Source organism: Rana temporaria, chromosome 4, assembly GCF_905171775.1.
Source record: "Rana temporaria chromosome 4, aRanTem1.1, whole genome shotgun sequence".
NCBI classification, from domain to species: Eukaryota; Metazoa; Chordata; class Amphibia; order Anura; family Ranidae; genus Rana; species Rana temporaria.
Genome location: NC_053492.1, coordinates 34759810 through 34903988, shown reverse-complemented (window position 1 = coordinate 34903988; position 144179 = coordinate 34759810). Strand labels below are relative to the sequence as shown.

General features: G+C 46.3%; 1 protein-coding gene across 2 annotated transcripts; it reads right to left on the bottom strand.

Moving 5' to 3' along the window:
- Positions 1-34449: 34449 nt before the first annotated feature.
- On the bottom strand, positions 34450-101621 carry LOC120936109 (C-type lectin domain family 2 member D-like). Of its 2 annotated transcripts, none has more exons than XM_040348226.1 (5): positions 101508-101621; positions 49934-50039; positions 43082-43233; positions 38932-39032; positions 34450-35843 (listed from the first exon to the last, which is right to left on the bottom strand). In XM_040348226.1, the coding sequence occupies exons 1-5, from the start codon at positions 101517-101519 to the stop codon at positions 35717-35719; spliced, it is 498 nt and encodes a 165-aa protein (XP_040204160.1). In that variant the 5' UTR covers positions 101520-101621; the 3' UTR covers positions 34450-35716. The 2 variants fall into 2 exon arrangements, with proteins under 2 accessions (XP_040204160.1, XP_040204159.1); XM_040348225.1 differs by lacking the exon at positions 101508-101621 and adding an exon at positions 52285-52629.
- Positions 101622-144179: the final 42558 nt, after the last annotated feature.

Below are 144179 nucleotides of genomic sequence, written 5' to 3'. Positions count from 1 at the left end.
TTTGCTTCTGAAAAAATGAGCATAAACACAACTGCCGAAAAACACAGAAAAACAAGACTGTGTGCATGGACACATAGGATAACATTGAATGTGTTCAGGGGCAGTTGAAAAAGCTGTCCAAATGCCTCTGAACACGTGTGTTTACCAGTGTCTTGTGTGCATGGGGCCTTAGAGGCTGATTCTGGACACTTCAAAAGACTATTTTACAAAAACTAAAGGGGGAAAAGAAAGAAATGCAATGCAGGTATGAGGGATGCATTTCTTCTGTGTGCCTGTCCGGGTTTTGAATCTTTGAGTTGTGCACAGCTTGACTGCTGAGGCGCAATGCTACCAGGTACTAGGCATGTGCAATTTTTTAAGTTACGAATACGTTTTCCGTCATTTTTCGTTTTTTTAGTTGATTCGTTAACATTCATTCGTTAGCGCAATTAATAACGAATAACGATATTTTCAAAATAACGAATATGGAAAACAACGAAGATACGAAAGAAGAAAGAAACGAAAACATAGAAACAACGAAAATACCGAACCCAAAAAAAAAAAATAATTACGAAAAACAAAATGAACGAAAATGCAAACTTACTAATATTCGAAGACCGAAAAGAAAACGAAATGCCGAACAAAGACTAAAAAACGAAAATCAAAACTAACGAAAAATTAATTACGGATCTTCGGAAAACTGAAATGAAAACAACGAAAATACAAAATAATGTAAATTAGCTTTCGTTAGTACTGAAATATTTCTGGACATTGACCAATAGCCACTGAGCGCTGTCCCTTTCCTCTGAAGAGGTTTGTTCCTTCCCCCAATGAGCTTCTTTCTATTTACCTCCTGGCTCATTGTGTCTTTTTCTGTGTTAGACTGCAGTGCATCTAATTTCTAGATTTGTATTTGTAATATCTGACATATTTTAGTTTTCTTCTACGTCAGACTTCATTCTAGACAGGGTGTGTGTGCTAACTAAGACAGTCAAGTCAATCACAGTAAAATCCGAATTACAAAATTACGACGAGTAGTGTGTCGAATAAACGTAAAATGTATTCTAACAGAATTACGAATGCAATAAAATCTACAAAAGTACGTTTTTACAATCAAAGGAAATTAGACATGAAAATACGAATGATCATAAAGCAACGAAAATATATTTCTTTACGAAAATACGAATGCGGCATGATGGAAAATATAATGTAAATACGAATAACAAAACAACGAAAGTTAAACTAACGTAAAAACGAAGGAACGAATAAAATCATTTTAAAAATACGAAAGCGGCAGAATACAAAATATAACGAAAATACGAATCTCGATTCAACGAAAAATAAACTAACAGAAAAAAACGGAAACGGAAAAAAGAGTGTTACGAAAATACTAAAGAGTACGAATACGATAACTAACGTCTTACGAAATTACGACTCGTTACGAATCACGATAAACGAACAGAAACGAAACAGAAATAAACGAAAATTTTTGCTGGGCACATGTCTACCAGGTACCCCTTACTACAAACTTATGTAAATAAACCTTCCCCCCTTGCCCCTTCATCCCAATAAATAAACACTCTTACAACCATTAAGTTGGAAAGGGCAAGGCCACAGCTTTATTAAAGCAAACATAACAACTTTAAACCATTTGTAACCAGTGCCAGTTACAGTTTTACTGTGAGCACAATTCCGGAAGGGGGAGGGGCCTGTCCTTACCATAAGTGCTGGACAGGCCGCCTACTTCCGGTGTCCATAAAGGGGCATGGCCCACAACGGCCATTTCCTGCTGGCAAGGTCAAGAAAACCGCAGCAAGCTGTGACGTACCATAACAAAAGGGGCGGGAGCGTGGGCAGCTCTTCCCAGCGCGCTTCCCAAGGACCCAGAATTCCCTGGGGCGATCCCTTTTATCGGAGCTCCGGCCCAACCCATCCCCCCAAGTAGCCAATCCCACCATGACCACCGCCTTGTCCAGTACCTGGTCATGCCCCCATCAGTCAGGGCTCTCTTTCCCTAGGGGGGCTCAAGAGGCCTTCATGACTGCTGAGGCGCAATGCTACCAGGTACCCCTTACTACAAACTTATGTAAATAAACCTTCCCCCCTTGCCCCTTCATCCCAATAAATAAACACTCTTACAACCATTAAGTTGGAAAGGGCAAGGCCACAGCTTTATTAAAGCAAACATAACAACTTTAAACCATTTGTAACCAGTGCCAGTCACAGTTTTACTGTGAGCACAATTCCGGAAGGGGGAGGGGCCTGTCCTTACCATAAGTGCTGGACAGGCCGCCTACTTCCGGTGTCCATAAAGGGGCATGGCCCACTACGGCCATTTCCTGCTGGCAAGGTCAAGAAAACCGCCACCGCCCGTCAGTGGCTAACTGACGGGGCCCCCCACCGCAGCCAGCGCTTGTTCCACCCCACTCTGAAGGCCCAGGTTAAATATGTCCAGGCCAATGTCATTCAGGTGGACACCGTCCGATCTCAGCAGATCTCCATTGGCACCTTCCAAGTCCTTGTGTCGGATCACAAATCCCCCGATCTGGCGAACGAACTTGGAGACCTGAGCATTAACTTTTCGCCGAAAGCGTTCCAGGTGTGGGCCAGATATTTCCCGAGCCCAAAGCAAACGAGGCACGATCTCCGACCATACCAGGACCAAATTTGTAAATGTTGCGAAACACTGGGCGATGTCGCTCTTGATTGCGGAAATCAAATCCACGGAACGGGCGTAGCCGACGTCGTTCCCGCCGGCGTGTAGCACTAAGATGATGGGGCCAGAAACATGAGCCCGAAGACGCAAGCATTCCGGAAGGACCTGCGACCAGCGTAACCCACGGAGCCCGAGCCAACGGATCCTGGCAAGGCCATCGTCGAAACCCAAATTGCTGCCACCATGCCGGCAAGCCGACCGACGGGCGGCCCAGTGGATAAAGGAGTCCCCCAGTATCCATACTTGTGCCGGGCGGGGATCTGAAATTAAAATAACAAGTGTGGGCGGACGTACAGAGAAAACCGAGACGATTCCCACCTACCTAGACGCTGAAGATCCGTATCGGAAAAACCCATACCAGAAGCCGCCCCGATGCGAAACGAGTGGGTCGCAAATTCGCGCGACGGAAGACCCAATAATTCAAGGCAACGCCGGAAAACCCGTAAAAATTGGAACCTGCTCAGGGACGAGGAATCTGCGTGGACGAAAAAAGTGGGGGACGAGGGGCGTGCAGCCACGAAAGGGGAGGCTAATGCCACAGGGCAAAATGGGCCACCACAAGGGTACAGAACAATCCTCTTACCCTTGCCGAGGCTGTCGGTCTTTGAGGTGCGCAACAGCACCGATACGCATCGCTCGGAGGCGGATACGTCCTCAGCTAGGACGCCGCCCGCCGAAGACGTGGATTTTGACACCAGTTCGCCAATGCGAAAGGCCCCAAAGAACGCCCAAGAAAAGGCCACGCGAAAAAGGAGCGTCTCAAACGGCGAGGAGCACACGGATGGCAGCAGGGAAAGGATACCGGAGAGGATCCGAAGGGAAACCGGCCGCCGCGAATCGGGGAGATGGGTGACACGCCTCCAGCCCCGGAGTACCCGACGGACCGAAAAGGATTTTGTGATGTCTTCCCACCCGAGGAGTTGAAACCAGAAGGACAGAGCCGACATGTTAGGTGGAACCCGAAACACCTTTTTGCTGCAAATAAACAAGGTAAGTGAACAAGGCCATGCGTCTGTCGAGGGGGGAAGAAAACTAAAACTCACCGCACGACGCATGGACCCATTCGTCCCACACCCGACAGTATGAGGACCAAGTTTGCGGGGACAACGACGCCCGGAGGAGGTCTAGCAAACCTCGGAAACGAGGTTCCATAAGTAGGCCGGACAGGGGAGGCCCTCCAGGGAAGCCGACGGAGCCAGGGAGCGGAACCGGGCGACCTGCCAACGGGAGAGAGCATCAGCGATATCGTTAGCCACCCCGGGGACATGCTTGGCCCTAAAACAAATATTAAACTGCAAACATTTTAAAACCAAAAAACGCAGCAGCGACACGACTGGAGGGGAGCTGGCGGACTGTCTGTTAACCACCTGCACCACGCTCATGTTGTCGGTCCAGAAAACAACTTGGTGGTTGCGTAACCGGTCGCTCCACGGCGACAATGATCGGGAAAAGCTCCAGCAGGGTGAGATTGCGCAACAAATCCAAGCGGGCCCATGAGGCCGGCCAGCACTCGGCAGACCACTCCCCTCGGAAGAAGGCACCGAAACCACAGGAGCCAGCCGCGTCAGTGTACAGCTCCAGCTGCGAGTTCGGCACCTCCTCCCGAAGCCAACAAGACTGGCCGTTGTAGGCCTGGAGAAAGGACAGCCATATCCCCAAGTTGTCCCGCATGGGCTTGGTGATACAGACATAGTGGTGGGGGGCAGCCACCCCTTTCATGGCCCAAGCCAGGCGTCTGCAGAAAGCCCTCCCCATGCGGATGACCCTACAGGCAAAAACCAAATGACCCAGCAGAGACTGAAGCTGTTTCAATTGCAGTTTTTTGGCCCCTCTTACCAAGCAGACCAGGGAGAGGAGCCTGGCCAGCTTGTCACTGGGCAACCGAAAGACCATGGCAACCGTGTCTATTTCTATGCCCAAAAAGGCCAGGACAGTCACGGGACCCTCGGTCTTGTCAGCGGACAGTGGAACGGCAAACCGTCTGCAGGTGTCCTGAAAAACGGAGAGGAGACGCTGGCACTGATCACTGTGCGCTGGGCCTACGAAGAGGTAGTCATCCAAATAATGCAGCGAGGACTGGAAACCAGCCTCCTGGGCAACCACCCATTCGAGAAAGCTACTGAACAATTCAAAGAAATAACAAGAGATGGCACAGCCCATAGGCAGGCACATGACAAAAAAGTAGCTGTCCCGAAAGTAGCAGCCCAGGAGGTGGAAGCAGTCCAGGTGAACTGGGAGGAGGCGAAAAGCGGACTCGATGTCCGCCTTTGCCAACAATGCCGACTGGCTGGCAGCCCTGACCAGCTGGAGGGCCCTGTCAAAGGAGGCATATTGGACCCGAGATTCCTCTTTATCTATGCCGTCGTTGACCGAGGATCCAGCAGGGTAGGACAGGTGGTGGATAAGGCGAAATTTCCCATTCGCCTTCTTTGGGACCACACCGAGAGGGGACACCCTCAGGTTGTGGAAAGGAGGAAAATCAAATGGGCCTGCCATCCGCCCAAGCTCCAGCTCCTTCTGGAGCTTGTCAGCCACGACGGATTCGAACTCAATTGCGGATTTTAAATTGGGTGACATGGTAGGCACATCCGAAGGAGTGAAGGGTATCCAAAAACCGCGGTCCAGGCCGTCCCTCAAAATCAAAGCCTCCCTATGAAGGGGGTACTGGTCTAGCCAGGGAAGGATCTCTGACACGTTCACTGGCGACCTCCGGTTTAGGTAGGTCAGGCTTGCCTCCTGGCCGGGCAAGGGGTTGCTTTCCCTTCCGGAAGCACCGGCTGGCGGGGTGAGCGCCGCCACAACCGGAACACTCGTGCTTAAAGCGGCACGCGGTGTACCATTTGCAGTGGCTCTCGTTGAAGAGCCGGCAGATACCCTTCTTGGGGACGGCCGACGCTCCAGGAGGATCGCCGGCCGGGGACTGAAAGGACGAAGGCCTGTGGGGGCACATGAGCAGCAACCACAGGCTACCGTCCTGACAATCAAAACGGAATTCCTTACGCGCCGCCATCTTTTGGCGAAATTGAGTATCATAATTGAACCAACACTGTCCCCCATAAACTTTGTAAGCACCCCAAATAAGGTCCAAATAACAAAATAGGGATGCGGCCAACTCCGGGAACCGCTCACAAAGCACTCCCGCGTAAGCGCAAAACCCCTGCAGCCAGTTCCCGAACGTCCGAGGAAGCTGCTTAGCTTTCTCACCCTGCACCGCGACGTCCACCCGACGTGACTTGTCGATCGACTCCCTGTCAGGAGGGACGAGGGCGATAAAATCGACAAACTCGCGATGCCAGATTTTACCCTTAACCTCGTCCGTCAAGTGCGCGCCAATATGGGAAACCGCCCACAAAGCACCGCCCGTGACGGAGCCCAAACCCGCCGTGGAACCCGAGACCCCCATCTGGGACAAGACCGACTTTACGACCGTGGCTATGCGATCATCTGGTGGGCCCGATACGGGAGCGTCATTAGGTCTACCCCAAATCAAATCACAGTCATACTCACTGATACGCGGAGGCAGAGACGATGACGGGCCACCGGCGGCGGGTCCAGGCGGGACGTCCAGAGCAGGATCAACCACGGCAGGAGCTGAACGGCAGGAAAGGTCCAGGGGCGGGGATCCGACCAACGACCCTGAGGAGTCCTTGGCCAAGGACAGCGGCCGAACAGCGACAGGAGCAACCGTGGACCCCAGCACCCGTGGCAGGAGCAGTAGACTGACCGGGACCGGTAGAGGAGTCTCCCACCCAGCCGGGCGCAGGGAGACGAATTTGGGCGGTGGTGGCAGGCGGCCCGCGGTAACCTCCCGCCCAGCCGGGCGCAGGGAGGTGCGGGTCCACGTGAGCCAGTGGTGATGAGAGGGAGGCAGAGGCAGTTCGTACATCCCCCGCCCGGCCGGGCGCCGAGAGATGCTGGCGAACAGCTGGCAGAAGCAAGGTGTGGGCGGCAGGCGCGCAGTAGCCGACTCCCGCCCATCCGGGCGCAGGGAGATCGTGACCGTAGTGGGAGCCACGTACGGGGTGGGCGGCAGGGCAAGTGATGTGGGCTCCCACCCAGCCGGGTGCAGGGAGGTCCGGGGCTGGCAGAGCAGTCAGGGCAGAGGACCGGGACTCACTTAAATCTCCCGCCCTGTAGGGCGCAGGGAGATCCTGTACGGCCATCAGGGGCAGGGCAGAGGACAGGGGCATGTGCAAATCCCCCGCCCAGTAGGGCGCAGGGGGATCCTGCACATCAGCCATATTTGTGGTGGAGGACATGGGTATGGTCGCCCCCCCGCCCTGCAGGGCGCAGGGAGAGTGTGTCCAGCCGCCTCACTACTGACAGAGGACGGTGGCATGTTTAAATCTCCTGCCCTGCAGGGAGAGCAGGAGCCACTGGGGGCAGCAGCGCGGCCGCAGCACGAGTCGCGGAACTGCCGCTCGGAGGCTGGGAGCAGCTACCCAGCGGGGACCCAGGAGGGACTCCCCGACCGCGACCACTCCGCCGGGGCACAGGAGGGGACGCACCGCGTGGAGCGCCGCCAGCCGCCATCCCCCCGCGAGCGGGACCACGTCGCGACGCCCGCGAGTGCGGAGGGGGGGCCGACATCACCGTCGCATCCACGAGGGGCACAGGTAGGCAGCCACTGTATCTGGCCGGAGGTGCCCGGGGGCTCCGCGAACGCGCGTGGCGGGGGGATGCCCGTGTCGCAGCCATGTCAGGGGATGGGGATGCCCGCCGAGCGAGGCCCCGGCGGCTGCAGGCCGCACTACCAGGCCTCCTCTGGGGGGAGAGGATGGGGCCTGTGGGCTCGAGGTTGTCGGTTTGAGGGATGGGGGGGGAGGTTGGGGGCACTGGAGGAGCTGGGGCTCCAGCGCGAAGGAGGGCGAACTCTCCTCCTGGCCCTGGGGGCCGAGGGCCCCGCACAAGGGGCCACAGGCGGTGGTGGGGGGGGGAAAGACACCGCAGGGGAAAGGAGGGCAAAAAGCCAGTCAGCCTGGCCCTGGAGGGCCAGGTCGCGGACCCTGGCCAACAGGTGCTCAGTGTCCATGGCTGAGGGACAGGGACAAGGTCAGTTACGTCAGTCAGGGAGCAGCACTTCCCTCAGCAGCTCTTCCCAGCGCGCTTCCCAAGGACCCAGAATTCCCTGGGGCGATCCCTTTTATCGGAGCTCCGGCCCAACCCATCCCCCCAAGTAGCCAATCCCACCATGACCACCGCCTTGTCCAGTACCTGGTCATGCCCCCATCAGTCAGGGCTCTCTTTCCCTAGGGGGGCTCAAGAGGCCTTCATTGTAAGTGGTTCAGTATGGCTCCTGATTCCTTTTATGTAACTGGATCTCCATCTAGTGGGAGATTTTGGTATTGTATACATGTTCATACAAATTAAACTTATTCCCTGGAACATCCGGGGAGTAAATTCTAAATGTAAAGCAAGCGTTGGTCCTTAGCTATCTTAAATCTCAGCATGCCCAGATTGTGTTCCTTCTGGAGACTCATCTCCTAGGTAATAATAATTCTCGCTTTGAGGCATCCGTGGATTCAGAGAGCCATACACGCCACATACACCTATAGAGGGGGGTGGTAATCCGTATACATAAAACCTTATCTTGTAACATTGGTGTGGTTATAACTGATCCTGGGGGGTGCTATGTTGCCCACATTCTGGACATCCACTCCCACTGGTTAGCTTTAGTCAATGTGTATGCCCCCTCATTTCTCCTGCGTACTCCTTTATGTAATTTTGGATACACTGGTGCCCCATTCCCTACTAAAATTACTTATTGCTGGAGATTTTAATAGCATTTTGGATTATACGTTGCATAATTCCAACCCACATATAGTTAGTTACATAGTTAGGTTGAAAAAAGACACAAGTCCATCTAGTTCAACCAATAAAAGGGGGGAAAAAAATCATACCATCCCATATAAAGAATCCTATACCCACAGTTGATCCAGAGGAAGGCGAAAAATCCCAGCAGAGCATGCTCCAATTTGCTCCAGCAGGGGAAAAAATTCCTTCCTGATCCCCCCGAGAGGCAATCGGATATTCCCTGGATCAACTTTACCTATAAATGTTAGTATCCATTTATATTATTTACATTTGGGAAAGAATCCAGTCCTTTTTTTTTTTTTTTTTTAAAGCTATTGACTGCGCTGGCCAGAACCAGCTCCTAAGGTAGTCTATTCCACATTTTTACAGCTCGTACTGTGAAGAAACCTTTCCGTATTTGGAAATTAAATATTTTTTCCTCCAGATGTAAAGAGTGCCCCCTTGTCCTCTGATGACTTAAAGTAAATAACTCAACAGCAAAGTCACTATATGGACCCTTTATGTATTTGTATATGTTGATCATATCCCCCCTTAATCTCCTCTTCTAAAGAGAGAATAAATTCAGTCCCTTAGGTTCATAGGCCACCTAATCATGATTTATCTAACTGGGCTCTGTCGGTAGGCCTTACAGAAATCTGGAGATGGAAGAATCCTACTGCTAAATGCTTTTCCTCCCTATCGCTTGTTTGTTTCCTCCTCCAATATTGATTTGGCATTTTCATCCCAGATGTTGCTACCAGTGGTAGTGGATGCTACGTACCTCTCAGAGGGTGTTTTGGATCTCACACCCCTTCAGGTCATGTTGCAACTAGGGGAGCGCAGCTCTTCTGGGGCATGGCACCTATCACCTGGCTGGGTCGGTGAATCTTTGATCAGGTGGGTACAACCTTACCTCCAGCCCCTTTGACAAATTAATCAAGGGTTTTCCATGAAAAGGCTGCAACAAGAGGGGTCTATATATATATATAGTTCAGCATAACCATACTACCTCCTTGCTACAGGAAAGGGATTGTGCTCTGGTCATGCAAATGCCCTGACATGCTAACTAATCTTCAATTTGTTAAGCAAAGCTTTATCTACATTACCAGGAGCTTGCCCACACCTCTTTACATAAAATCATGGAGCGTGTTTTTGAAAAAGGGGACAACAACAGGAAGTTGCTGTCTTTTCTGGCAGCAGATACTCAGCTCCAAATGGTCATCCCCTGTATCTCCTCTTCTTTTGGTGATCTCGTAAACTCACAGACGGACACAAAAATGTATTGGATACCATTCTCCTTTACAGCCTTATCCTAAGGGAATATTTATTAGCTTTGATAGAGCCACTTAACCTACCCACTTTGCCAACTGAGGCTTGTGAGATGTTAAATGCCCCCTTCAAGGAGGAGGAGGTAGCTATAGCATAGGTTCCTTTCCCAATGACATGGTGCCTGGCCATGATGGTCTTTCTGGTGAATGGTATAAACAACTTCTTCATTAGTATCAAGATTGCCTTCAGTGTGGTTGTCTTCCTCCCTCCTTTTACAAGGCCCATATTGTGCTCATAGCTAAGCCGAGAAAAGACCCCTCCCAGTGTGGATCATACATGCCCATTTCTTTGTTGAACATAGACTTGAAGGTTCTTAATATTTTTTTTAACTAGTTGACTTATGTCAGTCATTCTTCATGTCATCTCCCCAGATCAAACTGGTTTTAAGCCCTGTAAGGCCACAGATATCAACCTCCGGAGGGTGTTTACTCATATTCAATTGGGCCAAGAAATCTCTAGTGGGCTGGTTTTTGTCTTTTTAGATCTGGAAAAGGCATTTGATTCTGTGGATTGGCAGTATATGGGGGTAGTTTTGTCTGCATTTTGTTTAGGCCAGAGTTTCCAAAAGTGGATCCAGCATCTTTATAAAAATCCAGTGGCTGCAATAAAACTCCATGGGATGATTTTGGAGTCCTTTCGGGTAGCTAAGGGCACTTGACAGGGTTGTCCCCTGCCCCCGGGGTTATTTGCTTTGATGATTGAGCCGCTAGCTTTGGCTTTAATGGCATCCCCGGAGGTTACGGGTATTCAAGTAGGTAGTTGAGCAGAAAAGACAGCATTATATACGGATGGTATGGTCCTTTTTCTCCAAGACTCAGACACCTCATTTTCTACAGCCCTAACTGTCCTGACTGAGTTTTCCAAATATTCTGGTCTTAAAGCTAACTAGAGCAAGTCTCAAATACTCCCTCCTAAGGTCCCTTTCCCCAACATTTGGCCCCCAGATCCTTGCCCATTACATTGGGTTGATAAGGTGAAATACCTTGTATATCTAACTCTGTATCAGACTTCATACTCTTAACCCCTTGCTCACCGCTGCACAACTATATACGTCGGCAGAATGGTAGATCGACGTATATATATACGTCGCCTTTAAGGGCCGGGGTTGTGGGTGTGTGGTGACCGGGGAGGGTGAGCCCCACGGCCACACACATGCGCTTGATGGTTAGCTACTTGGTTCTTGGGGCTAGGAGCCCAGGGTCAGGTGGTATTAACCCTTAGTGAGGGCCAGATGGTATTAACCCTCTCTGTCACGTGACGCCACTGTAGTCTTGGAATACCCCGGGAAACTACAGCTCCGGGGGCCTCCGTAATAACACAGTCCACAACAGGGGTTAAAACAATGAAGGCTTTACTGGCATGAAGGCAGGTGTCAAAATCTTCACAGCGTTTAAACAGAGTGTCACAAAGGTTCTGCAGACAGTCTCTAGAGGATCACACAGCTGATAATGCTTGAGCTTAGCTGATCATATACTGTATATACTCGGCTGCAAAAGCCGGATTAGTAATTCAGGGCCTATGCTTAACTAGGCTGAAAAATAGGTACACTTACTGAAGTGTCTGTAGACTTGAGGCTTTTCGCCGGAATAACGGATTGATCCGATAAATGAGCTGAAGTACTGGTTCTGTAATGTTTAGGGATACTCCACTCTTTGCTGTATTTTCTCCTGGAGGCTTCGGGCCTGCACTGCCTCTCCTCTGACTGTGTTTGGCTCTGCTAGGAACTGTGTGAAGCACTAGACTGGCTTAAACAGGAAGTCCAATCCCTTATAAGGGCCTGCTCAGACTGAAGCCCATTGGTTGAGAGCTGTGGATCATAGAGACTGACCTGTAGTATAACACAACACAATAAGGTCTTGTCTAGCACTAGTCCTCCCGACTCTAATACACTCTGACTGAACATGAGATGGTAATACACTCTGACTGAACATGAGATGGCTGACTAAAACCTCTTAAAGCTATACACACCTAATAAACGTATTATCAACCATAACAGTATAAATCACATCATAACTAGCTGAGTCCCTGCAGGGGAGACCCCACAAGCCGAGGGCCTCAATCTGACAGGGCCTACAGCAAATACCTGTACTGGGACACCACAGGTGCACACGCCATTGCGAGCTCCGCGGGTCCCACGGACTCTATGTCTGTCAGGAGTCCCGCGATCGTCTCACGGAGAGGAAGAACTGGGAAATGCTAATGTTAACAAGCATTTCCCTGTTCTGCCTAGTGACAGGACACTGAACACAGCTCCCTGTGATTGGGAGCGGTGATCAGTGTCGTGTCACACGTAACCCATCTCCCCTACAGTTAGAACACATCCCTAGGACACACTTAACCCCTTCCCCGCCCCCTACTGGTTAACCCCTTTACTGCCAGTCACATTTACACAGTAGTCAGTGCATTTTTATAACATTGATCGCTGTATAAATGTAAATGGTCCCAAAATAGCACCAAACGTGTCCCATGTGTCCGCCATAATGTCGTAGTCGCGATAAAAATCGATGGTCGCCGCTATTGCTAGTAAAAATATTAATAAAAATGGCATAAAACGACCCCCTATTTTGTAGACGCTATAACTTTTGCCTAAACCAATCAATAAACGCTTATTGCGATTTTTTTTTTAACCAAAAATATGTAGAAGAATGCATATCGGCCTAAACTGAGGAAAATTGTTTTTTATATATTTTTTGGGGATATTTATTATAGCAAAAAGTAAAAAATATTGCTTTTTTTTTCAAAATTGTTGCTCTATTTTTGTTTATAGTGCAAAAAATAAAAACTGCAGAGGTGATAAAATACCACCAAAAGAAAGCTCTATTTGTGGGGAAAAAAAAGAAAAAGGGATTTTTAATACAGCTTACCTGTAAAATCCTTTTCTTGGAGTACATCACGGGACACAGAGCGGCATATTCATTACTATGTGGGTTATATGGAGTACCTTCAGGTGATGGACACTGGCAATCTCAAACAGGAAGTGCCCCTCCCTATATAACCCCCTCCCATAGGAGAGGAGTACCTCAGTTTTGTAGCAAGCAGTATGCCTCCCAAAATGTTTCCCATAAGAGGGGTGGGAGCTCTGTGTCCCGTGATGTACTCCAAGAAAAGGATTTTACAGGTAAGCTGTATTAAAAATCCCTTTTTCTTTCTCGTACATCACGGGACACAGAGCGGCATATTCATTACTATGTGGGATGTCCCAAAGCAATGCTTACAATGAGGGGAGGGAGAACATCTTCCCAAGACAAAAGGATTTAATTTAGAGATATACTTAAATCATAATAAATCCAACTTAGTTGAGAAAAAATAATTTTAAATTTTAAATTTAACTCAAAAGGGAGCCTCCGGAATCCGAGGGTCTCGAACTGCAGCCTGCAGCACTGCCTGCCCAAAGGCTGTATCAGTATTCCTTCTTATGTCCAACTGGTAGAATTTTGTAAACGTGTGGACAGAAGACCAGGTTGCCGCCTTGCAAACTTGAGCCATAGAGATCTGGTGGTGTGCTGCCCAGGAGGCGCCCATGGCCCTAGTAGAATGAGCCTTTAATGATAACGGAGGAGGCAACCCTTTCAAGCCGTAGGCCTGAGAGATTAACTGTTTAATCCATCTCGAGATGGTGGATTTTGCAGCTGCCTGCCCCTTCTTGGGCCCATCCGGTAAAATGAACAACACATCTGTTTTCCGGATCTTCTCTGTAGCTTTAAGATAGGCCTTCATGGCCCTGACAATATCCAAGGTATGCAGCAACCCTTCCTTTCTGGAAGTAGGTTTAGGGAAGAAGGATGGTAATACCAAATCCTGGTTTAGATGAAAACTGGATATAACCTTCGGTAGGAAGGAAGGATGAGGGCGGAGAACGACCTTGTCCTTATGTAAAATAAGATATGGTTCCTTACAGGATAAGGCTGCCAGTTCCGAGACTCTTCTGGCGGAAACTATGGCGACCAAAAATACTAACTTCCTTGTTAGTAAAACCAAAGGAATTTCAGCCAACGGCTCAAAAGGTTGTTTCTGTAAACTTGACAGAACAAGATTTAAATCCCACGGACAAAGCGGGGATTTAACTGGAGGATTAATACGTAAGACCCCTTGAAGGAAGGTCTTAACTAGCGAGTGGGTGGCCAGCGGCCGCTGAAACCACACTGACAAAGCTGAAATCTGTCCTTTGATTGTGCTTAATGCCAGTCCTTTATCCACTCCTAGCTGGAGAAAACTTAATACTCTATCGATGGTAAACTTGCGAGAAAGCCATCGCTTGGACTCACACCAGCCTACATAGGCCTTCCAGACCCTGTAATAAATCACCCTAGAGACCGGTTTCCTGGCTCTGATTAGGGTAGAGATTACTTTCTGAGACAGACCTCTACCCCTGAGAATCAGGGATTCAGCTTCCAGGCCGTCAAATTTAGATGCCGTAAGGCAGGGTGGAGGATCGGACCTTGCGATAGCAGGTCTGGCCGTAGAGGAAGAGTCCAAGGGTCTCCCACTACCATCTTCAGGATTAGTGAATACCATGCCCTTCTGGGCCATGCTGGAGCTACCAGGATGACTGGTATGTGCTCCACCCTGATCCTGCGCAGCAGGCGGGGTAGTAACTGGAGCGGGGGAAATGCATAAAGAAGTTTGAACTGATGCCAAGGGCAAACTAACGCATCGGTTCCGCAGGCTCTGGGATCCCTTGTGCGGGACATGAACCTGTCTAGCTTCTTGTTTAGTCTCGATGCCATGATATCCACGTCCGGCACTCCCCACTTCTGGCAGAGTGTCTGAAAGACCTGTGGATGCAGAGACCACTCCCCCGGCAATAGAGTCTGGCGACTTAAGAAGTCCGCCTGTAGGTTGTCCACTCCGGGAATGAATATAGCCGATATGCAGGGCACATGGGCTTCTGCCCACAAGAAAATCAAGCTCACTTCTTTCTGAGCGGCTTGACTCTTGGTTCCCCCTTGGTGATTTATGTATGCCACCGCCGTGTCATTGTCCGATTGTATTCTCACCGGGAACCCCTGCAGTTTGGACGTCCAAGCCCTGAGGGCTAGCCGGGCAGCTCTGAGCTCCAAGATATTGATGGGCAACTGCTTCTCTGCCGCTGCCCAAGTGCCCTGGCGAGTGCAACCATCCAAAATTGCTCCCCAGCCGATCAGGCTGGCATCTGTGGTTACTATCTTCCAGGTCACAGGACTGAACGTCTTTCCCTTCAGGAGATTCTGAGGGCTTAACCACCAAGATAGACTTTGCCGGACTCTTGGTGAGAGTGGCAAAGGAATCTCCAAGGCCTGAGGCCTCTTGCTCCATGCTGACAGGATGGCTGCCTGCAGGATGCGAGTGTGGCTCTGAGCATATGGTTGCGCCTCGAAGGTGGCCACCATCTTGCCTAGTAGCCGCATACATAGGCGAATAGTTGGCTTTCTCTTGCTCAGAACTATTTGTATTAGCTCTTTGATGGCCTTGACCTTTAATAGAGGTAGAAACACCTTCTGTTGTTCTGTATCCAATCTCATGCCGAGATATTCCAGCTGCCTTGTGGGCCGAAATGCTGATTTGTCTCGATTTAGGACCCAGCCGAACCTCTCGAGGTACTGAACCGTGAGGGCGACTGCTCGTTCCAGGCCAGGAAACGAGTGGTCTACGACCAAGAGGTCGTCCAGGTAAGCTAGGACCGTGACCCCTTGGGTCCTTAGATTGGCTAGGATTGGGGCTAGGACCTTCGTGAATACCCGGGGGGCCGTAGCCAACCCGAAGGGGAGCGCCACAAATTGGAAATGACGCTGAGCCACCGAGAAGCGTAAAAATACCTGATGTGGCTGAAAAATTGGCACATGAAGGTAAGCATCCTTTATGTCTATGGACGCCATGAAGTCGTCCTTCTGGAGCACGGCGACAGCTGACCGAATAGTTTCCATCCGGAATGAGCGGACCTTTAGGTACGCATTTACTCCCTTTAAGTCCAAAATTGGCCTGACATCGCCGTTGGGCTTTGGGATGATAAACAGGTTGGAGTAGAACCCCCCAAGCCCTGTTCCTGGACTGGTACTTCTACTATCACCTTCTGGCACAGCAGATGATCCAATGCCGCCATCAACGCGGCTCCCTTCACCGGGTCGCCTGGTACTCTTGACTCCTGGTAATGAGGAGGAGGGAATTCTGAAAATTCTAGTTTGTAGCCCGTGGCCACGGAAGACCGTACCCAGCAGTCGGGAATGCTGGCTTCCCAAACTTCAGCAAAGAGACGTAGCCTTCCCCCCACCATCGTGGGTGGGGGCGCCCCTTCATAAGGCCGACTTGGGGGCTGGCTTCGCAGGCTTGCGGTACCACTGCTTCTTGCCCCCAGTGGCTTGGCCTTGTGGCTTATTGTTAAAGCCTGATCTTGCAGGAGGCCGTCGATACTGTCTGGTATTAGAGGGCCCCTGTCCCGGGGAGGGCTGGCGCTTAAACGCGGGCCCTCTGGCTTTCTTCTTGACTGGCAAGAGAGTGCTTTTGCCGCTTGATATAGTCTGAATATATCTATCCAGATCTTCTCCGAAGAGTCGTCCTCCATGGAAGGGAAACCCTACCAGGAGCTTTTTGCATGGGGGCTCAGCCTCCCAACTCTTCAACCATAAGAGCCTTCTCATATGGATTAGAAATAAGGATAAACGTGATGCCTGCTGGATGGAGTCCTTGATAGCATCCACCGTAAAGCGTATAGCCCTCGGTATATCTGAAAATTCCTCTGCCTGCTGGGCAGGGATAAGTTTAAGCATTTGCTTAGTCTTATCTGATAATGCTTGGGTAATTCCAATAGCAGCCACAGCGGGCTGAACTATCGCCCCTGCTGAAGTAAAGGAGGCTTTCAGTAATGTTTCCAAGCGTTTATCAACCGGATCCTTAAACACCTGTACGTTTTCCACCGGACAAGTTAAAGATTTGTTCACATAGGAGATGGCTGCGTCCACCGCCGGGGGCGCCCATCTTTTGGAGAATTTCTCCTCCATAGGATATAAAACAGAGAATTTTTTAGGTGGTAAAAAGACTATGTGGCTTAATCCAATCCTGAAACATGACCTCCTCGAGTAGAGGATGGATCGGGAAAACTGCGTTGCTTTGAGGCGTTTTTAAAGAGCCTAAAGCTGAAACCGCCGATACTTGAGGTTCTGGTATGGGTAACTTAAATGCCTCATGGACCATGTCCGTTAAGGCCTGAACCCACAAACTTTCCCCTTGGGAGGCTGAACCAGACCCCTCAGTATCCAGATCCTCGATCTCTGAACCACCCTGGTCCAAAGCGTCAAGTCTATCCAATTCCCCTAGGGAAAGGATTTCTGTGTCTGAGGGTTCTTGCTCGGGTGACGGAGACCTAGTCCGCTTTCTACCCGATATAGCTTTAGCTATCCTTTTTGCCATTCTTTTCTCTAGTTCACCTAAAGAAACAGCAAGAACTCTCTCAGTGACAAAGCCGGGGTTGGACTGACCTGGATCAGCCCCAGCACCAGATCCCCCAGGTCCCATCAAGGCGTGCCCTGATATGTCCTGTGGGGAGAGCAGCGGCATAGCCGTGTCTGAGCCCTCGGATTTTGCGGGGGAATCCCCACCCTTTGTACCCTCTGACCCAGAAGGCATGGTACAGTACCGAGGTACACCTGCTATCACCCAGACACAGACGTAGCTAAGGGGATCTGTCGGTTTGGGAGCGATAGAGACTAACGCCCAAACTGAGAAGGGAGATCAGCAGTTCTTTCCCTTCTTCTTTTTTTTTTTTTTTTTTTTGAAGAGGAAAAGAAACCACTCTGTCTCCCACTAAGTATTGCCAATAGCCATCTGCTGAAAAAAGGAAAAGAAAACCTATCTGTAGGTTTGACAGTCTTTAGAAAAAACTGCAATTCTTCCTTTCGCCACCGGGTGTCCTCGGCGTGCTCCGCTCTGTGTCCTCCTCTCCTCTAGCTCAGATTGACACTGAGCTCTTGGCAGCTAATGGAAGGACCTTCCCTTCCTTTACTTGTGATTCGCGCCCACCGGGACGCGCCCCCACCACGGAAACGGCGCGAAAATCGTTTATATCTCGGGCACGCGCGCGTGCGCGCCCGTCGGCGGGGGCCATCACACATGGAGGAGGACGGAGCAGCGCAGGCACCCAGGCAGGTAAGCCCTTTAGGTAGGTCACAGACCTCCTTTTAGCATGGGAAAAGACTCCCCTCTTACAGAGATCCCACACCTAGCGCCAGCAGCCCAGCTAAACAACACTTACCAGGGAGGTCACATATTACTGGGGAAAAAAGATTGAATCATCCTGTCTCTGTCATAGACATAGTGATTCCTTGCCAATGCAGAGCATACCCAGGCCTGTCCCCCTGTGCACCCCCTGTAGGGAACCTGCTAAGAACCAAGTTCCGCAAGCTCCCCCAATACTTACCTGCTCCATGCCGCAGGACTTTTGCACAGCAAGAGGTCCAATCTTCCCCCATCTCCGTGGGTGGCGTCTAGACCTTCAGGCCCTGGGTTCCTATGAAGGAGCCACTGTCCTGGGCCCATATAGCACCCTGGCAACAGAAACATTAGGCCCCCAAAGGTTTCTAAGTTCTGGGCCCAGGGTCCAGCTCTCTGAACAGAAAGCATTATGGGCTACACCCCAATGGTTTGGGGTCCGGTTGCTGACCACTTTAGCACTGAGGCCTTTGGACAGAACCGGTTAGCCCACCTTAATCCCAAGGATGTGGAGGTAAGCTAAACCATGACCAACACCTAAGACACTGGCGAAAAAACTGAGGTACTCCTCCTATGGGAGGGGGTTATATAGGGAGGGGCACTTCCTGTTTGAGATTGCCAGTGTCCATCACCTAAAGGTACTCCATATAACCCACATAGTAATGAATATGCCGCTCTGTGTCCCGTGATGTACAAGAAAGAAAGTTAATTTTGTTTGGGAGCCACGTCGCACGACCACACAATTGTCAGTTAAAGCGACACAGTGCAATGGCAAAAAGTGCTCTGGTCTTTGGCCAGCCAAATGGTCCGGGGATGAAGTGGTTAAATAATACTCCTGTGATCCAAACTCTTAAAGCGGTGGTTCCCCCTTAAAAACAACTTTTTTTTATTCCACTGCCCCCCCACATTACAATCGAATTAAGGCTCTTATTATTTTTTTCCTGCTGTACATACCTTAGTACAGCATATTCACCCGTGCATCCGGGTTGCGAGTCCCGCGGGAGTGGGCGTTCCTCACATGCTGTTGATTGACGTTTTGCCCAAAAACGAGCTCTCCCCCCGTCGCGTAAGCCGCGTCACGATTGGCGAAAGGAGCCGAACGGCGATGCGCAGTATAGCGCCGACTCGCCGTTCGGCTCCTTTCGCCAACCGTGACGCGGCTTACGCGACAGGAGAGAGCTCATTTTTGGGCAAAACGTCAATGAACAGCATGTGAGGAACGCCTACTCCCGCGGGACTCGCAACCCGGATGCACGGGTGAATATGCTGTACTAAGGTATGTACAGCAGGAAAAAAATAAGAGCCTTAATTCGATTGTAATGTGGGGGGGCAGTGGAATAAAAAAAAGTTGTTTTTAAGGGGGAACCACCGCTTTAAACATAAACTTCAGGCCTGGCAAAATGTTCCGCTCTCAATAGGGAAGGTCAATTTAATTAAAAATAAAATTCCTTCCCCTCTTTCTATATATTTTTAGACATTCACCGTTACGGATCCAAAAAACAATTTTTAAGACTATAGACCCTCTAATACATACTTTTTTTGTGGGGGGTAATCCCTGTATTAAATTGTAGATACTTCAAAAACCATTTGGCAGTTCCCAATTTTCCTGTTACTTTCTTGCAGGTCAATTGGTCTAACTCTTATAGATGATGCAGTGGTGTACTTGGAAGCGGCTGTGGTCAGCTCCTATGAGACATTGTCCCATTTGATATTTTGGGGAGGTTGGGCTTGCTATCCTCTCCCAGTGTCTATGTAAACTTCAATTTGGACATGGGAGGTGATTGGGGGGGGTGAAGTTTTGGGTTGATAGTGTAGTTTCCCCCCATATGCCTTTATGGAAAAACCCTCAGTTGCATACATTTTATACCTATCCAGAGCCCATTATCTGGACAGAATTTGGGGCAAAGGCTGTTGGTACTATGGTACGAAATGGGATCCTAATTCAGTATGATGTTCTGAAATCTCAATTTGGGCTGCCCAGTTCACACCTTTTTTGGTAACTATAGTTCAGACATACCTTTCGAACCCAGTTTGGCACATGGTGCTCAATATTTTGGGGGGGGAGATGGACGTGAAGGGGGCAATCCCCGCACACCCAACCCCCCACCCTTGCATGATACGGATGGGAAGACGGCGATCCCCCATATTCCCCCTCCATGGGAGACGGATGTGAAGGTGATGATCAAACCTCCCCCCATGGGAGATGGATAGACAGAGGCCTCCTTACCTTAAGAGGCAGATAACAGGGCCATTGCTTCTCTTCCCAGCCAAACACGTCGAGCCTCAGGACCTGCTTCCTGATTGGCTGTGAGGAGAAGAAGGAAGAAAATAGCGGATATTAATTTGCCATTGACACCCAAGTGGGTGGGCTTGGAGTGCTGTGCTCTCAGACTCTAATCATGTGCATTAAAAAGAAAACTGTTGAAATCCACGTGCCTAGTGCCCTGCATGTAGATTAGGGGTCGGACGCAAGGATTAGGGGGGTGGCGCCCCTGCACTCTATATGGACAGGACACCACTGCAGCAAAGCTTCTCATGCCCCGCCATAATACTTGGATGGCTAACTTCCCTTGCATGGATGGGGATTATTGGAATGATATGTGGGATTCCTCTTTCACCAGACTTGAGTCTGCGAAAGATCACCTTATCCAATACAAATTCTTACACAGAATTTATTTAACACCAGCTAGATTGGCAAAAAAAAATTCCCACACAATCGTCGGGTTGCTGGCGATGTACTTCCCCTCATGCTGATTTAATTTATGTATTCTGGGATCGTATGGCCATCCATCAATTTTGGCTGAATGTAGTGCATTGTGTAAAATCAGTTACGAAGATAAGCATTCACCTTACAGTATAGATTTTCTTGTTTTGATTGGTAGACATAAAAAAAAGGAAAACCCACTATTGTTTTATGCAGGGGACAAACCGCAATCTCTACTCAAATATCTTTATTAACATTCAGCATGGCTTTTTTTTCAAACAATAGGTGCTGGAACTTAACCATGACCCTACAAAACCCCTCCCCTATACACATCCTCCAAATCGCATCAAATAGTGGATGTGGTCAGTCAAATTTCACAAACAGTAGGAGATCTTAAAGGGACATTAAATACCAGGATTGCATTACATACAGAGTGCAGAGCTGTCACTTGTAAACACAGAAGACCAGACTTCTATGTTTACAAGTGATTGTGGTGAGCAGACACCAAAGGGTCTGAGCCAGAGGTGGTGGAACTGAGTTCCATCAAGCTCCACCTGAAAAAAAGCCCTGACATTCTGTATACAAAAATCATGTGTAAAAAGGTTGGTGACACAACAAGAATTATAACTGACAACATTGTCATTAATACACCCCTGGGGTCACACCCACACTCAGACCAATTACTTAACAGACTAATGCCGCGTACACACGACTGTTTTTCACGACGAGAAAACTGCCATTTTTTTAATTGGTCGTGAAAACCGATTGTGTGTATGCTCCATAGCAATTTTCTCGACGAGAAAACTGCCCTCAAAAAAATTAGAACCTGCTCTATTTTTTCTCGTTGTTTTTCCCATCGTTCTTTTTCTCGTTGCGAAAACCGCTTGTGTGTATGCTTTTCCGAGAGGAAAAAAACGTGCATGCTCAGAATCATATATGAGACGGGAGCGCTCGTTCTGGTAAAACTAGCGCTTGTAATGGAGATTCGTCACGCTGTAACGGACTGAAAAGCATGAGGCTGAAAAGCGCAAATCGTCTCTCACCAAACTTCTACCAACACGAGATTAGCAGAAGGAGCCCAAAGGAATGGAACGTCCCCTTTATAGTGCCGTCGTACGTGTTGTACGTCACCACGCTTTGCTTGAGCGTTTTTTCCTGAACATGTGTATGCAAGGCAGGCTTGAGAGGAATCACGACGAATCACGTCGAGAAAAACATCGGTTTTTTGCACGACAGGAAAAACGGTTGTGTGTATGCGGCATTACTGTATTAACATTTAATGATTAATGCTAAGGGTCAGAAGTGAAATCCTGGCAAAATATCCTGTAATTGCATTAGCCTGAGCACGGCCATTTAAATCCGTGGGTTACACTATGTCAACCATAATACACACAAAGTATGGGGATGAAGTGATCGTGACAATGCGTTGGGTCAGACAGGCACCGGAAGTGACTTCAGCGTACATGCTCGCCGCTCATGGTGTATTGACTTTAAACTTGTAAATAAATGTGAGTACTTTTAGCTGTTTAAAAAAAAAAATAATATTGGATTGAAAATACTACACTATCCGTAATTCCCTTCATCCTCCATATTATACATATACCCATTGGGAGAGAAATACTACTGCTAATACCAGCTTTAAAGAGACAGATTGGCGCCACTATACTGAGGGCATGTTATCAGTAGGAATGAGCCGAACACCCCCACGGACCGAACGTTCGTGCAAACTTTATAACCCCATTAAAATCTATGGGACTCGAACGTTCAAAATCAAAAGTGCTAATTTTAAAGGCTAATATGCAAGTTATTGTCCTAAAACAGGTTTGGGGACCCGGGTCCTGCCCCAGGGAACATGTATCAATGCAAAAAAAGTTTTAAAAATGGCAGTTTTATCGGGAGCAGTGATTTTAACGATGCTTAAAGTGAAAAAAAAAGTAAAATATTTCTTTAAATATCGTACCTGCTGGGTGTCTATAGTATGTGAAGTGGCACATGTTTCCCATGTTTAGAACTGTCCCTGCACAAAATGACATTTCTATAGGAAAAAAGTCATTTAAAACTACTTGCGGCTTTAATGTAATGTCTGGTCCTTGCAATATGGATGAAAATCATTGAGAAAAATGGCATGGCCCCCCTCCCCAGGCCATTACCAGCCCTTTGGGTCTTGTATGGATATTAAGGGGAACCCTGCACCCAAATTTAAAAAAGGAAAGGCGTGGGGGGGCCCCAGGACCTACAGTGGGGATCGAAAGTTTGGGCACCCCAGGTAAAAATTTGTATTAATGTGCATAACGAAGCAAAGGAAAGATGGAAAAATCTCCAAAAGGCATCAAATTACAGATTAGACCAGGGGTGGGCAATTATTTTTTCGATGGGGCCACATGAGAAACTAAAAATATTTTGGAGGGCCGGGCCAAAAGGCTAAACTCAATACTGCATAAAATCAATTGTATTTCTTTATAAAAAGCAGTAAATATCATTGTTGGACAACTGGTACGAGTACTTGTTATAGACATGGCACAGGAGGGGGACAGAGGCTGGGGACATGGCACAGGAGGGGGACAGAGGCTGGGGACATGGCACAGGAGGGGGACAGAGGCTGGGGACATGGCACAGGAGGGGGACAGACGCTGGGGACATGGCACAGGAGGGGGACAGACGCTGGGGACATGGCACAGGAGGGGGACAGACGCTGGGGACATGGCACAGGAGGGGGACAGACGCTGGGGACATGACACAGGAGGGGGACAGACGCTGGGGACATGACACAGGAGGGGGACAGACGCTGGGGACATGACACAGGAGGGGGACAGAGGCTGGGGACATGACACAGGGGGGGGACAGAGGCTGGGGACATGACACAGGAGGGGGACAGACGCTGGGGACATGACACAGGAGGGGGACAGAGGCTGGGGACATGACACAGGAGGGGGACAGAGGCTGGGGACATGACACAGGAGGGGGACAGAGGCTGGGGACATGACACAGGAGGGGGACAGACGCTGGGGACATGACACAGGAGGGGGACAGAGGCTGGGGACATGACACAGGAGGGGGACAGAGGCTGGGGACATGACACAGGAGGGGGACAGAGGCTGGGGACATGGCACAGGAGGGGGACAGAGGCTGGGGACATGACACAGGAGGGGGACAGAGGCTGGGGACATGGCACAGGAGGGGGACAGAGGCTGGGGACATGGCACAGGAGGGGGACAGAGGCTGGGGACATGGCACAGGAGGGGGACAGACGCTGGGGACATGGCACAGGAGGGGGACAGACGCTGGGGACATGGCACAGGAGGGGGACAGACGCTGGGGACATGGCACAGGAGGGGGACAGACGCTGGGGACATGACACAGGAGGGGGACAGACGCTGGGGACATGACACAGGAGGGGGACAGACGCTGGGGACATGACACAGGAGGGGGACAGAGGCTGGGGACATGACACAGGAGGGGGACAGAGGCTGGGGACATGACACAGGAGGGGGACAGACGCTGGGGACATGACACAGGAGGGGGACAGAGGCTGGGGACATGACACAGGAGGGGGACAGAGGCTGGGGACATGACACAGGAGGGGGACAGAGGCTGGGGACATGACACAGGAGGGGGACAGACGCTGGGGACATGACACAGGAGGGGGACAGAGGCTGGGGACATGACACAGGAGGGGGACAGAGGCTGGGGACATGACACAGGAGGGGGACAGAGGCTGGGGACATGGCACAGGAGGGGGACAGAGGCTGGGGACATGACACAGGAGGGGGACAGAGGCTGGGGACATGACACAGGAGGGGGACAGACGCTGGGGACATGGCACAGGAGGGGGACAGACGCTGGGGACATGGCACAGGAGGGGGACAGACGCTGGGGACATGGCACAGGAGGGGGACAGACGCTGGGGACATGGCACAGGAGGGGGACAGACGCTGGGGACATGACACAGGAGGGGGACAGACGCTGGGGACATGACACAGGAGGGGGACAGACGCTGGGGACAGGCAGCCACTGTTTAATCAATAACAATTGATTAAACAGTGGCTGCATGTGATGGCACAGTGGCTGCGTGTGATGGCACAGTGGCTGCATGTGATGGCACAGTGGCTGCGTGTGATGGCACAGTGGCTGCGTGTGATGGGCACAGTGGCAACAATTGATGGCACAGTGACTGCGTGTGTTGGCACATTGGCTGCATGTGATGGCACAGTGGCTGCGTTTGATGGGCACAGTGGCTGCGTGTGATTGGCACAGTGGCTGCGTTTGATGGGCAGAGTGGCTGCGTGTTATTGGCACAGTGGCTGCGTGTGATTGGCACAGTGGCTGCATTTGATGGGCACAGTGGCTGCATTTGATGGGCACAGTGGCTGTGTGTGATTGGCACAGTGTCCTACTGTGTACCCCCTCTCCACAACTGCACCTCTGGACCCCTTTACATTACACAGCACCCTGGATCACTGGACCCCTTTACATTGCACAGCATCCTGCATCACTGGACCTATTTCTATTATTACATAGTTATACAAAATTAAATGGTTCAACTCACCATAATGCAGAAACAGTTGGAGACCCGAGTGTCACTTGCCACCATCGCCTGCCACGCGTTGCGGATTGTCACTTGCCACGTTGCCTGTCACATGTTGTGGATTGTCACTTGCCACATCGCCTGTCACATGTTTATCACTTGCCACGTTGCCTGTCACATGTTGTGGATTGTCACTTGCCACGTCGCCTGTCACATGTTGTGGATTGTCACTTGCCACGTTGCCTGCTGTCACATGTTGTGGATTGTCACTTGCCACGTCGCCTGTCACATGTTGTGGATTGTCACTTGCCACGTTGCCTGCTGTCACATGTTGTGGATTTTCACTTGCCACGTTGCCTGCTGTCACATGTTGTGGATTTTCACTTGCCACGTTGCCTGCTGTCACATGTTGTGGATTGTCACTTGCCACGTTGCCTGCTGTCACATGTTGTGGATTTTCACTTGCCACGTTGCCTGCTGTCACATGTTGTGGATTTTCACTTGCCACGTTGCCTGCTGTCACATGTTGTGGATTGTGACTTGCCACGTCGCCTGCTGTCACATGTTGTGGATTGTCACTTGCCACGTCGCCTGCTGTCACATGTTGTGGATTGTCACTTGCCACGTCGCCTGCTGTCACATGTTGTGGATTGTCACTTGCCACGTCGCCTGTCACATGTTGTGGATTGTCACTTGCCACGTCGCCTGCTGTCACATGTTGTGGATTGTCACTTGCCACGTCGCCTGTCACATGTTGTGGATTGTCACTTGCCACGTTGCCTGCTGTCACATGTTGTGGATTGTCACTTGCCACGTCGCCTGTCACATGTTGTGGATTGTCACTTGCCACGTTGCCTGCTGTCACATGTTGTGGATTGTCACTTGCCACGTTGCCTGCTGTCACATGTTGTGGATTGTCACTTGCCACGTTGCCTGCTGTCACATGTTGTGGATTGTCACTTGCCACGTTGCCTGCTGTCACATGTTGTGGATTGTCACTTGCCACGTTGCCTGCTGTCACATGTTGTGGATTGTCACTTGCCATGTTGCCTGCTGTCACATGTTGTGGATTGTCACTTGCCATGTTGCCTGCTGTCACATGTTGTGGATTGTCACTTGCCACAGCGCCTGTCGCACATTGTGGATTGTCACTTGCCACATCGCCTGTCACATGTTTATCACTTGCCACGTTGCCTGTCACATGTTGTGGATTGTCACTTGCCACGTTGCCTGTCACATGTTGTGGATTGTCACTTGCCACGTCGCCTGTCACATGTTGTGGATTGTCACTTGCCACGTCGCCTGTCACATGTTGTGGATTGTCACTTGCCACGTTGCCTGCTGTCACATATTGTGGATTGTCACTTGCCACAGCGCCTGTCACACATTGTGGATTGTCACTTGCCACATCGCCTGTCACATGTTGCGGTCCGGATTGTCACTTGCCACATCGCCTGTCACATGTTGCGGTCCGGATTGTCACTTGCCACATCGCCTGTCACATGTTGCGGTCCGGATTGTCACTTGCCACATCGCCTGTCACATGTTGCGGTCCGGATTGTCACTTGCCACATCACCTGTCACATGTTGCGGTCCGGATTGTCACTTGCCACATCGCCTGTCACATGTTGCGGTCCTGATTGTCACTTGCCTGCTCCAATTGTCCCTTGCTGTGTCCCAGAGTCAGGACCAGGGTTGTCAGCAATGTCAGGCAGCAGAGAAATTATTTAAACTCTCTAAATTCCCGCGCTGCCTACACAGAGAGGAAGGGGGCTGCTGGGCGGGCAGTGAGAGATGATGTAATCTCTCTGCTCCCTCCCGCTTACCAGCTCGCTGATTGGCCAGCACTCGCTCAGGCATAGACACTCACTAAGCCAAGCCGCCCAGCCCACAAGCTCTCTCACCTGACACCCGTCAGCGGAGCCGCCCGCACTTTTAGCTGTCACTCGCCCGCACACTATGTCACTCGCTCCCTCACCAGCCCATCCAGCTGCCCACAGCCTGGCCTGCTAGCTCTCACCCATCCACGGCACTCACCGGCCATCCGCTGTTAGATTTCAGGGGGGGCGATCGGGGGAGATATACAGTGCAGACAGCTCATGGCTCTCCTCTCCCTGTCACAGCGCCACGGCTCTATTTACCAGAAAACTCTGCAGCGGCGCTGTGACAGGGAGAGGAGAGCCGTGAGCTGTCTGCACTGTATATCTCCCCCGATCGCCCCCTCCCTATCTCTGTCAGTGGAGCTAGCTCTAATTTCATTCGCCGTGATGCCGCCTTGTTTCCTGCCGAGAATCATGACATTGGCACTGGTTTCTAGGGGGGGGGGGGGCGAGAGCCCTCCCTTGCCCTATGGAGCGGACGCCACAGTGGCTGCGTGTGTTGGCACAAGTGGCTGCCCTGCCTACTGTTATCACCGCGGCTGGGAACATTACAGACAGCGTTCGTTTGAACAGCTGTTTTCCCCGCCGCGCATAGACACTCCCCCTTGGACGGATCTGTCCAATCGCGAGCAAGGGGGAGTGTCTATGCGACTCCCCCTTGCTCGCGATTGGACAGATCCGTCCAAGGGGGAGTGTCTATGCGCGGTGGGGAAAACAGCTGTTCAAACGAACGCTGTCTGTAATGTTCCCAGCCGCGGTGATTAACGCGGCGGCGGGGGCCGGATTAAAAGGTCCGCCGGGCCGTATACGGCCCGCGGGCCGTAGTTTGCCCAGGTCTGGATTAGACATTATTATAATATGTCAAAAAAAAGTTAGATTTTATTTCCATCATTTACACTTTCAAAATTACAGAAAACAAAAAAATGGAGTCTGCAAAAGTTTGGGCACCCTGCAGAATTTATAGCATGCACTGCCCCCTTTGCAAAGCTGAGACCTGCCAGTGTCATGGATTGTTCTCAATCATCGTCTGGGAAGACCAGGGGATGTCAATCTCAAAGGTTTTAAATGCCCAGACTCATCTGACCTTGCCCCAACAATAAGCACCATGGGTTCTTCTAAGCAGTTGTCTAGAAAACTGAAACTGAAAATAGTTGACGCTCACAAAGCTGGAGAAGGCTATAAGAAGACAGCAAAGCGTTTTCAGATGTCAATATCCTCTGTTCGGAATGTAATTAAGAAATGGCAGTCATCAGGAACAGTGGAAGTTAAAGCAAGATCTGGAAGACCAAGAAAAATATCAGACAGAACAGCTCGCAGGATTGTGAGAAAAGCAATTCAAAACCCACGTTTGACTGCACGATCCCTCCAGAAAGATCTGTCAGACACTGGAGTTGTGGTACACTATTCCACTATAAAGAGATACCTGTACAAATATGGTCTTCATGGAAGAGTCATCATAAGAAAACCTCTACTACGTCCTCACCACAAAAATCAGCGTTTGAACTTTGCAAATTAACATATAGACAAGCCTGATGCATTTTGGAAACAAGTTCTGTGGACCGATGAGGTTAAAATATAACTTTTTGGCCGGAATGAGCAAAGGTACGTTTGGAGAAGAAAGGGCACAGAATTTAATGAAAAGAACCAACTGTTAAGCATTGGGGTGGATCAATCATGCTTTGGTGTTGTATTGCAGCCAGTGGCACAGGGAACATTTCACGAGTAGAAGGAAAAATGAATTCAATAAAATTTCAGCAAATTTTGGATGGTAACTGGATGCCATCTGTGAAAAAGCTGAAGTTAAAGAGAGAATGGCTTCTACAAATGGATAATGATCCTAAACACACCTCAAAATCCACGGGGGATTACATCAAGAGGCGTAAACTGACGGTTTTGCCATGGCCTTCACAATCTCCTGACCTCAACATAATTGAAAATCTATGGATAGACCTTAAAAGAGCAGTGCGTGACAGCCCAGAAATCTCAAAGAACTGGAAGACTTTTGTAAGAAAGAATGGGCAAAGATACCTCAAACAAGAATTGAAAAACACTTGGCTGGCTACAAAAAGCGTTTACAAGCTGTGATACTTGCCAAAGGGGGCAGTGCAAAATATTAACTCTGCGGGGTGCCCAAACTTTTGCATACACCATTTTTTTGTTTTCTGTAATTTTGAAAGTGTAAATGATGGAAATAAAATCGAACTTTTTTTTGACATATAAGAATGTCTAATCTATAATTTGATGCCTTTTGGAGATTTTTTCCATCTTTCCTTGGCTTCGTTATGCACACTAATACAAATTTTTACCTGGGGTGCCCAAACTTTCGATCCCCACTGTATATGAACAGCAGTAAACAGGCGGTGCAAACAAGACAGGGACTGTAGGTTTGTTGTTAAGTAGAATCTGTTTGATATTTTTTAACTGGTACATTTTTGCAAAGGACACAGTACACTAACTGACAATACTTGGAGCTCCCTGCCTGTGGTATTAGTATGAGAACACCAGCAATTGTATTCAGGTAAGCTTTAGGTGCACACTAAAACTGAATACTGGAGTTCCCTGCCTGAATTTGTATGAGAACACCAGCAATTGTATTCAGATAAGCTTTAGGTGCACACTGTGCAAAGGAGACTACAACTGAATACGGGAGTTCCCTGCCTGTATTAGTATGAGAACACCAGCAATTGTATTCAGGTAAGCTTTAGGAGCACACTGTGCAAAGGACACTAAAACTGAATACTGGAGTTTCCTGCCTGTATTAGTATTAGAACACCAGCAATTGTATTCAGGTAAGCTTTAGGTGAACACTGTGCAAAGGACACAGTACACTAAGTGAAAATACTGCAGCTAGCACAATCACCTGCCTGCCTGTCAGTATATTATGAAGAGAATAACAGGAACGGATCTAGCTGAATACAGTGTATAAATATATACACAACACCTGGGATGCATATATATCCTCTACACACTGTAACTGCAGCTAACTGACTCGCCTGCCTGCTCTATCTAACTCAAATTAAATGACACTGTCTCTCTCTCAGCACGCCGGAACACACTACACAAGGCTGACTTCCAGGCGGCCTTATATAGTGTGTGGCGTGTACTAAATCCCCTGAGGCATAATTGGCCAAAGCCACCCTGGCTTTGGACAATTATGGCTCTCTTTGCTTATGGCGCTGTGATTGGCCAAGCATGCGGGTCATAGTGCGTGCTTGGCCAATCATCAGCCAGCAATGCACTGCGATGCCGCAGTGAATTATGGCCCGTAATGTTCGCAATTCGACGAACGGTCGAACATACGATGTTCGAGTCGAAGCTCATCCCTAGTCATCAGGATATAAGAAGCCAGCACTGTGAACACCATTGATTTCTACTATTACATATATATGCAGAGGGAATACAGCACTTTATTAACTTTTTGATTGTATAAGACTGACGTTTATTTATTTATTTTGCACAACTTTTTTCACGTGCATACTACTACCTTTAGCATTTTATTGAATTCCTCACTGTTTGGATATTCTTAACATGTATTGTCTAGTTAGTATTCATTTTATTTTTCTTTATTCATTTACCCTAATAACAGCATAGCACCATTTATTTTATATATTTCTTACATGAGGTTATGGATTGACCCTTTCTGTAGCTGCTGACTTTTACCTGTCCTACTCACCTGCGATGTCAGCCCCCCCAAGGCCGATCCCTCGATCCTATCAGCTCCCGGCGCCGCCATCCCCAGTAAGGGAAACGGGCTGTGAAGTCGTGCAGCTTCACTTCCGTTTCCCACTGCGTATACGCGAGCCGCATGGCGCTTTGTGCATGGGCCGGCTGCTCTCTGGGATACACACAGTTCTCAGAAGGCAGCGTGCTCCATTCACCAGAAGACACCGCGAGTAGGACGGAGGAAGAAGACAATGCCACTTCATCAGAAGAGTCTAAGGTTAAAAATGACAGGGGTCAGACAATAATATATAAAACAAACAAATACAACGAATATACATTGGGGAACAGAAGACTCGGCTGCTCACCTAAAAAAAAAACACACACAGTCAGTGTGGAGGGTGGCCACCACCTCAGAGGGTCCTGTGTAACGACCATGGGGCACGTGTATGGGCGAATGGACCTACTTCTCGGATATATAGGGTGAGAAACATAATTAATGTATGATATATGAGGCCCAGGTTGTGAATAAGGGAGGTGAGTGCAACACACATGATGTGACCCAGTGGTACAAATTTGAAATGAACAAGGGTGTGAAGGTTTAAATGGTGATGTGGAGTGATCATGGAAGGACAAGTGAGAAAGATTGAAGGTGGATAAGAGAAGGAGAGATAAATAAAGAAAGAGTGAAAAAAGGAAGTGAGGTGGATAAAAAGTGGAGAAATAGACAGGGAAAAAGAAAAAACGTAAAAAAGTGTGAGAAGAGTACCTTGAATACAAGGAAATGTAGTACAAGTAGGGGGGCCCCGAGTACGGGAGCCCGGGTAAGGATTTCTCGAGCCAGATGTAACGTCCACAAAGGGGAGTCCCTGGTACTGGACCCCAAAGGGAGGGGGACCACAAGGGGTCCCATGGTGGCGTCAGGGTAGTGACGCCTACCAGTGACACCTAGGTAAAGAAAATAAAACTTAATTGAAAGTGGTGGTGATGGAGAAGGAGGAGGGTAAGGGGGGGAAGGAAGGGGGGGGTGAACGGGGGAAGAAAGGAGGGGGGGTGGAGGATGTGGGGTAATGGATAAGAGGGCTGAGAGCAAGTGGAAAGCTCAGGGTAAAAAGTTTGGTGTCTTACTGTGAGCCAGGTAGGGCCACAGGAGTCCCGGGGTCCAACATCCATTGCGGGGAAAGCAGGTAAATGCCTGCTTTTAAGCTCCCGGGTCAGACAGATGACGTACGTCAGCGGACGCTGGTGGAGGGCGTCGTTGGGTCTGGGCGCATGCATGACGTAAGCGCGAGGGTCCGCGCAAGCGCCATGCAGAGGTGTCTCGCGATGTGAGGGCGGAGGTCCTGAAGGAGCATCTCAACGGAGGGCACCGTCCAAAGGGGGCGGGGCTGATGTCCCCATGGAGATGACCGTTGGATCACCAGGAGGAGGCGCCCAGGGCTATCCAAGCCAACCCGCAGGGAGTGGGAGTGGTGAGCAGGCGAGTCTGCAAAATATAGAAGGTAGAGTATGTGACAATTAAAGTAAAACTGGTATTATGCATGAGAATAAAGTACATATAAGTAAAAACAATACAGCTCATTAAGTCAAGTAGTCAGATGTCCCATGAGTAGTGGACATCAGGGTAGACTTTCAAGCAACAACTGAACAACACTAGAGGCATGTGTGGAATAGGGGTGCTATCCTATGTTTTCCATCATCTCCAGGTCCCTACAATCCTTGACCCAGGCCTTTTACTGAGATATATACATCTTTATGTCAATACTCATTGATTTTACTTTACTACTTCAGATGCCTGATAAACATATTTATGTTTATAGCTTATACTCTTTATGGACTAACAAGGTTTCTAGGGATACATCACCACACACGCATTCGCAGAATTACAGTTCACCTCTCTTTCCTATCTTGTCACCTGTTAGTATCCCTCTGCTATCCTATGTTTCTAACCATCTCCATGTCCCTAACACCTTTGGCCCAGGCCTTTCATTCATGCATATATATTCTTATGCTAATACAGGGCTCGACAATATCTGGGCGCCTGGTCGCAATTAGGCCGCGGCCTCAATTACCGGACGTAGCGGGCCCACCACGATCGCGCGGCAGTGGAGGTGGGGGCGCACGGAGGCACAGGATCCTGTGTCTCTGTGCGCTCCCACCTCCCCCGCCACACGATAGTGGCGGGCCCACGATGGCCGGTAATTGAGGCCGCGGCTTTCCAGACTTGTGAAGGCCCAAGCTTGCTTCTGTGACCTCGCGCCATCTGGTGGTGGCCTTTGGCATTACAAGTAAAACAGCAATTCTAATGTGTTTTCTTCACTGTTTTCACTGCCATCTCCTTCCCTCTAATTAGAACCCCCAAACATTATATATATATATTTTTTTATTCTAACACCCTAGAGAATAAAATGGCGATCGTTGCAATACTTTCTGTCACACCGTATTTGCGCAGCGGTCCTACAAGCACACTTTTTTGGGGAAAAAATAAAAAAAAATTTTATAAAAAAATAAGACAACAGTAAAGTTATCTCTTTTTTTTATATTGTGAAAGATAATGTTACGCTGAGTAAATTGATACCCAACATGTCACGCTTCAAAATTGCGTCCACTCGTGGAATAGGTGACGTTTAAAAAATTCTACAGGTTGCATGTTTTGAGTAAGGCTGGGTTCACACTACGGTTTTCCCGTCCGTCAGCCGCATACGATTTATATGAAAAAACGTATGCGGCTGAAACGGACGGGAACGTATGGAACCGCACATATGTACGTTTTCCATTGACATTAATGTTAAAGGAAAACGTATGCGGTTGCCATACTGTTTTAAAAACGACCGCAAAACCGTGGTTGAACACGGTTTTGCGTACGTTTAAAAAACGTTTTGCCAGCAAATCGTACGCACCCGGATGCATCTGAGTGCATACGATTTGCAATGCATTCTCTATCTATACGTTTTCCCGTCCGGGCCCGTACGTTTTCAATACTGAAATCGTATGCGGCTGACGGACGGGAAAATCGTAGTGTGAACCCAGCCTTACAGAGGAGGTCTAGGGCTAGAATTATTGCTCTCGCTCTAACGATCGCGGCGATACCTCACATGTGTGGTTTGAATACCGTTTACATATGCGGGCGCTACTCAGGTATGTGTTTACTTCTGCGCACGAGCTTGGCGGGACGGGGCGCGTTTTCTGGCTCCTAACTTTTTTTGCTGGCTCCTAGATTCCAAGCAAATTTGTCAAACCCTGTGCTAAAACTTATTGGTTCTACTTTACTACTTTAGATGCCTGACAAACATACTTATGTTCACAGCCTATACTTTTTATGGACTAACGAGGTCTCTATGGATACATCACTACACCTATGCCATGCCTGCTCTCCGTTTGGCCCCTGGTGGGGTCCCTTTCTGACTCCACCCCCTCAGCTCCCTGGTGAGGCACCTGCTGCCGCCATCTTGGGGCCGCACACCTGTAGCCATGGTCAAGCTCAGTGGTGAGTATGAGGACCCACAACCCCTCCTACCCTGTGCCTTTATAACCAATACTGTGCCATCTTGCCAAACACATATATATTTTTTCATCCTAGGTACATTGTTACACACATCCACCCCTGAAGTGCGAGCTGGATCTCGTGAAACTAGTGGGATAGTATGTGTACTCTTACCGATACTACATTTATGTACCAATATTCCTTGTTTATGTATCTTTATTTGGCAACTGTTGGTGTTATCTATGCATGTAAACAATTTTACTTGAAAAAAAACTATCTACTGTAATAACTACTGTTATCTTTACTGGCGGAAAAGGGTACCCACTTCATTTAAAGTCCCCTTTCTTTACAATCTCAACAGGCAGTTTTATTACATGATGAAGGGCTTGCTGATATCTTCCCAGGTGTTAATGTAGCTTTTATATTATATTTGAGGATGATGGTTACTAGTTGTTCAGGAGAAAGGTTGCTCAGCAAATTGGCACTGATAAAGAATTATATGAGAACCACAATGACACATGATGAACGACTAAGTTCTCTGTCCCTTTTGGCTGTCCAGAGCAGTGTTCTCAGGATGATACAGTTTAAATGAGTTAGTTAAAGACTTTGCAGATGCTTAGTGCAGGAAAAAATACTTTTTGTAAATATTGTAGTGTGATGCATAACAGTGGTGTAGGACTTCCAACTATGATGTAGGATGTCCAATTTCCTGTGTAATGTGTATTCTTATAGCCAATAAAATTGAGGGAAAAAAAATCAGACAAGTGTCTTCTTCGAAACCGAATGTATATATTTTTTAGAACAAATGCGGTTTATTATTAATTTCAACTTTTTTTGTCATATAATTTAATATCTATGTTGGGGGCATCGAATTTGAAGTGCCCTAGGCCCCCCTAGGACTAAATTTGGCACTGGTTGTGGGCACTAGCTAACTGCGTAGCCCAGCTTGAGAAATGGTCTAGGTTCAGTTTATTACATCTTGATAAAGACTGCCATTTGTGAATCCTGAATATTTGCACATGGGTCCACTGGAACATTTGGTGTGGGATGGTTCAGAGCTTAGGTCCCATTCCTACTGTTATGTAGACCTCGACACTGCTCAATCCGTGGACAAGTGAAAAGCTGAAATCGTTCTTCATGATGCCCTAACCGTGCCTCTGGTTTGTAATCTCCAAGAGGTGCTGGGCAGCAAACATCTTGTTGCATATTGTAAACAATAAGGAAATGTAGGTTATTACAAAAGATACTCCAATCTACCTACGGTAACCTACCTATCAGTCTATCTTTCTAGAGTGACCAAGCTCCAAAAATTGTTCTTGCATACAGATTTTGTCAGCCATTAGGGAGATTGCATCGTGAGATGGAGTTTTCGGGTCTCCGCACCTGCTGCTCCTATTTGGAAAGTACTGTGTAAGTTTACTACACAAGCCTGTCTCATTTTACAGGATGTTCAAGGACAGGCAGATCACGATAAAGGCCCCCTGGCTGTCTTGCTGCATATAAATAGTCGTTGTGTAGAGCAGTCCAAGGCCCCTATCCCTTCATTCCGATGGGCGCAGTGTAGCTGTCTGCCATTTTGGTACCCTTCCACCCTGCAGACAAATCATTAATTCATTATCAGTACACAAAGATGCTTCAGAGGTCAGGATTACACTGTAACAGTTGACAATACAGCTTCAACAGTTCTGGAGTTCTGGCCATTGTCTATCTGGAAAATCTATAAACAGCAAGGTCTTGGTTCTACCATAGTCATCCTCCATATATAAATGCTTTATCTAAAACAGGGGTCTCCAAACTATAGCCTGTGGACCCTATCTAGCCCACAGCAATTTTCTTTAAAATACTCCAGCTTACTGGCAGTGGAAGAATCAACCTGTGTATCGTAATACAGAGCCTGGAACATTCACTGACAGCCAGACAGCCATGACCCTCCCCTAATACTCCTGATATGCATACCGGGATATACCGCATATACTCGAGTATAAGCCGACCCGAATAAAAGCCGAGGCACCTAATTTTAACACAAAAAAAGGGAAAATGTATTGACTCGAGTATAAGCCTAGGGTGAAAAATGCAGCAGCTACTGTAAGTTGAAAAGAGGGTCAACAATGCCCATTTGCAGTCTCACTGTGCCCATTTGCAGTCTCACTGTGCCCATTGGCATGCCTCACTTTGCCCATTGGCATGCTTCAGCCTCACTGTGTTTATCTGCATGCCTCAGCCTCACTGTCCTCAATTATGTAATGCTGCATTTACTGAGGGGTTTACAGGCACCTGCAGTGGGGTTTAATTGGCCATCAGGGAAAGCTCCCTGCCTCATGTACCTGATCTCCCGGCGCAGCCTGTGTCCATCTGCAGCCTTACGATCTCCCGGCTGTCCTGTCAAGGTTTCTGCCTGCAGTGTGGTAATGAAGGGTAATGGTCATGGGGAGGAAGGAAGGAATTAGATCTCTACGATCTCCCGGCGCTGTGATATGTAGTGTAGTCGGCGGCCATGCAGTGTACCAAACCCCTTCCTCCTCCTAACCCTAGTACATGAGGGAACACTGACTCAGTTTTCCAGCGATCTCGCGGCGCTGTGATATGTAGTGTAGTCGGCGGCCATGCAGTGTACCAAACCCCTTCCTCCTCCTAACCCTAGTACATGAGGGAACACTGACTCAGTTTTCCAGCAGGGAGTCAGTGTTCAGCCTATCACGGACGAGGACTAGGAGGAGGCAGGACTTTGGTACACTGCATGGCTGCCGACCACACTACATATCACAGCGCCGGGAGATCGTAGAGAATTAATTTCATCCTTCCTCCAGACCATTACCCTTCATTACCACACTGCAGGCAGAAACTTTGACAGGACAGCCGGGAGATCGTAATGCTGCAGTGAGGAAGGGGACTCGAGTATAAGCAGAGGGCGGAATTTTCAGCACAAAAAAATGTGCGGAAAAACACAGCCTATACTCGAATGTATACGGTAAGTGGGGAGTCTGATGAACACTCCTGGTTATAAGGGGGGGAGTCTGCTAGGCACTCCTGGAAGGGGAGAGACTGATAGATACTTTAGGATTTAAGGTGGGGGGAAGGAGGAGTGGGGTGCTCTGATAGGCACTTCTTGAAGTAAGTGGAGAGTGTGATGGACACTCCTGAATATAAGCAGGGAGAGTGTGATGGACACTCCTGAATGTAAGCAGGGAGAGTGTGATGGACACTCCTGAATGTAAGCAGGGAGAGTGTGATGGACACTCCTGAATGTAAGCAGGGAGAGTGTGATGGACACTCCTGAATGTAAGCAGGGAGAGTGTGATGGACACTCCCGAGTGTAAGCGGGGAGTGTGATGGACACTCCTGAGTGTAAGCGGGGAGTGTGATGGACACTCCTGAGTGTAAGCGGGGAGTGTGATGGACACTCCTGTGTGTAAGTGGGGAGTGTGATGGACACTAGAAATGTGCTTTCGTTTTCGTCCGAATGCATTTTCGTTTTAATACGGGTATTTTCTTTATCATTTTAACAAAATAAAATGAACACACAAAACCCAAAATATCTGCCATTAACAAATGCTTTATTTTCGTTTTCGTTGCTACAACAGTTCGCTATAGGTAGGAGATTCGATATAACTGTGAGAATAGCAATCTGTGTCTATCAAACCTGCGGTCGAATGTGCCTAACCTTAACTCTATTAGTCCAAGATTAATGGACACTCCTGAGTGTAATCGGCGAGTGTGATGGACACTCCTGAGTGTAAGCAGAGAGTGTGATGGACACTCCCCACATAAAGGGGAGTCTTATGGGTACTCCTGGAAGTAAGTGGAATGTCTGATGAGCACTGCTTGAAGTAAGGAATGAGTCTAATAGGCACTGGGGGTCTGAGTGGCACTCTTGGATATAACGGGGGGGGGGGGGGTCTGAGTGGCACTCTTGGATATAACAGGGGGAGTCTAATGGGGTGCTTCTGGAAATAAGTGGGTAGTCTAACTGGCACTCCTGGAAGTAAGTGGACACTCCAGTATGTAAGGGTGCACGCTTTATAAAACTGATTTTGTTTCCGCCACAAATATTGTTAAAATGCACAATGTGGCATTTATACTGAAATGTTTTAGGACCCCCTTCGAAAAACAATGAAGACTCCCATTCTTTGAGGCTGGGGGGTTACTAGAGTCAGCGTCATGTGTGGCATTAATTGGATAGAGATAGCAGCACCCTTGCAGCACAGCCTTGCATTGGTGGTATAGCGGTGTTGCTGCTGAACATTTTGCTGCTGAACATTTTCCCTCACGACACTGACCTAATTTTCCCATCTCTCCTGATGACAATGTTTTACCAGACATGAAGTCTGGTAAAACATTGTCATCAGGACAGGAAGGAAGCTGAACCTCTCTGACAGATCCCTAGATAGTAATACAAACCCGAAAGGAGCTCCAATTCTCCCCCATACAAAACCAACCAATAGGTTTTTGGGTTGACATATACAAACATTACACCTAGCTCAGACATTTTTAATAGAGTACACCGTTTATATGTATGGACTGGAGGAGTTTTTAATTTTCTTTATATATAACAATAATATACCGAGAATTACACCCAGCACACAGGACAAGAGAAGTAGTACTGTGCAGAGTCCATACATACAGAATAAGAACAGATACCGAGAATTACACCCAACATAATAATGTTGACATAATACTTACTTCCCATCATAATCTGTGCCATCGACCCATTTCCATTTGTTTTGGTCCCTCCTGAGCCCGATCCAAAAATCACCATGCGTATTTAGTTTGTCCAAGTCTTTCTGTGAATTAATAGGAAGTTACTAATATTGATTTATTAATCAGCTTATTCTCCATACATGCAGCATTTCTCAGATCCATGTGCTGTTAGCAGTAACTATATCGTTTAGAATCCTTTGGCTGCTAAAACAATAAACATCAATTTTTTTTTTTGTTCAGCCAGTTCTGTGACCTACAGTCTACATCCACACAGGTAACACACAGACCAGTAGGGTTGAACATGTCACAAGTAGGGATGAGCCGAACACCCCGCTGTTCGGTTCGCACCAGAACTTGCGAACACACCAAATGTTCGTGTGAACTTTAGAACCCTGTTAAAGTCTATGGGCCTCAAACATTTGAAATCTAAAGTGTGAATTTTAAAAGCTAATATGCAAGTTATTGTCCTAAAAAGTGTTTGGGGACCTGGGCCCTGTCCCAGGGGACATGTATCAATGCAAAAAAAAGTTTAAAAAAACTGCCATTTTTTCAGGAGCAGTGAATTTAATAATGCTAAAAGTGAAACAATAAAAGTGAAATATTCCTTTAAATTTCGTACCTAGGGGGGGGTTTAAAGTTAGCATGTGAAATAGCGCATGTTTCCTGTACTTAGAACTGTCCCTGCACAAAGTGTCATTTCTGAAAGGAAAAAAAGTATTTTAAAACCAGACTTGCGGCTATAATGAATTGTCGGCTCTGGCAATTCAGAGAGAATTCATTCATAAAAAAAAATAGCGTGGGGGTCCCCCCCAAATTCCATTGCTAGGCCCTTCAGGTCTGGAATGGATATTAAGGGGAACTCCACCCCAAATGTAAAAAAAAAATGGCGTGGAGTTCCCCCAAAAATTCACACCAGACCCCTTATTCGAGCATGTTAATCTGGCCGACCGCAGAAAAGAGGGGGGGATAGAGTGCGCCCCCCCGTCCTGAACCGTACCAGGCCACGTGCCCTCAACATCGGGAGGATGTCCCCATGTTGATGGGGACAAGGGCCTCATCCCCACAACCCTTGCCCGGTGGTTGTGGGGGTCTGCGGGCGGGGGGCTTATCAGAATCTGGGAGACCCCTTTAACAAAGTGGACCCCCAGATCCTGGCCCCCCCTCTATGTGAATTGGTAATGGGGTACCCCTACCATTTCACGAAGGAAGTGTAAATTGTTGGAAAAAACACACACACACACACCGTAGGAAAAAGTCCTTTATTAATAAAAAATAAATAAAAGAAATCCAGCGGTGGTAATCTACTCGGTCCCAGCTCCCTGCTCCAACATTGGCGGTATCCAGCGACGAGCAGGTGATCTCCGGTCCAGCGATGAGAAGATCCATCCATCTAGAGCGCAGCCACGCCGACCTCTCTCCGCTGGACAAAGCCCAGCGAATGACGCGGCTGAAGCTGTGACATTTTTTATATAGGGGAGGCGGGGCCACCCATCACGTGACTCCGCCCCCTCTGATGCACCCTCTGCTACGTCACTGGGGAAGCTTCCCCCTTGCGTCAAGACTGGGCTTCCCCAGTGACGTAGCAGAGGGTGCCTCAGAGGGGGCAGGGTCATGTGACGGGTGGCCCCGCCTCCCCTATATAAGAAATGTCACAGCTTCAGCCGTGTCATTCGCTGGGCTTTGTCCAGCGGAGAGAGGAGGTCGGCGTGGCTGCGTTCTGGATGGATGGATCTTCTCAACGCTGGACCGGAGATCACCTGCTCGTCGCTGGATACCGACAACGTTGGAGCAGGGAGCTGGGACCGAGTAGATTACCACCGATGGATTTTTTTTATTTATTTTTTATTAGTAAAGGACTTTTTTCTACAGTGTGTGTGTGTTTTTTCCAACTATTTACACTTCTTTCTTGAAATGGTAGGGGTACAATGTACCCCATTACCAATTCACATAGGGGGGGGCAGGATCTGGGGGTCCCCATGTTGATGGGAACAAGGGCCTCATCCCCACAACTCTTGCCCGCAGACCCCCACAACCACCGGGCAAGGGTTGTGGGGATGAGGCCCTTGTCCCCATCAACATGGGGACATCCTCCCCATGTTGAGGGCATGTGGCCTGGTATGGTTCAGGAGAGGTGGGGGCCACACTCTGTCCCCCCCTCTTTTCTGCGGCCGGCCAGGTTAACGTGCTCGGATAAGGGGTCTTGGTGTGAATTTTTGGGGGAACTCCATGCCATTTTTTTTTTTAAATTTGGGGTGGAGTTCCCCTTAAAATCCACACCAGACCTGAAGGGTCTTTAATGGATATTTGGGGGGAACCCACGTTATTTTTTTTTAAATTGACGGCGGGGTTCCCCTTAATATCCATTCCAGACCTGAAGGGCCTGGTAATGGAATTTGGGGTGACCCCCACACTATTTTTTATTTTTTTATGAATGAATTCTCTCTGAATTGCCAGAGCCGACAATTCATTATAGCCGCAAGTCAGTTTTAAATGTCTTTTTTTCTTTCAGAAATTACACTTTGTGCAGGGACAGTTCTATGTACGGGAAACATGCGCTATTTCACATGCTAACTTTACACCCCCCCTAGGTACGAAATTTAAAGTAATATTTCACTTTTATTGTTTCACTTTTAGCATTAATAAAATCACTGCTCCCGAAAAAACTGACGTTTTTAAAACTTTTTTTGCATTGATACATGTTCCCTGGGACAGGACCCAGGTCTCCAAACACTTTTTAGGACAATAAATTGCATATTAGCCTTTAAAATTAGCACTTTAGATTTCTCTCATAGACTTTAACAGGGTGTTCCGCGGCTTTTCAAATTTGCCGCGAACACCCCTAATTGTTCGTTGTTCGCCGAACAGGCAATGTTCGAGTCGAACATGAGTTCGACTCGAACTCGAAGCTCATCCCTAGTCACAAGTATGGCTGGTCAAAGTTACATGTCCTTTGCCAGGTAAAACATTGCTTCACATGAATGAAATACATCCACGTTCAAAGTTATTTCTCTGGAGTTTCTCCACAAAATCCAAGAAGCACACAATGCATCCTAAAATCAGCCTTGATGGCACTTTGAGAAAAGTTTAGGAAGCACTGTGGAGTTGTAAAGATAATAAAGTACACAATAAATAACAAGCAAGCCTTCCTACAATTTGCGGTAACTTTCTAGGGACAGCCATGGTTTTAGTTCATTCATTTGTATATTTCTCTTTAAAGTGGAGTTCCACCCATAAATATAACATTACATCAGTAGTTTTAAAAAAATGTCATTAGTCCTTTACGAAAATTTTTTTTTTTTAGATGCCTTCAAAGTGTTGTTGCTAGGCAGAATAGTTAATCTTCCCACTTCCTGCACCTAGGTGCTTAATGCACCGCACAGACTCCTGGGAATGTAGTGGGTGTAACTTACCAGGAGTCTGTGCATTCCCCAGTCTCAAAGAATCATGTGACTTGGACAGCACAGGTGCTGAAACCTGATCTGACACTGCTTGTGCAGCACTGAGCATGTGCGAGATCTGCAAGGCTGAAATCCAGGAAGTCATACAGTCTGGCTTCATGATGCCCACACTTAAGATGGCCCCAGTCAATTTCTATTTTATAAAGTGTCTAAATGCTGTAACAACCTAACAAAACGGACCTTAGTTTACAGACTAACTTTACTAGAATACATTAAGCTTGTGTATTACAGGGGTATTTATATTTAAAAAGTGAAATTGTGGCCGAAAATCCGCTTTAAGTGGCCTCAGCATCGGATAAAAGTTGTCGTGTTAAAGCGGACCTTCAGTCATTTATTTTATCTTTCCATCTATTAAATCTTCGGATTTTGTTGTTGTTTTAACTTTGGATAGTAAAACATTTTTTTTCTGCCAGTAAATACCTTATACAGCCCACTTCCTGTTTCTTGTCTGGTCATTAGCCTAGGCTTATGACATCATGCACAGCTCTCCCTCACACTCTCGTGAGAGTTTGCCAGGAAGGGAGGGGGGATGAGTTACAATAGGGCCAGAGGATCAGGTAAGTAAAACTTATTTTCTATTGCCTAGGTCGGGGGTTTCCAAACTTTCTAAACAAAGGGCCAGTTCACTGAATCTCCTTTTTACAGCGGTAGAAAAGAGAATTTTCTGTATTCACCTTTGTGTTGTCCATTATCACCAGTAGGGAGGCCCCATGACTGTTGCAGAATTCCTCACTGGCGTTCCAGGCCCTCCTGTTGTCTGATAAATAGTAACAGCGGCTGCTTAGCTGGATCCAGTCTGTAGGACACTCTGCAGGATGCGGTAGCTCTAGGGAAATAATGTCATATAATGTCATTCTTGCTATGAGCAATTTGATTGGTAATGAAAATGTTGAAACTGCAATCTTAAAATGTAAAACCAGCAAGTGGTGAGGGTTAGAACCCATGTCAGTTTTTTATTGTTATCTGCGTCCCTTATTGTTAACTGCGTTATCTGCACCCTTGCTAGGTTTTCATTGCAACAGTAAAACCTGGAAAATCCAGCATTGTGCACTGCTCACTGGAACAGGGAATAGAGGAGAACTCTTCCAATGCAGACATTTGTTCTGGTGACAACTACCTGAGGCCTCGTTCACAGGAACGATGGTAAAAACAGGTGGATGAGCCATGGTTTTACTGCTCCCTGGCTGTCCACCTTAAAGTGGCTTACATATACCCAGTAAAGGGACTGGCCTACAGAGATTAAACAAATCCTCCTACATAAGCTGTAAAGCCCAGAATTTTTAAAGCTTGTCTGAGCTGTCAAAAAAAAGGGGTGGAGAGTTGGAGTCTCTCTCTCTCATTCTTTTTTTTGCTGTTAATATATCTATCTTCCTAAGAATGAGCCTGGCGCTCGGGATTTGTCAGGCTAAAGATGATAGATATATTACCAGCAAAAAAAACATAACACGCTCAAGCTTTGGGGGCCACAGATGTGTATATATATGCAAATTCCAAGTAGGGGCCACAGCAAACCAGAACGTAGGCCGGACTTTGGACATGTCTGGTTTTACTATAAAAAAAATTGCTGTGCGCTGCTAAAGTGTTTGCGTTTGATTTGTAGAAAAGGTGGCAACCCTACACCGATGTTGGACGAGAAGGCCTGACTCGTAGTCTCCACTCTAATTCATCCCAAAAGTGTTCTATCCGGTTGAGGTCAGGATTCTGTGCAGGCCAGTCAGGTCCTCCACTCCAAACTCGCCCATCCATCTTTTTATGGCCCATGTTTGTGCACTGGTGCACAGTCATGTTGGAACAGGAAGGGGTCATCCCCAAACTGTTCCCACAAAGTTGGGAGCATGAAATTGTCCAAAATGTCTTGGTATGCTGATGCCTTAATGCCGCGTACACACGATCATTTTTCCGCATGTCGAAAGAGCGACGTTTTCCCAACTTCATCATTAAAACGACGTTGCCCACACACCATTGTTTTTAAAAAATGATGAAAAAAGCGCGGTGACGTACAACACGTACGGCGGCACTATAAAGGGGAAGTTACATTCGCCTTTGGGCTGCTTTAGCTGATTTTGTGTTAGTAAAAGACGATTCGCGCTTTTTTGTCTGTTACAGCGTGATGAATGTGCTTACTCCATTATGAACGGTAGTTTTACCAGAACGAGCGCTCCCATCTCATAACTTGCTTCTGAGCATGCGCGGGTTTTTTACGTCGTTTTAGCCCACACACGATCATTTTTTACAACCCAAAAAACGACATAGTTTAAAACCATGTTAAAACATGCAGCATGTTCAAATATTTTTTTTTTGTCGTTTTTCAGAACCTGAAAAATGATGTGAAGCCCACACACGATCATTTTAACCACTTCCCGCCCGGCCTATGGCCGATTTACGTCCGGGAAGTGGTTATGAAATCCTGACAGGACGTTCTAGAACGTCCTGCAGGATTTCATGCCGCGCGCGCCCGTGGGGGCGCGCATCGCGGCGATCGGTGATGCGGGGTGTCAGTCTGACACCCTGCATCTCCGATCTCGGTAAAGAGCCTCCGGCGGAGACTCTTTACCACGTGATCAGCCGTGTCCAACCACGGCTGATCACGATGTAAACAGGAAGAGCCGCCGATGGCTCTTCCTCACTCGCGTCTGACAGACGCGAGTAGAGGATAGCCGATCGGCGGCTCTCCTGACAGGGGGGGTTAGCGCTGATTGTTTATCAGCGCAGCCCCCCCTCGGATCGCCACACTGGACCACCAGGGATGCCCACCCTGGAGCACCAGGGTGGGCAAAAAAAAAAAAATGACAGAAAAAAAAAAAAAAAAAATGACAGAAAAAAAAAAAAAAAAAAAAGCATAAAGAAAAAAAAAAAGATGCCAGTCAGTGCCCACAAATGGGCACTGACTGGCAACCTGGCAAAAATCAGTGCTGCCACCCCAGTGTCCATCAGCGCCACCCCAGTGTCCATCAGCGCCACCCCAGTGTCCATCAGTGCCACCCCAGTGCCACCCCACAGTGCCCATCCATGCCCAGTGCCCACCTATCAGTGCCCATCTGTGCCACCCATAAGTATCCATCAGTGCCGCCCATGAGTGCCCATCTGTGCCGCCTATGAGTGCCCAGTGCCGCCTATGTGTGCCCATCAGTGCCGCCTATGTGTGCCCATCAGTGCCGCCTATGTGTGCCCATCAGTGCCGCCTATGTGTGCCCATCAGTGCCGCCTATGTGTGCCCATCAGTGCCGCCTATGTGTGCCCATCAGTGTCGCATACCAGCGCCGCCAATCAGTGCCACCTCATCTGTGCCCGTCAGTACTACCTCATCGATGTCCATCAGTGCCATCTCATCGGTGCCCATTAGTGCCGCCATATCAGTGCCCGTAATTGAAAGAGAAAACTTATTTACAAAAAAATTAACAGAAAAAAATAAAAACGTATTTTTTTTTCCAAATTTTCAGCCTTTTTTTAGTTGTTGCGCAAAAAAAAAAAATCGCAGAGGTGATCGAATACCACCAAAAGAAAGCTCTATTTGTGGGGAAAAAAGGACGCCAATTTTGTTTGGGTACAGTGTAGCATGACCGCGCAATTGCCATTCAAAGTGCGACAGTGCTGAAAGCTGAAAATTGGCTTGGGCGGGAAGCTGCGTAAGTACCTGGTATGGAAGTGGTTAAATAACGTTTTTGAAAAACAACGATTTTTTCATGCCGAAAAATGATCGTGTGTACGCGGCATAAGGGTTCCCTTCACTGGAACTAAGGGGCCAAGCCCAACCCCTGAAAAACAACCCCACACAATAATCCCCCTCCACCAAATGATTTGGACCAGTACACAAAGCAAAGTCCATATAGACATGGATGAGCACATTTGGGGTGGAGGAACTTGACTGGCCTGCACTGGACAGAGTCCTGACCTCAACCTGATAGAACACTTTGGGGATTGTAACGGTCACCACCGTTTACGACCTTCCATCACCCCACGACAGCTTATCTGACCCTCCAACCATCCAGCAGGCCCGAACCATTCCATAAGAATTCCCTCAATAACGAGACTGACAAGCTCTGTTACTGCGTCAAAATATATGAACTCTTTTAATGGTTTCTTAGCTTGCTTATATGCAGTACCAGTTGCGGCCTAAGACATTGTGCTGCCTGGTACCAAGAATGAAATGCTGCCCCCCCCCCCAAAAAAAAAATTACGCCCACCAAAATGCCCCCACATCCATTATTTTATATCATGATAACTAAAGTGGACCTATCATGGCTCTATACATGTATATAGGAGTATAAAAAGGACCTGTTATGGCTCTATTTGTGCAATTAACCCCACAGTGGAGCAGAGAGCGGAACGGGAGGAGCGGTCGGGCAGCAATTAGCCCCACAGTGGAGTGGAGAGTGGAGCTGGTGGAATGGGATGGCGTGCGGGCAGGAAATTTGCTGCCCCCCTGAAAGTGCTGCCTGGTACAATAGTACCATCTGGTCCCATGGTAGGGCCGGCCCTGTGCAGTACAACAGGTTACAGTAATCACAGGAACAATTAAACTCTCCACCCCCTTCATCACACCATGGGGGGGCTTCAATCACATTCTTTTACATAATGATATTCAGAGTTAATTATCCCCCGGACGTTACGTCTCCGACAAGTACATTCCACACATAAACAGTATACATAATGAGAGGTCTAGGAGCCAGGCTGACACAGAGGCAGTCTTAGTTAGCATCTCAACAGCCTCACACAAAGGCCTTTCAAGAGCCAGGCTCATTTAACATGTCACTAGCCAGGGCTAATCATTGAAAAGCGTTATTATTGACACAATATTCTTTATAGACATTAAAGAATATATGGTAGATTACTGCCCATGTTAAAACAATCCAATATATGTCTCTTTATTTCCTGGCTCAATCTGTGCCCAAAAGTGACCCCTGTTACAGGGATGAATTAGAGCGGAGACTGTGAGCCAGGCCTTCTCGTCCAAACATTCCCATAGACACACTCCTAAACCTTGTGGACAACCTTTCCAGAAGAGTTGAAGCTGTTATAGATGCAATGGGTGGGCCAACTCAATACTGAACCCTACAGACTAAGGCTGGATACACATTATTCAATTTTCCATTTTTTTTTCCTTTAGATTTACCAAAACCATATAATATGAGGTCAAACCTAAATATTTTAAATTTGTATGCAATCAGGCAGGCCCTTGTACTACACAGTTGAAGGTAAATCTAAAAGAAATCTAACAAAAATAGTTGTATAGTGTGTATCCAGCTTAAAGGGATGCCATTAAAGTTCATGTGCGTGTAAAGGCAATACTTTTGGCAATATAGTGTAGTTGAAGGTAAATCTAAAGGAAATTGTGTTCTCTGTAGCTCGCAGAAAATTGTTCTGTAAACATAGGGCGCAATAATGTGGTGATGTTCTATCATACACTGGGGGGCGCTACAAGACAGTTGCATGTGAGTTTCACCTTTAGCACCTTTAGAGGTGTAACTGCTGTGATTATGTATACGTGTTTAAGTAGAACGAGGAAGAAGACGCACCTTAAAAAGGACAAACTGACTAAACAACACTCTCCGGGAGCCCAGTGACACCAGGACTATGGATACCACCACAGGACTATGGAAAGTATTTATATTAGCTCCTATTTTGCTGAGGATGGCTGTAAATCCTAGTATATATCTAGCCAAGCCACCAATCCAGGAAATGCCTATCCACAAATCTACGCCTGATGCCTCCCTTCACCTGGAACAATATTTCTCACCTTTTTTTTTGTATACTGGATGATATTGGAATTTTACAGCCTGCTGGAGGATCACTGTGACAGATGCTACAAATCTATGAAATGACATGAAGCAGGAGGGCGTCACTTTGTTCCAAAGTTTTTGTGGGGGAGAAGAGATTCCCACTTCGACCCATGATCTAGATCAGCATAGGACCAAAACATTGCGATTTTTTACCAAACTGTGTTGTAAAATCAGTCTTTGGACCTTTTCTAAACAGACGGTGGATACTGGCTGAAAAAGGAAAGGGTTAATAAGCTACAGACTTTGGAATATTCTCATTGCCTTGTGTATGAAGAGAGGGATCAGCCCAGGAACACAGGTGGGTACCAGTGACATAGAGAGGGGGGGTTTTACTAAAGGAAAAAAGACTGAGCACTTTGCAAGTGCAGTTGCTTCAAAACGTAGTAAATGAGATAAAGCTTTACTTTGCAAATAATACCCAATCACATGCAAGGATTAAAAAACTAAAATAATTTATTGCGCATGATTGGATGATGGAAATCAGCAGAGCTTTACCATGTTTACTAACCTCTGAGAAAAAGAGCGCAAGTGCACTTGCAGAGTGAGCAGTCTGCTTCCCTTTAGTAAATCCATTCCATTGTATGTGTCAGTTTGCCCTTCACTTCCTCTAATATATATTAATTAGTAAACCTACCTAAATGGACAAAAAAACAAGCATCTAACTTTTGCAACGTGGGGGAAACTCACGACAAGGGTGGTTTTGAATTTACTTCATTCTTTTTATTTTTTTCACAATATATTTGTAGCACTACCCCTGTAGGAGCTGCTGGTTTAGATTTGGGCTTGCCGTTACCTTACTGTTCACCACGCTTGTCCTAGGGGTCCCTCTTGAAGAGTTATGCGCAAATGTCTGCCCCAACACTTGGGTTCTTTTTCTTCAAGGGTTTTAATTAACAAGTTTTGTCAGAGGGGTAGAGGGATAGGGGAGATTCAGGTACCTTGCTTTGCAGGTTTAGGGGTATGTTCTTAGGTCCAGAGGACAAATTGGGTCCACACTGGATTCAGCAACCATCGGATAGGCCTCTCTCGCTTACCTAGCAGTCGGTGCGAAGCTCTTTCAAAAGTCTCTGCCACAGACTTGATGAGTGTAGTCGAGTCATTACACAGTCTTCTGCCACAAGATCGTGTAACCACACACACACTTTGCAAAGTTCCCAAGAAAGTACACAGCTCACGGTGTCAGGATCTTTCAGCCCAGCCGGCAGCACAGTGAGGTAAATTGGCCAGTATGCGTCCTCCAATTGAGTCCCCAATTGTTCGGCTTCTTCCCACAGGCAAGACAGCACAGGTCCACCCCTGGACCAGTAGGCCCCCCAGAGACTCCTGGGCCTACTCTCAGTAACAGTGCCTCGGACCAGGAGGGCCTTCAGGTCAGGATCGGAAGACCCCGCCAGAACGGTGTCTGTCCCTTAAGTACCCTCTCCCAGCCAGAATGTACAGCGGGTAGACCATGCCCACTGGGCTGCCTCTGGGAAGAGAATACCCAATACACCCAGCCTATTGCATTTCCAACCTTGACCCACAGTGACGACACCCACAGTCAGGTGGAAGACATGCAATGCAGCTGAACTGGAACAGAAACCCATAATTTGGCATTATATCCTGAGCCAAACTACAGCTCAGATAACTAAATTTACAAATGGCGCCTACTCAACAGGAGCAGGGCACTACATATTTTATTGAAAGAATTTAAAATAGAACAAAGAGTATATACAAGGTATATACAAGTGTTGTATGGTTACTTACTTGAGATACAGATGGCAGATATCAAAAAAATTACAACAACGACACCCAGGCAGAGTATGAACATCCAGCCTGGCACCTCATGCTTGCGGCAGAGCCAGGAAGATCCCTGAAACCATAAAATGACTTGTATTAACACATTTAATGATTGCACTATACATAGGAATACACAAACAAGTATTACATTGTTACGCAAATCAGAAACATTACTGTAGTGATACAAGGTTAGGAACACACCGTAATATAATTTGAAACTCTCCAACTTACTTTGTATAAATCATATCTGTAGAGTTTCATAACAATTAAATAAAAGTGTTATTAAACCCTAACATTTAATATCAATTACTGCTGCTAATGCCATTGCTTGCTTTCTCTTCCTCTCTTAAAGCCCGTCCTTACTCTCAGTTGACTAGGTCCAATGATTTCTACTCTAAGCACCCAGCCTTGGGGTGGCAGTACTGCCTCCTAGGGTCCAATGAGACCAGCATTTCACACACATACCTTACGCCACAGGTGTCAAACACAAGGTCCGTGGGCTGAATCCGACCCTCCAGGCCATTTCATGGGGCCCTCGCACTTCTCCTGCAGCTGCAGGAGAGCTCCAGCCCGCCTCTGGTCATCCTCCAGACCCTTACTTTCTGCGCTTCCAAGCAATGTATCCAACTTCTTCAAGGCAGCAGCATAAGGAAAGGGGGGGTACACTGTGATGTAAGGGAGAGTGGGGCACTCAACTTCTGATGGTGGGGTGGCTCTTGACATCTAATGTAAGGGGAGGGGGTGCGCTGGACATCTAATCTTAAGGCCTCGTACACACGACCGAGTTTCTCGGCAAAAACCAGCAAGAAACTTGCTGGGAGATATTTTTTGCCGAGGAAACCGGTCGTGTGTACATTTTCGTTTAGGAAACTGTCGAGAAACTTGACGAGCCAAAAAGAGAGCAAGTTCTCTATTTCCTCGACAGCCTAACAAGGAACTCGACGAGGAAAACGATGTGTTTCGCCCGTCGAGTTCCTTGGTCGTGTGTACGAGGCTTCACAGATACAACTGGCCCTTTTGAGGGCAATCATAATGCTGATGCAACCCATGATTAAATTGAGTTTGGCACCCCTGCTTTACGCCATGATATTGCCTGTGTTGGCATGCCCAGGCATGACCATGTAGCTATGCATGTGTGGTGGCCTCGGGGCATTTGCAACCAGGGTACATGTAGTCCTTTATATGGAGGGATCAGGAAGAATTTCTAAGTGATGAGTAAGTGCCCCTCATCTGGAAGCCTTCTGTTCAACCTGTACATACAAATGGCATTACATTTAATAATGCTTACTACTTTAAGCATAGGTCTAGCCCAAACCCTTTTGTTCAAGTTTGGATAGAGTTTCTAGATTTCACTTCTCAATAATTCCTTTCATTTACTGTCCTGGTAATGACAGAGCTGTGGAGACATCTACAACCTCAATGCTGAGCTTCCAGCACGCAAAACACACCGAGATTCAATTATTATTATTCTGTAATATAGGATTGATATGGCACCAAAAGTTTGTGCAATGCTTTACAATATAAAAGGGAGACAATACAATTCAATACAAGAGGGTTAGGAGGGCCCTGATCCTGCGAGCTTACAATCTAATAATTACAAATATACATGCTTTTTGTATTTAAACAATGGGAGTTATTTACGAAAGGCAAATCCACTTTGCACTAAAAGTGCAAACTACAAATGCAAAGTGCACTTGAAATTGCACTCAAATTGCACTTGGAAGTGCAGTCGCTGTAGATCTGAGGGGGACATGCAAGGAGAATAAAAAACAGAATTTTAGCTTGCACATGATTGGATAATAAAATCAGCAGAGCTTCCTTACGTTTCAGATCTACCCCTCAGATTCACAGCGACTGCACTTTCAGTGCAAAGTGGAGTTGCCTTTTGTAAATAACCCCCATTGTCTCCTTATTCCAAAGTTTAGCTTTAAGACGGGTAACGATAAAGATGCTTTTTTTTCCCAGTAGAGTAGGGGAAGGCTCGAGCCTCTAAGGACATTGTATCACTGCCTGCATCCCTGTTTGAGATTTATCCTCTTTTCCTGTACAGTAAAGATGTTGTCACCAAGACAAGCTTCAGGATAAATCTCTCCAACAGGGCCTGAGATTCTAACACTTCCCCAAAAATGCAAATAGACACTTTAATTTAGGTATAGTACCATTTATAGATTATAAAATCACTCCATGTACTGTATGTCCACCAAGGATTGTCCTATAGTAGGGTTATTAATGAAGCCTTCTATACTGTAGGTCACCTGTATAAAGGAGATAATATGGAGATCTATAGAGAAATGTAACTATGAAGAAATGCCACTTACCAAGCACAGTTTCGGAGCTTCAGGGTCTGAGGACGCGGGTCCATTGCCATTTTGTTTGGGTGATCCTGTACTAGCTTGCGAGTAGCTGGGAGATGAACTCATGTCTGCAGAACATGAGGACTGACTTACAGCTGTACTGTAACAGAAGCTTTTTTTCATGCAGGTGACGCGCCTTGACTTCAGACACACCTTTTTTTTCCCCCTTCCTTGGCATTAGTGTTTCCCAGCTGTAGTGCTATTTATTGTGACGCCCGCATGCAGAACCGGATTAATCTCGCTGGTATTTTGAAATAAACATTGTTGTCAAGAAATCACATACCTAGATGTCATGCCGCTAAATATAAAATTAGTACTGGAGTGATTTTGATTTAATTTCCCAACAGTTTATTTAATTTAGTATTTTTTTTTTTTTTTGTGTGTGTATGTGATTGTCATTTACATACTGCTCCTTGAAATATATTATTCAGAATTTATTTCTGTAGTCTTTTATTTTATTTTTTTTGTGTGTGTGCGACATAAAATAACGAGGCCAATGAGGGGCCAATTTTGGTAAAAGAACAGGCCGAGAATAGTTGAAAGGAGCCAAGATTAACTGGTTACGACCCGGACCAATATGCAGGTTAAGGACCTTGCCCCTTTTTGCGATTCGGCACTGCGTTGCTTTAACTGACAATTGCGCGGTCGTGCGACGTGGCTCCCAAACAAAATTTGCGTCCTTTTTTTCCCCAGAAATAGAGCCTTCTTTTGGTGGTATTTGATCACCTCTGCGTTTTTTTTTTTGCGCTATCAACAAAAATAGAGCGTCAATTTTGAAAAAAACCCAATATTTTTAACTTTTTGCTATAATAAATACCCCCAAAAAAGATATAAAAAAACATATTTTTTCCTCAGTTTAGTGCGATACGTATTCTTCTACCTATTTTTGTTAAAAAAAATATCGCAATAAGCATTTATCGATTGGTTTGCACAAAATTTATAGCGTTTACAAAATAGGGGATCATTTTATGGCATTATTATTAATATTTTTTTTTACTACTAATGGCGGCGATGAGCGATTTTTTTCGTGACTTCGACATTATGGCGGACACATCGGACACTTTTGACCCATTTTTGGGACCTTTGTAATTTTCACAGCGAAAAGTGCTATAAAAATGCACTGATTACTGTGAAAATGACAATGGTAGTGAAGGGGTTAACCACTAGGGGGCGCTGTAGGGGTTAAGTGTGACCTCATGTGTTTTTCTAACTGTAGGGGGGCGGGGCTGGACGTGTGACATCAGTGATTGTTGTTTCCTATATCAGGGAACAGACGATCACTGACACTGCCACACAGAAGAACGGGGAAGGTTTGTTTACACTCACCTCTCTCCGTTCTTCAGCTAATGTGACCCAATCGCGGGACACCCGCGGCGATCGGGTCCGCGGGTCCCGCGGGCGCGGTCACGGAGCTTCAGACCGGGTTTGCGAGCATGGCTCCCGCGACGTGCTCGCGACCCACAACTGGGCTCTTAAAGGGGACATATATATACATCCCTGTGCCCAGCCGTGCCATCCTGCCGACGTATATCATCGTGCGGTGGTCCTTAAGTGGTTAAAGGAGAAGTACAGCCAAAGCTGTACTTCTGTGGATCACAGGAGTGCAGTTCGTTCTGCAGCACAGAGACACGTTTTCAGCAGACAGCAGGCCAAAGCCCGCTGTCAGCTGATGTCACAGAGCTGGTCTAGGCTCAGGCAAGATTGCGACAATGAAGTCGGGATTCGCCCACATGCCTCGACCCTCATCCAGCTCAACCTTTCAGCAAACCGCTGAGGCCCCGTACACACGGCCGAGGAACTCGACGTGCTTGGCACGTCGAGTTCCTCGTCGAGTTTTGGGATGAAGCCGCCGAGGAGCTCGGCGGGCCGCCTTCTCCCATAGAACAACGAGAAAATAGAGAACATGTTCTCTATTTTCTCGTCGAGTTCCTCGGCGGCTCCATCGAGCCAAAACTGTACAGACGACAGAGTTTCTCGGCAGAATCCGGGTTTTGACCGAGTTTCTCGGTGAATTCTGCCGAGAAACTCTGTCGTGTGTACGGGGCCTCAGAGTCAGCCCCTTCCGCCCCCTCCACAGCCCAGCGCTACAGTGAGCGAGGGGGGGAGCTGTGAGAACTGAGCAATCGGCAGTGTTTGATTGCTCTTTTCTCAGTGTTAAATGCTGCACCCACCTAGATACATGTGGACAAATTGATTCCCAAAGTTCTTTTTTTTTTTTTTTTAAGTATTTTTTGTAGTATTTTTTAACAAATTACAAATACATTTTATCAAAATCACAACTACAATAGCAAAAAGTCAAACATAGAATACAACATAATACCACAGCATTTCATTCCTGGAAAGGAAGCCTTCCCATGCTTTCAGTGCCTTCAGCACAATTACTAAAAGCACAATTCAAGAGAGATTTGGTAAAAATGTTTAAAAGGTTTCAAAAACACTTATAGATATAACAAAATGGAAAGGTTTTTTTTGGGACTTTAAAGTGAGGCACACTTGGTAAGAGAAATTTTAAAAATTGTTTAATTGGTATATAAGCAAAGTAAGTCATGAGTATTTTATCTATATACAAGGCAATGGCATAGAAAAAAAAGAAGAATTCATGTATGTACATGCACGCATCTGAAATTGCATAGTATCCTGTGGAAGTAACTAGTATAAAAAGCCAAATGCTTATCGAGTAATAGATACAAATGGGTTATAGGCAGGGCTTTTTTTCTGGGGGAACTTGGTGGAACTCAGTTCCACCACCTTTGGCTCAGACCCTTGGGTGCCTGCTCACCACAATCACTTGTAAACACAGAAGTCGGGGTTCTGTGTTTACAAGTGACAGCTCTGCACTCTGTGTACTGAAATTCTGGTATGTAATGCCCCTTTTAAGGCCCTCCTACTATTTGATGTGATTTGGAGGGTGCGTGTAGGGGGAGGGGTTTTGTGGGGTTGCGGTTAAGTTCCAGCACCTATTGTTTGAGAAAAAAAGCCCTGGTTATAGGATACAAATGAATCACAGTTGAGGTCAAGCTATGTGTTGTAGGAACAGAGCCAGCAGCACCCTACTTGATTGCGGAGGAGAGGTAATCCACATGCTTACCACATCCTTACAGTGGATGTAAACCTGAAAACCACAAATTAAGTCAATACAGTTGAATAGATATTACTGGGTTGTCAGCACCCGGGGCAAGGCAAGTAATTTGTACTCCCTATTTGTGCCAGGAGTAACTAGCTTACAAAACAGCACATAGAGTGAATTAGTATTAACGTTTTTTTGGAGATGCCCCTTTTTCATCTCTCCCGTTGTTTCCCATTATTTGAGCGTTATGCTAAAACTTACATATTATACTTGTGTCCTTCTGCAGATCTTACCCCACTACGCATCCGCCCCTGAAGATTGGCAATAATGCCATGAAAGGCGTCTCAGGCTTACACAGATGCTACATGTTTCAGTTTTAGGACCAACCTTGGGTTTAATGATTCTATTTTCTGAGGATTTTTTTAATAATGCGAGGAATAAGTTGTTATACAATGTTTATGGTTTTTGCATCATGCTTTTTATATGCTCATTGTCATGTATGTTTACTACTATGCATACATTCAAAATCGCATGCTCTGCTATGTGTTTTAGATATATAAACGCATCCATATTACACTGTCTTATCCTTGAGTCCTCTCATGCATACCTCGTTTAAAGTCCCAGTCAAAGTCCCAACCAAAACTACCAATAATGTACAGAGAGTCCATATGCTATAAAATGTTAGAGCCCCGCTCCCCCTCACCTTTCTCTGGGCACAGCTACAGTAACACTCCCGAAGGCCCGAAGATGGGGAACAGAGCCAACACCAGCAGGCTGCCATAGGCCCAGCGATGTATCTTGGCCTAGGCCGACAAGGCCTAGGCCTAGGGCGGCACTTTGCAGGGGGCGGCACGGCCCGGGCACCAAAGCCGCCCCCCGCACGAAAAAAAAAAGACCCCCGATCTGTCCTTTTATCATGTAATCGTTCCCGCGACCGCCTTCCGGCTCCCGCATAAATATAGCCCCTGGCGCGGCGGGCCTGTATCGTGGCACTACATGGGGCGTACTTGGCCAGGGGGAGGGAGCGACTGACGCCCGCATTAAAAGGCCAGTGATTGGCCAGACCGGGTGCATGTCATACCGGAGGCAGAGCCGGCTGGCCCTGAAGTGTCTGGACTCTGCAGGATACATGGTAGAGGCCGGGGCAGATGAGATGGAAGCCAGGCTGCATATAGGTTTAGGCTTGGAGCGATTTTGCCGCCCTCTTTCTCCTGGACCGTCAGGATCTTTTGTGAAGACAGGCAGCAGCAATGCTCTCCTCAGGCTGGTGATCATCCCACCATGGCGTTTGCACAGGTAGGGGAAAAACAGGCAGCACACTCAGTGCACCCAGTAACCAGTTACCAACCAGAATAAAAATAAAAAAACCTTTTCTGCTGTCAGGTTTATATTACAATATGTACAGAGGGGAACAGAGGTGTGGGGGAGGAAGTTACATAGGTGGGGGGGGGGGGGGTACAGAGAGAACAGATATTGGGGGAGGGGTCCAGAGGGGGAACACAGATGTGTGTGTGTGTGGGGGGGAGTGGTGGGAACAGGGGTACAGAGATAAACAGAGGTGCGAGAGGAAGGGGTACAGACATAAACAGAGGTGGGGGGGGGTACAGAGATAAACAGAGGTACGGGGAGGGTACAGACATAAACAGAGGTACAGGGAGGGTACAGCGGTACGGGGAGGGTACAGACATAAACAGAGGTACGGGGAGGGTACAGACATAAACAGAGGTACGAGGAGGGTACAGACATAAACAGAGGTATGGGGAGGGTACAGCGGTACGGGGAGGGTACAGACATAAACAGAGGTGCAGGGAGGGTACAGAGGTGCGGGGAGGGTACAGAGGTGCGGGGAGGGTACAGAGGTATGAGGAGGGTACAGAGGTGCGGGGAGGGTACAGAGATATGAGGAGGGCACAGAGGTGCGGGGAGGGTACAGAGGTATGGGGAGAGTACAGAGGTGCGGGGAGGGTACAGAGGTATGGGGAGGGTACAGAGGTATGAGTAGGTGTGGGGAGGGTACAGAGGTCACATCAGTCCCTGCCCTCAAGGGGCTTACAATCTAAAGTCCCTAACTCGCATTCATACATACACATGTAAGGGCAACAATTTAGACAGGAGCCAACTGGATTGATTGATGTAAGTATGGAGTGAATGGTGCGTGAGTGTGCTAATGTACAGAGAGGAAGAGGTGGAGCTCTAACAGGAAAAGGTGGAGCCTAAAGTGGAAGGGTGTGGTTTACAAATGATAGGGCGTGTCTTAAACAGGAAGGGGTGGGTCATATTTAAATTAGGGGGTGCATGAGTTTAGTCGGGCCTAGGGCAGCACAAAACCTAAATACACCTCTGCATAGGCCAGCACGGTGCCTCTCTATGGAGCTGAGCAGTTTGGCTGTGCCGTTCCAGGGCACCCTGGGTGCTGTCATTATACAATATCATCAAAAATCAATTAAAACAATTCCATCACATTATATTTACAAAATTGTCAAGAATATTACCAGTTCATATAGTGTCTGCCTATCAACCTCCACTTGCTTGTGAGCAGGGGCGCTTTAATGCAAGGATCATAATCCTCCCATATCACGGAGAGAGAGGGGACTTGTAAAAAAAATATACCTTGAATGAAAAAAAAAAGTGCATAGGCAAGTACATACAAAGCCCATTTTCCACTGCTGTACATGTGTGCTCCTCAGCACATCCCTGGTGATTATGTCCATTCTGGGCACTCTGTCCCCCTTATATGTACCCCTTTTGATTACTAAATAAATCCACACTAGTATGGGCATACACTCATTGGAGCTTGGAATTCCACCTCAGGGGGTTCCAATGGCATTCTCTATTGATTCCTGGTGTTTTTCCATAACTGCGAATCCGTGCCACGCCGATGATGTCATTTCCAGTTCCGGCGTTCATGCCAGAAATGCCGTTGACGTCATCTTTGAATGGGGATTTATGGCCATTATCAGGCCAAATGTGATTTTAATAAAGATATGTTATTAAATACCCCTTTCACACCTGCAGACCGCATGTCCGCTTTTTCATCCATCCGTTTATGGATGAAAAAGGAACATACATTGATCCCTATGAGATAGCGGGTGTCAGCGGATGAACATCCGCTGACGCCCAATCTCATCGGTGTCCTCAATCCTCTGATTCTGCAGATGGAGGAAAATCCTATTTTTCCATCCGTCTGCAGAGCGGATTATGTGGACACGGACAGATGGTCCATGTCCATCCAATCCCCCCATAGGGGAGAGAGGAGGTCTGACAGGGTGGTCCCTGCACAGTGTGCAGGGACCGCCATGTCATCTGCCGGCTCAGCGGGGATCAACATAAACATTCTCCGGCTCAGCGGGGATCAACATTTATTCTCTTTTTGGTTGCTGTCAAATCCCATAAGAGTTTTCTTTTAAACCAGACTAACTGTATATGAATATGAATATAGTAAAACATATACAGTAAAACCTTGGTTTGCGAGCATAATTCGTTCCAGAAACATGCTTGTAATCCAAAGCACTTGTATATCAAATGTGTAGGGGTTGTTACAAAGAAAAAGGGGGGATTGGAACAAGATGGGACTTTAAATGTGCCTTTAAGGAGTAAAAAAAATGAAATTCAAAAACATTAATTTATGAAAAAATAGAAAAGTTTATATTATTATTATTATTGTTCGTTGGGGCCTTGGGAGTTGCACAGCAGAATTTCAAAATAATTTCTATAAATGAAATATTAATAAACAGAATATGAATGACATGATATATGAAAATTCAGATACATAATACATGAAATAAAGTATATCATGTCATTCATATTCTGTTTATTAATATTAATTTATAGAAATTATTTTGAAATTCTGCTGTGCAACTCCCAAGGCCCAGACGAAGCGGAATTGTCCACGAAACGCGTTGGCCCTATTGCTTTCACTGTTTGGGACCCACACATTCCATATTCAAAACATCAAGACTGTAAATTCCTTTTATGTTGTTTTTATTTATCAGAATGCACTGCCTGCTGGCAGAACAATAATAATAAAAACTTTTCTGTATTTTCATAAATTAATGTTTTTGAATTTCATTTTTTATACTCCTCAAAGGCACATTTAAAGTCATGCAGCCACCACATATAAGATTTGATAAGCTGCAATATAATAAATGTTTGCTTTTTGGTTTAATACTGCTTTAACTTCATTATTATCACAAAGGGGGCTGACAAGCCTAATGGAGTGACAGATTATGTTTTATGGTCTCCATGCACTCCCCTGCAGCTAATCAAAAACATGGGGACAGGGTGCCTTGACCGAGAGTGAAGCTGCCTTTCCCATAAAGATATATTTTCAATGTTGAAGACATGTGGCCTAGTATGGTTCAGGAGTGGGGGGGGGGGGGCTGGCTATTAAGACCACATGTGTAGATAAGGGTCTGGTATGGATTTTGGGGGAATTTCACATTTTTTTTCCTGATGCCCCCCTTAAAATCCATAACAGACACCAATCAAGGATATGGATCTGGTATAGATTTTGGGGGTAACCAAATTGTTTTTTTTTCCAGACAATAAAAAAAGGACATTATTTCCCTCTCAAAATTCTTGATAAGGCCTCACTACCATGTTGAGAGGAAAATGGTCTGTGGATGTGATTTATCAAAATAAAAATAAATAACAAATAAAGTAAGAAGCCCAAAGTTACCCTGCTTTCCCAGGTGAATGAGTAAGGGGTACATAGCTCCCTTTGTTACTTAGGGGTTGGTTTGCTTGAGGTTGGGAGTGCGGAATCTGGTGCAGCCATGCGAGTTTCACAACTCGCATTCGGCGCTCTATAAGTATTTATTCCAATCCAATTGTGGCCAATCGGCTTCTAACTTCAGCTTCTTTAATTAAGATTTGACAAAAAAAAATGGAGGCTTATTGGTTTCTGTGCGGGGCTGCGCCGGATTTTGCGCTCTCGACTTTTGGTGAATCAACCCATTTGTCACAAAAAGAATACAAATACTAAATAAATAAAAAATACTCTAAAAAACATGGTCTCCCAATGTAAATCAATATCAATTATTTCATCAAGTGATGTATTGTAGATCCAAAGTCAATTACGATGAAAAAGGCCCCAAAGAATTTGCTAGAAGGTAAACACATCATTGGGGAACCTGAGTGACCATATTTGGTCAATAATGCCACCAGGGATTCCCTCAAGCTTGCTCACAATGTAAAACAAGCCAGCAAGCACAAGGCTGTGTATAACAAGGGAAAGGTTTTCAAGGTCTTGCGATAAAAATTGATGGGTGATTATGTATGCAATAAAATTGTGTGACAATCTGTGAATGACCCTTGTGAACCATGTCTGAATTTATCAAGATGCTGTAGAAGCTGCCTTATTTTCAGGTTCAGTAAATTGTCTTTTACTTGCTATCAATTCTATTTGATCTTGGGTAAACTAAGTTTAAATAAATTATTCCCATCCTTGAAAAAGGGGGAAAGAAAAAAGTCCCATCTTGTTCCAACCCCCCTTTTTCTTTGCAACATATTTGCACACTTGTATATCAAAGCATTTTTTTTTTACAGGGTATAAAAGAGAAGAGAGGCACCTCTAAGGCCCCGTACACACGGTCGGTTTGGTCCGATGAGAATGAACCGAAGTTCATTTTCATCGGACCAAACCGACCGTGTGTATAGGCTATCGGTCTGTTTTCCTTCGGTCCAAAATTTTAAAACATGCTTCAAAACCGAACCGATGGACCGCTGCCCCATCGAACCAAACCGATGGTTAGTACAGAAAAGCATCGGTTCAAAACCTGCGCATGCTCAGAATCAAGTCGACGCATACTTCGTTTTATTCAGCACGTTGTGTGTTTTACGTCACCGCGTTCTGACCCGATCGGATTTTGAACTGATGGTGTGTACACATATCGGCCGTACGGCCACTTCATAGGTGAACCGATGAAACTGGTCCGTCGGACCATTCTCATCGGTTTTGTCCGACCGTGTGTACGGGGCCTAGGTGTAGCAATAAGTTTCTAAATGTTGTATCATCATTAAATGTAACCATATTGCTACACTTAGAGGCTCCTCTCTTCTTTTTTGCAAAACGCTCTCAAACCAAGTTACTCTAAAACCAAGGTTTCACTGTACAGTACTATAAACATTGTTACATGTTGCTTTTTTTTTTTTTTTTTCCAGAAAAGTTTTTATTGAAAGTTAATGTCAATACATTCTGATATGCATTACATAAGTAAGTGGTTAATATGACACAAATAAAGTTGGCAAAGAATATCATATAAACCTTACATGTGTACAAAGGCCAAATGAAGAACAACAGATCGTAACCCGTCCCCAACACATGTCTTCTGTACCGAAGGTATATTTGCATATAAAGAAGGAACACCAATAAGGGTCTCATTTATCTAATACCCATCCTAATAAAGTAAACTAGTGAATATAACGTTTAAATGATAAAATAGCTCTTATCGCTCTATCCTTACACATATATCCTAGTTGCAGACATTTAACTAAATAAACAGAGACTATGAGGAGCAATTCCCCGTCCCGTATACCCCCTTCAGAAACATTAGCTGAATACTGGAGAGGGGGGATAGGAACAAGGAGAAGTTCAATAACGCAAACATCTGGTCAAAAACCTAAATGTTTTTAACCTTCTGCTGAAAAACGAGTCCCAGGTAATAGAAACCTCGGGCCTACCTATAATTAAGAAATTCCTTTCCCAGAGGCTTCAAATCCTCCCAATGAAATTATGATTTTATTTCACACTCCGCAGGTGCACGCATTCGTGCACTACCAAGGGGGTTAAAAGAATATGAAAGGAGTTGAAAGACAGAGCAGTGCAAGATAAAAAGTATGTCTATAGCTTTTTTACCAGAAAGACCTCGGTCAGAGAAAACGAAAAAAGATCTAGCTATAAAAGGAATTCGAATCATTAGGTGGGAACCTATGTTGAGTTATGAGTAGTGGGGGTCCTATATAATGTCCAACATCTCCAAATGTGTCTAAATTTTTCCGAGTTGTCATTAGCCTGATGAATCAACCTTTCCATCATCTCTATTTTATCCACCCTCACCTGCCAATCCAACAGTGTAGGCGGAATGGGGTCCTTCCACCGTATCGGGATACATTGAGTAGCCGCATTGATTAAGTGTAATACAAGTGATTTCCGATAGATTGATTGTGGCAGAGAGGTGTGATGAAGAAGATACTGCCCTGGGGTAAAGTCAGGTGTATAGGAGGTAATCTTGGCAATATGCGAATGTACCTCCTGCCAAAAGGGCTGTAGTTTCGAACAGCTCCACCAGATATGTAGGAGAGTACCCACTTCTCCACCACACCTCCAACAAGTCGGTGACACTGTCGGGTAAAATTTGTGTAATTTGCTTGGGGTTCTGTACCACCTGGAATAGATTTTGTATCTATTTTCCTGGGCAGATACATTAATAGAGCCCTTGTGAATGTGGTTCCATATTGAGCTCCAGTCACCATCTGACAATGATACCTGAAGATCAGCCTCCCATTTCGTATGGATAGTGGACATCGCGGTCTCTTGAGGGGTAAGCCACAAATAGATCCCCGAAATAAGGTGACGTTGAGGGGCAGAGGATTCGCACAGCTTTTCAAGGTGTGAAAGATCCCTGCACCATAGATCGGATGTTTGTGAGTTTAGAAAAAAATTTCTAATGTGAAAGTATTTAAAACGTGGGATTTGGAAATCCGGAAATCTCCGAACCATGGCTGAGTGGGATAGAAGTTTGCCCTTATCAAAAAACTGATGTGCTCTCAGTGTGGGGGCTGTCTCGGACCCCCCAAGATTTATAGTATTAATACCTTCTGAAAATCCGGGGTTTAGATTGAGTGGGGTCATAGGACCTGGGTGAGATGCCATGTGTGAGTCCCCACTTGTCTTTCTAAGGCAAGCAAGGGTTGGGCCAATTACGGGGTGGGAAGTACAGGACCTGGGAGTAAATTTTTTGTCTATCCATGGGAGATGTGAAATCCTAAAACCAACGAAAGCCTCTTCCAACTTAACCCAATCCTTTTCTTCTTTATGTACATGCCAATCGACTATTCTTGTTAGTAAGCAAGCTTTGTGATATTTAGAGAGATCTGGTACTCCCAGTCCACCCCTCATCTTGGGCATGGTCATTCTATCCCAATTCAATCGAGCTGGACGTCCAGCCCAAAGAAAACGTCTACAAATGAGTTTGAATGAGGCCAGAAAGGAGGCAGGGAGTTTAATGGGTATTGCTTGGAAAAGGTAAAGAAGCCTGGGAAGGACATTCATCTTTAAAACCGCCGCCCTCCCGAACCATGAGATTGTTCCCTTAGTCCAAGCCTCTAGATCGGTCTTGATAGACTGCAAGGCTGGTACGAAATTACGTAAATATAAATCAGAAAGCTTAGTGGGCAATTTGATCCCTAGATAGGTTATGTCATTTGGGTCCCACTTAAAGGGGAAATTGTGTTTGCAAAGGGTCACGACATCCTGAGGAAGCGACACGTTCAAAGCGATTGATTTGCTAAAATTGATTTTAAAGTTAGAGAGTATTTGGAATAATTTGAAATCTTTGAGTAAATTTGGAATGGAGATCAGAGGATTCGTCAGAAATAGAAGGACGTCATCCGCGTATGCAGCCACCTTATATTGTTTCCCTTTGACATCAACTCCCCGCACATCCGGGTTGTCGCGCAGCCGTCTCAAAAAGGGTTCTAAAGTTAGAATAAAAATGAGGGGTGAGAGAGGGCAACCCTGTCTCGTGCCATTATGCACCGAGAAGGCGTCCGATAGCCGGCCATTCACTCTGACCCGGGCCGTGGGAGTTGAATACAGCGCCATAACCATCCGCATAAAGCGATGCGGTAGACCAAGCTTACAAAGCGCTGCTTCCATATAATCCCAGGCCACTCTATCGAACGCCTTCTCGGCGTCAAGGGACAAAAAGAAACCCCTAATCTTGGAAGTGGACAACCATCGATGAATATTTATTGCCTTTGTTGTATTGTCCCTTGCCTCTCTACCCGGAACAAATCCAACTTGATCAGTGGATATAAAAGTCTGAAGGAGGGGAAGTAATCTATTGGCCAATATCTTAGCGAAGAGTTTTAGGTCCACATTCAATAATGAAATGGGACGGTAATTAGTAACTAATGTATGGTCCTTCCCAGGCTTCGGGATCAAAGCTATGTGTGCTTCAAGTAAGTCAGATCCAGTGGATAGGGAAAAAGGAATGTCATTGAAAGCTTTAATGAAATGGGGGAGTAGTAGCGTAGCATATGTTTTGTAATATCCTGACGTCAAACCGCCTGGGCCAGGACTCTTACCCGGCTTCAACTGTTTCAAAGCATTTAATGCTTCGTCCATAGACACCGGCTCGTCTAAATGTGACAGGTCAGGAATCTGAGAAGCCGGTAGACCATACCCAGAGAGAAAGTCATCCAAAAGTTTTTCCCGGGGCGTCGGCATCCCTAACCCAGACTGAGAAGGTAAGTCATATAATGAAGAAAGAAAATCTGTAAATTGTTTAGCGATCAAGTCTGATCTATGGAGAATTTCTCCTGTAGGGGTGGTGATGGAGTGGATTGTGTTGGCTTCTTTTTTCTTTTGTAGTGCATGTGCTAGTAACCTGCCAGACTTATTGCCAAATTCGTAGTAAAGTTTATGAGTTAGGTTAAACTTGTATTGTAGCCTTTTGTGGAGTTCAGATTGAAGGTCTTTTCTGGCCTCCAATAGGGCCTCTAGGGAACCCGCCGCTACAGAGCGTTTGTGAGCAGCTTCCAAAGTCTTTATTTTAGATAAAAGCTCGTTAAGTCTGGCAGTTCTGAGCCTGCGCCGTCTGGCCATAATAGAGATAATTTTTCCCCGGAGGACGCATTTGTGTGCTGCCCAAACTGATGCCGGAGCTACCTCATTTGTGGAATTATCGGTGAAGTAATGGGCTATGCATTCCGAAATTTCAGTTGCACAGCTGGGGTCAAGCAAAATGGAATCATCCATCCTCCACACTGGTCTACCCGGAGAATGACCTCTCCAAGATAGCGTCATCGTGATTGGGTGGTGATCCGAAAGCACCATAGGCTCAATTGACGTGTCAGAGAGTCGGACCAGGTCTTCCTGTGTTACAAAAAAAAAATCAATTCTCGAGTATTTAGTATGTAGTGGTGAATAATAAGTGTAGTCTTTAGTCGTAGGATTGAGCGTACGCCATGTGTCATGTAAGGTCAGCAAGTCTAGTTGGGTTTTAATGGCCCGGAGGGCTCGGTAAGTCAAACAGGAAGATCCATTGGATGTGTCAAGAAGGGGATTCAGGGGGACATTGAAATCTCCTCCTAAGATCAGTATCCCAGATTGAAACATCGTTAGTCTTTGAACAATATCTCTAAAAAAGCTAACTTGTTGTGTATTCGGTGCGTAGATATTGGCAATGGTCATCGGGGAGTTATATATCTTGCCCTTGATGAAAAGAAACCTCCCATCCGGGTCTTGTTCAACGCTCTCTACCTGAAGTGGGCAATGTTTAGACAATAAAATGGATACTCCTCTCGACTTTGATACCCCGTTAGTGGCGTGATACGCGTTCGGGAAATGGACGCTCCGTAATATGGGAATGCTATCTGACCTGAAATGGGTTTCTTGCAAAAAAACTATGTGAGGCCTTTCCTTCCATAAAGAGGAAAGTAATAAGGATCGCTTCTCTGGTGTGTTTAAGCCTCTTGTATTCAGAGAGTATAGTTTCAAATTCATATTAGTAGTGTCTTGATCAGTGGATCGTAGGGTTATGTTATTTCTGTCAACCATCTTCTCCCTATTGGTTAGGAGTGTGGGTAAGAAAGAAGCAGGAGTGGAAAGGAAAGGTAGAGGAAGATGAGAAAAGAGGTCTAATTAAGCGAGTAATATTGCAGAACCCGCGGAGTGGAGGATTGTATAATAGTACAAGATTCAGTAAGCAACCAAACAAATAAAAGGCCGAACGGCAAAGGGTGCGGTGCACCCAAATCAGGTATACCGCAACCAGCGGGTATAGAAGCAACCAGGCCCCACCGTGTGGGGGTCAGCCGGACCGAGTCCGAAGGCAGAATGTATTGACTCGAAAAGTATAATCAGTAATATCAACAGTAAACTATTAATAACTATAATAACCCATGCCACCCCAGGACAACCCCTAGCATAAATTAACCTAAACCAGCCAATCTTAAAACTATTGGCGAATAACGTAACCCATGGAATATAGATATTGCTAGGGAGGATGGAACTCAATCCCCCCAGCAATGGATCTAGTAATGTATAGTAAGGGAAAGAGCCCCCCACCTATTATCAAAGTGAGAATACCCAATCCCCCTGGTAGGGCAGCATCTCCACCCCCCTTGGCTTTGTTAGAGATGATGACTCCCTGCCCAATAGGAGCTATAGGAAGCATCCTAACCCTCTCACATCTTCCCAGTGGTACCCGAAGAATTAATATCGTATACACCATGTTATTTGAGCCAATATCATATAGGGGTAACATTTGAGGTAACTAAGCCATCCCTCCCCACTAAATCATATCTATAAAGCAAGATCAAAACTTAATGGAAAAGACATCCTCACAAACTATTAATGTTGAGGCTAAAATGTTACATTGGAGTAAGAGAGGTCGCGTTCAGTTGACTCATGAATGACCAAGTTTTCCAGGATGTAATTCCAAGTGTAGAAACTGCAAATATCTTCCATAAGGAGAATGAAGAAGGGTAAAATCTTAGACATTGCCAAGTCTGTACTCAAAGAGGCTCGTTTAGCAGTGCATCCATGTGGTCCTATGGATTTATCCGTTAGTAGGACAACCACCATCTGTTTTGTAAGGCAATATATCCTAAGTGCTCTTCCTAGGTTCATCATGGAACTCCAGAGTTAATATGCTAAATCCGGAAGGATCGTGTATAGATAAATGGCATTGGTCCTCCAAGGCATAAAAGCATCCAGAGATGTGGAATACCTGAAGCCCCGTGCTAAAGACTCCAGGTGGAGATCTGGTACTAGTCATGTCACCAAGCACCGTTACACAGTATTCTGTGTTTGAAGAAAACCTCCTAAACCACAATAGTTTAACAATTTTCATTTTATGCTGTCATTCACTCCTAGCATACAAGGTACTTTGGTCCTATACCATATGTATGAGGGACCCTTGAAACCCTCAGGGTAATGAAATATAATTGTGCCTTGTCAGTAAGTGTTTAACATGGCAGAGCTGAATAATATAATGTCTTCACCACTATAGAAGTATGAGTGAAGTCATCTGGTTCAATAGGTTTCAATGAGCTGTAAGCCAAAAGGGATGTGGGATTCCAGTTTTCATTCTCAAACAGAAGCCTTACCAGCCCTCATCTCTATCCCAAGAATGACATTGACAGCGAACCCACAATTCCAATTAGATGAGAGCTATATACATTAACTTTTGAATACCTCTCAAAACTTGTGTCAAAGTTTCATTGCGAAGAACAGATAAACAGGGGAAACCGCCAACGGGGCTTGATGACTGAAATGTCTCAGTGGTCTCTTCGAGCTCTTCTAGCAGCTGGTCTGGTGGATCCTATGCTCTGAGAGCCGGGTGCCCTGTCGTCAGGTGGCAGTTCAGATTCCGATGGAGAGCGCCGACGACGATAGTTGGTAGACTGAGTCTCCATTGGTTCTGTACGTTGAGGTGGCCATCTGTTAACTGATTGACGGTACATCGCGTACCAATCCGGTACAGCAATTAAGGGGATCCCCAAAGTGTCGCAGAAATGTGGCAAATCCTCAGGAACTTTCAACAGAACAGTGCGACCCTGATGAGATGCTGATAAGCAAAATGGAAACTTCCATTTATAGCTTATGTTTCTGTCACGTAATACATTCAAGAGGGGTCTAAGATCTCTGCGGTGTTTTAATGTGATGCCCGATAGATCTTGGAAAAGTTGAATTGGTGCTCCCTGACAGGATAATTGCTTACCCCGCGCTTTTCTTAGAATATCTTCTTTAATTCTAAAATCAGCTAGGCAACAGATAACATCCCTTGGGGGGTCTGCTTCTTTACCTTTAGGGCGCAATGCGCGATGAATTCTGACGAGATCTATGTCAGTCTGAGGGGGTCTGTCAAGAATAGAATTAAACAGGCCCACCACTGATTGAGAGATGAGGTCCCCCTCAACCGATTCGGGTAACCCCCGCACCCTTAAGTTCTGGCGTCGTCCTCTATTGTCGAGGTCCTCCATGTGTCTATTCATATCCCTCATTTGAAGGGTGTGATCATCCACCTTCCTAGTACATCGCCTGAGGGCAGATTCATGGTCTTCTATAACAGTCTCTGTTTGCGATACTCTGTCTGTGAGGGAGCGGAGGTCTAACCGCAATTCCGAAATGGCGGCTGCCAGGGCGTCTTTAATATCAGTTGCCACACTTTTTAAGTCATCAATAGTTAGTGATCTTTGTGTTGCGACACCCTGTATCCCTGAAGCCTCCGGTCCCCTCGGGGTTAACGTTGGAGTCTGTGTCGGGCTTAGTATAATGTCATCAGAGCCCCTCTGCTGTGTCTGTGAGGTACCTGAGGTAATCCTCTGATGGGATGCTGCCATCTCTCCCCTGTTAGTGCGGGACCTCTCCGTGGATGAGAAAGTAGTTGTGCTGCTGTTTTGCCTGGGCGAACGGGATCTAGATGCTGACGAAGACCTAGAGGCTGTTCCCATGTCGGTAACGATTGTAAATTTTGGCTGGGTGAGCTGTACGGGGAGAAAGTTATCCTGAGTTGACAGGAGCTCAGCGGTTAGGCATCCATTCTCCCTCACGGCCCGGCCACGCCCCCCACATGTTGCTTTTTACAACATTTTGATACCTATTGACAGCTATAGCCCTTTCCACTTGGTTTCCCTGTAGCTTGGGTGTTGTGAAGATTGACACAGGAAGTCTGAGCATGCTGACTCATTGCCCAGGACATGCTTACCACATCCTTACAGTGGATGTAAACCTGAAAACCACAAATTAAGTCAATACAGTTGAATAGATATTACTGGGTTGTCAGCACCCGGGGCAAGGCAAGTAATTTGTACTCCCTATTTGTGCCAGGAGTAACTAGCTTACAAAACAGCACATAGAGTGAATTAGTGTTAACCCTCTGTTTACATAAAAAAACAAAAACGTTTTTTTTGGAGATGCCCCTTTTCCATCTCTCCCATTGTTTCCCATTATTTGGGCGTTATGCTAAAACTTACATATTATACTTGTGTCCTTCTGCAGATCTTACCCTACTACGCATCCGCCCCTGAAGATTGGCAATAATGCCATGAAAGGCGTCTCAGGCTTACACAGATGCTACATGTTTCAGTTTTAGGACCAACCTTGGGTTTAATGATTCTATTTTCTGAGGATTTTTTTAATAATGCGAGGAATAAGTTGTTATACAATGTTTTTTGCATCATGCTTTTTATATGCTCATTGTCATGTATGTTTACTACTATGCATACATTCGAAATCGCATGCTCTGCTATGTGTTTTAGATATATAAACGCATCCATATTACACTGTCTTATCCTTGAGTCCTCTCATGCATACCTCGTTTAAAGTCCCAGTCAAAACTACCAATAATGTACAGAGAGTCCATATGCTATAAAATGTTAGAGCCCCGCTCCCCCTCACCTTTCTCTGGGCACAGCTAACACTCCTGAAGGTCCAAAGATGGGGAACAGAGCCAACACCAGCAGGCTGCCATAGGCCAGCACGGTGCCTCTCTATGGAGCTGAGCAGTTTGGCTGTGCCGTTCCAGGGCACCCTGGGTGCTGTCATTATACAATATCATCAAAAATCAATTCAAACAATTCCATCACATTATATTTACAAAATTGTCAAGAATATTACCAGTTCATATAGTATCTGCCTATCAACCTCCACTTGCTTGTGAGCAGGGGTGCTTTAATGCAAGGATCATAATCCTCCCATATCACGGAGAGAGAGGGAACTTGTAAAAAATATATACCTTGAATGTAAAACAAATCTCTGAAAATAGATTCTATTGATATAACAAAGAACAGCAGAGAAAAAAAAAATTATAAGTGCATAGGCAAGTACATACTAAGCCCATTTTCCACTGCGGTACATGTGTGCTCCTCAGCACATCCCTGGTGATTATGTCCATTCTGGGCACTCTGTCCCCCTTATATGTACCCCTTTTGATTACTAAATAAATCCACACTAGTATGGGCATACGCTCATTGGAGCTCGGAATTCCACCTTAGTGGGTTCCAATGGCATTCTCTATTGATTCCTGGTGTTTTTCCATAACTGCAAATCCGTGCCACGCCGATGATGTCATTTCCAGTTCCGGCGTTCATGCCAGAAATGCCGTTGACGTCATCTTTGAATGGGGATTTATGGCCATTATCAGGCCAAATGTGATTTTAATAAAGCTATGTTATTAAATGCCCCTTTCACACCTGCAGACCGCATGTCCGCTTTTTCATCCATCCGTTTATGGATGAAAAAGGAACATACATTGATCCCTATGAGATAGCGGGTGTCAGCGGATGAACATCCGCTGACGCCCAATCTCATCGGTGTCCTCAATCCTCCGATTCTGCAGATGGAGGAAAATCCTATTTTTCCATCAGTCTGCAGAGCGGATTATGTGGACACGGACAGATGGTCCATGTCCATCCGATCCCCCCATAGGGGAGAGAGGAGGTCTGACAGGGTGGTCCCTGCACAGTGTGCAGGGACCGCCATGTCATCTGCCGGCTCAGCGGGGATCAACATAAACAGTAATTTATTCTCTTTTTGGTTGCTGTCAAATCCCATAAGAGTTTTTTTTTAAACCAGACTAACTGTATATGAATATGAATATAGTAAAACATATACAGTAAAACCTTGGTTTGCGAGCATAATTCGTTCCAGAAACATGCTTGTAATCCAAAGCACTTGTATATCAAATGTGATGGGGTTGGGGTGAACGTGGAATCGCATAGACTCCTACAAAGGCACCATCCCTTAGAAATATGCAAATATGTTACAAAGAAAAAGGGGGGGATTGGAACAAGATGGGACTTTAAATGTGCCTTTGAGGAGTAAAAAAAATTAAATTCAAAAACATTAATTTATGAAAAAATAGAAAAGTTTATATTATTATTGTTTGTTGGGGCCTTGGAAGTTGCACAGCAGAATTTCAAAATAATTTCTATAAATGAAATATTAATAAACAGAATATGAATGACATGATGTATGAAAATTCAGATACATGAAATAAAGTATATCATGTCATTCATATTCTGTTTATTAATATTTAATTTATAGAAATTATTTTGAAATTCTGCTGTGCAACTCCCAAGGCCCAGACGAAGCGGAATTGTCCACGAAACGCGTTGGCCCTATTGCTTTCACTGTTTGGGACCCACACATTCCATATTCAAAACATCAAGACTGTAAATTCCTTTTATGTTGTTTTTATTTATCAGAATGCACTGCCTGCTGGCAGAACAATAATAATAAAAACTTTTCTATATTTTCATAAATTAATGTTTTTGAATTTCATTTTTTATACTCCTCAAAGGCACATTTAAAGTCATGCAGCCACCACATATAAGATTTGATAAGCTGCAATATAATAAATGTTTGCTTTTTGGTTTAATACTGCTTTAACTTCATTATTATCACAAAGGGGGCTGACAAGCCTAATGGAGTGACAGATTATGTTTTATGGTCTCCATGCACTCCCCTGCAGCTAATCAAAAACATGGGGACAGGGTGCCTTGACCGAGAGGTAAGCTGTCTTTCCCATAAAGATATATTTTCAATGTTGAAGACATGTGGCCTAGTATGGTTCAGGAGAGGGGGGGCTGGCTATTAAGACCACATGTGTAGATAAGGGTCTGGTATGGATTTTGGGGGAATTTCACATTTTTTTTCCTGATGCCCCCCTTAAAATCCATAACAGACACCAATCAAGGATATGGATCTGGTATAGATTTTGGGGGTAACCAAATTGTTTTTTTTCAGACAATAAAAAAAGGACATTATTTCCCTCTCAAAATTCTTGATAAGGCCTCACTACCATGTTGAGAGGAAAATGGTCTGTGGATGTGATTTATCAAAATAAAAATAAATAACAAATAAAGTAAGAAGCCCAAAGTTACCCTGCTTTCCCAGGTGAATGAGTAAGGGGTACATAGCTCCCTTTGTTACTTAGGGGTTGGTTTGCTTGAGGTTGGGAGTGCGGAATCTGGTGCAGCCATGCGAGTTTCACAACTCGCATTCGGCGCTCTATAAGTATTTATTCCAATCCAATTGTGGCCAATCCACTTCTAACTTCAGCTTCTTTAATTAAGATTTGACAAAAAAAATGGAGGCTTATTGGCTTCTGTGCGGGGCTGCGCCGGATTTTGCGCTCTCGACTTTTGGTGAATCAACCCATTTGTCACAAAAAGAATACAAATACTAAATAAAATAAAAATACTCTAAAAAACATTGTCTCCCAATGTAAATCAATATCAATTATTTCATCAAGTGATGTATTGTAGATCCAAAGTCAATTACGATGAAAAAGGCCCCAAAGAATTTGCTAGAAGGTAAACACATCATTGGGGAACCTGAGTGACCATATTTGGTCAATAATGCCACCAGGGATTCCCTCAAGCTTGCTCACAATGTAAAACAAGCCAGCAAGCACAAGGCTGTGTATAACAAGGGAAAGGTTGTCAAGGTCTTGTGATAAAAATTGATGGCTGGTTATGTATGCAATAAAATTGTGTGACAATCTGTGAATGACCTTTGTGAACCATGTCTGAATTTATCAAGATGCTGTAGAAGCTGCCTTATTTTCAGGTTCAGTAAATTGTCTTTTACTTGCTATCAATTCTATTTGATCTTGGGTAAACTAACAAAAATGGGGAGTATTGCCTCAAGTGTATAGATTAAAAATAGTACCTTTTCATCCCGATTATGCATAATAAAGAGGGGGCGAGTGGGGGGCGAGGGACCAGTAGCTGAAGTTGGACCCCGCGCCACCCACTCAATGGTTTGGGAGGGACTATCTCGGTACTGATAAAATTACATAAAACATAATGATGTAAAAAAGTTTATTGATGTATAAAAATTGCAGAACAAATAAAAACACTTCAATGATTGGTCAAACGTCGACTAGTTTCGCGGGGTTTGCCGCTTCGTCAGGACTGCCAATCTATAGAGTAATGCAATAAAAATTTGTAACAAACATCAGCTATACAATAAACAAATAATAAAAACATTAATAATCGCTTACCAAATGAGTCAATTGATAATATGCGGAAACCAGGCGGCCCAGGGGGTTCCCCCCGCGGCGGACAAGGGGATGGTTGATTGTGGAGATCTGGGTGTAGATAAAAATGTATATATATTTTGGGCCTGTTCAATTAAGTGGACTGGGTAGGATAAGGGTGGGGGGGGGGGGTTTGTGGGAAGGGAGAAAGGGAATGGGGAAGGGGAGGAAAAGGGGGAAAAAACAAGGGGGGAGAAAAAGACAGGAGGGGAGGCAGAGGGGGATGAAAGGGAGGAAAAAAGGGGGGGGAAGAAAAAGGGGGAGGGGAGTCTTTTTCTCCCCCCTTGTTTTTTCCCCCTTTTCCTCCCCTTCCCCATTCCCTTTCTCCCTTCCCACAAACCCCCCCCCCCCACACCCTTATCCTACCCAGTCCACTTAATTGAACAGGCCCAAAATATATATACATTTTTATCTACACCCAGATCTCCACAATCAACCATCCCCTTGTCCGCCGCGGGGGGAACCCCCTGGGCCGCCTGGTTTCCGCATATTATCAATTGACTCATTTGGTAAGCGATTATTAATGTTTTTATTATTTGTTTATTGTATAGCTGATGTTTGTTACAAATTTTTATTGCATTACTCTATAGATTGGCAGTCCTGACGAAGCGGCAACCCCGCGAAACTAGTCGACGTTTGACCAATCATTGAAGTGTTTTTATTTGTTCTGCAATTTTTATACATCAATAAACTTTTTTACATCATTATGTTTTATGTAATTTTATCAGTACCGAGATAGTCCCTCCCAAACCATTGAGTGGGTGGCGCGGGGTCCAACTTCAGCTACTGGTCCCTCGCCCCCCACTCGCCCCCTCTTTATCTTGGGTAAACTAAGTTTAAATAAATTATTCCCATCCTTGAAAAAGGGGGATAGAAAAAAGTCCCATCTTGTTCCAACCCCCCTTTTTCTTTGCAACATATTTGCACACTTGTATATCAAAGCATTTTTTTTACAGAGTATAAAAGAGAAGAGAGGCACCTCTAAGTGTAGCAATAAGTTTCTAAATGTTGTATCATCATTAAATGTAACCATATTGCTACACTTAGAGGCTCCTCTCTTCTTTTTTTGCAAAACGCTCTCAAACCAAGTTTCTCTAAAACCAAGGTTTCACTGTACTATAAACATTGTTACATGTTGCTTTTTACAACATTTTGATACCTATTGACAGCTATAGCCTTTTCCACTTTGTTTCCCTGTAGCTTTGGTGTTGTGAAGATTAACACAGGAAGTCTGAGCATGCTGACTCATTGCCCAGGACTTTCCCTGTACTTTGCTTGTGCTGGTCCTGACACTCTTCTAAAGTCAGCGCAATAGCCTTATTTTTTCTATTGTTTTATTACATACTACACAAGACAAAATACAATATTACTGTCATTATATAATATTAATGACATTACATACTATACATCATGGATCTTGTTCAGATGCTTTGCTTGGTAGTTTAAAAATGCAACAACCCTTGTTGCCCCTCTCAAAAGCCTTTCACAGTGGATTTCGGAGGCGATATACCACATGACATTTATTGCACGCGGTTGCAGGACAGTTGTGGTACGGCCCAATTTGAGTAGTGCCTGACAAATGTTAAATGGTAAAAATAAGCCCAAAGTTGTCACAAATTCTTTGGCAGTTGTGTTCAGCAACCAGACACAATACCTTGATTATTCAGTCCGTCTTACATGGTCAGTGCCTTGTGGACACACGGCATCAGAGGAACACATTGACTCTGTCCTAAATTGTTGTCAATCAGGGGGTGATCAAAATGTTGCTAAGACTTCCACAGAGCAGGCAGAATGTGTTTCTACAGTCAGTAGTGTATTTAGGTTTTGTGCTGCCCTAGGCCCTAGACTAAACTCGTGCACCCCCTAATTTAAATATGACCCACCCCTTCCTGTCAAGGCCACATCCCTTTCAGTTTAAGACCCGCCCTAAAAAATTTCGAGTGGGGACACTAGTTTTGAGGGTCGGGGGATGCATTCACCTAAAGGGGTTGTAAAGGTACAATTTTTTTCCCTAAATAGCTTTCTTTACCTTGGTGCAGTCCTCCTTCACTTACCTCATCCTTCCATTTTGCTTTTAAATGTCCTTATTTCTTCTGAGAAATCTTCACTTCCTGTTCTTCTGTCTTTAACTCCACACAGTAATGCAAGGCTTTCTCCCTGGTGTGGAGTGTCGTGCTCGTCCCCTCCCTTGGACTACGGGAGAGTCAGGACACTCTCTATGTTGCAGATAGAGAAAGGAACTGTGTGTTAGTGGGTGTCCTGACTCTCCTGTAGTCCAAGGGAGGGGACGAGCACGACACTCCACACTAGGGAGAAAGCCTTGCATTACTGTGTTTAGTTACAGACAGAAGAACAGGAAGTGAGGATTTCTCAGAAGAAATAAGGACATTTAAAAGCAAAATGGAAGGATGAGGTAAGTGAAGGAGGACTACACTAAGGTAAAGGAAGCCATTTAGGAAAAAAATTATTGTACCTTTCTCCAGTCATCTTCCAGGACGGCACACCTGAGATGACGGTCCCACCTGACAGGAAACACAATCAACAACCCTTCCCTCTGTCCCTCAGTTATTGATTGTGTTTCTCACAGGATGGCAGCGAAACAGTTTGTTATTTTTTGAAGTAGACCAAGGTCTTCCCTCCTTGGATATTCTGACCAAAAAGCAAACAGTGGGGTTTGCGTGGACAGATAAAGGCTCTGGCTTTATTCCAAAGAGGGTCCCCCATTCTATATTTTCAGAAAAGCAAGGTATGCTGGGCTACCGCAAAGCTTCCTGAGAATACTGGTGGCATTTTGGTCACGGTGAGGGTGTCCATGTCTCCAGGGACCATCTATCCCACTTTCTCCTCCTACCTGATAGTGGTAGATGGTAAGGAGGAGCCGCTCGGATGTCCCATCGGGCCGGGGAGGAGTCGCGTGGGCTACTGCTGTCTTTCCTCAGTGTCTCTGGTGCAGGCTCTGTGAGGATTAGGCACAGAGAAAACTTTTCTCAGAGCTGTGCGGGCTTCAGCGTCCTCGGGATTCCACTGCGCATGTCCGGAAGCCTAATGAGCGGCACGCCAGGGTGACGTCATTTCCGCGCGCCTGGGCTACGCCAAAATGGCAGCTATCGGCGTGCTGCCACAGTCCTACATCTCCCCCCAGCCTACACTACAGGCAGTGATCCTTTTCCTATGGCGGGGTTGCCTTGAGCAAAATGGAGGACGAATCGATTCCAGCAACACAAGTCGCTACAGGGGGTGAGTGACTTGGCTGGTGGGGGTAGTGATTCTGGGGTGGCCCTTTATTCACTCTCCCCCAAGGGTAGCTCATGGGTAACAGGGGTTTCTTATTGTTTGTTTTTCAGAAACTGAATGCCCTGCCCAGGAGACTACCAGTAAATCTAGGGGCAAGTCATCTGGCAAATCTAAGCGCTGTGGGAACTGTGGTGATAAGCTCCCACAGGACCATACAAAACCCTTCTGTTTAAAATGTATTTATAATTTAGCAGGTAGGGAGACAGCGCAGGCCATGAAAGAGTGTAGAGCTTTACAGACTGAAATGCTCGCTACTCTACAATCCTTTAAAGCCACGGTGGCAAATAGGGATTTAGCCCCCCTAGGTATGGAACAATCATCTCAGGAAAAGGGGGAAGATTCTGACCAGAGTAGCCTGGGGGGTACTAGACCTGGCGGGCACCTCTTTTCTGCGGAGGATATGGAGGATCTCCTCAAAGCGATTTATACTTCTGAGGACATCCAGCTGCCGCCCACGCAGGTCTCAGTACAAGATAAATTGTACAGGGGACTTGGTAAAGCACAAACCAAATCCTTTCCTGTACATCAATCTCTTAAAGATATTTTCTTAAGAGAATAGAAGGAACCGAAGCGCAGGGTATTAAGGCTTAAAACCTGGAAGCGTAGGTGCCCCTTCAAAGCAGAGGAAGAAGACAGATTCTTCAAAGTCCCGCGTTTGGATGCTTCTTTAGCTCAAATATCCAAACACTTGGATCTATCCTTTGAAGATTCCGGTAACATTCGGGATCCAATGGATAAGAAATCCGAGACTCTGTTGCGCAGAGCATGGGACGCCAATGCAGCTGCTATGGCCCTGCATTGGCCTCTGCATGTGCCGCTCGAAATGCGGACGCTTGGGTCCGCAGATTAATGGACCATGTAGCACAGGACAGCAAATCCAAAGAAGTGCTAGACTCCCTAGAAGTGGTGGGGAAAGCAGTGGCCTATCTAGCAGATGCCGCAGTGGAGCAGGTACTGTCTCGTTCCACAGAGAAAGGAAAGAAGTTCCCTGCTGAATCCAAAAAAGATAAAGGGAAGACATTTTTTTGTGGCCCCCCTTCAAAAAAACGTTTTCAGGGAAAGAAGGAGCCAAAGAAAAAGTGGGGATTCGGAAAAGGCAAGGAAAAAGGTGGGTATAAAAGAGACAAAACACTATGGTGGAGAGAATATGGCTGCTCACCCCGATAAGAATGATGAAAGAATTTTCCCAGATGGGGTTATTGCGCAGCTCGGATAGAAAGAAATGATACCATGTAGTAAAAAATTATATTTATTCACATGTTAAAAATCGGACAAAATTGGATAGCAAAAATGGATGGAGCATGAGTTGTAGCAGGTACACATACAGCGTTTACACAAGTGTATAAAACAGTACACAAATAAGTGTTTATACAATCAAAAATGTGCATTGTAGTATAAACAATCTAACAAACGTTTCGACCTTTAGAGGTCTTCTTCAGAGAATTTGTGTAGCTGAAAGGGAACACATAATGATTAGGCATCTCATGGTTATGATTTAAGTAATGAGAGGTGCACTTTTAGGGTTTGCATCTGCTATTACAAAAAACCTTAGACTAGGAAAGCAGTATGTAAAAAAAAAAAAAAAAAAATGCAATAAAAACGACAAATTCGTATGCATTTTATGCAAACAATAATATTAGATTGATTTTTAGTCCCTTTACCTTGGTGTAGTGTCTCAGTATAGTGCTGCGAACCGGACGGCAACATCAGGCGGCCCACTCAAAGACGGCCTCCATTCCAGGCGGTGTGACAGCTATCCACGCCATATGGAGCCCCTCACTCAACACCACAAGAGGTCACCCCCAAAAGGGTGGGGCCAGAGATGGAAAGACCATACAGAAACCCAGGAAGGGTGGGGGAATGTCAGTAGAAAGGGGAGGAAATTTAATAAAGAGGCCTGTAAGCAGAATAATAAGGTTGGTATTCTGAATATTTCTATACATATGTATGTAGCAGGCATATATTATTAAGATGTTATTATTAAGGCTCTGGGGTAAAAGGTAAGGATGAACGACATGAGCCCACATTGGCTAAGGATGATAGGAGAGGAGTGCTCAGGCGTGCTGGAATACAGGTTTGGAGTGGTATATCTCTAGAATAAGGAAACATAGGTCTCCCTGAGGCAAGAAAGGGAAAAAAAGGAGGAAAAAAGGAAAAAGGAGGAAAAGATAAGGGAGAAAGGGAAAAAGAAACATTATGAGAATAAAGAGAAAGAAAAAAGTCAGAGGAAAGGAAGAAGTGAGGAAAAGACGAAGCGAAAAGGGGAGAAAAGAAAGAAGATGAGAAGAAAAAGAAGAAGAAGAAGAAGAAGAAAAAAGAGGGAAGAAAAAGCAAAAGAAAAATGTGGGTAAAAAAGGGGGGAAAATGGGGAGGAAAAAGCAGCATGTGTGAATAAAGAAAAAGGAAAAAAGAAAAAGTGTAAGTGAACAAGAATGCAGGTGGAAAGAAAAAAAAAATATGAAATGAAGATGAAATAAAAAATAAATAAATAATGAATAATAAATAAACAATTAAAAAATTTAAAAAAGAGAAAGAATGGAGAAATGAGGGAGAATGTGATGAAATGTTAGGGTGTAATGTGATGAGGGAAGTGAGAAAAGGTGAATAAGATGAATAAGGATAGTGGAAATTGAGTGAAGTAAGATGTGGGGGAACGTGAGAGGGTGATGGAAAGGAATGAAAGGGGAGGTGAGAGTGATGGTGAACAAGAAGGGAAGGAGAGTGAAGGGGCTAGGGTGAGAGAGAAAAGGAAAAGAAAAAGGGGAAAAAAAGAAGAAAAAGTGTGCCACGGGTGTGGGGGGTGGGTGTGAAGGGAGTGACGGGAGGTCGGAAAGGCGAAGGGGGGGGGAAGGGGGGGGGGGACGGAGGAAGGGAAGAGCACAGGAGAGGGGGTGAAAGGAAAAGGAGGGATGGGAAGAAAATGGGAGCAAGTGAAAGCACATGGGGGACAGTGGGGAAAGTGAGAAGTGCAGTGAGTGAAAGCGAATGGGCATCAAAAAACAGTGAGTGGCGATGAGCTGAATGGTGGAAAACAAATCAGAGGGTAAATAAATGAATGGGGTGGGGAGAACTATACCTCTAAATTGTAGAGAATTGTTCTAGGATTTAAAAGAAAATTGAAGGCGTCCTGAGCAGAGATCACAGTGTCAGATCGAGATGCTGCTGGTATGTGAATAACAGCAGCAAGCAGACAGAGTGGTTCCCTCTATGTTAAAAAAATATAAATGGGTCATATATAGAAAAAGAGCCAAATATCTGGCCAAGGAGGAGGTTTGGAAACCTAACTTACCTATAGCACAGAAACGAACAATGTGCTATACTTGGAGGTGCCAAAGTGATCCTTCCAAGCTAGCAAGGGAAACGAGGATATATATGCGACACCTGGCCTAATTAAGGGGATGGGAAGGGAAAACACCTGAAAGGTCCCGATCCGCCCCCCTGTCCAATCAGGCACAACATCCCCCCACCCACCCAGGTGGGTCAGGGTCCCAAAAACGCACCTGGTGAATAAATCACAAGGAAAAAGGACTTAATGTAAAAAAGGGGAATAATCCAGAGAAATATTCACATATGGATGGAATTAGAAAAACATGAGAGCAACAAAACAATCATAAGAAAATGCAGTTCCACATTATGATACACAGAGTAACATAAACAAAGGTGACCCTGTCACAACATACATGTATATTCTAAACAACATTACCATCGTATACTTGTCCTATGTACATGTGTAATACAGGTGTAAAGATTGTAAAGTATTGTTCTAAAAGAGCATGGGATGTGGTAAGATGACAAACAGCGGGGGGCGGGCAGATGACATGAGTCACATGGACAGATGGTGATCCCCCCCATCCATATAGGGGGAGGATCATCCTTTATCCATGGCTCCAAGATTTAAAGGAGCAAAAATGATTTGAATGCTTAGGAAGAAAATTTGGTTTTTGAAGGAGTCTGGAAGCTGGTGTAATCACGTTGTTCTGAATATTTTAAATACTAAGACCAAATGGAGAAATTCTAGTAAGCATAAATCTAAAAGGTGGTAATTTCAAAGGATTTAAGGGAAAAGAAGATTATTGCGTTTTCCCAGATACAAATCCCTTAAGGAAGGGGGCAAAAGAAACTGATTCATTAAGCCCTGGCAAGGTGGTAGCTTGCAGTCGAAAAATCCATCGCTGCTCGTATTGCAGCAGGGTTTTGTTCCAATCTCCGCCTCTATCAGGAATGTGAATTCTATAGAGCGCAGTGAAGGTCACCTTCGGATATAGACCCTATTCTGACACAGATATCACCCGAATTATCCTACGTTTCTCACGTCAACACAAACTTATTCAACAAATCCTTTCCAAGAATTGGACCATCCTTACCGATGACCCAAAAATCAAGGCATTGATTGCAGGCCATCCCTCTGTTACCTTTAAACGTGCCAGTTCGATCAAAGACCGTCTGGTACAAAGCGAATATAGGGATGCCGCCAAAAAGAACAAACATTGCCCTATACTGGGCACTTTCCCTTGTGGCCATTGCTCTCACTGCCCACTCATTAGAAAGGAGAAGACTTTTCGACTCCCAAATGGGGATGTCTTTAAACCCTCTCATTTTACCAACTGTCAAACTCAGGGCATTGTCTACCTCATGGGATGCGAATGCGGGGCTTTCTATATTGGAAAGACAAAACAGGAGTTCTGGCAAAGGATAGCCAAACATACCTATAGTATGCAAATAGGTAACTTCTATCTCCCTATTGGGAGACATGCAGTCTTTCAACATAACTACACAGTACCAAAGGTGACCTTCACCGCGCTCTATAGAATTCACATTCCTGATAGAGGCAGAGATTGGAACAAAACCCTGCTGCAATACGAGCAGCGATGGATTTTTCGACTGCAAGCTACCACCTTGCCAGGGCTTAATGAATCAGTTTCTTTTGCCCCCTTTCTTAAGGGATTTGTATCTGGGAAAACGCAATAATCTTCTTTTCCCTTAAATCCTATGAAATTACCACCTTTTAGATTTATGCTTACTAGAATTTCTCCGTTTGGTCTTAGTATTTAAAATATTGAGAACAACGTGATTACACCAGCTTCCAGACTCCTTCAAAAACCAAATTTTCTTCCTAAGCATTCAAATCATTTTTGCTCCTTTAAATCTTGGAGCCATGGATAAAGGATGATCCTCCCCCTATATGGATGGGGGGGATCACCATGTGTCCATGTGACACATGTCATCTGCCCGCCCCCCGCTGTCTGTCATCTTACCACATCCCATGCTCTTTTAGAACAATACTTTATACAATCTTTACACCTGTAGTACACATGTACATAGGACAAGTATACGATGGTAATGTTGTTTAGAATATACATGTATGTTGTGACAGGGTCACCTTTGTTTATGTTACTCTGTGTATCATAATGTGGAACTGCATTTTCTTATGATTGTTTTGTTGCTCTCATGTTTTTCTAATTCCATCCATATGTGAATATTTCTCTGGATTATTCCCCTTTTTTACATTAAGTCCTTTTTCCTTGTGATTTGTCTCTCTGCTGAGTGGCTTGGGCGATGCCTCCGGCGGCTCCCCGTGGATGCTTCCCCTTCCCCTGGGCTTGCTTTAGCTGCCACTCCCTGGAGCCCCCCGTCCACCGCCCAGCAGGGTGAGATATTAGCGCAAGAAGTTGCGCTATAACGTTTCCCCACATGATGGCGACAGTGCACGGCTGCCTCATGTGTGGGGAACGCACTCTCCCCCTGCTGGTGGCATGTACGCACCGCCTCCACACCCAGTTGGCGTGCACCGCGTGTGCGCGCGCACGAGGTGACGTCACATCTTTACGTGGGATGGTGGAGACGGCGGCAGTAGCCGACGCCGTTGGCGTGCGCACACGCCGAGGAGGCCACCGCCGCCATGGACCTGGTTATTCACCAGGTGCGTTTTTGGGACCCTGACCCACCTGGGTGGGTGGGGGATGTTGTGCCTGATTGGACAGGGGGGTGGATCGGGACCTTTCAGGTGTTTTCCCTTCCCATCCCCTTAATTAGGCCAGGTGTCGCATATATATCCTCGTTTCCCTTGCTAGCTTGGAAGCATCACTTTGGCACCTCCAAGTATAGCACATTGTTCGTTTCTGTGCTATAGGTAAGTTAGGTTTCCAAACCTCCTCCTTGGCCAGATATTTGGCTCTTTTTCTATATATGACCCATTTATATTTTTTTAACAAAGAGGGAACCACTCTGTCTGCTTGCTGCTGTTATTCACATACCAGCAGCATCTCGATCTGACACTGTGATCTCTGCTCAGGAAGCCTTCAATTTTCTTTTAAATCCTAGAACAATTCTCTACAATTTAAAGGTATAGTTCTCCCGACCCCATTCATTTATTTACCCTCTGATTTGTTTCCCACCAATTCCGCTCATCTCCACTCACTGTTTTTTGATGCCCATTCGCTTTCACTCACTGCACTTCTCACTTTCCCCACTGTCCCCCATGTGCTTTCACTTGCTCCCATTTTCTTCCCATCCCTCCTTTTCCTTTCACCCCCTCTCCTGTGATCTTCCCTTCCTCCGTCCCCCCCCCCTTCGCCTTTCCGACCTCCCGTCACTCCCTTCACACCCACCCCCCACACCCGTGGCACACTTTTTCTTCTTTTTTTCCCCTTTTTCTTTTCCTTTTCTCTCTCACCCTAGCCCCTTCACTCTCCTTCCCTTCTTGTTCACCATCACTCTCACCTCCCCTTTCATTCCTTTCCATCACCCTCTCACGTTCCCCCACATCTTACTTCACTCAATTTCCACTATCCTTATTCATCTTATTCACCTTTTCTCACTTCCCTCATCACATTACACCCTAACATTTCATCACATTCTCCCTCATTTCTCCATTTTTTCTCTTTTTTTAATTTATTGATTGTTTATTTATTATTCATTATTTATTTATTTTTTATTTAATCTTCATTTCATATTTTTTTTTATTTTGTTATTTCCACCTGCATTCTTGTTCACTTACACTTTTTCTTTTTTCCTTTTTCTTTATTCACACATGCTGCTTTTTCCTCCCCATTTTTTCCCCCTTTTTTTACCCACATTTTTCTTTTCCTTTTTCTTCCCTCTTTTTTCTTCTCCTTCTTCTTCTTTTTCTTTTTCTTCTCATCTTCTTTCTTTTCTCCCCTTTTCTTTGCTCTTTTCGCTTTGTCTTTTCCTCACTTCTTCCTTTCCTCTGACTTTTTTCTTTCTCTTTATTCTCATAATGTTTCTTTTTCCCTTTCTCCCTTTCCTTTTCCTCCTTTTCCCTTTTTTCCTCCTTTTTTTCCCTTTCTTGCCTCAGGGAGACCTATGTTTCCTTATTCTAGAGATATACCACTCCAAACCTGTATTCCAGCACCCCTGAGCACTCCTCTCCTATCATCCTTAGCCAATGTGGGCTCATGTCGTTCATCCTTACCTTTTACCCCAGAGCCTTAATAATAACATCTTAATAATATATGCCTGCTACATACATATGTATAGAAATATTCAGAATACCAACCTTATTATTCTGCTTACAGGCCTCTTTATTAAATTTCCTCCCCTTTCTACTGACATTCCCCCACCCTTCCTGGGTTTCTGTATGGTCTTTCCATCTCTGGCCCCACCCTTTTGGGGGTGACCTCTTGTGGTGTTGAGCGAGGGGCTCCATATGGCGTGGATAGCTGTCACACCGCCTGGGATGGAGGCCGTCTTTGAGTGGGCCGCCTGATGTTGCCGTCCGGTTCGCAGCACTATACTGAGACACTACACCAAGGTAAAGGGACTAAAAATCCATCTAATATTATTGTTTGCATAAAATGCATACAAATTTGTCGTTTTTATTGCATTTTTTTTTTTTACATACTGCTTTCCTAGTCTAAGGTTTTTTGTAATAGCAGATGCAAACCCTAAAAGTGTACCTCTCATTACTTAAATCATAACCATGAGATGCCTAATCATTATGTGTTCCCTTTCAGCTACACAAATTCTCTGAAGAAGACCTCTAAAGGTCGAAACGTTCGTTAGATTGTTTATACTACAATGCACATTTTTGATTGTATAAACACTTATTTGTGTACTGTTTTATACACTTGTGTAAACGCTGTATGTGTACCTGCTACAACTCATGCTCCATCCATTTTTGCTATCCAATTTTGTCCGATTTTTAACATGTGAATAAATATAATTTTTTACTACATGGTATCATTTCTTTCTATCCGAAAATAACCCCATCTGGGAAAATTCTTTCATCAGGAAAAGGTGGGATCCTTTTTTCCGGAGCTACTACTTCCAACAAAGTATCCAAATGTTGGAGGACGGCTCTCGTGGTTTCTCCCTCAGTGGGAAAATATCACGCAGAGTCCTTATATTCTAAATCTGATAAAAGAGGGATACAAGTTAGAATTTCTGTCTCCCCCTCCACCAAACTTTATCCTGAGCCATCTCCCCAAAGACCCATTAAAAGCAGGGGGCCTATTGGAGAGTGTCCGGGAACTAGCGGAACAGCAAGTCATCATTCCTGTTCTAGTAGATCAAATCGGCCAGGGGTTTTACTCCGGAAAATTCCGTCTGATTATAAATCTACGGAAACTAAACCAACACCTGGTTTACAAAAAGTTCAGGATGGAAAGCATCTACACGGTCAGAAGACACCTCCAGGAAGGAGTCTTTATGATAACACTGGACCTAAAGGATGCTTACCTGCATGTTCCCATTTCCCCGAAACATCAGAAGTTCCTGAGGTTTGCAGTGCAGACAAAGCAGGGCGTCCGACACTGGCAGTTCAAGACTCTCCCCTTTGGCCTAGCGCCAGTCCAAGAATTTTTACCAAGGTTCTGGCCGAGGTGGTGTAATTCCTACACCTCCAGGGGATAGCCTTGATCCCATACTTGGACAATATGCTGATCTTCAGTCGGGCCTTGGAACAACTCCAGGCAGACCGAGACAAGGTGCTGTCCACACTAGAGTATCTGGGGTGGCTAATCGGCAAGGAGAAATCATCCCTAGACCCCACACAATCCAAGGTGTTTCTAGGGTACCGGGTGGACTCAGTGAACCAAAAGATCTTACTACCAGAAGAAAAGATCACCAAAGTGCAAAGAGCAGTCTCTGCTTTGCTTGGTACCAGAGAGGTCTCTCTAAGGACCATGATTAGAGTGCTGGGACTCATGTCATCCTGCATCCCAGCGGTTCACTGGGCCCAATTCCATTCCCAGAAACTCCAGGGATTCCTTCTCTCCTCCTGGGACGGGAGAAGAGAAGCCCTGGACATAACAGTGTCCGTTTCAAAAGAGGCAAGGAACTCCCTAGACTGGTGGCTCAGCGCAGACAACCTGTCAGAAGGGCAGTCCTGGACCCAACAGAATCCATTGATTCTGACTACAGATGCAAGCGCCTGGGGCTGGGGAGCTCATATAGAAGATCTCTTATCCAGGGCCCTTGTGACCGAGAGCAGAGCAAAGCTTCCTCCAATTTCAGGGAACTGTTAGCGGTCGGAAAAGCTCTAAACTTTTTCAAAGACCAGGTACAAGTAAGAGAAGTACAAATCCTCTCGGACAATGCAGTAGCTGTGTCCTACCTAAATCATCAGGGGGAACAAGGTCCAGCAGGCTGATGAAACTGACACAGGCGATCCTGGGGGATGCGGAGAAAGACATTCTCTCAGTTTCGGCGGTACATGTGAGAGGGTCCATCAACATTCAGGCAGACTTCCTCAGTAGGCAGCCCATTCATCAGGGCGGTGCTACAGAAGTTATCCAGGTCAAAAGGATACCTTATTCTGATCACACCCTGGGGGTCGAAGCGAGCATGGTTCCCCACATGAGATGGTGGTCGATGGCTCCTCCGCTGCATCTCCCGTCCAGACGCGATCTCCTCTCTCAGGGGCCAGTGTTGCATCCCGATCCAGGTTTTCTTTCCCTGTCGGCATGGTGTTTGAGAGGGAGATCCTCAGGCGTAGGGGATGCTCGGAAAAGGTGATTGACACACTCTTGCAGAGTAGGAAACCAGTCACTAGGAGATCTGGAAAGTCTTCTCTTGCTGGGCTCAACCTAGAGAAGGTCCTCTCCAAACAGTCCCTTTGGTCCTAGATTTTCTCCAAGAGGGAGTTGATTAGGGCTTGGCAGTAAATACACTCAAGGTTCAGGTGGCAGCCTTATCAGTATTTTTTGACCAAAGACTGGCCCTGAACCCACTGATAAAAAGATTTTTGACAGCCAGGGAAAGGGTAACCCCCGGTGAAAACAATCAGGTTTCCACCTTGGGATTTATCCTTGGTACTAGATGCTCTAACCAAAGAGCCTTTTGAGCCGGTGGCTCAAATTTCTGTTAAATTTATTTTACTTAAGATGGCCTTTCTTCTGGCAATCACGACAGCCAGAAGGGTTAGTGATTTACAAGCTCTGACTATAAAAGAGACTTTTTTGTTGCTTTTAGAGGATAGGGTTATCCTCAGAAAGGATCCTTTATATTTGCCGAAAGTGACCTCTGAATTCCACAGGTCACAGGAGATTGTTCTCCCCTCCTTTTGTCAGAACCCAAAAAATGGCAGAGGCAAGATTTCATTTATTAGATGTTAGAAGGTGCCTTCTAGCCTATTTGGATAGAGTGAGTGAGTTCAGGAGATCAAATCATTTGTTAATTAATTTCTCCAGTCAAAAGAAAGGGCTTCAAGCCTCTAAGCTTACGATAGCCAGGTGGATTAAACAGACTATAGCAGTAGAGAAGGGATCACCGCTCCAGGTGGGTCACTATGTAGAGATGGACTGACTCAGGATACCGTGGGTGCTGGCGATGCACTGACCATGCATAAGATACGAAGAAAGAGGATGGATAGCCGCACTCCAATGACCAAACGGTTGTCTTTTATTCAAAAAAACACAGCAAGTACATCACTTCACAAGGTGCAACAAAGGAACAGGTAGATAGCCGACGCGTTTCACACTGAGCTAGTGCTTAATCATGCCATGATTAAGCACTAGCTCAGTGCGAATTGCGTCGGCTATCTACCTGTTCCTTTGTTGCACCTTGTGAAGTGATGTACTTGCTGTGTTTATTTGAATAAAAGACAACCGTTTGGTCATTGGAGTGCTGCTATCCATCCTCTTTCTTCGTATCTTAGACTATAGCAGTAGCTTATGAACAGTCAGGAAAACCTGTTCCAACTCACATTAAAGCTTACTCAACCAGATCTCTGGCGACCTCCTGGGCAGAAAGGGCAGGCGCTTCGATTGATCAAATCTGCAGAGCAGCAAATTGGACGAGCCAAAATACTTTTCTGAGGCACTACAGAGTGGAGCTGTTGTCCCCTCAGGACTTTGCATTCGGCAGGAAGGTGCTACAGGCGGTGATCCCACCCTAAGGTTGGCCTGAACTTCTTGCTCATCATCTCAGGTGTGCCGTCCTGGAAGATGACTGGAGAAAAGTACCAGTTACACTTACCGGTAACGGATTTTCTAGGAAGTCTTCCAGGACTGCAGGCCTACTTTCCACCCTTAAATGTTGGTGATGTTTGTGTTCACAGAAGGTACCCACCCCGCACCGGTGTGGGTCTATACTTTGTCATAACTGAGGGACAGAGGGAAGCAGGCCCGGACTGGCCATAGGGCATACCGGTCATATGCCCGGTGGGCCGCGGCGGCCCGCGGGCCGGTAGCAGCCCGCGAATGGCCCTTGGCGGCCCGCGGGCCGATCGCGGCCCGCGAACGGCCCTCGGCGGCCCGCATGTCACTTCTACCCAGAGGTGTACCAAGGCCCTTGGGGCAGACTGGGCTGGGTTGCAAGAATGCATTTCCCCCCTGGGCTGCTCTAATGTCCTGCAAAAAGGCCACTGAGCTGGCCGAGTGCGCCACCTGCCACAAGTTGTGGATTGTCCACTGGCCACGTCACCTGCCACAAGTTGTGGATTGTCCACTTTCCATGTCACCTGGCCACGTCACCTGCCACGTCACCTGGCCACATCACCTGCCACATCACCTGGCCACATCACCTGCCACAAGTTGTGGATTGTCCACTGGCCACGTCACCTGCCACAAGTTGTGGATTGTCCACTTGCCACAAGTGGATTATGCACTTGCCAAATCACCTGGCCACGTCACCTGCCACAAGTTGTGGATTGTCCACTGGCCACGTCACCTGCCATGTCACCTGGCCACGTCACCTGCCACGTCACCTGGCCACGTCACCTGCCACAAGTTGTGGATTGTCCACTGGCCACGTCACCTGCCACGTCAACTGGCCACGTCAATTGCCACAAGTTGTGGATTGTCCACTGGCCACGTGACCTGGCCACGTCACCTGCCACATCACCTGGCCACGTCACTTACCACAAGTTGTGGATTGTCCACTTGCCACGTCACCTGCTTCAAGTTGTGTATTGTCCACTTGCCATGTCATCTGCCATGTCACCTGGCCACGCCACCTGCCACAAGTTGTGGATTATCCACTGGCCACGTCACCTGCCACAAGTTGTGGATTGTCCACTGGCCACGTCACCTGGCCACATCACCTGCCACGTCACCTGGCCACGTCACCTGCCACATCACCTGGCCACGTCACCTGCCACAAGTTGTAGAATGTCCACTGGCCACGTCAACTGGCCACGTCACCTGCCACAAGTTGTGGATTGTCCACTTGCCACGTCACCTGCCTCAAGTTGTGTATTGTCCACTTGCCACGTCATCTGCCATGTCACCTGGCCACACCACCTGCCACAAGTAGTGGATTGTACATTGGCCACGTCACCTGCCACAAGTTGTGGATTGTCCACTGGCCACGTCACCTGGCCACGTCACCTGCCACGTCACCTGCCACATCACCTGGCCACGTCACCTGCCACAAGTTGTGGAATGTCCACTGGCCACGTCACCTGCCACGTCAACTGGCCACGTCACCTGCCACAAGTTGTGGATTGTCCACTTGCCACGTCACCTGCCTCAAGTTGTGTATTGTCCACTTGCCACGTCATCTGCCATGTCACCTGGCCACGCCACCTGCCACAAGTTGTGGATTGTCCACTGGCCACGTCACCTGCCACAAGTTGTGTATTGTCCACTTGCCACGTCACCTGGCCACGTCACCTGCCACATCACCTGGCCACGTCACCTGCCACAAGTTGTGGAATGTCCACTGGCCACGTCACCTGCCACGTCAACTGGCCACGTCACCTGCCACAAGTTGTGGATTGTCCACTTGCCACGTCACCTGCCTCAAGTTGTGGATTGTCCACTTGCCACGTCATCTGCCATGACACCTGGCCACGCCACCTGCCACAAGTTGTGGATTGTCCACTGGCCACGTCACCTGGCCACATCACCTGCCACAAGTTGTGGATTGTCCACTTGCCACGTCACCTGGCCACGTCACCTGCCACATCACCTGGCCACGTCACCTGCCACAAGTTGTGGAATGTCCACTGGCCACGACACCTGCCACAAGTTGTGGATTGTCCACTTGCCACGTCACCTGCCTCAAGTTGTGTATTGTCCACTTGCCACGTCATCTGCCATGTCACCTGGCCACGTCACCTGCCACAAGTTGTGGATTGTCCACTTGCCACGTCACCTTGCCACGTCACCTGCCACAAGTTGTGGATTGTCCACTTGCCATGTCACCTGGCCACGTCACCTGCCACATCACCTGGCCACGTCACCTGCCACGTCAACTGGCCATGTCACCTGCCACAAGTTGTGGATTGTCCACTTGCCACGTCACCTGACCACGACACCTGCCACAAGTTGTGGATTGTCCACTTGTCACGTCACCTGCCTCAAGTGGATTATCCACTTGCCAAATCACCTGGCCACATCACCTGCCACAAGTTGTGGATTGTCCACAATGCAATGCAAGCAATTACATTTTTTAATGTTTTTTTTATGGTTTTTCATAATTTGCCATCATTTTTGAGATTTCTAATGTAAAAAAATAGATCACCTTTAAAAACGCCTATAAACGAAATCGCGGCAAAACGCCGGTACCGCGTTTTGCTGTGTTTAGCAGCGATTTGCTGCGATTTGCGTCTGAAACACGAAAACTTTTGCGTCTGAACCCAAAATTTTTCTTCTGAAAAAACGACCCTAAACCCAACTGCTTTAAAACGCAATGTGTGCATGGACACATAGGATAACATTAAATGTGTTCAGGGGCAGTTGAAAAAAATGCCCAAATGGCCTGCTGGCCTGCATTTGATGGGACAAAGTGGCTGCATTTGATGGGGCACAGTGGCTGCATTTGATGGGGCACAGTGGCTGCATTTGATGGGGCACAGTGGCTGCATTTGATGGGGCACAGTGGCTGCATTTGATGGGGCACAGTGGCTGCATTTGATTAGGGGTGTAACGGATCGTCACCGATCCGTGATCCGAACGGGCCACCCCGTTCGGATCGGCACACCCCGCGATCCGCGGAGCGCTCCGGAGCCTAGGCCTAGGAAAGTCCCCGGCTTCGGCCTAGCTCCGGAGCGATCTTGCTCCACCCAGTCTGCTTGCCAGAGCCCAGCGTGACACGCCTCCCCGCCTCCCCGGGGAGGCGTGTCACGCTGTGCACTGGGCTCTGGCAAGCTGACATGGAGAGGGAATATTAGCAGAGAAGCACTAGTGTGAGAGGAGGGGGGGGGGGGAGAGCACATTTCACGGGTGGATTAAAGAGGAAGCAGGTGAGGCTCTTTGGGACTTGTTAAAAGTACAATCTTGATGTTTTTACAGCTATATATAATTATATATATATGTATATATATATATATATATATATATATATATATATATATATATATAGAGAGAGCTGTAAAAACATCAAGATTGTACTTTTAACAAGTCCCAAACAGCCTCACCTGCTTCCTCTTTAATCCACCCGTGAAATGTATGTGTGTGTGTGTATCTGATGGGACAAAGTGGCTGCATTTGATGGGCACAGTGGCTGCATTTGATGGGCACAGTGGCTGCATTTGATGGGGCACAGTGGCTGCATTTGATGGGTCACAGTGGCAGCATTTGATGGGGCACAGTGGCTGCATTTGATGGGGCACAGTGGCTGCATTTGATGGGCACAGTGGCTGCATTTGATGGGGCACAGTGGCTGCATTTGATGGGGCACAGTGGCTGCATTTGATGGGCACAGTGGCTGCATTTAATGGGGCACAGTGGCTGCATTTGATGGGGCACAGTGGCTGCATTTGATGGGGCACAGTGGCTGCATATAATGGGGCACAGTGGCTGCATTTGATGTTTTTGTTCAGTTTGATTGCTTCCCCCCAAAAAAATGTTGAGCACCAGTGTGAGCCAAAAGGCTTGCACTCACAGATACTCCACTGAAAAGTTATCAATTCTCATGTCACTTTTCAGAGGCATTTGACAGACAGTAAGGAGGTGATGCCTAATTTCCTCCCTGCCTGTTTTAACCTCAGCCAGTCCCTCCAGATATTTCACTTTGTACTCCACCTTATTTTCATTACTCTTTATAGGTATTAGATGTTCTCTCACCTTATTCTTTGCACATCTAATACATAATGAGAGTTCTGGAAATAAGGTGGAGTTCAAAGTGAATTTCTAAACCTAAGTTGAGAACCCCTTTCAGAAGATTTGAGGATATTATTAAACTCAGAGACTGGTGGACTTAGGCCATCATAAATAGATTGAAATTCTGCCAGTGCAGACTGGTTATACAGACTCCGATCTATCAACTGACTTCAGTACAACAATGGGAAATGTCGAATGATTTCTCTCTGTTCCAGCAATGTGGAGTGATTTCTCTCTCTGTGCCACAAATGTGGAACAGTCTCTCTCTCTGTGCGGGCATTCCATCATTAACCCCCGCCGCGTGCCCCCCCCCCCCCGGGCTGCTCAGTCTAAAATGCCCGGGCCTATTTTTTGTCCCAGTCCGGGCCTGGAGGGAAGGGTGGGGCCTTTTAAACTCTGTTGTTGATTGTGTTTCCTGTCAGGTGGGACCGTCATCTCAGGTGTGCCGTCCTGGAAGACTTCCTAGAAAATCTGTTAACGGTAAGTGTAACTGGTACTTTTACAACCCCTTTAATTTGCATAGATTTCCTCTCACTTCCTGTTTGGCTATGGGGCAGGAAGTGAATGGAAATCTCTTCAATGGGACAGGGATGATAAAAAATAAACTGACAGGCAGTGGCGTAACCAGAGTTATGGGCGCCGGGGGCGGAACATTTTTTTTCGCCCCCCCCCCTTATATAAACATCCACGTTTATATGTGCGTAAACGTGGGGGACTTAAACATTTTGGAGATTTTTTTAAAACTGTTTATATAGTTACACATTTTTGCCCTCTTTTTATGTTTTTTTACACTTGATGTCATTGCTATTACATAGGGGGATACAAATCCCCCTATATAATAGCACAGGTACACTGACAGGTCCTCTTTATGGAGACATTAGGGGTCTCTAGGACCCCTAATGTCACCTGGGGACCCCAAAAGAAGCTGATGAAGCACAGATCTGCTTCTCCTCTCTGGCTATAGCAGCCAGATGACTGACAGGTGAATGCAGATGTAATACACGTCACTTCTGCATTCACAGCCTGGAGGGAGATCAGCAAGGAGGAAGATGCTGGTCTCCCTCCCATCTTACCTCCTGACACCCTCCTGAGCCGGTCCCGGGCCGCAGATGGGGCAGCGGATCCCGGGATTAAAGGTGAGGGGTCAGGAGGGGGGGTGGCGGCAGTACTGGAGGGGGGTAGGGGGGCACGCAGCCAGCACATATACACAATTGGCAGGCTATAGAGCCGCCGATCGTGTATATGTGAAAGTTTAACCGGTAATGGCACTGACCCCTGACCCCTACACTGACTCCTACACTAACCTGACCCCTACACACTGACCCGACACCTACACACTGACCCGACACCTACACACTGACCCGACACCTACACACTGACCCGACACCGACACACTGACCCGACACCGACCCCTACACTGACACCGACCCCTACACTGACCCCGACACCTACACTGACCTGACCTATACACTAACACTGACACCTACACTGACCCCTGCACTGACACTGACCCCTACACTGACACCTACCCCTAACACTGACACCTACCCCTACACTGACACCTACACTGACCCCGACACCTACACTGACCCCGACACCTACACTGACCCCGACACCTACACTGACCCCGACACCTACACTGACTCCGACACCTACACTGACCCCGACACCTACACTGACCCCGACACCTACACTGACCTGACCTATACACTAACACTGACACCTACACTGACCCCTGCACTGACCTGACACATACACTGACCTGACACATACACTGACACTTACACTGACCCCTGCACTGACACTGACACCTGCACTGACCTGACCTGACACATACACCGACACTGACACCGACACTTACACCTGCACTGACCTGACCCCTGCACTGACCTGACCTGACACATACACTGACCTGACACATACACCTACACTGACACTTACACTGACCCCTGCACTGACCCATACACCGACACTTACACCAACACTGACACCTGCACTGACCCCTGCACTGACCTGACCCCTGCACTGACCTGACCACTGCACTGACCTGACACATACACTTACACCGACACTGACACTGACCCCTGCACCGACACCTACACTGACACCTACCCCTACACTGACACCTACCCCTACACTGACACCTACCCCTACACTGACACCTACACTGACCCCTAACACTGACCCCTAACACTGACACCTACACTGACCCCGACACCTACACTGACCCCGACACCTACACTGACCCCGACACCTACACTGACCCCGACACCTGCACTGACCTGACCTATACACTAACACTGACACCTGCACTGACACCTGCACTGACCCCTGCACTGACCTGACCCCTACACTGACACCTACCCCTACACTGACACCTACCCCTACACTGACACCTACACTGACACTGACACCTACAGTAGAAGTCCTACTTCCTGCAATACTCGCACCCCCCTCCCCCCAGCTTGGTGAAAATCGATCCTCAGAGTCCTCCTTACCTCTGTCTGACTCTGCTCTTCTCCAGAGACTCCTCCAGGACTCTCCTCAGGACGGACAGGACCCCAGAACTGCTTCGGAGTCCCGACTCTCTTCCCCGCCGGCCGCCAGCGCCATCCACACCCAGCATGCCCGCTCCATGCTGCAACTCCCTCTACACAGCGCCGTACCGCAGGGGAAGACGGCGGCTTACACTTGCAGTGTCTGAAGTCTCCCGCCGGCCGCCGCCATGTTCAGACTTTCCCGGCGCTCTGTGATTGGGCGTATGGCGGTCATGTGCGGAGGCGGGACTTCCAGCCCCACTCCTCACATGACCCCCATATGCCCAATCACAGGGCGCTGGAGGACATTAAACATGGTGGCTGCTGGCCAGTCCGGAGTCCAGACATCCGTGTCGGTGACACAGGGATTTAAAATTAGGTAGAGGCACGGAAAGTCGCCCCCCTAAATTTCGCGCCCGGGGCCCCAGCACCCCCTGCCCCCCCCCCTTGCTACGCCAGTGCTGACAGGGGCTATAACCCTCCCTTACGCTATCCAAAATTAAAAAAGTGTTGCCTACAGTTCTACTTTAAGCACACATTTCTGATAATTTTATGGAGAGGACTAAGAATATATAACCATGGCAATGGTGCAGCAGAAAACATATAGACAGTGAGGAAGGTTTGTGGTCTAGGATGATAGGACAGTCAAAATTTTAAGCAGCGACTACCCCCCCCCCCTTCCCAGAGTTGCGGAATGCCGGCCTCCCGCTTACCAGAAGCAGTGCGGTCACTTAATGGGGGGAGCTAGACTCATTTGCCTCTCAGCCCAGTCCGCCCCATAAGACTGGCGCTACACTAACAGTCTTTTCATGCTGCCCACCTGCAAAGTGCTGCCCTAGGCCTGGGTCTTGTTGGCCTAGGCCAGGATACAGAATTGTCTACAGTAGCAAAAATAAAAGCAGTTTAAAGAATATGCCCGAGTCCAGCATTTGGCATAGCCGCCGAATGCAGGACTTGGCCCTGCCCCCCGGCGCCCGCATCATTGGATTTGATTGACAGCAGTGGGTGCCAATGGCTGCGCTGCTATCAATCTATCCAATCAAGAACCGAGAATCCCGTGCAGAGAGACTGCACGTCCTCACCGTGGGACATTCCAGGGCTCAGGTAAGTAAAACGGGGGTGCTGGGGGGCCGGTGACTGACAGAAGTGTTTTCACCTTAATGCATAAAATCTCTTTAAGGACTTCTCACCCCCTCGCATGCCACATTTGTCATGGCATTTTTTAGGGAGGGGGGAGCGGGTACCTAGTTTTGACAGGTACCCAGATCCCACTACCGCTCATGCCACCTAGGCAACTCAAGCGGCAGTTCTCCTCTCTCCCTCCCTCCCTACAAAATTGAAATTAACATTTCTCTAGTCACTTTAAGACCAGGCCTTTTCTTGAACATTTTGCTTACAAGTTATTTTTAGTATTTTTTGCTAGCAAATTACTTAGAACCCCAAACATAATAATAAAAAATATATATATATTAGCAGAGACCCAAGAGAATAAAATGGCGATTGTTGCAATATATTAGCTCACACGATATTTGCGTAGCGGTCTTTCAAACGCATTTTTTTTGGGGAAAATTCACTTTTTTGCATAAAAAAAAACAGTAAAATTAGCCCAACTTTTTGTATAATGTGAAAGATGCTGTTATGCTGAGTATATTTATACCTAACATGTTGCGCTTTAAATTTGTGCACGCTAGTGGAATGGCAACAAACTACGATACTTAAAAATCTCCATAGGCGACGCTGTAATTTTTTTTTTTTACTGGATATATGTTTAGAGTTACAGAGGAGGCGTAGTCTATAATAATTGCTCTCGTTCATCAATCATAGAGATCATAGAGATACCTCACATGTGTGGTTTGAACACCATTTACATTACATTACATGTGGGCGTGACTTTGGTATGCGGAGGGATGGGTGCTTAAATTATTTTTTGGAGCACTTTTATTCCTATTACAGTAATACCTTCCAATGCGAGTAACACAGTTTACGAGCGTTTCGCAATAATAGCTATTATTTTATTTTTTTAGATACTGGCTCGGTTTTCAAGCGTTGTCTCGCAAAACGAGCAGGATTCAAGCCTCTGGGGTGTGCAGTACTACATTTGGTCAGACGTGTGGGGGTGCCGGTGACACTCTGAGCCGTACAGAGCCGCTCGGAAACACTCCGTTCCCGAGTCCCTCCGAGCCTATCTGATCGGCTCTGAGTGCTCTCCGAGCGTTTCTGAATGGCTCCCGGCGATCCCCCACACCTCTGTTTACATGCAGTACTGCATACACTAGCAGAGCCACTGGAACGGATTATATGAGTTTCCATTATTTCCTATGGGGAAACCCGCTTTGATACATGAGTGCTTCACAATTATGTGCCACTTTGTGTTGATCTATCACATAAAATCCCAATAAAATACATTTGCGTTTTTGGTTGTAACATGACAAAATGTGGAAAATTTCAAGGGGTATGAATACTTTTTCAGGGCACTATACATGTTCCTAACAAGTGGTAAGTGTTTTAAAACAAACTTGCTGACTTTTCTAGCTGTAGGCACTGTGGAGTAAATCACTGAAAAAATACACAACAAACTCACGTGTCTAGTCAAGGTTCCAGTCTGTTTCTAACTGCTTAGGGCACCTTCCATGTGGGTGGCAAGAATCTGCTTCCATAGAAAAGTGCCCCTATTGTGAACTTCTCCATAATGCCTATGGCTCCAGAGGTGAGAAGCGGGTCACTGTGAATTCTATGTTTTATCACAAAAACAGTAGTCTTGCAATAGGGATAGGCTTTTATGTCGGGTGTTTGCCAATTGTGCTCAGAGCTGGTTTTCAACACATAGTAATACTTTCACTACAGTTACGGATCGCCTAAAATATTGGAATAACCAGATATTATTTTCATGTCTTCTCCAGATGTTACAACATGTCCTACTTCCACGACTTTGCAAGCCTCGTCTGGAGTCTACATTTCTGTCCGATCCTTTGTTCCAGTTTACGAATGTCAAGTCCCTTTTTTGTTCATCTCTTTTTTTTTTTTCTACTTTTACTACTTTACAAGTGTAATATGTTCTGAAAGGTGAACTGCTCAAGAATAGGTATTCAAGAAATTGTAATTTCAATATTCAAGCCCATATATGCTTCCTCCTCCTTGTCCAGCTTGGTCTCTGAATTCTCCCAAATATTAATATTTATGAAGTCCAGTGAGTTCTGTGAATATATGACAAACCATATATGCTATATTTATTTTATTCACTTTGTTAAAGCACTTTCAGAAATGTTTATTTAAATTATTTAATGTATAGTAGCAATTGGCCATAATTTTTTCATTGGTGCATACTGGATTGTTTTTTAAGGCACTTGGTCAACTTGTTGGACACTGATTTTTAGATCTAAAAAAAAAGATCTCGCCCCACATTTTTCATCAAGGTGGTGAATTTTTTTTTTTGTGTCTCTTACCAACCAAGCCTATAGTTGTATGATCTATTTTTGTAATCAATATTTGATATCCATTAGCAATAAATCCATAGAAAGTACAGGCCGGCCACTCGACAGCTTCTCCATAGAAAATATTTATTGTAGCATTACAGCAGTAACATCATCCAAAAATGCTGATGCGTTTCGGCCTTAGGCCTTCATTAACCACTTAAAGACCCCTTCACGCCGATATATGTCGGCAGAAGGGCACAGCTGGGCACAGGCACGTACCTGTACGTTGCCTTTAAGAGACCAGCCATGGGGTCGCGAGTGCGCCGCTGAAGCTCCGCACCCGTGGGATCCGATCGGTGTCCCGCGATCGGTCACAGGAGCTGAAGAATGGGGAGGGGTATGTGTAAACACACCTTCCCCATTCTTCTGTGTGGCAGTGACACTGATCATCTGTTCCCTGCTATAGGGAACGACGATCAGTGACATCAAGCCTACGGCCACGCCCCCCTACAGTAAGAATCACTCCCTGAATTGCACTATAAGTAGTGCATGCATTGCCTTTCAAAAACTGACCCGAATTGCATGGTACTGCGGTACCATGTTATCCAGTGCAAGAAAAAGAGCTGCGTTTTGGGCTGTCCCTAGGAATATGATACCCACAGCAGGTTGCACACCTAGTGTTTTAACTGTGGTGCAGGAAATGCACATTGAACAAGGGTTTCCCACACACCACGTTCTGGTGTGAATGAGCCTTAAACGGCTACGTTTTACAACAGTAGTTTTGAAAATCAATTTGTTATCCCTTTTTTATAGGGCTGTTACTGATTAAAATTTTCGTGTTCGATTAATCGTTTTTTTTTTTTTTTATTGACTAATTTCGATTAATTATAACACACTTACAGATCCAGCTACTTTTAGCTAATCTTCTTGCATTGCAACTCTGCATTAGTCAGTGGTAAATGTGGTATACACTATATACAATCACCCGACACTAGTTCGTTTCCACAATCCATGACTTAACTTCACAGTTTACACAAATACGTTAGAAATTCAAACTGTAGCACTGACGTAAGTTATTTTTTCTTATTAAACTTTAAGAAAAACTTAGAAAGTTAGTTTAAGTTTAATTATAAAATGTATCTAGTATATTGACTGTCAGTCACTTTATAGTAGGCAAGTAGGCATCACTTTAGCCAGTCAGGCAGACATACCACAGTGTTTACATTTTCTGGAAGCAGACATGATCATATTTTATTGACAATATACCCTGAAGAACTGAACAGTCTTTCGCATGGAACAGATGTTGCCGATACACAAAGAATTGTCTGCACAAAACTGCTTCTGACAGGAAAACGATGGTTATTTTTGCCCCCTTCCCCTGATGAAGCCTGATGCATCCTCCTGCTCCCCAGCCCTACTTTTTTTTAAATGGATAACTTTTATAAATTAATACATTTTTATGAATGACTGAATTTTTATGAATTTTATCATATTAAGGGAACTTTTATACTGCTGTTTTAGCTCTGATGAAGGGGAAGGTCTAAATCCTGCAAGGCATTGCTGCTTTTTTTTCTATCAGTTATTTTCATTAAAAATACAATTCTAACCATTGGTGTGGTGTGTTTACTGCTTTTTACTCATCTGAATGCCTTGAAACACTGTTTATAAACAAAGCCTTTAGGGCAGGCAGCCCTCCAGCTGTTGCAAAACTACAAGTGCCATCATGCCTCTGCCTGTGGGAGTCATGCTTGTGTAGCACTACCCCCCAAGGAGCTGCTGGTTGTTTTGGGTGGCACATTTACCTCGTGGCTCTTCTGAATTCCTAGGGGTGAATGGTGCATATAGCAATAGTAAAAGAAGGTCCGCAACAAGTGTCTTTGCTGTGCTCTTTATTACCCAGCCGGGTAAAAACAATGAACTGGTGGTGAAAGGGATATAGTTTGCAGGAAGATGGAGAACAGCAGATTCAGGCGTAGTATTTGGAACAATCCTGTTCCCATATGTAACACTTTCCGTACCACTCCTGCCTGAGTGGGTTTAGTGTACCCGGACAGGCCCCTCTCTCTGACCTGGCAGCCGGAGTATCACTCGAACATTTGTAGGATAAAGTCTCTGCCACAGACCCTCCTAAATGGACTTCAGGGAGACACCTCTGCCACAGGCCCTCGCTGGTTGCAGTTACAGAGGTAATCCTCCTTAGGTTAATTTACGCCTGGATCTCCTTCTTAATGTCGCCCAGGTACCGACTGACAGTTGATCAATCCTTCAGTGTCCGGCTACCTTGATCCCCGGTGGTTTGTCGAAATCCTTTTGGATCGCCAGCCACTCATTGGCGCTCCTCAGACAGACTCCCCACCGAACAGCAATACCGCTTGGGATCCTCAAAGGTGGGAACCCAGTTGCTCACTGGGTCCCCGTCGCTGCTCAGATGTTCCGGGCCAACATGGCCCCGAAAACAGGAACACCGCGTGGCACGCACATGCCCCGGCCAGGTAGGCCATAACGCCGGGGCGTCGTGATGTGGCCACCCTAAAGGTGGGTGCCACACTGGACGAAAAAGACCCCAAACCAATGGCGTCTGCCCCATAAATATTCTCCCCCAGCATGCACAGCGAGGCTAAACCCTCCTGATTGGCTGCTGGGGAAGAGCACCCAAACCTTGACTCCACTGCTGCCACCTACTGCACAGGGGTGGGAAGAACACCCCAGTACAACAGAATAAGCCCACAGTACAGCCAAGCTGAGACAGAGGCCCTGTTTTAAGCATAACAATTTGGATCAGAGTTTAACTACACTCTGATCTCCCTTTAAATTTAAATAGCACCGGCACTTCAAAGTAACCAGGCGCTACACTTGTAACTGTCAGCCTTGCAATGCCTCATGGGACTTGTTCTGCTTCGCGTTATTGAACTGTTGTATAACACTAGTCAGACAGCTTAACAATAATTCAGAAGTCAAGAAACGTGAGACATCAGATCTGTATGTATTCTTTTTTCTGAATAACTGTAAAACTACAACATAAGCATAAACAAAACATATGTGTCAGTACATTAAACATTACACAGCAGCCTCAGTCCATCAGTAAGACTACTTACAGACAATTCCATCACTAGTCCAGGAATGTTTTATGTAACTATGTTTTGAGAGCTTCTCATGCATGAGTCTGCTAGATCCAGGAGCAGGCATGAAATGGAGGAAATACAGTTCCAGGTTAAAGGTTACTGCCTTTCTGGCAAAATAACCAACTCTGACCACTGGATGGCAGCAACGTCAAACTAACTTTGCAGTATAATCTGTAATGGCACATATTTACTATGGACAATATGTGCAGAACACTCCCTGTATGGCATAATTTATTATGTCACTACCTAAATAACTACTGCTATGCAAAAAAAAAACATATAAACAGGAAAATGGAATCCTAGCTAATCTGAGATCAAAACTATAATGTCAGTTATAGGTCTGAGATAAATTCTGGCTGTCTCATTTTTTACAATCTTGACCTCCACCTTTCTAATCCCTGCTTGGTAGAGCATTAACAAGTCCTACGGGCCACTGGTTCCTGCCCTCTTGGCTGTCCTTCAACAGAACAACATCACCCACTTTTACATTTGGGCGATCCTCAGTCCATTTCCTACGGCGTTGCAGATTTGACAGATACTTTCTCTTCCATCTTTTCCAAAAGGTGTCTGCCAAGCATTGTACTTGCTTCCATTGTTTCGCATGAACTTGTGTTGTACTTATGGTTCCAGATGGAGCAGACAAGGAGTTCACCTTTTGAGTCAACAACATTGCTGGGGTAAGGACCATAGGTGTATCTGGGTCTGAGGACACAGGAACTATAGGCCTGGCATTCATAATAGCTGCAACCTCTGCCATAAAGGTGCTTAAAGTCTAATGGGTCATGTGGGCAGGTTTGGCTTGTAGCAACATAGCGTCCAAGATTCGCCTGGCAATACCTATAAGTCTCTCCCAGACACCACCCATGTGTGAGGAGTGTGGAGGATTAAAGACCCATGTACATCCTCTGTCTTGGAGAAAGTCTTGCAATTGTGATTCGCTGTCACAGGCTCCCACAAAGTCTGTTCCTCTGTCAGAACAGAGCAGTTTTGCTGGGCCACGAATTGAAAAGAATCTCCTCAAGGCATTAATAAAGCTTGATGTTGACATGGCTTCAAGTAGCTCTATGTGTACAAAGCAGAAACAAAGAGTGTCTCTGGACAGCCGCAGACCGAACAAATTGTAGCCTTTATTGAAAAAAGGACAGCACTACAAGTCACAGCAAAGTGAAATAAAATAAAACTGCTGACGCGTTTCGCACTAACACGAGTGCTAAGTCATAGACTATGCTATGACTAAGCACTAGTGTTAGTGCGAAATGCGTCAGCAGTTTTTTTTCACTTTACTGTGACTTGTAGTGCTGTCCTTTTTCAATAAAGGCTACAATTTGTTCAGTGTGCAGCTGTCCAGAGACAATCTTTGTTCCTGCTTTGCTAAGTGCATTGCCTGCACCTGAGCTGTCTGCAACGGTGGATGTATGTCTGGGTTCCCACCTGGAGCGGCTATTCCCCTTTCCCCCAGCTCTATGTGTACAGCACGGGTAGACAAACAAGTGAAAAGGACTGCCCATCGTTTACTGTCTGTGCTGCCTCCTCTAGTGCGACGGGTTAAAACAGACCACGGACCAAATACATCTAAGCCCACATTGGTGAAAGGTGGTTGAGCAATTAATCTGTCCTCAGGTAGCTCTGCCATCTTTTGAGTTTGTAATCTTCCTCGCAGTTTGCGACAGATGACACATTTGTGTATAACAGCTGATACCAAGCGTTTGCCACCAAGAATCCAGAAACCTGCGGATCTAATTGCACCTTCTGTGATGTGTCGCCCTTGGTGAACTACTTGTTCATGATAGTACCTAACAAGCAACGTCGCAATGTGGTGATCATAAGGTATAATGACAGGCTGTTTCTCTTCCTCTGAAAGTTCAGCAAGAGACAAACGTCCACCTACTCTCAACAACCCATTCTTGTCTAAAAAGACGGTTTTGTTTTTGGAATGTCTTTTGTTTTTTGATGCAGTCAATTTCCTTCTGGAAATGTTTGTTTCGAACAGAAGAAATTATAACAGACTTTGCCTGAATAAGTTCTACTAGATTGACCGGTTCATGGAAACCTTTCCACCTTCTGACCAGATCGCTATTGTTTTCTCTCCAGAAGGTTTTAGCGACATAGATGAGTCTGGCTAGGGTCTTAACTAATATCTTGCAGCAAGAAAATCTATCAAAGCAATGTGAGTGAAGTGCGGCTTCAGAAGCTTTGGTACTGAAACTCGTAATTTCCAATCTGATTTCAGGGTCAGCTTCGGGCTCTATGAGTGGATAAACACTAGCAGTGTCTATCTGCTCACAGTGTGGTTGGTAAAAACCAAACATTGGTAGATACAAGTGTTCCCTGTCTGTCTCAAGTGGTCCTGCAACTTCAGCATGATCATTGTGTATCATCCCTTTAATGAATTCAATGAAATCTTTTTTCATTTCTGGCTTTCTCTGCAGTGTTTTGCTAAGTGAATGCAAACTAGTGGCGGCCCGTCCATTGGGGCGCCTGGGCGCCGCACCCCCCCCCCCAAAAAAAATAAAATTATTTAAACATGTCCCTTTAAATAAAAAAAAATTGAAAAAATGTCCTTACGTGCACTGTGTCCGGGCGCTGGGCGCCGGGCACAGTGCAGTGTGAGTAGCGCCACGTCTGTGCAATCACGAGATTGCAGACGTGGCGCTACATTGGCAGCAAAAAAATGCCTTTGTGGCTATGCCCATCGCGCCACAGCTTCCGGTGCAATGGACGTGCACTTTGGCCGTGCGGGTGCATGGCACCCAGTATATTACTGTGCCTGTGCCGACGTCAGGAAGTGACGTCGGCACTCTCTAGCCCAAAGGGACGCACCTCCGTGAGCCAAGCAAGGAGGTAGGTAAAACAGAAGCAGTTTCCCCCTGTTCGGCTCTGCGCCGGCATCCCCCATCCACCCACCCGCTCATTAAGTTGTGTTTTTTTTTTTCCCATGTTATGATTTTAATCAGCTGAATAAATAGTAAATAAATAAGACTTATGCTCTGTTCTGCCATGTTCTTTAACCACTTGCTCCCTTTCTTGTACGGAGTTCCCCTCAGTCAGCTGTAAAGATTTGGCTGGAGATGTCATCCAATAACCAGTCTATCCCTATCAGAAGGTTTTCTCCCGTCACTGCACTACAGTCTTGTATACACCAGTGATGGGTCAGCTCCAGTGCCTCACGGATGGCATCTTTTGATAAGGCACCGGGCAAATCTTGTTTATTGGCAAATACCAGCAACGTTGCTCCTGATAACCTCTCTTCCTGTAAGAGCCCAGCGAGTTCTTGTGCACAGTCCTGCAAACGTGCACGGTCTGCACTGTCAACCAATTAAGTTGTTTTTTGTAAGGTTCGGTGGATCGTCGGAAATAGCGTCCGCGGCACCCCCCCCCCCCCCCCCCTTACTCTCTTCTTTTAGGCTGCGGCCGTCATCCCCAGTTGAATCAAAAGTCCCCCCCCTCTTATTAACTTTTTTTTTTTTCAGATCGCTGAAATAGCAGCCGAATTAGTCACCCAACCCCCCCCCCCTCCCCCCCCCGCTTATTACAAATCTTTGTGTAGGTCTTGTTCCCATTTATGTAAGAATGGCGGTTGCCCCGTGGAGGAAAGTGATTGAAGGGCTTTATAAAAATAAGACAGGGGTCTCTCAACAGGTTGGTCCTCAGCAAAGGCAATTTCAATCGGTGTCAGCTCATTGAGTTGCTCTGTTCATTTAGCACTGCATACATTTTCACTGCCCCTTCTCTCTTGCCAGTGGGATACACAGTCACTAAATAGATTTTAGAGCTTGATCGTGCACTCTTGCCTTGTCCACATACTTCAGTGCAATTGGACATTCCTGAGGAGAGTGGAGTCTCTTGTTGCTCCCTGCCCTGATCTTTCCTGGGTTCTACAGTCTCTAGTGGGGCAGGAGCAGGGCCTGGGTGTAAAGCTGCAATATGTCTCTCACTGCCACATTCTGTACATTCTACTGGTATTTTGCAGTCTTTGGCAATGTGATAAGTAGATCCACAACACTTGAAACAGATGCCGTTTTGTTTAAAGAGGATGTCCACTGAAAAAAAAAAATATTAAAAGTCAGCAGCTACAAATACTGCAGCTGCTGACTTTTAATATCGGCACACTTACCTGATCCCTCGTCACTCTGCTGCCTCCCCGCCATCCTCGGTGAAGGAACCAGGAAGTGAAGTGCTCCGGCTTCACTGCCCGGCTCCCTATGGCGCATGCGCGAGTTGCGCTGCGCCTGCTGATTGGCTCCCGCTGTGCTCTGGGAGCCTAGTGTTCCCAAAGCACAATGGGGGACGGGAGGTGACGTCCTGCCCGCAGACTGTGGCCAGAAGTGGGTGCAAATACCTGTCTTTAGACAGGTATCTGCACCCCCTCCCCCCTGAAAGGTGTCAAATGTGACACCGGAGGGTTCCGATCAGCGGGAGTTCCACTTTAGGGTGGAGCTCCACTTTAAGGAAGGACATCTGCTCTGCAATGGGTTTGCTTCTAAAGCCTTTGCATTTCTAAACGTAACCTCTTTATGTCAACTGTACACCCATATGCAGCCTCACGGAAGTGGACTTTTTTCTGTGGGGCCCAGCACAGAGACCAGGGTCTCACTGAGAGCCCCAGGTAGCTTACTAATGATCAGGATACTAACAATCAGAACTCGGGAATGTTGGTTCCGGGTAGGGTTGCCACCTTTTCTTCAAGCCAAACCCGAACACTTTAGCGGTGGCATTTTTTTGGGGGGGGGGGGGTATATGCTACAAGTTGTAAAAGACCTGGGACAGGGGGGTGGGGAGAGATAGATATGTGCTGGGGGGCAGTGGCGGCCAGTGTGCAAATATTTTTTTGGGGGGGGCCCAAAAAAACTGATTCTAAAAAAAAACACATCAATTGCAGCCATTGTGCCCATCATATACAGCCCAGCCAATGTGCCCATGAAATGCAGCCACTGTGCCCATAAAATGCAGCCTCTATGCCCATCATATGCAGCCTCTGTGCCCATCATATGCAGCCACTGTGCCCATCATATGCAGCCACTGTGCCCATCATATGCAGCCACTGTGCCCATCAGGTGCTTCAGGGGTCAGATATGTGCTGGGGGGGGTCGCTTTGTGAGAGAAGAGGGCCAGTGCAAGGGGGATGGGTAGGGGGTAGGATATGTGCTGGAGGGGTGTTCTGGGAAGGAAGAGAGGGGTTGCCGGATTTCAAATCTAATCCACACTCTAATCCACACAATCCAGCATTGCCCCCCCCCCCTGCCAAAGCCCCCCCCCCCCCCCAGCACATGTCCTCCTAACCCCTCGATCACTCATATTTTCTACCTTGTCCTCCTTACCAGACACTCTCTCCCTCTACCTCCTCCATCTACAGAACATAATAAAAACTTAGTGCAGACCTGAGATCAGAGTGTCCCTGCTCCCCCCTCCTCCTCCTCGTGTGTGTACAGAACGGATAAGGAGAAGGAGGGGAGGAGCTGTGATACACTGACACTCTACTCTGCTGAACCAAGCTGCTGTCAGTGTCAGGCAGAGGGGAGACTCGTCACTCCCGGTGCAGTCCATGAGAAAGATGTGCCTGAGTCTGATGCAGTAGTAAACCCGAACACATCATTCAAAAACCGGACTGTCCGGGAGAAAACCGTACAGGTCGCAACCCTAGTTCCGGGTTACCTGATCGCTGTGATAGCCTCTGATTATTAATATTACTATAATAATAATACAGGCTTTATATAGCACCAACAGTTTGCGCAGTGCTTTACAACATGAGGGCAGACAGTACAGTTAAAATACTACTCAATACAGGAGGAATCAGAGGGACCTGTTCTGATTAGCTATCACAGTGATCAGTCACTGTGAGCCCACCCCTGGGTTTCCTTCCTCTTCTGAATGAAGAATATGATAAATTGTATCTTCCTCTTCTTGTAGGAGAGGAATTGTAAACAATCCAAGCGTGTAAAAAAAGAAAGAAAAAAAAAACAAGATAAAAGGTTTCCAGGGTTATTGTTGGGGTCAAGGTCAGGGTCAAAGGTTAAGGTCAGCATATTTTGTGTAGCATTAAAAAAATATATATTTAATTGGTATCATTGCCAGTTAGTGTCAGTTAGGTAGATTCACAACGAGTTAGGCCGGCTTATCAGTAGATAAGCCAACCTAACTCTGAATCTACGCCGGCGTTTGTTTAAGTGTATTCTCTAACAGAGATACACTTAAACAAAGCTAAGATAGGACGGCTTGCGCCGTCCTATCTTAGATTGCAATGTTTTGGCTGACCGCTAGGTGGCGCTTCCATTGTGGCCGGCGTAGATTATGTAAATGAGCTTTTACGACGATTCCCAAACGAACGTGAGCCTGCCGCAGTCGATTAACGTTGTTTCCGTAAGGCCTTAGGCGGCCTAAAGTTATTCCACCTATGAGGTGGAATAACAATGTTAAAGTATGGCCGCCGTTCCCGCCGCGAGGTTCGATTTTTTTACGTCGTTTGCGTAAGTCGTCCGCAAATCGGGAGTTACGTCGTTTACGTCCGCGTCAAAATCAATAGGCCCGTACGGCCTGCTTAGCCGCAATGCGCACTGGGAAATGTAGTCGCCCGGCGCATGCGCAGTGTCAAAAAACTTCAAAAAACGTGAGGTCAAGCCTCATTTCCATACAACACACCCCCTACAAGTCATTTGAATTAAGCGACCTTACGCCCGCTTGTTTTAGGCTACACCGCCGTAGATTAGCAGGTAAGTAGATTGCGAATCACTACTAGCCTAACTAATTTACGGCGGTGTAGCCTAAAAAGGCTAGGCTAGGCCGCCCTAAATTTAGGCCAATGTGTGTGAATCTACCTAACTGTGTTTTAGACAGGATTCAAAAAAATACAAAATGTACACTATTCTTTCTGGCTGTACTACAGGTACAAACAACAGCTAATATACACATATGTGGCATCACTGCAATTATCAGGTGCAGGAGATTTCAGTTTGGGTTGTTCTTTGGTGGTAAATACTGATAATCGCATGAAAAGTACATCTTATTAAAAAATATATATAATTTTTTTACTTTTTTGAGACAGTGTTCCTTTGATAATAATAATAAAAAAATATATATCAGGGAGATAATCCATTATCATTTACTACCAAAGGAAAGCCCAGTTTGCCCTGAAAATATCAAGTTACAATCCACCTCTATAAACTAAGCCGTATATACTCGAGTATAAGCCGAGTTTTTCAGCAAATTTTTTGGTGCTGAATATGCCCCCCCTCGGCTTTTTGCGCCTGATCTCCCGGACTTTGGGGACCCAGTACCGGCTGGCCGTAGGTCCTCTGGACCTCAAACTTGGCACACATATAGCCCCACTCCTCTACAAGTGTGCAAAGTTTGTTATCTGAGGGACCTACGGCCAGGGAGCACCAATTTTTAAAGTCGGGCACCCCTTCCATAGACTGCCATGTTAAACGGTGATTTCTCTGGTAACTTTAGGGATCCGATGCCGGCCGTAGGCACACATGTAGCCCCAATTCTCCTCTACAGGTGTGCAAAGTTTGCTGTCTGGGGGACCTATGGCCAGGGAGCACCGACTTTTCAAAAACGGGCACCCCTTCTATATACTCCCATGTTAAACGTAAGTTGAGGCATGGGCACAGTGAGGCGTGGACACAGTGAGGCACAGTGAGGCATGCAGATGGACACCCTAGGCTTATACTCGAGTCAATAGGTTTTCCCAATTTTTTGTGGTAAAATTAGGTGCCTTGGCTTATATTCGGGTCGGCTTATACTCGAGTATATACAGTTGTTGTGACAATATGTACAGTTTTACTAACTAAATGTCAAAGTTGCAAAATTGAGTTTAGGTTTTTATATTTGTTTTATTTGTAGGCTTGAAGGGGTTAGATGGCCAGAAAAAAATAGAAAGGAAAAAAAAAGAAGAAGTGAAGGGAAAAAAGAAGAAGTGAGTGGAAAAAAGGAAACACTTATTTTTCTCTATTATAGTTATAGTTATGAGCTCATCACAGCCACAAAATACATGAAGATTGTCTGGAAATGTAGGAGGGGGCTATCGGGAACTGATACTGAGAAAAAGAGTGCTTACACCATACTTAGTAGGGATTTGTCTTTTAGGAGAAAAAACCCTCTTAAAGAGCATAAAGAAAAGACCCGCCAACAATCGTGTTTACTGCAACCAGAACCACGCTCTAGCCATACGCCTCACTTCCCAGTCAGGCCTCTCCAGCCCTAGAGCCAAGAAGGTTCGAAGGATGACCTGTGGAGGGTTTGTGTTGGGCCTGTGCAGCTCCTGCCGCTCCCAGAAACCTCCTGTGTGCCAAGTGTGTTATAGATGTGGCCACAGACAAGGAGGCAGAGGCAAACAGGGTTAGAGATTATATCCACAAGGCCGTGGTTGATAACATACACCTGGTTGCTAGTACAACCATGCCTAGAAGTAGGCCCAAAACAATAAAGTCCCCCAGAGCATAGACGGGGTCGTTGCCAGTGCTGTAAATTTCCTCAGGGGGATCTTCAGAGTCGGAGGAACTGGCGGAATATGTGTTTTACTTTCAGTTTATAGAACCATACACTATGGCTATAAAGGAAGCCATAGAATGGGAGACTCCCAGCTGCCAGAAACAAGTAATCAGATACTCCTCAACTCTGAAAAAACAGGAAGCTGCATCTCCATTCATGTCAGAAATACTAAATTATTTGAAGAGGAATAGGAAAAAACAGAGAAGAAGATGAATACCCAGAATCCTTTTTCTAAGTTGAATTCTTTCAAGACTGCGGGTGCCAATTTTTGGGAGACAAAAATTACAGGCATCTCTTCCTATAGAAAACTCCACAACCTTTTAAGGATCCAATGGATAGACACGCAAATGCAGCTCTTAAGAAGATATACTCAGTTGCAGGAGCAGCCTGTTGTCCGACCATAGCAGTGGCCTCCATCTCTAGGGCTGTAAAGGTATGGATCACGAATGTAGAAATAGCACTGAATTCTAGAGAAGAGAAAGCCAGGATCGTTGGAAGAACTAAATCTGAAGTGGCTTTCCTTGCAGAGGCATCCATAGACCTCAAAACTAGTAGCGTGACTGATGTGACAGAAAAGAGACTGCTCTGGCTATGGTACTGGGTAGCAGATAGTGCATCAAAACATATGTAGCGCCTGTGTACTTTCAGTCCAGGTGCTATTCTAAATTTAGAGGGGAATGAGAGAGTTAGTTAGCTCTCATCCAAGTGATTTGTGCAAATTGGGCCTCTGTTCTAGCTGGGCTGTACTGTCGGTTCATTCTGTGTTCCTGAGGTGCCTTTCCACCCCGGGGCGGCAGGTGGCGGCAGTGAAGTTCAGGCTGGAGTGCCTCTTACCAGCAGCCAATCAGGAGGGGTTTTCCCTCGCGGGGCATGCTGGGGGAGGGTACTTCTTGAGCAGACGCCATTAGGCGGGGTTCTTGTTCTGGGTGTGGCGCTCACCTTCAGGGTGACCATACATCATGGGCCCCCCGGCGATATGGCCTACCAGGCCGGGGCGCACGTGCTACGCGGTGTTCTTGACGCACATAGAGGTAACACGCCATCCCATAATCTAACCAGCGGCTCCTCCGGGGGTAGCGCTACACATACACTTTGCAATATCCCATGTCCCATGTAAGGGCAAGATGCTGTTTTGGGAAGACCCTAGAGGAGGCAATTAAGCGCATTACCAGAGGCAAGATGGGATTTTCACCACAAAGAACCAGGAAGAGACAAGCATCCTTCTGCCCAGGACAGATCGACTTTAGGAGAGATCATATAGGCCTGGACAGGAATATGTAGAGAGAAACACAGAGCTCCTTTTTAAGGGGTGTAAAGTCACAAGCAGCCCAAACATCTGAGAGGGATGAAAAATCTTTTTACAACATAAAAAGAGGAAAGAAGGGCGCACCAACCTTGTGCATTACCAATGATCACATTTAATAAACAGCTGTAAAAGCAATAGTCATACTCACAAAAGAACGTATACAAAAAAGCTTGTCAGTCCACCAGCAAATGGAACTGTGTCTCTGAACACCTGCAACCTGGACCGGATATTGGAGGGGCCAGATGACATCGCAAATGGCTAACGCATTTCAAGGGCAAACCCTCTTCCTCCGAGCCAAAGCGGTGTTGTGTTGGAAAATCTTTATGACAGTGTAAAGCCCCGGTACACACGATCAGGCTTTTGCCTGGCCAAACTCACACCGGAATTCCATCGAAGTAAAAGAGAACATGTTCTCTATCTAAACTCCGATGGAATTCATCAAAATTACTCCGATGGGCCATACACACGGTCGAAATTTCCAATGGAAAAAGTCAGTCAGACTTTTACCATCGGAAATTCCGATCGTGTGTACGGGGCTTTACAGGCCAAAGCCTCCAGGTGGGTGAGCAGCTGCATCCAAGCCTTACATCACCAAGTGCAATGCAAAGCGTCGTATGCAGTGGTGTAAAGCACGTCGCCATTAACGAACATGGGGAGGCATTTTAAGCTGTAAAAAAAATCTCATAAAAGCAGCTGATGATGTCCATAGTGAATCAAATAAATGTAAAAATAAAATTTTAATAAAACATAATAAATAAAGTTCAAGTGTGATGAAGTAGTAAAGATTTTGTTTGAAAACCATCAGTATCCACCACCATAAAATTAGATCCTCAGTGATATCACCACCACCTGCAAAAATGCCTGCTTACCATACCAGTTCATATTGACCTCGTACTACAGGAGGTCAATCGCACCTATGGCTTAATACCCAGCCGGGGCCTTTATACCTACTCTGGATACTCCTACATCAATACTCCTGGCACAGGCTGGCAGCGATGTCACAGGGGTATCCCAGAACAAAAAAAAGCTCTGTTGACGTCTTCCCGGGTGTCCTCTCTGTGCCTGCCCATTCTCTCTCTCTCTAGCAATGATGTGTGAGAATCAGAAACAGTCCTCTACAAAACAGCAATAAATCAGTACTGAACTACCTGCAAATGCCAACTAACATGCCGCAATAGCGCCAACTTAAAGCACAGCACCAAATTGGTCGGAGGGAATTCCACCTCTGCCAGGCTGCTACTGTAGGGCTGAGAGAGGTTTTTTTTTTTAATTTTTTCTAGAGACTGCTAAAAATGGGTGCAGAGTGTAGTTGATGGAATCTTTTAGTAATTGGGGCTAGCCCCTGTTACTGCAAATCCAGTGTCTTGCTGCTTGTTGGCTAAAACCTGATCAGAGCTTTCTGCGAAATCACGAGGATGTGAGGTGTTTCCTGTCTGCCTACATCTAGGCTTGCCTATTACACAACCACCCTGCAGACTCATGGTTATGTTGTTGTAATTCATAAGAAGAAATCAGAAATGATGCTTGACTTTAACCCATGCGTACAGGGCTGATCATTTGCAGGACTGCATTGTGATTAGTTACGGGGGCCAGCAGCCTCTTATTGCTTTCAACTGGGCTGTCTCTCATAGCTAATCACCAGAAACTAGGGTTGCCACCTCATCCCTTTAAAACGGAACACATTACACAGGTTCTGTGACTGATTAGGCTGGTCATTAAAGCGGAGTTCCACCCTAAAAATGAACTTTCTATTAACAGCTTGCCTTTAATGTAAAAAAAATTCATTAAAAAATAAATAAATGTTTTACTCACTTCTATCTGGCTGTTACTATGCAGATTTCGTAATCTGCCTAGTTCCTGGTCTTAGGTGGTTCAACTTCCTGTCCTAAGACCCCATTGCCTCCTGGGAAATGATGACACTCATGTCACAGGAGTCTCTGGACATTACTGTGCCTAAAAATCGCCCAGCATGCCACTCAGGAAGAAAAAGGAACTGGGCTTCACATGCCCACACATATGATGGATACGGCCACAACATGAGCTGGAGGATATAAGGCAAGTGTTTGCAATGATTTCTGGAATGATTGGGGAGCTATTAATATGTTTTAGGGACTATTTAATGTGATTAATTTTAGCTTGCAAAAAAAAGAAAAAAAATGTATGCCTGGAACCCCGCTTTAAACTCACTTGGTGCCTTATCTGCATTAAATTAGCATCAGAACCTGTGTAATTCATATGTATTCTGGTTTAGATCCGGTTCACGCTGATGTGACAAGGGATCCAACTTGTGAGAGCACAATCGCATGACATATATCAATTTAAATGTTTCCCTACGAGAGCTGTCTTAACTGATCCGACACAAGTCGCTCCGACCTTAGAAAAGGTTCCTGTACTACTTTGGTCTGACTTTGATACATCTTCAATGCCACAGAGCAGTGATGATGAACCTTGGCACCCCAGATGTTTTGGAACTACATTTCCCATGATGCTCAACTACATTGCAGGTTGCATGAGCATCATGGGAAATGTAGTTCCAAAACATCTGGGGTGTCAAGGTTCATCATCACTGCCATAGAGTATAAAAAGTTTAATTAAGTCGGATCAAAGTTGGACTTAAGTTGCAGGGCAAAGTCGTAAGTTGCGCAACTTTCATGTCAGAGCAATGTGAACATAGCCTTAAAGCGGAGGTTCACCCGTACAATATACTTTTTCCCCTTAGCTTCATGCTTGTTTTGTCTAGGGGAATCGGCTAGTTGTTTTAAAATATGAGCTGTACTTACGGTTTACGAGATGCATCCTCTCCGTCGCTTCCGGGTATGGGCTGCGGGACTGGGCGTTCCTATTTTGATTGACAGTCTTCCGAGAGGCTTCCGACGGTCGCATCCATCGCGTCACGATTTTCCGAAAGAAGCCGAACGTCGGTGCGCAATCGCAGTATAGAGCCGCACCGACGTTCGGCTTCTTTCGGCTACTAGTGACGCGATGGATGCGACCGTCGGAAGCCTCTCGGAAGACTGTCAATCAAGAAGGAACGCCCGCTCCCGAAGACCCATACCCGGAAGCGACGGAGAAGATGCATCTCGAAAACGGTAAGTACAGCTCATATTTTAAAACAACTAGCCGATTCCCCTAGACAAAACGAGCATTAATCTATGGGGATGGTTTGAAAAAATTGATTAATGGGTGAACTCCCGCTTTAAAGAGGTAGTAAACCCTCTAAAGAAAAAATAAAGAAAAAATACACCCTGCAAATCAAAACTTACCTGAGATCGAAGCCCCTGCAGCGCTCTTCGTTCCCCTCCTCCTTCGCCGCCATCTCTCTTCTGTGTATCATGGCTCCGGCGCTGTGACTGGCCGGAGCCGCGATGATGTCACTCCAGCGCATGCGCACCGCCGCCGGTGGTGACGGCATGAGTCCATTCATTAACGGCACACTCAGTGCGCCTGCGCCAATGTCTACGGCGCGCCTGCACCATTGTCTACGGCGCACACCGTAGACATCGGTGCCGTATTTTTTGGGCAAATATCTCCTTAACCGTGTAGATCAAGTGGTCTGTAAGGGTTTACAAGCACTTTAAAGAGATGAGGTGGCAAACCCTACCAGAAAACCCCTGCTGGGGTTCTCATAGGACATAGGTAAACATTGTTGGGCGTGTGAATTTTCATTTTCCAAACCATCACTGCTCTGTGGCTCTGTAAGGCAGAGAGGCAGGAAACAACATGCAAAAACGAAACTAGATGCAAAAACTAAACTAGAAACCACAGGTACATTATATGATTGATTTTTATTTATTTGTAATCGTTTTTAAAAAGAATCAGTTAACTATTATGTCGCTATACCCTGTAAACAGTAATTTCAGCAAAAACATTTTTTTTATTTACAACTCCTTTAATAGTTGTGTCAGGAGTTCAGTCAAACTGCATCTGTGCTGGGGGGCGTCAGTGGTCATTGCATAGCACAGCCATTAATTTTCAGTGACATCTCCACAAGCATTGAAAAAAAAAAAAAAAAACACCCCTGCCTGTCTTTTTTTTTACAGGTTGCCATGGTATTTTTGAAAATAAATGACTGGCATGATAACGCGTACAGTGATGTGATTTTGGTCTTAAAGTGCAACTCCACTTTTGTTGAGAAAAAAAAAACATCCTTCTCTGGGTATTCTATGTACATTGCAAAGGTTTTAACAAACTTTGTTGCGGACTTCTACTTTTTGTTATCCTGGAAAAATATATTTGTCTGTGTCCAAAGTGAATGTGAATTAGAGTAACTTTGTAATCATCAATCAGCTGCTGCACTTGCAGGGTTCTATTGAGGAAATTGTCAGGGTCTGCATCCCTTTAGACACGATTTACCTTTGGGAATATCTCATCAAAAGTGATATTTTTGTTGCAGGGGGATCTGACTTGTATCTTAGTGCAGACTTCAGTGAGCCAATCACACAGGCGGGAACACCAGAACACCTCCAGGCTGCCATTATGCATTGCAAATTACAGCGCTGCAGATTTAAAAGAAAAGGTATTTTTTAATAACATTCAATTACGATATGGCATTTGTTGCGATTGTGTATGCTATGTTATGTTTTCTTATTTGATATTTATTTGCTAAATCCAAAAAAATGGAGTTGACTTTTAAAGTGTATGATATAACAGTTTTTTTAAGTTTATAATTTTTTATGTCTCTGGCAATTTCACACCTTCAGATCCTGCCAGTAACAGGTCCTGTTTCAGGCTGACAACACGAAGCCAATGCCTTACAATTAGCAGCAATTTTGTCAGCCTGCTTTCAGCCCACCACTGGGCTGCTTGACAGACCTTACAGAAAGCCCAACAGCAAACTGCAATAATTGCAAGGACGTGGCTTATCATTATCAGTCTGCAGATGCTGATACTGGCATGATCTACAGGTCAAAAACATCGCCTATTAACCACTTAAGCCCCAGACCATTGGCTGGCCAAAGACCAGGCCACTTTTTGAGATTCGGCACTGCATCGCTTTAACTGACAATTGCGCGGTCGTGTGACGTGGCTCCCAAACAAAATTGACGTCCTTTTGTTCCCACAAATAGAGCTTTCTTTTGGTGGTATTTGATCACCTCTGCGTTTTGAATTTTTTTGCGCTATAAACAAAAATAGAGAAACAATTTTGAAAAAAATATATATTTTTTACTTTTTGCTATAATAAATATCCCCAAAGAATATATAAAAAAAACATTTTTTTTTCCTCAGTTTAGGCCGATACGTATTCTTCTTCTACATATTTTTGGTAAAAAAAAAAAAAAAAAAAAAATCGCAATAAGCATTTATTGATTTGTTTGTGCAAGAGTTATAGGCCCGGATTCACAGACATCGGCGCATATTTATGCCGCCGTAGCGTATCTCTTTTACGCTACGCCGGCGCAGCACACAGAGGCAAGCACTGGATTCACAAAGCACTTGCTCCCACTCGCCGTTAAAGATACGCTGGGTTTCCTCAGCGTAAGCCAGCGTAGGTGGAACTGGGCGTGAGCCATGCTAATGAGGCGTGACCCCATGCAAATAATGAGCCAAGCAACATAGAAGTACTTAAAATGAACGGCGCATGCGCTGTCCTATGGCCGCATCCCTGTGCGCATGCTCAGAATCACGTCGGAACTACTCCCTAAGATACGTCGAATCACTGCCTACGACGTGAACGTAACCTACGCCTAGTCATATTCACGTACAACGTAAACGACAAAAGATACAACGGCTTGTGTTCCCTGGTCCATACCTTTGCATGAGTTGCGCCTCCTATATGGGGAATAACTTTACGGCGGACGTACGACTTACGCAAACCGCGTATATGATGCGCCGGGCGCAACTACATTTGTGAATCGGCGTATCTCCCTCATTTGCATGAAAATCTTTGGGAGCGGCAAATGCGCCCGGCATAAATATGCGCCCACGATACGACGGCGTAGGCAAGTTACGTCGGTCGTAGGAAGCCTATTTTCTGGATCTCAGATTGTGAGCACGGCGCACAGATACGATGGCGCATAGTTACACTTACACGGCGTATCTAGCCATAGCGTCTACAAAATAGGGGATAGTTTTATGGCATTTCTATTATTATTTTTTTACTAGTAATGGCCGTGATCTGCGATTTTTATCGTGACTGCGACTTTATGGCGGACACATCGGACACTTTCGACACCATTTTGGGACCATTGTCATTTTTACAGCGATCAGTGCTATAAAAATGCACCGATTACTGTAAAAATTACACTGGCAGTCAAGGGGTTAACCTGTAGGGGGCGCTGAAGGGGTTAAGTGTGACCTAGGGAGTGCTTCTAACTGTTAGGGGGTGTGGCTTGCCGATGACAGGGAACAGACGATCAGTGACATGTCACTAGGAAGAACGGGGATTTGTTGTGTTTACACTTACCCCCCCCCCCCCGTTCTTTAGCTCTGCGACACGATCGCCTGACACTGGCGGACATCAAGTCCAAAAGCATGCAACCACACGCCCGGCAAATTAAAGGGGACGTATATATATGCCCATTTGCCTAGCCGTGCCATTCTGTCTACGTAAATCTGCGTGCGGCGGTCCTTAAGCGTTTAAAACTGAGAAACAACACCAAATTTACTGAAAAATAGATTTTGGATTATATATACGGTACTTTAAGGACCTGTAAGCTTTTTTTTTGCTTTTGATCCTATAGAACGCCCCTCCTAGCACAGCATCTTGTCCCCATGGGACAGAGATTTCATCCCCATATCCTTGGCCAGCAGGGTCCCGTTGGGGGTGGGGGGGGGGTGGAACCTATTGGAATCTGGAAGCTTTCTTTATCATAAGGGGCACCCTGATATCCCCCCAACAAGTATGAGTAAGGGGTGCAAAGTACCCAGAATGCCCACTGGCTTGTTTATCACAGGAAACAAGCCAGTGGGCAGGCTGGAAAGTCATTCCTCTAGTGGCGATAGTTATACCCCCACAGGAACTTGCTAAATCTGGACATTTAGTGAAACTCAAATAGCTAGGCAATCTGCCTTGTTTACATAGGCAGACTGACGTTCTACCTCTCCTCAGAACGATCAATGGTGGCCGCAAGACATTGTGTCCGCTTGACCCGCTGATTGGCTCCCGCTGTGTCCAATCATAGCGGGAGCGGTGCTACGGCGGCCCACGTGCATGCCCCCCAGAGCTGAAGAAAAATATCACGTACAGTACTAGCAGCAGATAAAGCATTAATACCGCAGCATATTGCCGGTGGTACGGTGGTGCTGCCCATTGAGGGCAGGAGCGCATTATGAGCGGTCTTTCACACTGGAGACAATAGGGCAGCTGTTTTAGGGCGGATTGCAGGCACTATTTTTAACGCTATAGCGCCTGCAAAACGCCCTCAGTGTGAAAGGGGTCTTAAAGTGATTGTAGTCTCGTTTTTTTTTGGTTGTTTTCTAAATAACAAACAAATTATACTTACCTCCTCTGTGCAGTTGGTTTTGCACAGAGCAGCCCCGATCCTCCTCTTCTCGGGTCCCTCTTTGCTGCTCCTGGCCCCTCCTTCCTATCAAGTGCCCCACAGTCAGCAGCTCTCTATGGGTCACCCAAGCTGAGTCAAAGCTCCATGTATCCATTTAGACACTGAGCCCCGACCTGCCCCTACCCCCTCTCTCCCCTGATTGGCGGACTGACTTTGATTGAATGCCGTTGGAGCCAATGGCGCTGCTGCTGTGTCTCAGCCAATCAGGAGGAGTGTTTCCCGGATGTCTTAAACATTTGTGGACATTGCTGGAGAGAGAAGGGGCTCAGGTAAGTAATTCAGGGTTGCTGGGGGGCTGCTGCACACAGAAGGCTTTTTATCTTAATGCATATAATGAATTTAGATAAAAAACCTTCTGTCTTTACAACTTGACCGTACACTGATGATAATTCAGCTGATTTCGCCGGAACCAACAGAATTTTGTTCAGTGTATGGGCTCATGTTGGAAAATGTAACTTAGCTGCAACCACTGATCAGTGTATTCTTCTGACAATGGCAAGTTCATTGTATTCCTCTATTTACTGTACCTAATTTTCGTGGGTGCCGGAATTCATTCATTTTTTTTTTTTTTTTACTTAAGTTTGGCTAAAAAAAACGAAAAAAACAAAACTAAACATTTATGGTCTGCTTTAGGCACCAAACCCATTTGCATGAATATCTCACCCTTCTATGTGGTTAGACCTAACCTCAAACAATGAGAAAAGGGAAAATTCTGTATTACAGGTAAAAACAAGCACCATAACCATATGCATAAATAGACTGTGGTTAGACTTCAGCTTATACAATGAGTAAAGGGGAAATTCTGTAACAGAGGAACAAACACATGACACGTAAACTGTGTAAGCCCAGGTTCACACGTGTGCAATCTCAGACATTGTATGTGATTTGCACCGCAGGTGCCGATCACATGCAATGTTTGAGCATTGGATTGCACAGAAAAAGGTGCAGTGACTATCCCCCCGCCACTCTGGAATCGAATCGAATCCACAGTTCGCACAGTGATCTGTGAACCAATCTGGGGGTGTCATTAACATTGTATTGACACCCACAGCGGTTCACAGAAGGCAGTGTAAACTGCCTGTGGGAGAGATGCGATGCGGGTACCGGCGCTGGAATCGCGCCGGTTCTTGCATCGCACAAGCGTGAACCTAGGCTAAAAGTGTAACGGACATATGCATGCTGCCGGGACAGTTATAATCTTCGTGCAGGGGGACTACAAGGAACTGCATGGCTTGTCACAATTGGATGTACCACATTGTATTCTGAGCTCAAAGGGTTAATTGGACAAGTCTCTTTTCATTGCTGAATGCTAATGTTCCCTTCGCATAGATAATGAACTCTCTCTTGTGTGCAGGTAAACAGCCCCCCTGTGAGGTGTATGCTGATGGGGATTATGTGTGAGTGATAATTGTTTTAAAGGTTAATTGAATTCTATTGAGAAAGGAATGTGCCTAGCCAGAAAATGTTAAGTGGGTTGCGGTGCCGAAGCGGCTAGAAACTGGCCAAGTGATTAATTCAAGGAGATGTCATTGTTTCAGGGGGTCTGTGTTGAAGCCCCCTACTGGGAAAAGGGGGGGGGCGGAAACTGTCATTGTTCTTGTAACAGTTGTAAGCAGATATAAGCAGGTGAAATATGCCAAATAAAGTCAGTCTGCTTGACCCTGCAAACGTAGCACGTCTCGTTTCTTGGAAGGGCGTTCGATGGGATATACCGGCGGTACCTGCATATCGCAGCTTGCCAGGGAAAAGGACGTCCCCAGCGGCTGAGACCCTCACACCAGTGGGTAGCCGTTACATTGGTTGGCAGCACTGGGATGGTCCTTTTATCCAAAGAGCAAGTGCTGAATGGAGTCGCAGTACGCCAGGCTGAAAAGATCCACACTAAAAGATCTATTGGAGAGTCGTGGTAGGAGCGCCAGCAACAGACCACGGAGGGAGCTGATAGCTGACCTGCTGGAGCTGGACGAAATGGATGGATCCATGGAAGGAACGGAGCCCCTTGCACCGGTCAGCAAAGAAGATGTAATTACTGGGATTGTACAGCGGAGATTATCTTTGTATCCAGAAACGTCCGTGGAACTAATCAACCAGCTGTTTCGGGAAGCAAGGGAAGAGATACAAACGAAGAGGGGACAAGAACTGGAACTGGTAAAAGCGAGACAGCCCATTACACCTGCAGTTCCTACCCCCCCACCTGCTGCTACAGGAAAGAAAATACCGTTCACTGCATTTAAAGCTTTTGTAGAAAGTGAGGAGGAAATCAAAGGATATTTGGCGGATTTTGAGAGGCAGTGCTCACTACACCAGGTACCACCAGACCAATGGGTCACTATTTTGTCGGGGAAATTGTCGGGCAAAGCCAATGAAGCCTTTCGGGCTCTCGCGCCAGAGGATATTTTACAATATCAGCAAGTTAAAAAGGCGCTGCTAACCCGATATGCCGTAATGCCAGAAGCCTACCGCCGGCGCTTCCGGGAGTCCAAGAAGATGGCTGTGGACTCCCACATGGAATGGGCCAACCAGTTACAAAGGGTGGCATCCCTTTGGGTCCAAGGGTGCAAGGCCAACACCGGGGAGGAAGTATTGCAGCTGTTCCTAATGGAACATTTCTTCCAAGACCTGGCCGCAGACATACAAGACTGGGTACGAGATCGCCGTCCTGCTAACTTAAACGAGGCGGCTCGGCTAGCAGATGAGTACACGGAGACAAGGAAAGTAAGCCAGGGTAATATGCGGCTGGCTCAGAAGGTAGAACCGCGTACTCCAACCGTCACCCCACGCCCAGAGTTTCGGGCTCCAGTCCCACCACGTCCTCAGGGGCCTAGCAACTACCCCCGGGATTCGCCTAGGGTGACGTGCCATCACTGCAGCGACACGGGACATATTGCTCGTTATTGCCCTTTGAGAGCTACAAATAACAATTGGAGACGCACAACACCCAACACAGAGGTCACTCCATCACGTCCCTCTGCGGCCCACTGCCTGGAGACCGAGGGGGGCCCTGAGGAATGTCTGGGAATTTGGTATGAGGCAGACCCAATACAAGCGGCCTCTCCGGATAACCGTCAGCATCACCGTCAGGAGGTACGAGTGAATGGACAAGTAGCACAAGGCCTAAGGGATTCCGGGACTACTATCACTCTGATTCAAAAACATCTGGTAAAGCCAGAGAACGTGTCCACTCGCACAGTTGCCGTCCGGGTCGCAGGGGGTGCTGTATTTCGCGTACCCACCACCCGGGTGCACTTAGACTGGGGAGCCGGGTCAGGAAAGACCACAGTTGGTATCATGGACAACCTACCTGCCGAGGTGGTGCTGGGCAACGACATTGGCCCTCTGACTTCGGCTTATTTACCTACACCTGCTGCTGCTTGTCCCGGGACCACCCGCGTTGCTGGAATCAACCCGCTTGCTGCTGAGAACCGGGTAAGACTACCTTCCCCGACAGGTACTGTAGATCCGGCACAATATCACAGTCTAAAATGGGAATGTGACAAGTTGGCCAGTGAGAAATCAGAGATGCAACGACACTATGTCATGTACAGGCCCGGACTGGCCATAGGGCAGACCGGGCATATGCCCGGTGGGCCGCCATGATGATCAGGCCGCACTGCGGGAGGTAAGCGGCGATCGCGGCCTGGACAGGGTTAACACAGGTCACGGCCGCCGCTCGCCTCCCACTATGCGGCCGTGCCTGTGCCTTCTCCGGCGGAACTACTGGCTGCATGGGCTGAGTTGTGTGTCTCACACACAGCTCAGCCTCAGAGCCGCGCTGACAGCTCTGCTCTCAGCCCCTACGGACTGCTCCTCATCCAGCCAAGGGTGTCTGTCCGCACAGTGGGGTAAGGGGGGGGAGCTGCAGGCCCCCGACCCCCCCCCCTCTCCTCTCTCATGTCGGGCTTGTCAGCAGCACGGGAGAAAAGAAAACTTCCTGCTTCCCTCCCAATTGGCTACAACGGAGCTCCAATCAGAAACTAGTGGGGCATCATGGGAAATGTAGTCTCAGAGTTAGGAGGCTCAATTAATGTCATCAGGGAGACGGCTACAGTCCTGGCATGCACTCTGCTGGGGGGGGGGGGGGAGAGAAAACTTGGAAACAAGCAGATACTACAGGAAAAAGAAAGAGGACTGTGCTGGGGGAACTAATAGCCCCAGCACCACCAGATAGAGCCATGCTGTACCCACCCCACCAGAGAGAGAGAGCCACACTGTACCATACCAGCAGAGAAAGATCCACACTGTACCCTACCACCAGAGAGAGCCACGCTGTACCGTAATTACAGAAAGAGCGCCACGCTGTACCGTACCACCAGAGAGAGTGCCATGATGTACCGTACCACCAGAGAGAGCCATGCTGCACCGCACCACCAGAGAGAGTGCCATGATGTACCGTACCACCAGAGAGAGTGCCATGATGTACCGTACCACCAGAGAGAGTGCCATGATGTACCGTACCACAAAGAGAGAGTGCCATGATGTACCGTACCACCAGAGAGAGTGCCATGCTGCACCGCACCACCAGAGAGAGAGAGCCATGCTGCACCGCACCACCAGAGAGAGAGAGCCACGCTGCACCACACCACCAGAGAGAGAGAGAGCCACGCTGCACCACACCACCAGAGAGAGAGCCACGCTGCACCACACCACCAGAGAGAGCCACGCTGCACCGCACCACTAGAGAGCCACACTGCACCGCACCACCAGAGAGAGCCACGCTGCACCGCACCACCAGAGAGAGAGCCACGCTGCACCGCACCACCAGAGAGAGAGCCACGCTGTACCGCACCACCAGAGAGAGAGCCACGCTGTACCGCACCACCAGAGAGAGAGCCACGCTGTACCGCACCACCAGAGAGAGAGCCACGCTGTACGGCACCACCAAAGAGCCATGCTGTACCACGCCACCAGAAAGAGAGTGCCATGCTGTCCAGGAGCACCAGAGAGAGCAGGTCAGTGTCACTGAGCAGTGTGGGCACAATAGGAGACAGACAGTACTAGAATTTTATGGACACAATAGGACTGGGACACTGTAATATAAAGGGGACTGCACTGTAAAAGGGCACTACAGTCCCCTTTATATAACAGTGTCCCTGCACATTACAGTGTGGAGGACCGACACCATCCACCCCGTGAATGTCTACCGACATCTATGACACCCCCCTTCCCCCCGCCCCTGGAAAAGTTGGCTGCTCATTCTAAAATGCCCGGGCCTATTTTTCGTCCCAGTCCGGGCCTGGTCATGTATTATGAGATGTCCCGTGGCTTGAACATTGAAATGCACAAACAGGCGGAAATTGTCAAAAGATTAAATGGGATTTGCATCCAGGTGGTGCCGTATCTGTCCCAAGAGCATCAGCAACAGGTTTTGGGAGCCATTGAGAGAGCAAAGCAAGTGACTGTTCCAGAACTGAATTCTATTATTCACCGTCACCATCAGCTACCGACCTGGTAAGCCAATAGGAAGGCCGACGGACTGTCCAGGCAAACGGAACTTTTACCCTAACAGCAGACCGGACATCCCCAAGTTGATCCGAAAAGGATCAATCCGGGTCTGCCGGAGTGTTCCACAAAAGGGGGAGTAGTGTAACGGACATATGCATGCTGCCGGGACAGTTATAATCTTCGTGCAGGGGGACTACAAGGAACTGCATGGCTTGTCACAATTGGATGTACCACATTGTATTCTGAGCTCAAAGGGTTAATTGGACAAGTCTCTTTTCATTGCTGAATGCTAATGTTCCCTTCGCATAGATAATGAACTCTCTCTTGTGTGCAGGTAAACAGCCCCCCTGTGAGGTTGCGGTGTTAAGTGGGTTGCGGTGCCGAAGCGGCTAGAAACTGGCCAAGTGATTAATTCAAGGAGATGTCATTGTTTCAGGGGGTCTGTGTTGAAGCCCCCTACTGGGAAAAGGGGGGGGGCGGAAACTGTCATTGTTCTTGTAACAGTTGTAAGCAGATATAAGCAGGTGAAATATGCCAAATAAAGTCAGTCTGCTTGACCCTGCAAACGTAGCACGTCTCGTTTCTTGGAAGGGCGTTCGATGGGATATACCGGCGGTACCTGCATATCGCAGCTTGCCAGGGAAAAGGACGTCCCCAGCGGCTGAGACCCTCACACCAGTGGGTAGCCGTTACAAAAAGTTACAGGAAAAAAAGATATATGTAGCACCGGAGGAGATGCTGGTTGTTTTGGGTGGCACATTTACCTCGTGGCTCCCCCGAATTCCTAGGGGTGAATGGTGCATATAGCAATAGTAAAAGAATGTCCGCAACAGGTGTCTTTGCTGTGCTCTTTATTACCCACATTAAAAACAACGAACTTGTGATGAAAGGGATAGAGTTTGTAAGAAGAAGGAGAACAGCAGATTCAGGCGTAGTATTTGGAACAGTCCTGCTCCCATATGTAACACTTTATGCACCACTCCTGCCTGAGTGGGTTTAGTGTACCCGGATATGCCTCTCTCACTGACCTGGCAGCCGGAGTATCACTCAAACATTTGTAGGATTTAGTCTGCCACAGACCCTCCTTGGTGAACTTGAACTTGAGGAAAAGTCTCTGCCACAGACCCTCCTTAGTGAACGTCAGGGAGACACCTCTGCCACAGGCCCTCTCTGATTGTAGTTACGGAGACAATCCTCCTTAGATGACTTACGCCTGGATCTACTTCTTAATGTATCCCAGGTACGGACTGACAGGTGATCAATCCTTCAGTGTCCGGCTACCTTGATCCCCAGTGGTTTGTTGAGGCTCTTTTGGATCGCCAGCCTCTCATTGGCGCTCCTCAGATGGACTCCCCACCGAACAGCAATACAGCTTGGGATCCTCAAAGGTGGGAACCTAGTCGCTCACTGGGTCCCCGTCGCTGCTCAAATGTTCCGGACCAACATGGTCCCGGAACCAGGAACACCGCATGGCACGCACGCCCTGGCCAGGTAGGCCATAACGACAGGGCGCCGTGATGTGGACACCCTAAAGGTGGGTGCCACACTGGACGAAGAAGACCCAGAACCAATGGTGTCTGCCCCATAAATACCCTCCCCCAACATGCACAGCGAGGCCAAACCCTCCTGATTGGCCGCTGGGAAAGAGCACCCAAACCTTGACTCCACTGCTGCCACCTACCGCACAGGGGTGGGAAGAATACCCCAGCACAACAGAATAAGCCCACAGCACAGCCAAGCTGAGACAGAGACCCTGTTTTGAACATAGCATTTGGATCAGAGTTTAACTACACTCTGATCTCCCTCTAAATTTAGATAGCACCGGTACTTCAAAGTAACCAGGCACTACACATATAATATATATATATATATATATATATATATATATACACTTCTTATAACATAAACAATTTAGTATGTATGTGGAGACTGAGAACATAGGGTGTAGGAAACAATTAAACATTTTTTTGGAAGAGCGGGAGCATTAATGGTAGTTTGCTTTATTTCATTTCATCTATTTTTTATTTTACTTTTTTACACTGTCCCCGTTGGGTTTTTTTTTGGCACAAAAACAGGCCCAGAATACTTGAAAGATTTTTCTGTAACCCTCAGGTGCTATATAAAGGTCCATTGCACATTTAAAACCCACCAACACCTTAATTTTAATTTATTTTATAAAAATGCAGAAAGAAAACTTTCAGTTTTGCTCATCCCTAGATAAAGGCGTAGATGAGGAGGGAGAAAAGGGGGTCCAATCTTCCCCCCAGAGCATCCATTGTACTACAGGTATTGCTGACAGTTGGTTGCTTAGTATTCAGTTACTATGTTCATGAAGTATTTCTTCTAAGTAGGCTGTGTACAGAAAACATGCAGTGACACAGTGGCTAAGAGGTTAGCACTAGGATTGTGGGTTCCATGTGCCAGTGTGGGTTTCCTGGGGGTACTATGGTTTCTTCCCACACTCCAAAGACATCCTGTTAGGTTAATTGGCCCTGGTATGTACTGTATGTATGTGATTTTGGGACCTTAGACTCTAAGCTCCTTGAGGGCAGGGGATGTAAATGTAAAATATATATTTAAAGCGCAGTGTAAATTAAAAAGTGCTATATAAGTACATGTAATAATAATAAAATAAGTAGAAATGAGTGTGCTGAGGTTTGTACGTGTCGTTTAGACTGTCCCTTGTGGCACAGTAATAAGTCAAATTCTCACTCTCCCACTGTTACTGCAATTGTGCCATACCCACAGGATGTTGCATAGCCCTTCTAATTATTGGGTGCCCAAAGTTAATGTATACAGGGTTGTACACATGCTGCAGCAAAAATGATACATGTCATGTTTGGCAGTACCATTGCTGAAGACAAAGCATTTCCATCCCAGTTCGGCTGCCAAAAAACAACAACAAAAAAAAAGAAGTATTCAGGAGGCTACCGTATCGCCTTCTGAATGCCTGTCAGCCACTCCTGTGCTGATTTCTGGATAGTGATCCACTACAAATTGCTTTTCAGATGGGCAATAAAGACTGCAATCCATGTGAGCAAACCCCTATTTAGTATACAGGTAGAACCTGCCTAATTTAAACTTCAGGGCCCAAATTCACGTAGGGCGGCGTAACTTTGTGTGGGCGTAGCGTATCTTATTTACGCTACGCCGCCGCAAATTAGAGAGGCAAGTGCAGTATTCACAAAGCACTTGCGTCCTAAGTTACGGCGGCGTAGCGTAAATGGGCCAGTGTAAGCACGCGTATTTCAAAGTAGGCAGGTCGTGGGCGTGTTGTATTTAAATTAAGCGTGACCCCATGTAGATGCATGGCCGAACGAACAGGGCATGCGCGCGCATGCTCAGTATCACGTCGAATTTACGCCCTAAGATACGCCGGCTCAATGCCTGTGACGTGAACGTAACCTACGCACAGCCCCATTCACCTACGACGTAAAAAGATATGCTTGTTCCGACGTCCATACCTTGCATGGGCTGCGCCACCTAGAGAGCAGCTTTATCTTTACGCCGGCGTATGTCTTACGTAAACGGCGTAACTTATTGCGACGGGCGTACGTACGTTAGTGAATCGGCGTATCTACAGCATTTGCATATTCTAGGCGTAAATCAACGTACACGCCCCTAGCGGCCAGCGTAAATATGCAGCTAAGATACGACGGCGTAGGAGACTTATGCCGGTCGTATCTTAGCAACAGATAAGCGTATCTCAGATTGAGAATACGCTTATAGATACGACGGCGCCGCATTCGGACTTACAACGGCGTATCTACTGATACGCCGTCGTAAGACTTTGTGAATCCGGGCCCTGATCTCTGGGGTGTGGTATTATCTTTGCCATTGACATGTGTGGTATTGTCCTGCCAAGACCAAAATAATTAAAACCCCCTAGAAAAACAGTTGCAACCTATTAAATTTAGCTCAAGAGATGATAGTTTGATGCTAAAAGAAGCCTCCAAAAAAAAAAAAAAATGTTATTGTGAGATCTGCAGGTAACTCAGATGGTTGGTGTCAAGGTGCATGAATCTACAGTCAAAGAGATTGTTCCAATATAACCTGCATGAGAATGTACCAGGAAACAGTCTTTGCTGTCCAAAAAGTATATTGGCGCAAGACTACAGTTAACCATGGAACATATAGGCAAAGACCAGGCCTACTAAAACAATGTACTGTGGATGGATGGATCAAAGATAGAGTTATTCAATTACAGTGCCAGTAGATATGTTTGGTACAGACTAAAGACTGCATTTCAGGACAAACCCATACCAACTGTGAAACATGGTGATGGGAATGTCATGGTTTGAGGTTGCATTGCTGTTTTAGGGCCTGGGCAGATCGCCACCATCAAGTAGATTATACATTCTGCATTATATCAAAGTGTGCTTAAAGTGGTTGTAAACCCTTGTGTTTTTTCACCTTTATGCATCCTATGCATTAAGGTGAAAAAACACCTTGAACTCTCTGGCCCCCCCCCCCCCGTGCCCCTGTTTTACTTACCTGAGCCCCGAACTTCTGTGTGCTCGTTCCCGCGTCGCTTTCCAAACGACTCGTCGTCTATTCATTGGTTAGATTGATAGCAGTGCAGCCATTGGCTCCCGCTGCTGTCAGTCAAATTAATGACGCGGCGCGCCGGGGGTCAGGGCCGAGTCATACACTCGGCAGCTATAGCCGCCGAGTGTATCACACGGGAGCGTGCCCGCAAGGTAACCCCCTCGGGAGAACGCTTCCCAGAGGGGGTTAGCTCTTGTGGGGAGGAGCCGCGAGAGCCGCCATGGGACCCCAGAATGGACGATCGGGGCCACTTGTTTTTTTAAATTGAACCCATTCAACCCCTTTAAGAAGAATGTGAGGCCGTCTGTGGAAAAAAAAAAAGGAAGAAATTGCTCTTTCAACATAACAGTGTTTCAAAATCCACCCAAAAATCCACCAAGGAAGGTTAAAACAAGGAATAGAAGTTTATTGACTGTCTTAGTAAAAGCACTCGTTTTATTTTCATTGAAATGCTGTGGGGGGGGGGGGGGGATTTGAAATGGGCAGTTCATGCAAGGAAACCCACAAATATCTTGCAGCTGAAGGAAGTTTTCATGGAGAAGTGGTCAAAGATTTTACCAAGTCAATGTCACAAACTGGTGGGCAGTTTAGCAAAACTCCTACAAAATATCATTTCTGCTAAAGGGAGCAATAACAGCTTCTGAGGCCAAGGTCCCAAAGTCTCCTTGGACACTCTTGGCACATATCCCTGCAGGAGCAGGACACAGAGTGGCCAAATGAATAGAACTGGTGTGCATTATTGTGGGATGACTGCCAGAACCTTGACGAGGCAATGGGTCAAGGAAGACCAAGATGGTGGCGTAAGACCTGGGCTGTGACACCCGAGCAGCAAGTCACAGCAGAACAATGCTGGGATGAGGAAGCTGAGGTTCCTCTTAAGCCTTATACACACGATCCGACTTCCATCTGACTTTTCTGTGGATTTCTGTCTGAAGGGCGTTGGCCGTGAACTTGTTCTGCATACACCCTGGCAGGACTTTTTCAGCCAACTTTCACCAAATCATGTGGTTTTTCAGCTCTTTACCGCCATCTTTTGGGCAAATTCTGCTATTGCTGTCTGATCTTTAGCATTGGTTCTGAGCATGCGTGTTTGTACTTTGGATTTTAGTCCGATGGACTTCTGTACACACGATCAGATTAGCCGACATAGGACATTTGCTGGCGGAAACAGCGAACATTTGTCCGATGAAAACAGGTCCGTTGGACATTTGTTGTCAAAAAGTCTGATCATGTGTATGAGCTTTTAAAGTATGTCACCTTTATTTGTAGGCACTGTTTAACTGCTTGCCGACCTGCCGCCGTCATTCTACGGCGGCAGGTTGGCTCTCCTGCGTGAGAGCCTGTAGCTGTACGTCTGCTCTCTCGCAGGCTACCAGCTCGCAGGCTACCCCCGCGCGCCCCCCGCTCGCCCCTGACTCCCGTGCACGTGCCCGGCGGGTGCGATCGCCGCTGGACACACGCGATCGCTCGTTACAGAGCAGGGACCCGGTACTATCAGGGGGGAAAATGCTAATCCTCTGTTCATACAATGTATGAACAAAGGATAAGTGATTTCCCCTAGTGAGTCCACCCCCCCACAGTAAGAACACACCCAGGGACATACTTAACCCCTTCCCCGCCCCCTAGTGTTAACCCCTTCACTGCCAGTGGCATTTTTATAGTAATCCAATTCATTTTTATAGCACTGATCGCTATAAAAATGCCAATGGTCCCAAAAATGTGTCAAAAGTGTCCAAAGTGTCCGCCATAATGTCGCAGTACCGAAAAAAAATGCTGATCGCCGCTATTACTAGTAAAAAAAAAATATTAATAAAAATGCCATAAAAATACCCCCTATTTTGTAAACGCTATAACTTTTGCGCAAACCAATCAATAAACGCTTATTGCGATTTTTTTTAACGAAAAATATGTAGAAGAATACGTATCGGCCTAAACTGAGGAAAAAAATATTTATTTTTATATATTTTTGGGGGATATTTATTACAGCAAAAAGTAAAAAATATTCATTTTTTTCAAAATTGTCGCTCTATTTTTGTTTATAGCGCAAAAACTAAAAAACCGCAGAGGTGATCAAATACCACCAAAAGAAAGCTCTATTTGTGGGAAAAAAAGGACGCCAATTTTGTTTGGGAGCCACGTCGCACGACCAATTGTCAGCTAAAGCGACGCAGTGCCGAATTGCAAAAAGTACTCTGGTCTTTGACCAGCAATATGGTCCGGGGGTTAAGTGGTTTAATGAACACCTATGAATACCTTTGTAGCAGCAGCAGGTGTATAGAGAACAGTAAACCTGTCGTACAAAAATATTTGAAAGTTTACACAGTACAAACATCCCAGAACATACCTTGCAGCAACTCTTACTAGACAGCTTGGAACCACATCAGAGGAACACCTACAAACGGCTGACTCCCACAGGGTTCTTAGATGTTTATCCACAGAAATTGCTTGTCATTCTCAGTAATTACATTATACTATTATATTATTTGTAAAGTAATTAAAACAAATTAAAATAAACATGTTATATTTACCTGCTCTGTGCAGTGGTTTTGCACAGAGCAGCTCTGAACCTCCTCTTCTGGGGTCCCCCACTGACACTCTAGGTCCTTCTTCTTCTTCTCTAAATGCTCCCCTAGCAAGCTGTTGTCTATGGGGGCACTCGTGAACCAGGCTGTGTGTGTTCATAGATACACAATGTCGGGTCTTGACCCTGCCCTGCTCACTGGATTTGACTGACAGCAGCAGGAGCCAACGGCTTGCTCTGCTCTCCATTTTGCACAGAGCAGCTCTGAACCTCCTCCTCTGGGGTCCCCCACTGACACTCTAGGTCCTTCTTCTCTAAATGCTCCCCTAGCCAGCTGTTTGCTATGGGGGCACTCATGAACCAGGCTGTGTGTGTCCATAGATACACAATGTCGGGTCTTGACCCTGCCCTGCTCACTGGATTTGACTGACAGCAGCAGGAGCCAACGGCTTCCTCTACTCTCCGTACATCCCGTCAATGAAGGAGTAGCGCAGAGCTGGAGTGCCGGCAGGGATAGTGCTGGATCTAGAATGGTGTCAGATAAGTGTTTAGGGAGTGGGGAGGCACAGAGAGTGGGAGTTTTTTTTTTTTTTATCTTAGTGCTTGTTGACACCAGACGCAGTTCCGTGCGCTTTTTTTCTGCACTAAAAATGCATGCGCATGGTTTTCCATATATTCCAATAGCTCTATTTCACACCAGTGCAGTCATTTCCGGTCAGTCTCCGGTGCAGAAACTGACTGTATTGGCGCAGAAAAAAAAACTGAACTGCACGGAACTGCATCTGGTGTGAACTGGCCCTTAAAGCATAAAATGCATTAGGGTAAAAAAAAAACTCCTGCCTTTAAAACCACTTTATGGCAGATCATTTAAATGACTGTGCTGGCAATGCACCAAAATCTCTAAAAGTATGCACTTGTACCATTTTTGGCAATGCAGTTCATCACAACACATAGAAGTGTAGGTCCTCGTACAGACGACCGGATCTATCCGCTGGGATTGATCCGCGGATCAGTGCCGCACTGTTGGCCACTGTTGCCTTTGGCATTACATAATTAGTCAGGTGGAAAAAAGACACGAGTCCTTCTAGTTCAACCATTAAAAAAAAATAAAAAAATATCGTACAATCCAATATATCATTTCTATATCCACAGTTGATCCAGAGGAAGGCAAAAAACCCCAGCGGAGCGTGATCCAATTTGCTACAGCAGGGGGAAAAATTCCTTCCTGATTCTCCGAGAGGCAATCGGATTTTCCCTGGATCAACTTTACCTATAAACAGTGGCGGTTCGTCCATAGAGGGCGCTGGAGCGCCACCCCCTCTGGCTCTCACCGCCACTGAGTCAAATAACATAGATTCATGCATTGCACGAATCTATGTTATTTTCGCCGCTGCCACTGTTATTCAGATGGTCGGCGCTCAATGTCCGGCCATCTGAAAAACGCCAGCTGGTTGGCTGTACAGAAATGTCTATCAAAGCCAACAGCTTTCCCAATACAGCCCTCGGGTCCAGGAAGCTTATTCTCGGAGCGCACAGACTGTACGCCCCTTGAATAAGATGACAGGCGTCTCAGCCAATCAGGTTGGCCGGTTCTGGCTACCGGTAACCTGATTGGCTGAGACGCCTGTCAGTCATCGAGGGCGGGAGAAGACATTGTGGGACGTGGATGCCTAAAACCAGTAAAGGTAAGTGCCGGGCGGGGGGGGAAGAAAGCAATTTACAGGGCACAGTGGGGACAATTGGCACAGCGGCGACCATTAAAGGGCACAGTGGCTGCGTTTAATGGCATGTATGCAGGGTAAGAGAAAATAAAAAAACAGAGGGCGCCTCCAGGTTAAACGTTTAAAAAGCTTGTTTAATACACAGACAACAGTGTTAACTTACATATTAACAGTGTTAACTTACTATGTAAGTTAACACTGTTGTCTGTGTATTAAACAAGCTTTTTAAACGTTTAACCTGGAGGCGCCCTCTGTTTTTTTATTTTCTCTTACCCTGCATACATGTTTGGAGTCCCTGCTCTGGTCTCCCCTGCCTTGGAAGGCTTGCCCTAGGACAACGATTTTGGGACCATCAGCTCATCACAGAACAGTGTCTCTCCCTCCAAGACTCATCGCATTACTCATTATTCCCAGGTTCATATTTTTCTTATTTTATTTTTGTCATTTTTCATTTTTTGAATTTTCTTTATTTTTTATAACAAGGATTCATTATCCATGCAGCTGACTCTCTCTTTACCCACGTGTCACTAATTTTCAGCGCCACAATCTCCTTTGTTCTCCTGCGTTTAATGGCATGGCACAGTGGTGACAATGGATGGCACAGTGGTGACAATGGATGGCACAGTGGCTGCGTTTAATGGCATGGCACAGTGGTGACAATGGATGGCACAGTGGCTGCGTTTAATGGCATGGCACAGTGGTGACAATGGATGGCACAGTGGTTACAATGGATGGCACAGTGGCTGCGTTTAATGGCATTGCACAGTGGTGACAATGTATGGCACAGTGGTGACAATGGATGGCACAGTGGCTGCGTTTAATGGCATGGCACAGTGGTGACAATGTATGGCACAGTGGCTGCGTTTAATGGCATGGCACAGTGGTGACAATGGATGGCACAGTGGTGACAATGGATGGCACAGTGGCTGCGTTTAATGGCATTGCACAGTGGTGACAATGTATGGCACAGTGGTGACAATGGATGGCACAGTGGCTGCGTTTAATGGCATGGCACAGTGGTGACAATGTATGGCACAGTGGCTGCGTTTAATGGCATGGCACAGTGATGACAATGGATGGCAGAGTGACTGCGTTTAATGGCATGGCACAGTGGTGACAATGTATGGCACAGTGGCTGCGTTTAATGGCATGGCACAGTGGTGACAATGGATGGCACAGTGACTGCGTTTAATGGCATGGCACAGTGGTGCAAATTGATGGCACAGTGACTGCATTTGATGGCATGGCACAGTGGCTGCGTTTAATGGCATGGCACAGTGGTGCGAATTGATGGCACAGTGACTGCATTTGATGGCATGGCACAGTGACTGCGTTTAATGGCATGGTACAGTGGTGCGAATTGATGGCACAGTGGCTGCATTTGATGGCATGGCACAGTGGTGCAAATTGATGGCACAGTGGCTGCATTTGATGGCATGGCACAGTGGTGCAAATTGATGGCACAGTGGCTGCATTTGATGGCATGGCACAGTGGTGCAAATTGATGGCACAGTGGCTGCGTTTGATGGCATGTAACAGTGGCTGCGTTTGATGGCATGTAACAGTGGCTGCGTTTGATGGCATGTAACAGTGGCTGCGTTTGGGCACAGTGAGACTGCAATTTTTTTTTTCCTTTGCACCCCCCCAAAAATTATGAGCACCAGCCGCCACTGCCTATAAATCTTAGTACCCAGTTATATTATTTACATTTTAGAAAAGTACCGTATCCAGGCCTTTCTTAAAGCAATCTACTGAGCTGGCCAGAACCACCTCTGGAGGGAGTCTATTCCACATTGTCACAGCTCTTACTGTGAAGAAACCTTTCCGTATTTGGAGATAAAATCTATTTTCCTCTAGATGTAAAGAGTGCCCCCTTGTCCTCTGTTTTGACCGTAAAGTGAATAACTCAACACCAAGTTCACTATATGGACCCCTTATATATTTATACATGTTGATCATATCCCCCTTAATCTCCTCTTCTCAAGAGAGAATAAATTCAGTTCCTCTAATCTTTCCTCATAGCTGAGCTCCTCCATGCTTCTTATTAGTTTGGTTGCCCTTCTCTGCACTTTCTCCAGTTCTCCGATATCCTTTTTGAGAACTGAAGCCCAAAACTGAACTGCATATTCCAGATGAGGTCTTACTAATGATTTATACAGGGGCAAAATGATATCTCTGTCTCTGGAGTCCATACCTCTCTTAATACAAGAAAGGACTTTGCTCGCCTTAGCATGATAGATGACAGTGAATTCAGGTTATGAGTAAATATGTTGTCTCAGCCAATTAGCAGGAGTTTTCTTTGGCCGCTTTGCATACTGGGATAAGCTATTTATTTGAAGAAGTCAGGTGATCAAGGTTCTTTCCACCTGGGCTGCAGCCAATGTGGATGTTTGAGGAGCAGCAGCAGAGGTGTAGGCCTGAAGCCTGGGGCCTAACCACATGTGTAGAGGCTCGTTGCCAGAGGTAAAGTAGAAACAGTTGCCAGAGAGATGACCACTCTTGTTGCAGAAGAGGGAGTGCTGACAATGGATGGGCCATAGGAACCTTTGGGTGATGTTGTATATTTTGCGATGTGATTTGCATCAATACAAGATAAATGGACGCAAATTACACTGCAAAGAATCACGTGACATTTGAACAGCAGCCAGTGAGCACCTCCAGTGGGCGTGATTTTCTATATTCAGCGGGACCAGGACAGATTTTGCATTTGACCAGATAATGTACTTAAAGCGGTAGTAAATCCACACATTAAAAAACAAAAAAAGGGGGAAAAAAAACCTGCAAGGCAAAGGCATAATGAGCTAGTATGCAGCGTCCATACTAAGCTCAGCGTCCATACTAAGTAAGTGTCCATACTAGCTCATTATGAAATACTTACCTCACAACGAAGCCCCCGTATCGGAGCCCGGTCCACGCCGAGGGAGCTGACATCTTGCCCTTGGCGTATCTTCTGGGTTTTGCGGCTCCGGCACTGTGAGTGGCCGGAGCCGCGATGATGTCACTCCCGTGCATGCGCGAGAGTTTTCTTCCCGGTGAATGCATGGGTCATAATTTATACTTTCCTCCTTGCAGTGTGGGGGTTGGATATGCTGCAAAGGTATATGTTGCCTAATTTCTAGAGTTTGGCTTTAATATAGTATAGGCTGAGAAAGGCTTATAAAAACAGGATACATGATTACCTCAGGTCCATTTTTGGCGGGAAGTCTACACCTTTCTGGTGAGGCTGTATACCTTATGCAATATATCAAGTGTTTTGTACAGATTATGAATGAGTTTGCAAAATCTTTGGCTTTAATAAACAGCGCTGCTGTTAATGTCTGTTTGCTTGTGACTCATGCAGTGTGGAAATCCCCTGAAGAATCACAGAATGTCGGAAGCTTTGGTGTGATTTTTCTGAATAGCAACTTTATATAAAATGCCCTCTTCACTTCCTACCAGCTCTGGTGAGATTTACTTATCACTGGGGGTTGCTGCTTCACCTGAGTGTAGGCACAAGAGAAGTTTAGAAACCAGCAGGAAGGTTGTTTTGACATTTCTAATCACTATTGGCATTGATTTATAACAAATTATTAAGAATGTAACCTTTACCCCTCAAAGGTTAGCCCGTATCTTCCCCCAGCGGGACCCCCTCTGCCCACGTTGTAGGGTTCAGGAGGGCTCGTTCTGGCACATGGTCTGGTCCTGTCCCAAAATCCAACCCTACTGGGGCCGTGTGGCCGAGGTCTTGGGCGCGGTGTCTCGGTTGCAGATCCCGTTGGAGCCCCTGGTTTTTCTCCTGAGCCATCTGGAGGAGATTCAGGGGGACAGATACTCCAAGCTCTTTCTTACCTTCTCCCTCTTCTATGCCAGGAGGGAAATCCTCCTTAAATGGAAGGCGGCAGACCCCCCTACTGTGGACTCCTGGACCCTGTCTATCAATAAGGTTCTCCCGCTGTACAGGATCACGTATGAGAGCAGACAGTGCCCGGCAAAATTTGACAAGGTGTGGTCTGGGTGGATTGATGCCAGGGGTTAAATGTGGTTTCTGGTTTGGTTGATGAACTATACCTGTATAATAACAGCTGCTCCTTATTGCCTTCTCCCCCCCCCCCTTTTCTCTCCCCATCCCCCCCTCCCTCTCTGGGCACTTTGGTCTATCACCCCCCCTTTTCCTGTATGATCCTCGGAGGGGGTGGGGGCTATTAAATAAAATCCGGTATGCCTCCTATGGTTCAAGTGGGGGTTTGGATATCCTGTTTTCTTCACCCTGACCTTGTGTAGCGGCTAGGGAAACTGTTCTGCCTTAGCTCCTAAAAGTTCAACCTGATATTTGTATTGTGCTGTGCTTTTGTATACATGTGACGCTGTAAACCTGTTTTTTTTCTCTCAATAAAACATCTCTGTTAAAAAAAAAAAGAATGTAACCTTTCACACAGTGAAAATGCATGTACATTCCATTGTGTGTGAAGAGAACAAAAAAAAAGTGTAAACATGCTTTTTCCTGTGCTGTTTAAATGTTTCAAATCATTGAAATCATCTTTGTATCTACACTAATGCCCTTGAATTTCATTCAAGCTGTCCTGCACACTGTCGACCATCCAAAACGCAGTGACGTAAAACACTACGACAAGCCGAGACAAATGAAGTTCAATGCTTCCGAGCATGCATTGACTTGATTCTGAGCATGTGTGTTTTTTTCTCCGTCGGAGTTCCACACAGACGATCGGAAATCCCGATAGGATTTTTTTTCCATTGGGAAAAAATTAAACATGTTCTATTTCTAAACTCCGATGGAAAAAAAGTAAGATGGGGCCCCCACACGATCGGAATATCCGATGAAAAAATTCCGTCTGGCTTTTTTCATCTGAAATTCCGATTGTGTGTACAAGGCATAAGGGTTTATGAGTGTTTGTTTCCCACACACGATTTTCAACTGCAAAAAGTTATAATCATGGCGGACAGAGCTTTCACCATCCAGATTTTTACTAATGTTTTACTAATGTTTCGGCAGAATTTAGGAGTTTTTGCCGTTCCTTTAACCACTTCAGCCCCGGAAGGATTTGCCTCCTTAACCACTTCCATACCAGGTACTTACGCAGCTTCCCGCCCAAGCCAATTTTCAGCTTTCAGCACTGTCGCACTTTGAATGGCAATTGCGCGGTCATGCTACACTGTACCCAAACAAAATTGGCGTCCTTTTTTCCCCACAAATAGAGCTTTCTTTTGGTGGTATTCGATCACCTCTGCGATTTTTTTTTTTTGCGCAACAACTAAAAAAAGGCTGAAAATTTGGAAAAAAAATTACGTTTTTATTTTTTTCTGTTAATTTTTTTGTAAATAAGTTTTCTCTTTCAATTACGGGCACTGATATGGCGGCACTAATGGGCACCGATGAGATGGCACTGATGGACATCGATGAGGTAGTACTGACGGGCACAGATGAGGTGGCACTGATTGGCGGCGCTGGTATGCGGCACTGATGGGCACACATAGGCGGCACTGATGGGCACACATAGGCGGCACTGATGGGCACACATAGGCAGCACTGATGGGCACACATAGGCGGCACTGATGGGCACTCATGGGCGGCACTGGGCACTCATAGGCGGCACAGATGGGCACTCATGGGCGGCACTGATGGATACTTATGGGTGGCACAGATGGGCACTGATAGGTGGGCACTGGGCATGGATGGGCACTGTGGGGTGGCACTGATGGACACTGGGGTGGCACTGATGGACACTGGGGTGGCGCTGATGGACACTGGGGTGGCGCTGATGGACACTGGGGTGGCAGCACTGATTTTTGCCAGGTTGCCAGTCAGTGCCCATTTGTGGGCACTGACTGGCATCTTTTTTCTTTATGCTTTTTTTTTTATTTATTTTTTAGACTTTTTTTTTTTTTTTTTTTTCTGGCATTTTTTTTTTTTTTTGCCCACCCTGGTGCTCCAGGGTGGGCATCCCTGGTGGTCCAGTGTGGCGATCCGAGGGGGGGCTGCGCTGATAAACAATCAGCGCTAACCCCCCCTGTCAGGAGAGCTGCCGATCGGCTATCCTCTACTCGCGTCTGTCAGACGCGAGTGAGGAAGAGCCATCGACGGCTCTTCCTGTTTACATCGTGATCAGCCGTGGTTGGACACGGCTGATCACGTGGTAAAGAGTCTCCGCCGGAGGCTCTTTACCGAGATCGGAGATGCAGGGTGTCAGACTGACACCCCGCATCACCGATCGCCGCGATGCGCGCCCCCATGGGCGCGCGCGGCATGAAATCCTGCAGGACGTTCTAGAACGTCCTGTCAGGATTTCATAACCACTTCCCGGACGTAAATCGGCCATAGGCCGGGCGGGAAGTGGTTAAAGTGGAGTTACACACAAAAATGGAACTTCCACTTTTCGGAACCCTCCCCCCTCCGGTGTCACATTTGGCCCCTTTCAGGGGGGTGCAGATAGGTATTTGCACCCACTTCTGGGCATAGACTCCTCATAGACACGTGATTCACGCCACTCCTCCCCCCGCTGTCTCCTGGGAAACACACTGTTCCCAGGAGAGAGCAGGGACCAGTGAGGACAGGCCGTGCCGCTCGTGCATGCACAGTAGGGAACCGGGGCAGTGAAGCCGCAACGCTTCACTTCCTGATTCCCTCACTGAGGATGGCTGCGGGGGGCAGCTGAGAGACCAGCGATTGCTCGGCCTCGGCTTCCGACATCGCGGGCGCGCTGGACGGGTAAGTGTCCATTTTTTAAAAGTCAGCAGCTGCAGTATTTGTGTGGACCTCCGCTTTAATGACCAAAGCATTTTTTACAATGTGGCACTGCGCTGCTTTAAATGATAATTGCGTGGTCATGCAATACTGTACCCAAATAACATTTTGGGTATATATATATATATATATATATATAAAATTAATATTTATACGGTATGTCACACAAGTGAGTACACCCCTCACATTTTTGTAAATATTTTATTATATCTTTTCATGTGACAACACTGAAGAAATGACACTTTGCTACAATGTAAAGTAGTGAGTGTACAGCTTGTATAATAGTGTAAATTTGCTGTCCCCTCAAAATTACTCAACACACAGCCATTAATGTCTAAACCGCTGGCAACAAAAGTGAGTACACCCCTAAGTGAAAATGTCCAAATTGGGCCCAATTGTTACAAGTTCTCAGGTGTGAATGTTGGCTTTTCTTTAGAACCATTTAATGATTGCAGCTGTAATTTCCCTTATCTTTCCTCCATCTGCGGGCTTTAAAGCCAGGCCTGTTTTTACTAAAAACATGACATTGACAAAGTGGTGGGGCCCTGAAATGTGTGTGTTACTCTCCACTTTGCCAGCATCTTCTGGACTACACTGAGGGTTTAGGAGTGTTTGTTTCCTGCACACACGTTTTTCTGCTGCAAAAAGTTATACGCCAGGCGGACCAGGCTTTCACCACCCAGCTCTATGTGTCTTTGTTTCTTGCTTCTGAGTAACCACTTCCTATGCCTAAGCTGTTTACTGCAGACTGTCATGTAAGTTGCTACATTTTTATCGCAAATCAACCGTTTCTACATTTTCTGATTCAGCGCCCTAGTGGCTTCTTTATTCTTATAAAGTGTATAAGAAGTGTACAAAGTAACTAATTCAAAGCATATATCCAAGCCCAGTCCAAACTGTGTTTTCCTCAAAGCAATCCACACAGCTGATTAGCTCATGAATTGCGTTTAGAAGCAGCGGAAGGGTTCACTCGCCAGTGTTTCTTAGGCTTACACGTCTCACCAGGAAGCCTGGGATTCAATTTGGCATTTCGTGTGGCTGGCCATAGAGGTTAAGGCCGGGTACTCACGACCAAACATGTTCGCTGGAAATGTCCGACGGGCTGTTTCCGGCGTACAAGGCTGTTTTGTCATTTGGCCCGCTGGCTTGTACACACCAGCGGACCATATTTCCCGGCGGACCAGAACGCGTGCACGTAATCCACGTTTGACGTCACTATAAAGGGAAAGGCCAAAGTCAATGGCGACGCCCTCTGTTCCGCTTTTGCTAGTTACGGCTTTGCTCGTGTTAGTGAAGGTTTGGTTAGAGCTGATTCGCGCTTCTCGGTCTCCAGGCTTTAGCAGGTAGTATTTTCTCGTTCAGTGCGTGTGCTTGTGGGTACGTAGTTGGCATTCGGGTACAGGCGTGCAGTTCGTTCTGCTTTGCAGTTTCGTACTGTGCGATCGTATCTGTGTGTCGTGCGTTCTTTGCAGGTACCGCTGGATTTGATTGTGCGTTCTGTTGGAGTGTGTTCTTGACTGACCAGCCGGCCGGTTTGAAGCCATGATGGAGCAGCAGCGTCAATTTTCGCGAGTTGGTGCTGTTTATGGGATGGCTGCTGGATATGTTCATTATTCCAGTACTTTGGCCAGAAACAGGGGGCGGAGGCGTTTCTGAACCAAGAATTGGTTGCTCCAGCGTGACCAGTTCTCACATATTCCTCTGCTTAGGGAAATCCAGGAGAATAATCCTAATGACTATAGGAATTTTCTCCGCATGACGGACCCCGTATTCAACAGTCTGCTGGAACTTCTGTCCCCCTATATCACGAGGCAGGACACTGTGATGCGCCAAGCCATCACGGCCGAGCAGAGGCTTATTGCCACGTTGCGGTACCTGGCGACTGGGAGGAGCCTGCAGGACCTCAAGTTCTCGACAGGCATCTCTCCGCAGGCGCTTGGGGTCATCATACCGGACACGTGTGCTGCCATCATCAAAGTTCTGCACGAGGAGTATATTAAGGTAAGTTCCCTCATTTTAACCTCACAATGTGTCTTTAATAATGTTGGCAACTAACATTTTTTTTTAAGTTCCCAGATATGCTGTGTGTTTAACTTGCGTTCCCTTTTCTCACTATGCATGTTGATATCAGCTTTTACATGTTCTTTTTATTTTGGCCTACCTGCATATTTGGATCTTACCCAATATTAACCTGTCCAGCATGCTATCTTCGTGCCAACCCCCACCTTGCCACTTTATATTTTTTTTTATTTTTTTTTATTAAAACAGTTTAAACACCCCCCACCCCCCCTTCAAAGTGTTTTTGTCCCCATCAGAAGGCTGTGGAGTCTCTTATTAATTAAGTGGGCGTATCTATTTGTGCCCCGAAATTCTCCCTTCATAATTTGAAAATGCTATTTTAAAAATGTAAAGTTGCACAAGGATGCTTGTAGGATTATGTTTGCTATGTTTATGTGCCAAAGTACTAAATCTCTTTTTTTGTTTGTCCCCACAGCTACCCTCCACACCACAGGAATGGCAGTCTGTGGCTTCCCAATTTGCCGAGCGGTGGGATTTTCCTAACTGCGGTGGAGCAATAGATGGGAAACACGTCCGCATCGTGCCCCCACCCCACTCGGGGTCCTTCTATTATAACTACAAGGGTTATCATAGTATTGTGTTGATGGCGGTGGTGTCGGCACAGTATGAGTTTCTATATGTGGACGTGGGGAAGAACGGCCGGATGTCAGATGGGGGAGTGTTCTCACAGACTGATTTCTATGATCGTCTCCAAACTGGTGGTCTGGCATTGCCACCAGATGAAGATAATGTGGAAGGACTTCCGTTTGTGTTCCTAGCGGACGAGGCTTTCGGGCTTGGACCTCACCTAATGCGGCCTTTTCCCCAGAGGACCCTCACCTTAGAGAGGAAGGTGTTCAATTTTCGGTTGTCCAGGGCTCGGAGGGTAGTCGAGAATGCCTTTGGGATCCTCACCAACCGGTTCCGCCTGTTCCTGACATCGATACATTTGGCGGAATATAAATTGAACACCATTATATTTGCCTGCTGCATTTTGCACAATTTTCTACGCAGGCACTCCCAGACGTACCTAGCCCCCATGGGCTCTGAGGCAGGACTACCCTCAGAGAACATTCCTGGCCTGGACACTGGTCGCGCTGGCTTGGCCCCCCAATCTGCTCGTGAGGTACGCGACAAATATGTTGAGTACTTCATGGGTCGGGGGGCCATTGCTATGCCAGATCATATTTCTTTCTAATTCGGCCCCCAAAAGAAAGGAATATTCTCAGAACTAATAAATAATTAGACCATTGGACTTTATACAGTTGTTTGTCATTACTGCTTTTTCTCTATTTTTCTGTCTTCCAGGTTCTCTCCAAAAATAGTGCACTTCTAGTGCCAAATTTACTTACTCAGATGTATTAACTAACCACATTTGCACATTATTCACTCATCTACAAACTGGGTATTCAGTCTAGAAATAAGAAGCCACTCATTTTTCAGCTTTTGATGTCACAACTCTATTTTTTTATTTTAGTCCTTTTTCCCCAAAAAATGCTTCTTTTTTGGATTCAAACATTTTTTAGGAATTTTGTGTTGTAAATATTTGCTTTTAATTCTTTCATTTTTTTTCTTTATTGACAGTGATTATCAAGAATACTGATCTAAACACAATGTAATAATAATTTCACTGAAAATATACGCCAGAATTTTTTGGCTTGTCTCCTATATATCTATCTATATATATATATATATATATATATATATATAAAAATAGATATATATATATAAATAGATATATATATATATATATATATATATATATATATATATATACACACTTCTAAACATATATTTTTACTACTTTTGATCAAAATTAAAGGTTTTATTTAGTTTGGTTTTCAGTAACCCAGAATAATTTATATGTTTCTATTTTTTTTGGTGTTTTTTAAAATATTTTTTACAATTTTTTTTTTTAATTTTTTCTTTTTTCTAAGAAATTTATTTACATTTAAACATTTTTGGGTAGTGTTTTTCTACAAAACATTTTTGTGCTTTGTATTTTTTTGTGTATATTTATTTTTTCTAAATTTTAAAACAACCAAAAAGTTTGGTATTTTTTTAAGCTAATTAGTTAACTTATTTCTTTAGGTGATATTTCTTGTTCGTTTTGTGATCTGAAACTGTAAACATTTACAACCAAAACAAGATCAACACCAAACCAAAAAAAAAACAAACAACAGCAGTCAGTCATGGATGGTGTGCTTTCACACTGGAACACGCCAAAATTTCTAAATGCACACATTCAGTGAAAAATCGCCAAATGTCATTGGTTAAACAGACAAATGGCCACATGTGCTATCTGACATCATGGGTGA

Excerpts from the sequence above, each read along its gene's own strand:
- LOC120936109 (XM_040348225.1), bottom strand. The coding sequence starts at position 52,443 with ATGAAAAAAAGCTTCTGTTACAGTACAGCTGTAAGTCAGTCCTCATGT. Across the intron at positions 50,040-52,284 it reads AAGCTCCGAAACTGTGCTTG|GGATCTTCCTGGCTCTGCCG; the intron begins GTAAGTGGCATT and ends TTATGGTTTCAG. Across the intron at positions 35,844-38,931 it reads GGCACAGATTATGATGGGAA|GGTGGAAGGGTACCAAAATG; the intron begins GTAAGTATTATG and ends ATTTGTCTGCAG.